This window comes from Leopardus geoffroyi, chromosome C2 (genome assembly GCF_018350155.1).
Source record: "Leopardus geoffroyi isolate Oge1 chromosome C2, O.geoffroyi_Oge1_pat1.0, whole genome shotgun sequence".
Classification (NCBI taxonomy): Eukaryota; Metazoa; Chordata; class Mammalia; order Carnivora; family Felidae; genus Leopardus; species Leopardus geoffroyi.
The window spans coordinates 39,954,815-40,098,993 of NC_059333.1; the positions used below are offsets into that span (position 1 = coordinate 39,954,815).

The 144,179-nt window shown below is 36.0% G+C and overlaps 2 protein-coding genes across 2 annotated transcripts; one reads left to right on the forward strand and one right to left on the reverse strand.

Moving 5' to 3' along the window:
• Window positions 1-44,976: 44,976 nt before the first annotated feature.
• Window positions 44,977-74,618, forward strand: CHMP2B (charged multivesicular body protein 2B). Its single transcript, XM_045501685.1, has 6 exons — window positions 44,977-45,312; window positions 59,140-59,231; window positions 65,654-65,848; window positions 69,224-69,326; window positions 73,825-73,931; window positions 74,120-74,618. Exons 1-6 carry the CDS (start codon window positions 45,279-45,281, stop codon window positions 74,228-74,230), a joined length of 642 nt encoding a protein of 213 aa, XP_045357641.1. The 5' UTR covers window positions 44,977-45,278; the 3' UTR covers window positions 74,231-74,618.
• Window positions 74,619-79,664: 5,046 nt separating this feature from the next.
• On the reverse strand, window positions 79,665-97,641 carry POU1F1 (POU class 1 homeobox 1). Its single transcript, XM_045501686.1, has 6 exons — window positions 97,370-97,641; window positions 94,912-94,983; window positions 84,748-84,972; window positions 82,193-82,357; window positions 81,198-81,258; window positions 79,665-80,246 (listed from the first exon to the last, which is right to left on the reverse strand). The coding sequence occupies exons 1-6, from the start codon at window positions 97,509-97,511 to the stop codon at window positions 80,036-80,038; spliced, it is 876 nt and encodes a 291-aa protein (XP_045357642.1). The 5' UTR covers window positions 97,512-97,641; the 3' UTR covers window positions 79,665-80,035.
• Between the last annotated feature and the right edge of the window lie 46,538 nt (window positions 97,642-144,179).

The following is a 144,179-nucleotide window of genomic DNA, read 5'->3' on the forward strand; positions in this document are numbered from 1 at the left end:
AAAACAAAAGTATAAGGGAAAGAACTAGAGTCAGTCAGCAAGTTGCCTTCCCAAAATATTTTTGGGAATAAAATTTACTTTTCCCAGAATTTCTGGAGCAGATTTAGTGCCCACCATTTCTGTTTGTCTGTATTTGTTTTAAAGGTAGGGGTCGTAGAGTATCCAGTCAGAGTCAAATAGCATTGATCTTGATAATTTTCATTACAATGAATTCATTATCTCCTGTGAACAGCCCTTGCACTGCTCTTCTGTTTCTACACTGGGCTCGTTTTATGCTCTGGGAGATATTAATACGAAGGTAGAGTCAGTGTAGGGCAGGAAAAAATGAATTTGGTATAGAAAAGTCTTGGATTTAAATCTCAATTTTAAAATAGACATTTTAGGATAACCAGCTGTTATTATCATGGCTTATTCCTCCTGGATGGCAATATTTTTTCAATATTTAATTGAATTCTCAAACTTAAGGACAGGAGGCTTTTTAAAAAATAATAGAAAACTACTAGTATTATAAGGAATGTGTACATTTAAAATATCAAAATATCCTTTTCAAAAGACTGAACTTGAACAAAGGGACCTCAAGAATGTTGGTAAACACTAGCATCAACTATAGTAGCAGTTAAGTATTTCTTATACTTTGAAAACTTTAAATACTGTTATTTCAGAAAGAGCACAGTTCTATATAGAATAATATAAAATTAAAACAATAGCTCATTGTTAAAGTTCCATGCTAAGGATACCAGACATAATTGAGTTACATTAACTCACACGAAATAGGACCCAGTGGTCACATCCTGATTACCATTCTCAATTAACACTGCTACATTTTTTAATGCCTATGTTTAATGTCAAAGCATTAAGAGGATTCCAGGATAAGAAATCTATTAGTGTTTCAAAAATATGTTCCAAACCAGAGAGACTAGAAACAGAATGAAACCATATGTCATTTGCACTAAAGTGATAATTTCAGCAATATGAATTAATCAAGTTTCTCAAGGGAAGACTATAATTTAAAAAGTAGTAAAGAAATTCAGTGTTAAGCACAAGGCTGAATCAGCTTAAGACACAAAACAACAGACTGAAAAAACTGTAGAAGTATTATACATGAGGGAGAGACCATTTCCACATCCCTAACTGCCAAGTGCACATATTCATATCAAATGATGACCTTTCCACTTGTTCTTGAGGACTAATGATGACCCTCCCAGGGCCTGGAAAAAGTATGCCTTCAATATATTGTTTTTGAATGAATGAAAACTCAAAAGAAAACAATATCAGACAAAGAGAAAACTTAAAATTTAGGATTATAATTGAAAGAAACCTGGGCAGTGCAATCTGGATCTGGATTCTAGTGCTGACTTTGCCATTAGTTATTTTTATAATAGCAAATTATTTGAAACCCAGTTATTACATCTCTAAGTTTGGATTACTAGGTCTCTAAAACCCTTTACAACTCTTCATTCTACCACAAAAACTATGGCTTAGCTTTAAAAAATTAGGCCATAAAATATCCCAGAAGTTGAGACAAAGGAAAGGAAATATGGAAAATGGCCAAAAATTAGTAACGGTAGATGATTTGAAAGATTGTGTTTGTTTTTAAGATTGGAACCATCTGAATAAAATTAGATGGAGACAATCCCTTAGGGTCTGAATATATTTAAATAGAAACAACCAATCTAAACTACAAAGAAGACATCCTTGAAGAAAATAGAAAGCAAAGCTTCCAAATAGGAGAGATAATATTTAGAAGTTGTTCGTTTATACATTCAGTCAACAAACACATATTAAATGTATTCTCCATGTCACATATCCAGCTAGGCACAGAGGGTTTAAGGATAAGTGAGAGCCCCTGTCCTCCAGGAAGTATATCTGGCAATGAGTTCACAATCTAGTCTGGAAATGCAAGTCTGAGGATTTAAAAGAAAAAGCCACAAAAAAGAAATTCAGATAATAATAGTGTAGTCTTCAAATTGAAATTTATGTATTTTTAAAACCAAAAAATGAATATAATTATCATTTTCATCTTCAATTTATTGGAAAAGCTAAATTAATTGACTTGAATATTAACTTGAAATAGTTACAAGTTAAATGAGTAAAACAGGCTGAAATAGAATGTTCTCTTGCCATTTGACCTATGCAAAATGCATAATTGCTCTAAGCATCTTTAATTAGAGTGCTTAATATATGTATATTGAAACTCATTTGGTTTTTTTTTCCTTCTCAAGAAAGAAATTTGTAAAGATTAAGAATATTGGATAAAAAGAGTAAATTTTCTTTAAAAAATTTAAACACAAAACTAAACTGCTTTGCCAAAAGTCTATTAATTTCAAATGCATTACTTAAAAATTCCAAACTATTCTCGTGAGCAAAGAGCATTTTAATTATTTTATATTTTTGTTGTATTACCAAAAGTGTACTATTTTTAAAATTTTGTATTTTTTTTATTACTAGTTAGGGTCCACATATTTCCATATGTTTAGCAATTCATTTTCTCCTATGCAAATTGTCATGGCATTTACCACTTATTAGGACCTTGCTGTTCTATATTCTTCATAGTTGTATGTAGTTTTAAAATCAAATACATTAAATCTTCATCATATTTCCTATAAATATTATTCTGTATGTAGAAGTTGCCTCTTTAGTGTAGACTTCTCTAATTCGATTGTTATACATTTAAAGCTTAATATATATAAAACAGTTTTAAAACCATATAACATGATACTTTACTTAATGCCATTTATAAAATATAACATTTTTAATGATAAACCCATTATTTTTAAAAATAATATAGTTCAATGATAAAATGTCAAGTTCTGGCATTATAACATAAGCAATACATAAATTATTAATAAAATATGTAGTTCAAATGTTACAGTCAAAAATAATTTGGAAGAAAAACCAGCATTTTTTAATGTTTATTTTTTATTTTGAGAGAAAGAGAACAAACAGGGGAGGGGCAGAGAGAGAAAGAAAGAGAGAAAATCCAAGCAGGCTCTGCACTGATAGACGTGGGACTCAAACTCACAAAACATGAGAATATGACCTGAGCAGAAATCAAGAGTTGGATGTTTAACTGACTTGGCCACCCAGGTGCCCCTAAAAGCAGGATTTATGAACAAAATTATTTTAAGCTGATGGTGCTATCAATAGGTTTATGGTAAGCTATACACAATAACACATGTAATAACAACAGCTAAGTTCTACTAAGTCCTTTCTGTGTGTCGGGCACTGTGCTAAGTACTTTGTAAAAAGTATCTAATCCTTTGAAAGGAGAGTTTGACCTTTCTCTACAATAAACTCTATTATTTTGGGGATGAGCTCTTTTCAAAAATATCCTGGAAAACTTTGGAAATCTATAAGGCATTGTCAGTATCTGGAGCCTAAAGGAAATTTCGCTATTCTTCAGAACAGTAGTTCCCTGAAATGTTCATGGGTGCTATTTTATTTCCTTCCTTTCCCTTCCCTTCCCTTCCCTTCCCTTCCCTTCCCTTCCCTTCCCTTCCCTTCCCTTCCCTTCCCTTCCCTTCCACTCCATTCCATCCCATCCCATCCCATCCCTTCCCATCCCATCCTATCCTATCCTGCTTCATTTCATTTCTTTCTGAATTAGAAGGGAAATCCATGGTAAATGATTTTGGGAAATCCTGAGTTAAAACTAAATGTTTCTTTCCTACAGGACTTCTTAACACTTTTTGCAAACTTCTATGCGTTGTCATTCTCCAAAGAGACAACAGGATATTCAGTATATTGACTATACACATTGACCACAGAAGGTCCTCTTTTCTTTTCTTATTTTTTCCCTGTGAACCTAGAGATTCGTGGACTATTTTAAGTAATACTAGGTTAACAATTTGTTTAACAGTCCAATGGAAATGGCAATCAGGAGATTAGGTTACTAAGGCCCTTCCCAAGCAGTACTGATATTTAAAGGAAGCTCCCTTGTTTAACCATAAAACCCCACTCTTGGTGCATTCTGAAAGAGGTACCTGTGCAGAGGGAGAAATTCAGAAGAGAAATGAAGTTGAGAGACGGGATATGTTTATGAAGGCAAAATATTTTATGAGAACCATCAAAGTACCAGATACTTTTCCAACTTCTGGGGATGAACAAGTTTAAATGTGCTGTAAGGGAGATTGCTAAGTTAACAGTCACAATCCACAGGGAAAAAGTTAGGTGTTCCCCAGGAGCATAGAAAAAGAACACCCAAAGTTCTTGTAGATGTCAGAGAAGGATTAATGGAAAGAAGAGTTTTTACCTAAATATTGGAAATTTAATATAATTAATTGAGTCATACATGGTGATGTACATTCTAAGAGGGTTAATAATCAGTATAAAGGCATGGAAGTGTGAAAGAATATGGAGGTTGTTTGGAAAAGCAAATGATTTGGTAGGCTGCAGGTAGGATTGGTAAAACACGAAGCTGGAAAAGTAATCAGGGATCAGATTATGAGAGCCTTGTTTTTTATATGAACAACATAATCTTTGTAAGATTTTAGGCAGGGAAGTGATCTGACTGGATCTTTTAGTTCCTTTTAGAAGGTTCTTTTAGAAGGGTCACCTGGGAAGTCTGTGGAGGGTGAGAAAGTGGTAAGGTGAGCAGTCAGGGGCAATACAACAGGTAAAGAAGTTTGAGGATTTAGATGTGTGATAAACAGGAGAAGATAGGGTAGGGAGGGAACCAAGTTGGGGCTCTATTTAAAGATATTTGTAAGTTATGACAGGACTTGGTGACATGTTGACTGTGGATGCCTAGGATCAAAGAGGGTCTGAAGACAACAGCTTTGTCATGGAAACTGGGACCCCAATAGTGTTTTTGTTTCAAAAGGATCTGAGATCATTTCATGGTCTTATTTTTAAAATCAGAAAAAGGAGTAGTCTTCAGGATAAGTGGTATATTCATAGTATTTTCATTCTTATGCCTATTTATTCAAACTATAAAAATAAAAATACATCATATTTTATACAATTATATTTTCAGATATAATTGATGTGATATTTGAGAGTAGTTCCTTTCAGGCTCTTTTTCTGAGAATATGGGGAGGAGCAGTGAGTGAATGTGTATGTTTATGGCTGTATGGTGAAGACCCAACTTTCATACCATGCTGCAGCCTGAGTTTCCATTTAATATTATATCATGAACATTTTCCCATCTGTTTTCATCTGTTTGAGCTGCTGTAACAAAAATGTCATAGACTGGGTAGGTTAAACAACAAACATTTATTTTTTACAGTTCGGCAGGCTAGAAAGTCCAAAGTCAGCAGATTTAGAGTTTGGTGAAAGCTTGCTTCCTGGTTCATAGATAGCCATCTTCTCTTTCTGTCTGATAGAGTGAGGGAACTCTCTAGAGTCTCCCAGAGAATTAAAAGGGCACTAATCCCATTTCTGAGGGCTCTACCTTCATAACCTAATTACTTCCTAAAGTGCCTACTTCCTAACACCATCATATGCTGGGGATTAGGATTTCAACATTTGAATTTGGGGGGACATGGCATTCAGTCCATAAAACCATCATTAGAAATTGTTCCTCAGAGTCATTGAAGTTCATTTTTAATGGCTATATTAGATTCTATTTCCTAACTGTCTGACTTAATTTAACTTTTTCCCTCTCTTTTAATATTTAAGTTCTTTCCTTTTTCTTTCTTTTTCTTTCCTTTTTCTCTTTTTTTTCTATATAAAAGTCAGTGCCTTGATAAATACCATTTCACCTAAGTTTTTTCAGATTTTTCTGATAATTTATTTGTCATAGATTCCTAGAAATGGAATTACTTTATCAGAGGCGATAAACGTTCCTGATATTGTATGAGTATTGAATTTTTTTTCAGAAAGCTTAAAACATCTTGTTACTTATTAATTGACCATTAATTATTTGACCTTCATTTAATATATTTAACCTATCTTTAAATTCTGTTTGTTAGATATTGTACAATTATTTTAATTCCGCTGGTTTAAAAATTAGCTAGAGATTGGGTTATTGCTAATTATAGTTCCTTGGAAACTATAGAAAATGTGTTTTCTTTTTTCTAAAATAAATCACATAATTTCTTTGCAAATTTAAGTTTTTCTAAATTTAATAAAAGTGGAAAAATCCATCAAGCATAGAAATTGTTTACTTCTTCTGTGTTCAACATATGTTTCTAGTTTTTGCTAAAATTAATATGTTCATGATAGAAAATTTGGAAAAATATGATAATATCTACATGAAGAAATTACTTACAACCCTACCATCCAAAGAGAACCATCTCTAATGTGTGTTCCACAATGGCATTTTAGGGTTTTTTTGTTTGTTTTTTCACCAATCTGACCCAAGTGCCTAGAACACTGCAGGGTATATGGTTGGTGTTTAGCAAACATTTGTTAAATAAATAAATATTTTAACTTGATTTTCAGTGTTCTACATAGTTATTTTTAATAGCTAACATGTATTGATCAATATGCCAAGCTTCATACTAAATGTTCCATACAACATCTCATTTAATACAACAACTGTGTTTGGAGGAACCACCATAGTGTTCAGTTGGCAAATTTGGAGTCTGAACTTGAAACAGACGATGTGGCCTGTAAAATTTCACATAATAGCCAACAGTTTAAGCTGTGGCAGGCTCCCAGGCACGTTGCCAATAGCGGGCATACTTCTAACCACCACACAATTCTGCCCCCTAAAAGGCAGATAGACCATCATTTTATTAGGATTTATTGTTTTAAAACCACTGTTGTTTGTAATCCATTTCTTAAATCTCTAAGTGTTTGATTTCCTGGATTTAGTAGCACTTACTAAAACATTTCCATTTTTTTGGGTGATTCTAATATGTTGTTAAATTAATTTGATTTTATCATTAGAAACAATATGTGGTCTGCATTCTGATGATTACTTGAGATTTGATTGCTATCAGTTGAAGTACTAGATCAAAGAAATTATTATTTATAAGGTTCCTGATTCAAACTAAGTAGTTTCTACCCTCTGAAAGATTGCTGATGGGCTCATTACAACTGCATAAGCAGCCCTCGATCTTTTTGGTCTTAGGACTCCTTTAATTTTTTTTTAATGTTTATTTATATTTGAGAGAGAGCAGAAAGATATGAAGACAGAATTTGAAGCAGACTCCAGGCTCTGAGCTGTCAGCATAGAGCCCGATGCGGGCCTTGAACTCATGAGCCATGAGATCATGACCTGAGCTGAAGTCAGATGCTTAACCAACTGAGCCACCCAGACGCCCCTCTTGGGACCCCTTTAGATTCTGAAAACTTATTGAAGATCCCAAAGAGCTTTTGTTTATGTGATTCAGTGCTATCTGTACTTACCATATTGGACATCAAAATTAGAAAAAAATTGTAAACACATAAACATTTCATTAGCTACCAGAGTGATGACTCATCACACATTAAATAAGCTCTAGAAAACTCTACAGTACTCCTGTGAGGGACTGAGAGTGAAAAAGACAAATGATGTCATGGTGTTATGAAAATACTTTTGAGAATGTGGTTTCTGTGAAGAGTCCATGCTGATTCCCGGGGTGCCTAGATAATAACTCTTTGAGAACCACTGTACTATGCCGTGCTTAGTATTTTAATTTATCATTTAAAAATCCTTTCATGTTGATGGACAAAGAATAATACATCATTCTTGTCTTAATTCGCATCCATTTGGGGGAACCTGAGTGTCTCATTAAGTGTCTGACTTTTGATTTCAGCTCAGATCATGATCTCACAGTTCATGAGATCAAGCCCCACATTGGGCTCTGTGCTGAAAGCACGGGAGACCTGCTTGGGATTCTCTCTCTCCCTCTCTCTACCTCTCTTTCTCCTTCTCTCTCTCAAAAGTAAATAATACAAACTTTTTTAAAAACTTGCATTTATTTGGATCATTATTTGTATTTTCCCTCTTATGATCTTCTCATTTTAATTTTTTTGTCTTTCACTTTTCCTAATTGTCCAATTCAAAATCTCTTCACATTTTCACTTGAAATGTTGACAATAACACAACTTTGCTTTTCATTTTCTTTCCAGCATGCTGATGCAAATTTATGTTACTCATTATCAACTGTTCTGGCAGACTTTAAGCTCATAAGCCCTCAGAATAAGTCTACCTGACTTCATATATGCCAGAGTTGATCCATGTGTGCCCTACAGACAGTTCCAGGAAAAGAAACCTGTCTTGAAACACTAATGATCTGTTTAACTTCTCTCTGAGAGTTTGTAATACATAACCTCCCTAATGTTTACCTCAAGGTAAGCTTCTTTTCACATTTTTTTTTCCTCATTCTGTTCTCAAAGGTGTAAGTCAGGAGAAAAGTCACAGGAAAAGACACAGGATAGACATGGATACCTTCACTCACTGTTATTGTGTCTCCCAAATTTGCTTCTTAGTGCTCTTTTAGCCATTTGGGTCCTTAAACACTTGTCAGGATACCTGCTATTTTATAAGACTCTTTTGCTATCTAATTGCATTCTCTTAGCTCTAAAAATTGTTTCTAAGTGATGCCTACACTTACATTTCTAGTCATCATCCATTTACATTTTTCACTTTAACATATAAAATTTGGATGCATTCTTAATAGATTTTTGCAGGTGTCATATTGTTTCAACTGACATTGTATTGTCTTGTCTAGATATTAGTCATATTTCCTTCTGTAGAACATAACCTCCCATGTTTAAAAAAGCTTATCTAATTTTTCCACAATAAGGTTGAGTTTATCTCAAAAAAAATCCCTTGCAGCATTTAGGTTTACAGAAATTATGTTCTGTCAAAATATTTTATAATGGTAGCATTAAATATTGCCCTAAGGAATAATATAGCTAAAAGTTGACTGAGAAATAATATCTTGGTGTTATGCCACATTAGAATAATTTTTTATTTCCTGGAGATAATATTTTATGGCCATACTGTTGAAAGAGCATCTATATTTGCCCACATAGTAGAATATTTAAATGGGAAAGTTAAGGATTCATGATGCATTACTAAATTATGAATTCGACTGCTACCTCCATACATTCCTACTCATAAAAGCCCCCTTTCCACTTTGGACTAAATGAAGTGGTTAATAGTTTGGGCAGAGTACTTAGCTTCTGAAAATAGCCTGCAGATAAAGGATGACATTGGTGATAAATATAACATACAACTGACAATTTACATACAGTTCTGGTGCCTACAGTAGTACATGATAATTAGCAATCACCCCTGGCAACTCTCTGTATCCTCCCCTCCATCTGTTGCTTCACTTTGGGTTTTAGGCAACTAAAATATTGAGTATTTAGAATGTTTCTCGGCGCTATGAATTTTAGTTTTAAATATATACATACAGGTAAGTGTAAAAGATTATATAATACAATTAATAATATTAGTGACTCAAGGACTCAAGAACTTTTCTGTATCTAGCATTGGTTAGACTACATGTCAGATATTTGAAAAACATCTTCAACCTTCATCTAGATATCTAGCATCACTTTAGATCTTGAAAAAGTGGTAAAATCAACTCTGAGCATTATGAGTGCAATATCATATAAAAGATTACATAGAATAGCTGAACATAGTCCGTACCAGGGAAATTTTCTCATGTTAAGAAAAGAAATATTGTGTTTTTTTGGGAACACAAGACCAACTATTTAATGATATGAATGTGATGAACTCAGGAAACAAACTTTATAGTATAGTCATTAAAACATGGATGCTAAGAATCAGACTCCCTGGGTTGAAATCCATAATCAGCTATTTATTAGCCATGTAACCTTGATCAAGTTTCTTTACCTCTCTTTGCCTCAATTTTTCTCTGTCTCAATTTTTCCATTAGTAAAATGAGCAAAATAATAGTATCTCTAGGGTTGTTATGAGGATTATTATGCTAATATTCATAAACAATGTCTGCCACAGAGTAAATTATATGTGGTTGTTAAATGGATAAAGAAAAAATAAACACTCTATGCTTATCTCATCTTTGTTCATTTTAATGTTGAAACTATGAACGAAGCTCAAAAATGTGCTTGTGGCTAGTTAATCATAGAATTCTTATTGTTCTCATGTTATTCTTTTAAAGATAATCTTATTAAATATCAGTAATATCATGATAGAATGAATTCAGTTGACTTCTATCCACACTTATTATGAATAAAATATGTTTCCATTTGAAAAATAGGGTATCTATTTTCATACTGACTATTGCTTGTTGGAAGTGTTCCAAATAAGACTAATGTCAATTAATATAATAGCTGACGGTGCTTACTAGTCAATGTACCAAAAATTCTTTTTAAAAGCTACAGAAAATCTTGTATTGCATGTGAATATTTTTAGCTGAACAAGAGAACATAACTAAAACCCTGGAGGTATAGATTAGATAATTAGTCACAGTGTGCTCTTTGCAGATCCCAATAGAAATTAACTAAATCTAAACCACTAATGATGGACAGTATGACCTGAGAGTAAATAGTGGCCCTATTACTGTCTATTTGCTGACATCTTCCTTTTTTAAAATGTGTTTTTAAAATACATAAATGTTTTCCTGTATCTTGGTCAGAACATCTTTAATTCTAGGATAGGAGATTTTATCCTAATGCTGTTAATTAGCAGTAAAATAATGATGGAGTAGGGACATAAAAGTACTTACCTCTCGTCTATTTTTGATATAAATTCTAAATAAAAGGCAAGAAATGAAGGAAACTAACTTGTTTCCTGTTTTAATAATATTAATACCACTAATATTCCTTAATAGTTGAATAATCTGGAATTTGAAAGTTAGAAAATAACACCTCAATCAATGTTGTAGTTACATAGTGTATAATAAATATAAATAAAACACAAACGAAAAGCTATAGTAATCATCAAAATGTGGATATTTTGTTTATGTGAGTGACAACTGGTACTTTGTTCCTATTTTGGTAACTGGCTTGTCAGGCTGCCACTAAATACCTGCAGTCAGACTTTAGTAAACATCTCAGAAAGTAGGCGATTTGAGCAAATTGAGCTTGTCAATAATTTATTAAGAGTAGCTTCTCTATCAGTTAGCTTTTCCTAGGTCACAAACAACCCCAAAATTCAGGAGCTCAAAACAACAACCATTTATGGGTCAGACTGAGCTGGGTCAGACTGGGTTGATCTTAGGTGGGTTCATCCATATATCTGCACTCAGCTGGTGGGATAGGTGGGTACTGGCCATCTGGGACAGCCTGGCACTGATGTTTGGGTATTGGTCAACTGATGTCTGGGGACAACAAGATAACTGCATCATTCTCTCGTCATGCAGCAGTTAAATCTAGGCTTCTTCACAAAGCAGTCAAGAGTGAGAAAGTGAGGGGGCGCCTGGGTGGCTCAGTCGGTTAAGCGTCCGACTTCGGCTCAGGTCATGATCTCACGGTCTGTGGGTTCGAGCCCCGCGTCGGGCTCTGTGCTGACAGCTCAGAGCCTGGAGCCTGTTTCAGATTCTGTGTCTCCTTGTCTCTGTGACCCTCCCCCATTCATGCTCTGTCTCTCTCTGTCTCAAAAATAAATAAACATTAAAAAAAATTAAAAAAAAAAAAAAAAGAGTGAGAAAGTGAGGAAATAACATAGTCCTCTTGATGCTTGGGCTCAGAATCAGTACATCACTTCTGCCAAATTCTATTGGCCGAAGCAAGTTTTAAGACCAGCCCAGAATCAAGGAATGGAAGAACAGACTCCACTTCTTAACAAAGAGTAACTGAAAGGAATTATGGCCACATCTGTAATTTACCACAGTCACTGCGGCTGATATAGAAATAAGTCATGTTTTTTAACTGAGCTGAGGCCTAATCTAAGTACAGGGTGCACGTCATGAGCATATAATTGACAAACTGACTTTGTTTTTGGGTTTTGAGGTCTTCTCTAAATACTGTTAGCAAGGAGGTGGAAGCATGAAAAGAGCAGCCAGTCCACTTGGCTTCAGAAAGCCCTGAGATATTTTATCCATCACTCAGCTAACTTATTTGATTGTTGATTCACAAGAAAACATTTCCAGGCTGAAGCTCCTTGATTCCATGTGAGCAAGTCAAATCCCTATTCTTTCTTTACTTTAAACTGGGGGAATGGGAGTAGCCATTACAGAAGTAAACAAAGTTTTTATTCATTGAAAAAAAAAAAAACAAAAAACCTTACTGAATTGGCCTCCCAAACTCCAGCATAATAGTGTAGTATAAAGTTAGTATTTCAGTTACGTGCCTATGATCTCTAGCTGAAAGTATGTATGTATAATCCAAAGGGCTCTAATCATACCTGTGGAAACATAACAAATGATGCTTATTATTAGTTTTGCTGTCCCAAGCACCAGAATCTTGCCTGAAGCTTACAGTGGAGGTCACCTGAATCTTTCTGAGCCTTCCAACGTGAATTTTTAAATAAAGGTGGCAAAAGGATTCATGGAGAAGAATGCACATGATATACATTAATGTTAGCACAGATAACATGCATATACGTGTGAAAACACACAGCTGCTATTACATAACTGACCCATTTCTTTCTGTTTTTTTCTTTTTTAAGCCAGATACCTTGCTTGATGTCTCCTCTCATTCTCACTCCCTGTCTGTAATGAATAATCAAGTCATACAGATTCTATTTCCTTTAAGTTTTATTTAGATTACTACACATCTCCTTAAAATACGTTTCATTTCCTCGCATCTGTTGCCTATCCTGCTGCTGAAACAAACTCCCTACAATATAATTTATTTATTTCATTCCCCTAAAATTATATCATGACTGTGTGGCCTTCAGAATAAAATTCAAACTCACATCTACATAAAAAAGGATTTTAACTTATTCAATTAACTAATTAACCACAAGGTCAAGAACAGAACAATAGGTGCTGTATGTTGCCACATTCCCCAAATGAGGTAATGCACTTTGTAGGTAGAGTTACTAAGAGAGTGGCAAAACCTGATTTGCAACTCTTAACCTATTACCCACTTCCAGGCTGACTTTGTAGAGAAAATTCTGGAGTGCTTTAATATCCACCCTCCTCCTGCGCATGCACGTCCAAACACTGGCTGAAGGAAAGGTAATTTTCCCTCTCTTGATCTAAACCAAGTGTAAGGATCATGTAGAGAAACACTTGGCCCTTGAAATTTGTTAGTCATAGAAAGGGATACCAGAACTTTATCTTAAAATGTCCGTGGAGGCTAAGTGTTTGATCACTGTTGGGGTTTCCTCCTTTGCTGCCACTGATGACAACATGTTAAGCTACTCTCGAAAACTATTTTTATGTAATTAATGTATGCTTTCTTGTTTATAAATATTTATCTACTCCGCTGTTTACCCGTATAGTCCTTCGGTGCCCTTCCCCCAAATGGATGACATTGTAAAATAAAGGACTTAGAGAATTGAAAAAAAAAAAAAAAAAAATTACTGGTTAGCAGAGTAAAGAGGCCACAACAGAAGCAAATTTCACTGAAAGCAGAAGAAAGGTATGTGTTATATTCTGACTTGTGGGCAAGATGTGTACCACGTGCAGGCTAAAGCCCTTTTTAAATGTCACATATCGGGGCGCCTGGGTGGCGCAGTCGGTTAAGCGTCTGACTTCAGCCAGGTCACGATCTCGGGGTCCGTGAGTTTGAGCCCCGCGTCAGGCTCTGGGCTGATGGCTCAGAGCCTGGAGCCTGTTTCCGATTCTGTGTCTCCCTCTCTCTCTCTGCCCCTCCCCCGTTCATGCTCTGTCTCTCTCTCTGTCCCAAAAATAAAAAATAAACGTTGAAAAAAAAAATTTTTTTTAAAAAATAAATAAATAAATGTCACATAAATGACTGCCTGGTAGGTAGGTTGCTGTGACTTGGTCAGAAGGATGGACCTCTGGATGCTCCAGAGGGGTCTGAAAGAGGGATCATCAGTACAATGGACTATTTGAGATCAGTATTGCCCACCTCAGAAGCACTTCAGTCAGAGGTCCCCAGCAAGGCCTGTACCTGAGAAACCCAGGAAACTATCCACCAGGGAGTATCCGTATTGGCAAGAGACCACATTCACAGAGCTAGGTCCCTGGAGTCCTACTGTGCCTATCAAAAAGCTCTTTTCCTATTTCTCACATCTCCCTGGTTCTAGTCAGTAACCCATAAAGGGAACAGAGCAGCCCAGGGATGAATTGGGGATAAAGGGAAAACAGCAAGGTGATCCTTGCCCTGGGTAAACATTCCTTGCCCCTGGCGAAGAAACTGGAATTAGTATTGTGAAAAATTAAAATGGGAAATAAAGGACGCTTGGGGATCACAAAAAGATAACACAACTTTTCTTTATGCAAACTTTCTTTCCCAGAAACTGATTGGAAAGCTTTCTAGAGCACATTTTTATCTGCAGTGTTGAGAAATACATAAAAATCTGATAACCTAGCTTTGCAGTATTTGGTTCTTTCTAAAACTAACCTCCTCTTAGCCACAGATGGACTATGTATTTGAAGAGATAACATAAAACTCCTTCATGCTTCTCTCAGAGCAATAAAAATCAAAACCTGGGAAGTTTACTCAATGGTAACACATAAGTGTTTATAAAACACAATGAATTCTCTGGTTAAAGGAGTTTAGAACTTGGGAAATATTCACTGGTAACCCCTCTGGTAACATTTTAATTATAATGCAGTGCCACTCCCCAGGCAATGAGTCCAATCTATTATAATATGAATAACAATCTATTTACTACAACACATTAAGAAATCCAAATATCTGGAACAGGTCATATCTCATTTGCTATTGCTGATTAAAACAAATAATGGAGTAAGATGACTTTCAGTCTCTGTCTTTCTCTCTTTTTAATCACCACTGCACTTGTGTCCAAGATTGTTTTGGAAATAAAGCTAATACTTTAATCCTTGAATAGATATAATTTTCTAAATTGTATTCATCATTGGAACTTAGTGTGAGAACTGTGTCTTTGAGCATTTTTTTCTAGTGATGATTTAAGAACTCTCCTGTATTGGTACTTTGTGTATTTTGTCGAATATTCCAAGGAGGTAATTTCTACACAGGTCATCATAATGCACCAAAATACGACCTCTTGAGTTACGGAAAAGTGCAAACCGTCTTAGATAATTTTCTAATCACTTGTATGAATGACTCCTTGTTCCCCCCTGTTCTTTCTCTGTGAATTACACAAACGGTATTTAAAGGATGGTGTAGAGCATGGAACTAGAGGCTCAGCTCAGGGGTACACAATGGGCAGAGCAGAACCCATCCCAGATGTGTCACCCTTCACCCAGTGTTAGAGGACAAGCTGCCTTTTTGCCACTCTCACATAGCAGTTGTCAGCTTTTGTGTGTGTGCATGTGAGTTTCAAGGAGATTTCTCAGACTCCTGTTGGTATATCATTAGTTCCACTTTTCATAGAGAACAAAATCTTGAAAAGACAGATTATCTATGCATATAGAAAATGATTTTCCCTGAAGGGCATTTTCTTTTCCTTTATCCAGTGTATTTTTAAATGTCTCAAGTGATGAGGCTGGCTGTTCAACCAAGTTCAAGAACACACTTTTTTTCAGCCCATTATCTATCATTGTGAATTCAAACCTGCTGTTTCTCTTTGCTGATAATCTATCATCTAACAAGAGCGAGGATGACTTTAAACCACAGGAGCAAAGAGCAGTCATGGACTTGGCTTACAAGGAGATTTATACATAGAACACACACAAAAATACATTCAATTCAGTATTTTCTTCTCAAGTTTTACACAATGCTCCACTCCCTATCCCTTCTAGAGACTTTGATAGTTATGATAGAGAATTACCAAATATTAAAAAGAAGAAGAAAAATGAATGGATGAATCTAAACTGTATATCTAGTCTCTTAAAATTAATTTCCAGAATGTTATTTATAATGAGATATAAATCATTAGTTTATGCACATAAATGGAAACCAGAAGGGATGTCCTACTGAAGGACTCTTTCTCCTAAATGTCCTTATTCTTCCTTCATTATGCTATCTATGTTCCCAGGATAGCAACATTAATTTGACATGGCTGAATTATGCTACCTACTGTTTCCTGTATAGCACTTTCAGTGCCTGAGGCTAGGTTTCCTGCTTTGGGGATAGGGGGCAGAAAGACATTTCTAACTCTACTCTAGTATGAGAAGCAATTAAGCTACAAGTTGTTTAGCTGTAAGCAGTTACCCTCACAAACCTAATAAATTATTTGATTATATGGAATGCTTAGCACTTTGACCCCTTTTGGTAAATATGCATGAAATTGCAAAACTTGTGTTGTTTTCTTGGTTTTTGTCACTTAATTATTTTAACACTGTCCCTCTTATTCCGTGCTTTGGGATGCACAAATGGCAGATAGGATAGATGTGTATGTTCTCTTATTGCCAAATCAGTTGATTATATTGTCTCTGCTGCTACTACCCTCACGGTTTCAGTTGAAGATTTCACCACTTCTTTTCTGCATACGGGCAAAAGCAGCATTTGTTGTTTTTGTCCCTTCTAATCAATTAAAAACCAACAAACAGGCATAAAACACTTCATGGACACTAATGAACCCAAAATTGTCTGGAATTAATTTCAAATTCACTAGTAGTTTCAAAAATTAGCTAACACTGCAAATTGCACTGACCATGATAAGACCCTTAATAACAAGGCCTATTGTGTGAAATGTGCAAGTCAGCAGAAACACAAATGGAAACCTTTCAGCTTCAAACACTTCTAGCAGCATGCAAAACAAAGCAAGATGAAATCTGCATTAAAAAAAAAAAAAAAAAAAGAAGAAGAAGAAGAAGCTTTAAGCAACTATACCTCACACCAGACCTAAGAACAAATCCCTTCCAAGTACACTTTCTCTTCTGCACACTCAAACCCATAAGAGACATGAGAGCAAAATTCTGTCTTTTTTTTTCCCCTGGAACCTCAATAATGATGTATCAGGAAGTCATAGTAGGTAATCTAAAGTGCCTATAACAGATAAGTATATAAATGACCTTTATTTTTATTATGAAAATTAATTTTAAAATGTGTAAAATTAAAGAACTTTGCATTATTATTTAATCTAACACAAAGAGAGATGAAATGTTGAATTGTTACTTTCCTGGTGAACAATTCTCTAATCCTGCTTTTATCTAAAATTCCTGAGATTCCTTTCTTTTAAGGAAGTACTCTGACAACTAAATCACAAATTTATTTTCATTCTCACTCTCCCTACATACATTTACTATTTACAAATTTAAGGCAATGTAGACTCGTAGTAATAATTCCACATTATTTTTATTTGCGTTGCTATTTGTTTGCTTTTAAAGCAATACAACTTTGAGTTATAATTTTTGAAATAGTACAAATGGTACAAATAGCATGCTGCATCACAGTGCATCCTCAAGTATCATACTCTCTGAGTTTAAATGCCAGTGTCGTCATTTGTCAACTTGGGAAGATTGTTAAATCTATTCAACACTTGAATTTACTAGTCATGTAGTAGGGATCACTACCCATTTCACAGAGACACAAATTACAGGGCGATCAATAGGACTGACTCAAAGAATAAAGGAAATATATTTTTCTTCTTCCTCTATGATTATTCTGTTGATGACCAATTTCCACTGAACTCATATCCTCACCCTCTCTAGGCCTCAGAAACAGCACTGTAACTCATGGCCAATCTGTTTCTTCTTCATCAGCTCTCATCATTTTCTGTTTCCAGTCCTCTCATGAGTGAGAGTGTGACTTTCTCTCTTGAAATTCTCTTTCATGAATACCTTCTCAATGAAGAATTTATGCAGCACTTCCTCCTACCCTTTGAAAAGCACATTCCAAAGTCTTAATGACTTTCCCAACAAAAGAAAACCAGATGTAGCCCCCAAAACTCCAGATGCTATACAACGTCTGACACCACACATAGCTAATCTTATATAAACTGAAGATTCATTTTTTCTCTCCCTTAATTTTTTTCTATAGCACATTGTTCTGCTTATGAATGTTATATATACAGTCAATTATCCAAGCTAATGGAGGCAAGCTGTGGGAGAGATAATTAAGAACAGTAGATAATCTACCCTGCTATTAGTGCAGGTGTCAGCAAAGAGTCTGGCCTGAGACATCATTGTAGGGGGTGTGTGGAGGGGAGAAGGGAGGCTTGTAGTCCCAAGATAGTTATAGAGTAGTAGGAAAAAGATACCGAGGAGGGGTGGGGGAACCAAAACTGGTGAGGGAGAAACGTTAAGACAGATGATTACTCATTAATGTGAATGTTGTGAATAATCCAGAGTTTACTGTTATATTTAAATGCCTGCTTAGAATATGATACTAATTTAATCTAAAGTCATATGTTTCAATTATACCATGAACAGTTAATTTTCCCTACCCCCATTGGTTATATTTTAAGGTGACAGCTCCTATCATCAGCCCTAGAAGTGAATATTACAAATGTGCCCTTGTGATCAGTAGAGGAATTGGCATAACCCAACACCAGCACTGGGGCATCATTAACAAATGTATTCTACTGACTATGGGTCATCACCATTAATTCTGTGCATATAAGTCAAAAAGTATATCCTAAAATTATGACCAATTGGTTTCTAATCAATTTCTTTTCCAGTACTGTTTCAATCAAGTGGTCTTTTAAATGTGTAAGAATATGTGAGCATCTCATTACTAATTCAGTAACTATTAAATGAAGGTCTATTATATGGGTTCCCAACCTAATGACACTTAGGGAGTGGTGAAATTGCATATATTCAAGAAGGCAATGGACTCTTTCCGTGTAGTAAAGGCATAATAAACATTTCAATACTCCACATACAGAATAGAAGCAAAATCATCAACCAATGAAAGCTAAAGAAATATTAAAATCTATGTGGGGAAATAGCAAGAGAAGTCCAGAAATGCTTTATTTGGTGGCTGAAAAAAAGCTGATAGTAGTGGAAATTCCTTGGCAATCTATGAGATTCTGTCATTTTTACCACTGATGGCTTCAAAGGAGAAAAAGAGTAGTTGATGCAGACCTTTCAATGTGTAACCATCTCCCCCTTAGCTCTATGCTGTAGTGTCCTTTGGGCAGAAATACTCCAAAGTCTCCACTGGTGTGTTTTTCAATTACTTATACTACCCTGTCCTGATAGCCAGGAAGTGATAAAACAACAAGAAATCATTTTTCATAATCCTTCGGAGTCCAATTTAGCCTTCAAACCTGCTTCTCTTGCAGTCCTTCATGCTGTGGAAGCTGAGTTTTTAGTGGATTCCATAGGCTCAGAGTGGAATCACTTCACATATTTTTCAGCAGATTAGCCTCTGGAGTATTTCTTTCTTACTCTCAAAGTCTAGTAAAACAGTATAGCCTAGAAGCATTCTCACTGAGGAGACATAAATATCAAACAAAATATTAAAACAACCTTGATTTCCGGTATTTCAAACAATGTGTTTTCTTATATTCCTTATAACAAACAAAAAAATCCTATTTTTTTCCCCAGCTGGTTGGAGAAACTGGAATATTTAGATGAAGCATTCAGTACAGAGAGTTCCACTTGATTTGCCTACCAGGAATGATGAAAACTATGAAACGTCTTGGCTTAAAAGAAAGTTGAATGTCTAAGGAAATTAAACTGCAAGTTGCCATAAAATAATTTCCTCTTTCAAAGAAGACAATGAATAATATATTGAATTATTAAAAATTAATATAAAGAGTCAATTTTAATTGGCTTCAATTTTGAGGTTAATAGGTATTAACTTTCATTTTTATAAAATATGTCCACGTTAATGACTCCAAGATCTATTGTTTGAGAGATTTTCCCGAGGCACATGAAGCTAAGGTTGAAAGCAGTTAAGGGTGCTTGAATTCCTTTACAAGCCTATTATAAGCCAATATTCAATCAAAACGATTATTGCTAGCCATTAAAAAATCTACCAAGTATCAAGGGTAATAACTCTTGCATGTTATTACTGGGAATTCCTACAAAGCAAAAGGCTTTTGTATTGCTGTTTGCAAAGACTGCTTAATTTATTTGATGTCCTTGGGAAAAAAAAAAAAATCTGCTCAACCAGGAAAAAAAAAAAAAGAGTAGTTTGTCCCCATTATCTCTGAACAAGAAGTGTCAGGAAGCTTCAGGCTAGAATTAACATGAGATAGGCTATTAGAGTTGTAAGAGCATTTAGCAGCCTTCCCTACTGACTTCGGGGTGATAATATATACAGCCCCCTGTAATCTGTCTCCTCTGCTGCTCTTTGCCTCTCTCCTCCTCTCCTTCTTTACTAATATACATGGCTTATTATAAAGCATGGTAAGTAAACAGCTGCATTTTTCTACTGAAGTGACACCATTAGTTGGAGTTTTACCTTCGGCAAAGTCATATACAGAATCACTGCTTAAATGTAACCATTTTTAAAAAGCCAAACACAACATTCAAGCATAGAAATTTTCCATGACCCGTGCTCTAGAAAGTCAACTGTATCTAGTATTTGCACTAGAAAAGTTTTCACATGTTGCTAATTTTCACAAATAAGGAACGCAAATTTAGTCAAGTTGAAGAAAATAATTGCTTAGAATTAGTATCGAATAAATCATGAAATAAAATGCAGTAGTGTAAACAAGAGTTGAAGAATGTATCTGGATGATTCAGAGTACCAGTAATTATTAATGTAAATAATAATGTCCCCCTGGAACTGAGTATGGTCCAAAGCACATTTAAACCAAGGCAGCCTTTTCTTTTCTTGAAATATGTAAGACAGAATGTACCAGAAGTGATATTCGAACACTTTTAGTATGTGTATTTCTCCTAGAATTTCTAGCTTAATTTCCCTTAAATTGATATTAATAATTTGGAAATTAAAAATGCAGAGCAAAACAAAAATGACACAAGCGTGTAACTCAAAATTTATTAAAGCTTAGGCAGCAAAATATCTAACGAATAACAAGAATCTATGGACATTTCTTTTAATTCAGTTGTTTTCAACCTTGGCATTATTGACAGAGGGTACAATGCTTCGTTGTAACAAACTGTTCAATGATCACAATCCCTCTTAAGTGGAAGACCTAGTCGAAATTCGACAATGTTTTATTACAACATTAACATGGGAAAAGAAGCTATCATCAACTTCTCACTCGCAAAATTCAATTTGTTTTAAGAAGATAATACACATACTAGCTAAATGAAATAAGACACAGCTGGGCTTCACCTATATTTCCTATACACTTCCTGGGAAAATGAAATATTGTTACAAATAGATGAGAAGTTTGGGATCCAAATACCAAATACTAAAATTGATAAATACCACTGTCTTAGTCTGCTTGGGCTGCCGTAGCAAAATACCATAGACATGGTGGCTTAAACAACCAAAATGTATTTCTCATCGTTATAGAGGCTGTAAGTCTGAGCACAGCCTTACAGTTCTGATGAAAGCTCTTTCCCCAGCTTGTAGATGGCTGCTTTCTTGGTGTGTACTTACATGACTTCTTTGTGTGTTCAAGGTGAAAGAGAAAGCAAGTTTGCTGGTGTCTCTTCCTGTCAGGGCACTAATCCCATGTGAGAAATGAATCCTTAAGATCTCATCTAAACCTTACTACCTCCTGAAGGCCCCATCTCTAAATACCGTCACCCTGGAGGGTAGAACTTCAATATATGAATTTTAGAACATAAACATTCAGTCCATAACAACAATTAAATTCCTAGCTTAGAAATGACATGTTTGTTGAGATAAGAAGTAAAAAGTATCTGTTTCTCTTTTCCTGGAAAGTCAGAGAAATGATTACTGTCAGTTACTTTTAAGTATATTTGTACACACATGCACTATGTTCAAATTAGATGCACATTATCAATACTAGCTGACACTTTTATTGGTATAGTTAAATCTGAATTATTCTGGGTCTTGAACCTGTCATCAGTTTGTGTTTTATTCATGTGTACATAAAATAAAGAGATAAAAAGAAAAGGTACAAATTCATTTACCCAAAAATCACATGGCATCACAAAAACTATGTAAAACAGGGGCGCCTGGGTGGCGCAGTCGGTTAAGCGTCCGACTTCAGCCAGGTCACGATCTCGCGGTCCGTGAGTTCGAGCCCCGCGTCAGGCTCTGGGCTGATGGCTCAGAGCCTGGAGCCTGTTTCCGATTCTGTGTCTCCCTCTCTCTCTGCCCCTCCCCCGTTCATGCTCTGTCTCTCTCTGTCCCAAAAATAAATAAACGTTGAAAAAAAAAATTAAAAAAAAAAAAAAAAAAAAAACTATGTAAAACAGCTTCTTACTATTTATTACAAAACTAATCTATGACGTGAAATGACTGGATGTGGTTACTTTGGGACAAAGGGAAGGGATAGTGACTCTGAGGGGTGTAGAAGGGTAGGTCTGAGAAGTCCCCCTGAGTGAGGAGTGACTGAGAGTGATTCTAGGGGGATTATTTATCTATCTATCTATCTATTTATTTATTTATTCATAATTTTCTTAAATGTTTATTTATTTTTGAAAGCGAGAGACAGAGTATGGGGAGGGGCAAAGAGACAGGGAGATGCTAACTGAAGCAGGCTGTCAGTACAGAGCCTGATGTGGGGCTTGAACTCATGAACCACAGATCATGACCTGAGCCAAAGTCTGACGCTTAACCTACTGAGCCACCCAGGTGTCCCTGAGGGGATCATTTTATGACCAAAGTTGAATACACATTATGATTCATCAAGTTGTGCACTTAGGATTTGTATAACTTTCTTCGTATAGTTGATACTACAACAAAAACATTTAAAAACTTGTTTTGAATTACATAGAATTCAAATCGCACATTTATTGCTTTTGTGGATTCAAAGATAAATAAGACAGCCCCAACCCTCAAATGGGTCAAAGTCTAAAGAAAGATTTATATGTGTAAGCAGATTGCACAATGCAATGCGATAAGTGATAAATGACATATATGAGCGGAGTTCCTGAGAACACGGATAAGGAAGTAATTAACTGTGCCTGGAGAAATCAGGAAAGATTTTATGACAAATGGAATTTGAACAAGATCAGGTAGCATGTAAGAGCCCATTTTGCCTCATACTAATTACTGAAAAGTAAGTTAGCTTTAAAGAAAAGATGTAAATACAGGTTGGCTAATTGTGTATAGATTTCAGTTTCAGATAGCTTCTATATTCTTGAAAAAAACAAGGTAATCATGGGTAAAATGCAACTCAGCAAGAAGTCCCTTGCCTAATTTACTATTAAAAATGATCTCTATAGTAAAATAATAAAATACTAGGCATAGATATTTGTTTATGCTCCATCTTTGGATGCCTTTGTCATTAAAAGAATTTCTTCTTCTTCTTCTTCTTCTTCTTCTTCTTCTTCTTCTTCTTCTTCTTCTTCTTCTTCTTCATATAACAGCTAAAGGCAAAGGGTAAAAAAGCAATAGAAAAGATGAAATAATAAAATGTCACATAAATGCTGATGGAGTACATTATGCAAATTGATACTATGCAAGTACTTGAGAACAGTCTTAGTGATAAAGAGATGTGAAAACATGAGTAAATTTCCTCAAAAAGGATTGCCAATCATCAGTGACTGATTACAAACACAAAAACTAACCCTTGAGGAAGAATAATGGTTCTGTTCTCACAGGTCCAAGTTTTAACCTTGAGGGAAATGCTGGCTTCTAGAAATAGAATAGCAGTAGTAGCCACATTTATCCAGGACTGAGGGTCAAAAAGGAACTGCCCTGTGTACTCACAGAGCGTCAGTTTCAGAGTGTGGTGAGGAAAAGGATCAGTTTTCACAAACTTAGCAGTTAGGCCTAGGAATTTCTATATTTTTGTTGGAATTGTATGCTTGAGAATTACTTTTCTCTGTCAAAACTACTGTTGAATAATAACGTTGAATCACTCAACCAGGAGTAAAATTTCAAATTATTTAAAACCCCTACTTATATTTATGTATGTATGTATGTATGTATGTATGTATGTGTGTATTTATGAGAGAGAGATAGAGACAGAGCATGAACATGAGCATGAGCAGAGGAGAGGGACAGAAAGAAAGAGGGAGAGAGAGAATCCCAAACAGGTTTCATCCTCAGGGTGGAGCCACACAGGGCTCAGTCACACACGCCTGGGACTATGATCTGAGCTGAAATTGAGAGTCGGAAGCTCAACAGACTAAGCCAACCAGGTGCTCCCAAACTCTTATTTACTTTTAAATTACATTTTCTGGACATGATTTTAATTGGGGGATCTCTCATCCCTCCTTCTTTAGCAAAAGATGGAACATGTGAACTAGTCAACTCTCAGGAGTACTTCTGTAAGCTTAAATTCTGGTGTTCTCAAACACCCATTGCTCACCTCCTCTCTCTGAGTCTCTTTCTCTAGGCCACATTTCTTCTTTGATCCCAACCAGCCGTTCTATAGTCAACCCCACCCTGCTTAGCAGTCTCATACTGGTATATTTCCCCATTATGATATTTTCACCACTTTCCTGAACACTCTCCCTTTCTCATCTTTCTAGTACATTCTCTGAACCAATCACTGTCCATGGATCAATACAAGCACCAGCTTCTATTCTCTTTTATCATCAATGCCTTGCACACTGGGAAAGGTGAACCACATAGTGATGTTTATTGATATTCACACAAAGTTATGGTTTCTACTTTAAACTGAACCATTAACGTGCTTGCTATTATAATTCAACAAAATTATAATATTCAAAGAATTCAAAGAAATTCTTCTTTTCCAATTCTTTGAGACATTTATTATAAATATTTACTACACTCTTTAAATCCCCAACCATACTCCACAGTTAGAAAGGATGAATCTCAGTAAAAAACTCCATAACTTCACTACCATATTCAGTTATCTATATGTAATGCCACCCATTCCTTTTTCCTTTTCTTCTGTGTCTGAAATCAGATTTATCCTATTCTCAGAGAGTAAGCCTTTGACCCATGAACTAAAAAGTTTATTTTCTTTCCTTCTTTGGGCTCTCATTTCACTAATTATTCTCTTTCTCTTTTGCATTATTGAAATTCTGTTTCACTTATCTAATTAAAATAGTTTAAGTATTCTTCAACCTAAAAACAACTCTGCCTCCTACCACCCCTCCAAAAAATCAAAACCAAAAACAAAAGAACAAAAACCCAACCCTCGCCGCCCCCATAATTTGCCTCAATATTACTCCCTCTTCCAGGAGGTACTGACTTATCTCCCTTCCTCCATTTGTGGTCAAATGTCTCGAAAGAATGCTTTATACTTACTTTTGTAAATATCCCAAATTTCCATTTATTCCTTGTCGATGGTGTATATACTAGTGTAAACTCAGCATTAGTATTTGTAGAAAGCTATCTGTCTTTGGGCAAGTTATATAATTCTTCTAAGCCTATACAATTTTCATACCTACCATGAAAAAGTTGGTAGAGGAATTGAAAGGCATAATGTTATATAACATTTGTACAATGCCTGGCACTATATAAGTGTTATGTGTAAATGTTCCGTAAATATTACCTATTATTATTCATATGCTTTTATATTTTTATTCCTATTATTTCTGTTATTGTTCTTCTGTCCACTTCTGCCCATAACCTCTTCCTGGCCAGAGGCATCAATGACCTCTCAATTGTCAAATCCAACGAACGATTTTAAAAGCTTTATTCTCTTGGAATGTTAATATATGATGCTTGTTAGATGCCTTTGCCACTTGAAATACTTTCCTTATTTGAGGTTTACAATGTCTTTCTTAGTTCTTTTCTCTGCTATTCCCACACAGTGTCCCTTATTGACTCCTTATTCTTAGTGAGCTCTTAAAGGCTGAGTTTCATCAAGATTTCATCCTTGATTTTATTTCCTTCACTTTCATGCAGGTTCCTTAAGATAATTCATTTCAACAAGGCTAATGACTCTAGTTCCACATCTTCCCCGAGCTCTGAAACTTTACTTCCAATTGTATGCTGAAGGGCTTCCCACAGATGTTTCATAGACATATCAAAATAGAATGTCTGCAATGGAACTCATTGGTATTCCCCTCAAATAATCCTCTTTGCAAACTTTGTTTTAATTGTCTCCCTCTTAACAGTAGTCTCCAATTCTAACTTTAATCCGATCATATCTCAATTGAAATGTTGAATTCATCTTTTATTTATTGGCTTTGAATTTCCAGTTCATCCACCACAAAATTATCTCAAACATCAAATGTCAGCACCATCATGTAAACGTATGTAACAGTACTGAACTGTACACTTTTAAGAGTAGTTAAAATGCTATATATTGTGTCATGTATATTTTACCGCAATAAAAAAAATAAAAATAAAATGCTGGGAAAAATTCTTTAGTATTTCCCATTACTACAGAGCATATTTCAAAACCTGGTTCCAATTTACCCCTGTAAGTTGCTGCTAATGTTTCCGTGATTGTTATCTTCACCCTACCTGTTGAACATCCTAGGACCCTTTACTACCACTGGGCCTTTGGCATATATTGTTCTCTCTGCTCAAAATAAGTTCCTTGTTTTTTTATTATTATTATTTGTCCAATGAACTCTTATTCATGATTTAATCTCTATTTTCTCTTCTGTTAAATTTTCTCAAAATCTCCCAGGCAGAGAGCCAGTGACTTCCTTATAAACACTCCAATAATAGCATTATTACATACACCTTATCACCTTATAGTTATTTATGCTAGACTGAGAACACATGCATCAAAAGACTATGCCTCATTAGCCTTTTTATCCTTAGTTTTTAGTGGAATTCCTAGAACAAAGTTGCTACTTATTATGGGTTGCACAGATCAATGAATGAGAGTACATAGAAAAATGGCAAATAACATCACAAAAATTCCTGTTACGCTACTTCATTTAAGATGCCATCAATTCTTAGAAGTGCCGTTATTTTATTTGCAATTGAGAAGGAAGCAATTCAGCCAATTAAGCTGTGATATAATACCTTCTTGAAACTTTTATTTTCAAAAATTTTATAGTTATCGCATGAGCTATTTTAGGCTTATTTAGATGTGCAAAAGTTTTGAAATGTAATTTATAAGCAAACTGTATCGTTTTGGGCAGGTTATATAGCTTTTCTAAATCTCAATCCCGATTGCTTTTGGAATTTCTAAAATATATTCGCTTTCAGATTCCACTCTTTTGAATCTCTTTTTGACTTATTCATCAATGAGCATGTTTTCATACCAGTTGTCATTCCCTGGGCTGCTAAGTATGTTGTGGATGAAGTTACTTCTTCCATCTTCACTATTTTCTTCAAAATTTTCATCTAGACTCTTGACTTCCTTTTGGCAGTTTTTCTACATGTTTTTAATGTTTATTCATATCTTGAAAGAGAGAGAGAGAGACAGAGTGCGAGCAGGAGAGGGGCAGAGAGAGAGGGAGACACAGAATCCGAAGCAGGCTGCAGGCTCAGAGCTATTAACACAGAGCCTGATGCAGGGCTCAAACTCAGAAACTTAAGATCATGACCTGAGCCAAAGCCGGACGCTCAACCGACTGAGCCCCTCTGGTGCTCCCCATTTGGCAGTTTTTGATATCTGACACTTTATAAGTCTTACTACAATGTGTTAATAGAGAGTTTTCTTTCAAAACAAGGACCTGCTTCAGATGGTGACTACATGGTTAGCTGATTGAAAATCATGAGGTTGAGGTTGTTCACTCACATTGGCAGGAATAATGACTAGTCATTATAGTTTCAGTAAGCTTATTTTTAAACTAGTCCAGTGGATGTACACTAACAAACTAAAATCAAGAAATAAAATATTGGGGCTCCTGGGTGGCTCAGTCGGTTAAACATCTGACTTCGGCTGAGGTCATGATCTCATGGTTTGTGAGTCCCAGCCCCACGTTGGGCTTTGTTCTGGCAGCTCAGAGCCTGGAGCCTGCTTCGGATTCTGTGTCTCCCTCTCTGTCTGCCCCACCCCTGCTCACGCTCTGTCTCTCTCTCTCTCTCAAAAATAAACAAACATTAAAAAATATATAAGTGAAGTAAAATAGTAACACTTGTGAAGAAAGCTTCCTAGTTACCTCCTTCAGAAAGCATTTATCTCGTTTATCAGCTTAGCCATTCACCAGCCATCTGCATGTGTGCGTGCGTGTGCACAAGTGTGTACCCATGCATATGTATGCAAATACAGAGTAGCATTTTTGAGGAGATATTTTTCAGAAATAGCTTGAAGTTAAAACTCACCATGAAGGAAACATTTGGTCATTGGCAGTTATGCACAGCGTCATGGTGATACATTGCCTTTCTTTATCAATGCTCACGACCTTCGTTTAGTGCTTTGGTATTGACACTATAATTTTACAGCATGTCAAAGAGCTCCAGTATTCATCAGCTTATCCTATTTGACTCAACATATATTTATTCAGTTTTCTTCAGTTGAATCACATGTTGCTGGAAGTGAACTGACCAGCAATTAGCTGGAAGTTTCTGGCCAGCGGATGTGAAGGACCTTAAAGATAATCCTGGGCTACAATTGGATTGGTCACACCAATTTCTCATTGATGTAAAAGTGCATTCATCTGTTCTGAGGTGTATGCAATTTTCCTTTCCTTCAGTTGCGTTGCTTGGTGTGCGACAGCCAACCTTTTTATAAACAACTCAGTAATAAATATATGTGTCTTACATTCTTGGATCTCATTAGAGCTTTTGGTTGTTCTTTACAAGAAATTTATAGAGTTGTGTTCATCTTCCCCCCCCCCCATGAATATTTGCTTCATTAATATCTAATTCATGCTCCACTGCTCTGAGTACATGCCTTTCTGAGTACAAAATAACTTATTGTTTCAATACTGAATCACAAAGTAAGTAATCTTTTTGATGACATTTTCAGCAATGCACATAACTCAATTTAAGTGACAATATGAATAGCCATGATGGAGTTCCCATATGTGCTGGAAACAGCAGTTACATCAAGACTGAGCCAGCAGTGATGCTTAGTTGCCATCAGTTGTTAAAATGTTAGGGAAAAAATTTGTTCCTTATAAACAACAAAATATTGTTGATTCCAAGGGAACTCAGCACAGTGACCCTTCTAGAACTTCTCTGTTTTCTTTCTCCACTCACAATTCCATCCATTTACTTCTTTCTCAATAGATGACATCACTTCCTACCCTACTTGGAGAACTCTCAAAATTTTGAAGTGTACTTTATACCTGCTGACTTTGCTTTCTTTCTCACCATCACTTGCTCTTTACCTCAAAGTATTGTGACCTTCTGCACTACACTAATGAAATGGCAGGTGGGAAGGTCACTGATGGGAATCACAAAACAAAATGGCCCTTTTCTCTGACCCATGCTTTTCATTCACTATTCATGATTTTCACAATTTTGACTACCCATACTTGACATTATATTTTCTTCCTACTTTCCTAACACTTAAAGCAGGGTTTTTCAACATATTTAATTGTGTTACTTATCTCATTTTTCTTTTAAGAAGCTCAAATTTCAGGGCACCTGGATGGCTCGGTTGTGTGTCTGACTCTTGATTTCGGCTCAGGTCAGGATCCCAGTGTTGTGGGATCAAGCCCCAGGTTGCTCCACGCTGAATGTCAAGCCTGTTTAAGATTCTCTCCTTCTCAGGGACACCTGAGTGGCTTAGTCAGTTAAGTGTCCAGCTCTTCAGCTGAGGTCATAATCTCACAGTTCATGAAATCGAGCCCCACCTCAGGCTCTGTGCTGACAGTGAGGAGCCTGCTTGAGATTCTCTCTCTCCCTCTCTCTGTGCCTCCCCCGCTCATGTGCTCTGTTTCACTCTCTCTCAAAATAAATAATAATAAAAATGATAATAAAACAGGGGAGAGATGTGACACCCTCCTTAAAAAAGAAAAACAGGGATGCCTGGGTGGCGCAGTCGGTTAAGCGTCCGACTTCAGCCAGGTCACGATCTCACGGTCCGTGAGTTCGAGCCCCGCGTCGGGCTCTGGGCTGATGGCTCAGAGCCTGGAGCCTGTTTCCGATTCTGAGTCTCCCTCTCTCTCTGCCCCTCCCCCGTTCATGCTCTGTCTCTCTCTGTCCCAAAAATAAATAAACGTTGAAAAAAAAAATTAAAAAAAAAAAAAAAGAAAGAAAAACAGATTCTCTCTTTCCCTGTACCTCTCTCTCTCTCTCCCTCTCTCTCACAAATTAAAAAATAAAGATAAAAAAGAGAAGTTCAAATTTCACAAAAGGAAGAAGCCAAGGGAGGTTGGTAAAAGAAAGAGGTATGTTGAGGGCAAAATCCTCCCAGAAAGTCATATAAGGAAAGGGATTTGTAAACACAACTTTCATCTCTGCATGTCTTAACTCTGATTTTCTCCCATGGAGGGTAAAGGGGTTAAGGCAAAAATTGTTGGGCTACAGATGGTAGCAAATGTTCTCTCAAGCATGAAGAAAAGGAAGTGAGAGTGTTATCTTTCTCCCATATACCAAAGGCTTACTAACATTCAGTAATATGCTTTTTTTAAAAGGATTTTTAAGTTTATTTATTTATTTTGGGAGAGACAGAGACAGAGCAAGTGGGGGAGGGGCAGAGAGAGAGGGAGAGAGAGAATCCCAAACAGGAACCGTGCTGCTGATACAGAGCCTGACTCAGGGCTTAAACTCATGAAATCTGAGATCATGACCTGAACCAAAACCAAGGATTGGTCGCTTAACCAACTGAGACACCCAGGCTCCCCTAAAGTTTTTATTTAAATTCCGGTTAGTGGGGCACCTGGGTGGCTCAGTCGGTTGAGTGTTCGACTTCGGCTCAGGTCATGATCTCCCAGTTTGTGGATTCGAGCCCTGTGTAGGGCTCTGTGATGACAGCTCAGAGCCTAGAGCCTGCCTCAGATTCTTTGTCTCCTTCTCTGTCTGCCATTCCCCACTCACACTCTGTCTCTCACTCTCTCTCTCAAAAATAAATACACATTAAAATTAAAAAAAAAAAATTCCAGTTAGTTAATATACAGTGTGATATTCATTTCAGGTGTATAGTACAATGATTCAACACTTCCATACAACACTCAGTGCTCATCACAAGTGCACTCCTTAATCCCCCTCACCTATTTAACTCATCCCCCCCACCCACCTCCCCTCTGCTTTTAAAATTTTTCTTTTTTTAACATTTATTTATGTTTTGAGAGACATAGACAGAGCACAAGTTGGGGAGGGGTGGAGAGAGAAGGAGACACAGAATCCAAAGCAGGCTCCAGGCTCCAAGCTGTCAGCACAGAGCCCGACGCGGGGCTCAAACTCACAACCCATGAGATCATGACCTGAGCCGAAGTCAGACGCTTAACTGACTGAGCCACCCAGGCGCCCCTAACTTCCCCTCTGCTTTTTAAAAGTCACCACCTGGGGTGATTTCCTGGTTCACAATAATTTTTCCTATTTTGGGAATAGGCCATTAATAAGCAAAAGTGGGAGCTTAGGGAACATATGTGTACTCTGAATATCTGGGGTTAGCTGATCAAATTGGGCATGTAGATTTGGTATCCTTGGAATTCAAAATTTAGAAGGGAGAGACACAAAGGCTGTCTGGGCATTTTACCTGTGTGTTGTAATAAACGTCAACACCTGGAACGAAAATGTGTTCCTTCTACTCTTCTTCTTCTTCTTCTTTTTTTATTTTGTTTTATTTATTTATTTTGATGTTTATTTTTGAGAGACAGAGAGAGACAGAGCATGAGCAGGGGAGGGGCAGAGAGAGAGAGGGAGACACAGAATCCGAAAGAGGCTCCAGGTTCCGAGCTGTCACCACAGAGCTCGATGTGGGGCTTGAACCTGAACCCACAAACCATGAGATCATGACCTGAGCTGAAGTCAGATGCTTAACAGACTGAGTCACTCAGACACCCTGTGTTCCTTCTACTCTTAATAGTTGCCCTGGTCCATGCTCTTCTGATAAAGTATACTGTTCAGTTTTTCAGTTAAAGGTATAATTTCATATTAAATACTGCATAGACCTATAGTGAGAATCTACCATTAGCTGATCCCTCAACAGAGAGATAAAAAAAAAAAAAACAAAAACAAAACTCTGTAGGTTCAGGATGTGTTTTCTCCTTTCCTGTCCCTTAAAGACTTTGGAATAAAATTTTATTCACAAAGTATACATGATTTGGATTTGGAATTTCACTTTATTTGGAATTTCATTCCAAAGTCCAAATCATGTATATTTTGCAAATAAAGTTAAGTTATATGAGAATTTTGGTAGGTAAACATTGTTAGATAATTTTTTTTATATCAAGTTAAATGTGATTCTCAGAATTTCATTGTAAAGTTCAACCCATTTGTTTTGTATCTCTTAACCATTTGTTTTCCTTATTATGAGGGCTCTGAGATTGGTTGTATGTTCAGAGTTACTTTTTATTGTCTATATTTTACAACACACCTGTGAGTTAGCAAAATATGATTATTCATACTGTACAGATGGTGGGACTAAGGTATAATGCCATCTAAAAGCTGAATAGCAGAGTCGGAACCAGAATTTATGATTCCCTAAACCTTTATGTAGAGCAGTATTTCCAGTGCTATCCCTGCCCTCTCTTTAGTGTTTGTGAACAAAAGGCTGCATATAATTGCAGTCTCTAACAAAATGCCAACTACTTTTTCAGGATGGATCTGGCTCTTTCACTTTAATGGAAATATATAGTTTATGGAAATGTAGATCATGGCTATCAGTAGTACTCAGGCATCTAATCTTGTATAAATGTTTCAGTTTTCCAAACTTGGTCACAAATATAACATCAATTCATCTTTATATCATCTTAGGTTTTTGTTTTTTTTTTTTTAATTTGTTATTTGTCTTCTCTAAAGAGTGTGTCAAACATAAGTTTGTTTAATTCTTACCTTATTTGATTTCTTCTTTAGGGTATGTTTATTAAAACAAGCAGTGATCTCTGGTAGAAAAAAAAAAAAAAAGAAGCTGAAAGAAAATAGCATACGGCTAAGTCTTTAACCCTATGTGCCAGTTTTGGAAGACTACCAGTTTAGTGACCCAGAGAAAATCATGTTTTATGACAAGAAATCTAAAAATTCAGATTAAACTTATTTTACTATAGATAGAGAAGGAAAGGACAGAGGGAGAAAAATAATTTGGACTTACACTTTTGTTTTACTTCTAAAGAAGTTGTATGTCAATATTAATAAAAAAAGTTGTTTTCCTCTTGAAAAACTAAGTACAAAAAGAAGAGATATTGGGCTAACCTAGTACATGTTTTTCCCAGAGCCAGTTTTGGAGTAACTAGATTAACGAAACACATAGGATAATATTACAATTGATTTTCCATAATGCAGAAATAGAAATAAATCTTTGCTGTATGTATCACCTATATAATATCTAACTTAAGGTTTCTTAAAGGGTTTTCAAAGTTAAGTTTACCATCCATTCCATGTCATTCAGACTCTCTTTCTGTCGGTTAATGAAGCGCAGGGGCTAACCTAATTCATATGATTCCCATCTGTCATCACCACAGCGGTGACGAAGCCCAAAATGAAATTCCATTCTTCATTTAATTCCTGTAGCTTGATATTAGTCAGGTAATCAAGCACAACTCCTGGGGTCTTGTGTTTTCAGTTGAGGAAACTAAGGTCAAGTGACTTGCCCTGGGTCACACAGCAAGACATCATAAGAACGGGGAAAAGATCCAGTAGCCTTGGACTTTTTCAGACGTTACCAAGACCGCTGAACCATACTACCTTCTCAGGTAATTGCCTTCTTTGATATCAAGCGGGTCACATTACCTCTTTTTTTTTTTCTTTTTAAGCAGAATACTGTGTTTTGTTTTGTTTTGTTTTTTCTTTCTTTCTGTCTTCTTCTTTTAAACGGGCATTTAGAGATGCTGTTCTCCACTTAGCATTTCTGGTAATTATCTTCAAGGAAACCAGAATACAAATTTAAAGTACTCATTAACATGCTGATTAGAAATTTCTCTCAAAGACTCAAAAGGCTAGAAGAGACCCCCAGAGATCATCTGATCCAGCCCCTGACTTCAGGCATGTTTCACCTAAACAGTCTCCAGCAGATGGAAAACTATATTTATGACCCCCAAGGAGAGAGTCTCCAACCTCCTTTGGTAACACAATCCTGTGCTTAGATCTGCTTTACTATGTAATGGATTATGAGCGAAATGTAGAAAAAGAAACTGCCCTCTCTTGTAATGTCAGATATTACTAAATGACTAATATTAACCATAATTTATATTTGTTTTAATATAACTGATCAACATTTCTTATTCTATCTTGGAAAAGTCTAGTTTATCATTAGTCATTCTCTTGACATAAAACCTGTTGTAATTTATTTTTCCAGGATAAAAACATACTCAGAATATACTGAATCTTTGTAATGTTGAGTTATAATGTCTACCCTTTTTATTTCTGTGCTTTTTGCTTCTGCAATGCAGAATATGTCCCATGGAAATACTAGTACTTTCGCTCAATCCTTACCCCAACACCTCAACCAGGATAACCTTAGGCTGGGTTTGAGAAAAATGTGAGAATTAAGAACAGTCTCTGCTGGCTTAGACATTAATGATGATCTGGGTACAAGTTTATATCCTGACTTCTTCATGGGAATTGCTTTCATCGCTTTCTAATTTCCTTAGCAGATTGTGAATAGAGCTTCAAAAAAATCCCATCTCCATAATCCCAATCCCATTTCTGCATCATTCCTTTTAGGGAATAATCTCATCTCTGCCCATTTATGCTTCTGACCTAGAATAATTTTGTCTTCATGAAAATTAGAATGTCTCTATAAAAATATTAATGAGTACTCTACCGAATCTCTAGATTGAATAGCAGAGATTATTCTTTGAAAGAAAAAAAAAAATTCCTAGATCAAAATACTTAAGAGAATGAGAAGTTTACCTTAAGGGCTGGCTCCTCATATCTACACAACCAGCTTCAATGAACATGAATTATATCCTGGGCACTAAAGGTGGTGGGAACATCCTGTCATTTCTTTATAAGTTATTTAAATGTATCAACAACTACTGCAGATTTCTCAGAGACTACCTTCCAGATCTTCTCTCTTCTTGTATATTCTTTGCTTCCTTATTAAGACAAATCTATGAGACAGGTCAAGTATTGGCTTGAGAGTTGGGTTATCTGAGTTTCTCACTGTAGACCTTTCACTGGCCAACAGTGAAGTTCAGCAATTCTTTGCTATGGGTCTTGATATATTTATTTGCAAAGTGAAGAGCTGATAATAGACCTATAAGATCTCTTTTGCCTCTAAAATTTTAGCATAGGGATGCCTGGGTGGCTCAGTCAGTTAGGTATCCGACTTCAGCTGAGGTCATGATCTCTCGTGGTTCATGAGTTTGAGCCCCGCATTGGGCTCTCTGCTGTCAGTGCAGATACCGCTTCAGATCCTCTGTCTCCCCCTCTCTGTCTTCCCCCCAAGCGTGCACGTGTACTCTCTCACTGTCTCAAAAATAAACACTTAATAAAAATAAAATTTGAGCATAAGTGAATGAACAAGTGAAGAAATGAATGACAGAATAAACTTCTTGAACATTTTGATCTAGTTCCACCTAGTTTATCTTTCTTACAATAAAATTGAGTGATTTATTTAAATATGCATTTTTAAAATGTATTTCATTGTAAGCTAACTTTTGATTGGATATTGTTGACTCAATATTGCAATATTTATTGGACCCATATGTGCTAGATATATGAAAGATAAAAGAAAAACACAATCTGTTACTTAAACATTTAAATATGTCAGTGGTTAATACTATGGATGCAGCTTGAGTCCAAAATTAAATATCAATTACATAAAACTTTGATTAAATACTAATGTGCTATATCCCTAGGGCAGAATTTAGAACAAAGTATTAAACCAGGTCTGTTTCAATGAGAAATTTCATGTCAGAATTTGTCCGGATATCTTTTACTGCCTCTCCTAGGAATCTGCCAGGGCTGATATGAGAAAGCATCAAAAATACTCCTGCCAGATGAAGGCTAGATAGATTAACATTTTGTACACATCTAACCATGACATAGTAATAACAAGGAAGAGCATAGCACATTCATGTCAGTAAGGTCAACAGTGCTCTTTATAATGTTAGAGGTGTTAGGGAGGTACCATTGAAAAAAACAGTCTCCAACTAGAATAGCCCAACAACGTTATGTGGAACCAATGATTCATACTTGATTTAAAAATTAGTCTCACCTTTGGTAAGTAAAATGCTGTCCCTTCAAGATGTCCACATCCTACTGCCTAGAACCTGCGACTATGTGTTGTTAAATGGCGAGGGGGAATTAAAGTTGCAGATGGAATTAAGTTTGCTAATTAACTGACTTTAAAATAAGGAGACTGGGGCAACTGGGTGGCTCAGTCGCTTGAGCGTCCAACTTCAGCTCAGGTCATGATCTCGTGGTTCGTGAGTTCGAGCCCCACATCGGGCTCTGTGCTGACAGCTCAGAGCCTAGAGCCTGCTTCAGATTCTGTGTCTCACTCTCTCTCTCTCTCTGCCCCTCCCCTGCTCATGCTCTGTCTCTCTCTGTCTCAAAAATAAATAAAATATTAAAAAATAATAATAAAATAAAATAAAATAAAATAAGGAGACAATTTGGGAATATCTGGGTGGGCCCAATGTAATCACAAGTGACTTTAAATGTGGAAGAAGGGCAGAAGAGTCAGAGTCAGAGACAGATTTAAAGATGCTGCCCTGCTGGCTTTGAAGATGGAGGAAGGGGCAAGTAGCCAAAGAATTCAAGCAGCCTCTAAAAATTGGGAAGGCAGGAGGCAGATTTGCCCCTTGAGCTTCCAGAAGGAACACAGCCCTGATCAAACTTTGATTTTAGTCCAGTGAGATCATTTCGGACTTCTTGCCTCCATAACTATACAATAATACATTTGAGCTGTTTTAAGCCACTAAATTTGTGATAATTCATGACAGCAACAAAAGCAAACTCATAAGCATCCTTCTGATAGTAAAACCAAAGGTAACCATTCAGTAGAGAGAGGAGAAAATAGCTTCTGAACAGGCTCCCTTATAAGACAATAGCTTGTGCCCACTAATCTCTGCATAGTACGTGAGACTCTGCATCTCCAGAGGCAACAACTATTATCATAAAAACTGTTGTAACCTATAAAGTCTCTTCTGATGTGACAAACCAATGTGTCTTAACCCTCTTAGTGCAAGTGACTTTGCTTGTGGGGTTAGTTGTCATCATCCAAAATAGATTATTCTTAATTAGGCAGAGACCCCATTTTAATACTTCTTTATATCTCTTTATGCTGTATATAGAGTAGGCCATCACTAAATACGATTATTGATTGTGTTATCATAAGAACCTCATAATAGTCTTAGGTAGAGAGTAATCCCCAAACTGGGTGTAGATACATATTAAGAAGATTTCAACAAACGACGCCCAGGTCTTTGTTTATGAATGGTTATTTTAAAATTCTACAATATAAACATAATATTAAAATTTTTATTTTTATTTCATGTTTTGAAATAGTGGCTTGTAACCTAAATTGTAATTCTCACAATTACAGTAGAAGTAGAGAAGGCGAGGATTAGCAATTCTCCTATTAAACCATGTAAAAACAATATAGTATTCTCTAGGAATCTGAACATTATGTACATTCGAGTACTGTGTATCATTTCTGTTGTGTCTATCAAGAAGTTCAGACTCAGACAGTTTGGACATTCTTGTATGTCTTTGCATCAGAAATGTCTAAAATTATTTTCAAAATTGTTTTAATATTTCATCTGCTTTTAGGCATCTTTGAACTTCCAAATTACCTCCTTGAACATAAGAAAAACAGATGTATAAGGAGATATGTATTTTAATATATATGTAACATATTTTTAAATGAAGATAAATTTCTTAAAAAAAATTTTTTTTACATTTATTTATTTTTGAGAGGCAGAGAGAGACAAAGCATAAGTTGGGGAGGGGCAGAGAGAGAGGGAGACACAGAATCCAAAACAGGCTCCAGGCTCTGAGCCATCAGCACAGAGCCCAATGTGGGGCTCGACCTCACAAACTGTGAGATCATGACCTGAGCTGAAGTCGGAAGCTCAACCGACTGAGCCACCCAGGTGCCCCAATGAAGATAAATTTCTAAATTCAATATATTAATTATATTCCAGCTTTCCGAAAGATTACCAAGCATAAATTTACAGTCATAAATTCAATTAATTACATAATTTTATTAGTGACCCAAAGTTTTTCCGCCACACATTGTTCATTGTCATCTAATTCTTGATGTACCTCTAATATCTTTATTGGACTTACAACTTCGTTAGAACAAAATTCATGTCTACTTTATTTTCACATCCCTCAGAGTTACTCACCAGCATTACATATTTTATGTAGTAACTGCTCTAGAAGTGTTTGTTTCAAGACTGAATAAAACAATGAAGAGAAGGCCACTTAAATGTAGCTTGAAATAGGCCTTACAAAAAGGCCACCTTATTTGTATAGAAAACACAATGCCTTTGTTTTAGTAAATTATTTATACTTACTAATTTACCAAATTCTAACATCCAGAACCTCTCTTAATTTCTATCCATTTGAAATAGAAAGTGAAATAGCTATTAAGGTTTATTTTATTGAAGAACCAAACCCATTACCCCTATATTGAAGTTCATTTCTATTTTGCTTGGTAGTAGTTCTGCACTCTAGAGTCCTTATTGGATTGAAGAGCAAATATATACATATGTTCTGTTGTGCCAGGGGGCACAAATTCTGTCTTGATTTACTCATGTGCAACTACTATTAACATTGTGAGGAATTCAGGGCAAAGTTTATTTTATTTTTCAAAAAGGATCATGTTGTTACATATTCCAAATAACACATGAACTCTCTTAGACTATAAAACCAATGATGTGCAGCCACACACATTTAGGGTACTCATTTAGCTTTTTCATTGACTAAATGTCTGACTAGTCTGACTCATTCTTTATGGCATATATTTTTAAAAGCAAGATTTGACAAAGAGAGAAATGAGGTGAGTTTCTGGAACTATAAAGCATGGGTTCAGAAATTATAGAAAAAATTCTACATTTTAACGTTAAAACATAGCGAACACGCTGAAACGTAGGGAATTGTTGCACGCATTGTTTGGCTATAAATGTACAAAGCTTATCCATATGTTTTGAGATACTCTCATTTGAGTGTTGTTGTTTAGTCAAGTAGAAGAAGCTGCCTAACTGCTGTGAATTTGGAGAAGTTGATAGATGGGGATCCTTGTGGGGATGTTGAACACTGAAAAGAGATGGGAGCCAGGAAGGGAAGTACAACAGGAGATCCTTCTGTAGCTTACCCTTCTCTGATCAAACCTTATATTCCTCTGTGAGTAAATGTTGGAAGGAGCAACCTTAGACAGTCCACGCTCTTGGCTATCCTGCCCCCCGAGCTCATACAACCTGTCTAGTCACCATCACAAGGGAATTGACAAGCAGACCCTACAGCATTGCCTATAAAGTTTAAGCATGCTAAAAGAGTCTGTCCTTATATATTCTGGCTCAATATCTTACTAACTAAAGGATTTTGAAAATCCATTTCATTTCTCTGTTGGTTATCTACCTTTTATATGAAATAGGAGATTTTTAGAATTTGCCAATGATTATTTCTGTCCTACACTTATGTCTCTAAATTTTTAAATGCCACCTAAGTTGGCATGTTACTTATAATTTTGTTTATAAGTAGTCATACTTTGTACTGTAGCATTATTGAATGTAAAACAAAATAAAGTGTAAGGTAGAGAATGAAATGGCAAAATATCATGCAGTATGCCCCAATTTAAACCAAAGTGTAACAGGAAACAAAAATGGGGATATCCACACAAAATCCTCACTTAGACCTAAGATACAATTATTTATTGGTTTTGAACCAGGCTCTTTAGATGTATGTTGTTTATGGAGATAGATAATGTTGGGTGCCCTTCACATATAGGGGGGCTTGAAATTGAGTATGTCAAGTCAGTACAAATATACTAAATACACATGTCACTTTGGCATTAAAAATATTAAAATATAGAATAATATAAAGATGTTATTGCATTGTCAAGTTTAAAAAATATATGTATCTTTCAATAGGGAAATGATTGAAGAGTATGACAACACATCCTTTCTGAACCCAAGGAGCTTAGGATCTGATGCCGAGGAGAAAAACAACAACACAAAGAAACCTGCAATGTATCTTCTTAGATAGTAAAAACCAATGTTAGATACACATTCCTATAACAAGTCTATTATAAAAATAATGGAATCAAGGACAAGAAAAACAGATTTCTTTTTTAAATTAAGGATAAAGAAATAGACTAAAGGTGGGGAGGTTGATAGAGTGAAGGTATCTAGGATTGAGTGAATTTCAAAGTAAAGATATTACTCGAGAAAATGGAAAGGTTAGCTGGGAACAATAATATAGGTAAGTAATACCTTGTTACTGCTTATTATGTGTTTAGGCCTATTCTGGGTGTTTTATGTGTATTAGCTCATTTAATTCTTTCCACAGCCAAATTAAGGTGATATTATCCTGATTCTATATGCATGAAATGGACATGGAGAGGTTCAGTGATTTGCCCCAGGTCTAATTAGCTGGAAAATGGCACAGTTGGTTATAGACCCAGGTAGTTTGTGTCCAGAGTCAGCACCCTCAATCTTGACATTGTACACCTCAAGAGCCAACAGAGTAGAAGAGGGCATCCATTCAAATTATAACCTAAGATACAAAAAGCCAGTAATGGCAAATAACCGGTTTTCAAAGAAGAGGAAACTATTTTATGAAATACTGTAAAAAACAATATTAAACAGATTATTAAATTATGTTGTGTTAATATTTGGAAAAGAAATCATTGATTTGAGTATTTTAATCATTGAAATCAGTATTTTAATCCTCGGGTATGAATTATGCCAAACTCATCTCTTTTACCTTTATGGTTACTGTAACTATAAAGCATGAATATAAATAAGACAGGTATAATGTACCTTGATTTTAGCAGAAATGTCTTTCTGTCTTATTAAAAATCACAAAAATCTTCAAAATCATCTTGAAACTGAAAGTTAAATAAAATCTTGATGGTTTAGTATAAATGGATTCAGACATAACTACAATGCCTGAAAAGTGCTTATAAGTGAATAAATACAAAGATGAGTGGATGTCTTTAGTGACGTATGAAAAGTTTCGTTTTGGGGTTTTTAGGTTAAAATTATCCATCAATCAAATACAGGATGGGGAGGACTAAGTAGGAATTTATATTTTTAAAAAAGTGCAAAAGCTTTACTTAACTAAAAGTTTGATATGATTCAAAGAATGGTAGTCAAAAATGCTAATGCACTCAAGGGGAGCACTATCAGAAATATGGTATCAGAACAATAGAGGTAATGAATGGATGGTATAATTCTAAGATCACTTCTAAACAGTTATGTTCCACCTGAGTGACACATAATGAAGGGAAATAGGAGAGCAACCTGGATGGTAAAAATTTGGATGCTTAATGAATAAACAACGGAAGTTTAGTCTGTAGAACAGATGTGTGTGTGCATGTGTGTGCCCACATGCATGTGTGTTCCAGACTAAGTATTGGGAGGATGTTGATCTCTTTTTGAGAAACAGGCCAGCATGATCTGATCCACATTTTAACAGGACCAATCTGTCTGCTATGCTGTGACAAAAATGGAGTGACGTAAGGATAGATGCAAGGAAATAACATAGGCAGTAATGATCCAGATGAGAGATAAAGGTTACCTGAATCGGGATGATTCAAAATGATGAAATACTATGTCTTTTTGGCTTTAGCATAACTTTAAAGGTGAAGCCAATAGGATTTGGTAGTTTGGTAGTATTATCTGCAGGGTGTGAAACATCATATGCCAAGGTACTTTGGCCCAAGCTATATGTTATTCAAATAAAATTCCAGATTTTAAAGAAACCTTAGAAACTTTCTAATCAAGACTTTGATTCTTTAAAGGAATCCTGTCTACAACATGCTCCTGCTCCTTGAACACTTCCTTGACAAGGAATTTACTAACTCACACAGCACCCATTTTGGAATAGCTCTGGTTTTAAGCACTTTTTTTTCTTACAAGGAGCCAAAGCCTACTTCTCCATGATGAACAAATGTGATAGTGTGTTTTATAATAAGAAATATATATATTTGATCTTCATCCTGTTTTTGGCATAGAGCTCCTAAAACCCTTGGAATTTTCTAAGGGATAAGAGTGAGGTAAGGTATCTTGATATTCATGACAAAGCCTTTTCAAACCCACCTGACTTTATGTTAATGAGGTGACTTTTGGAAAGCACTTAAGGGTGGGGATGGTCACTAGGGAAACCAATATTGTAGTTTGGGTGTTGGAACTTTCAGTCCCATCCCTGCAACCTCTGGGGAGTAGAGAGGGGTTGGAGCTGGAGTTCAGTCACCACTGGCTGGTGATTTAATTAATCATGCAATGTAATGAAGCATCTGTGAAAACCCAAAAGGACAAGGTTGAGGGAGCTTCTGGGCTGGTGTATCAGAATGCCTCTATGTGCCGCTCTGCCCCGGGTTTCAAACTCCAAAGGGAACAGAAACTCCTGCATTCAGAGCCTTGCCCTGGTGATATCTTCTTCTGGCTGTTGATTTGTATCCTTTAATATATTTTGCAATAAACCAACAATCTAGTGAATAAACAGTGTTCCTGAGTTCTATGAGCCTATCTAGCAAATTAATCAAACCCAAGGAGGAGGGTGGGGAGGATGGGAATCTCTAATTTATAGCTGCTCAGTCAGGAGAACAAGTAACAACCTGGACTTGTGGTTGCCATCTGAAGTGGGGGCAATCCACAAGACTGAACCTTTAACCTGTGGAATCTCCAAATAGTATCAGAACTGAGTTGAATTATAGAACACCTAGGTGGTGTCTGAGAATTGCTTGGTGTGGGGGAAAAATACACACACATTGGAATTAGTGTCAGAATTGTAACAACTGAATGAAAAAAGATGAAAAACCTGGTAGGAAGGTGGATAAAAGAAAAGAAAAGTGGGGAGGAACTGTATTTGTTTCTTCACTTTAAGCATGGTATGTGGCATTAGGTTTGTAATAAATATTCTTTGTATCTGGGCAATTTGGAAGAAGAGCATTGGGTCATAATGATATGACCATAGGGTATTAGTTCATCATTTCTTAATGAGATTTCAAAAGAATCAAATTAAAATGTTTCCTCTATCCACTATGCTTATATATGTGTCTTATTGATTCAGTGAGTTTGTTTATGATGATGGTGTGTTTTTTCATGATAGTGGTTTTAAATAAATGGAAAATACCTATGTATTCTAGTTTTTTAGCTCCTTGGTATCTCAGCTTCTCAGCTATATTTAAGTGTACATTCCCTTTAAATAAGGAGCAAATACAAAACATACTGGTACAGTTTGGTCACCAACTAATCAGAATGGATGCCAGCCAGTCTGGTGTGTATCAGCTAAATATCTGCCTGCTCAAACTATGGGAGAATCAAGCTATTAGAGTGGTGAGTTTAAATACTACATATTTTTATTTTGTCTTTATTGTAATGAACAAGCCCTGTCTTTAGCTCCTGCTGTGCACTTTTGGAGGATCTTCCATATGGTTGCTGCTAAGTATTTTGGCATTTTCCCAACTGTTACAATTGGGTCAGTGGGGGGGATTGTATAGGAGTAATAAAACAAGGGTGACTGCAGCAGGGAGGAGTACGATTACTACACACATAACAGCTTATTGCCTCATGCATTCAAGCACAGCTCAATGCCATTCATTACAATAGGCAGCCAGGGTAAACTGCCTTTTGCCACAGAGTTTACACCAGAAAGGCCAGGCTTTGGGCGCAGGGACTAAGTATTCTTGTTTACATTTTTTCCCTGTTTCCTACTTCTCCATTTTCCTATAAAATCTAGAATAATTTGAAGGAGTAAGACAATTACAGTTTGCATATCACCATGCCATTCTGAGAAAGTTTCTTGAGCAGTCTCTTAGCTAAATTTTAGCAACAACAGCAGGATTCTCAGTGGCACTGAGGATTTTCATATGAGAGAGAAAAAATTGGGGAAGTGAAGTCTGACTCCCACAAACACTTAAAAATCCTTGAGACATGATTCATAAATCCAGAGATAACTAATAGTATTGACACTATTCCTGGAGTGTTTTCCCTGACAGAATTGACATGAAACAAAGGCTATTATCATTTTTATCCTATGGAAGGCAGTGTTGCTTAAAGCACTAACAGATTGGAAGGAAAAAAGTTCACAGTAAAATTAATATTCTAAACAGTAAAATAATATATTAAGTTGAAATATGCGCGCGCGCGCGCGCACACACACACACACACACACACACACACACACATGCTTAAGTAAAACAATGAATTTAAGGTCTTGATCCTAAGATTGTATTTTCCATATTTATGCTTATACACATAAGTATTCTTTGAATAATTTATTATGCTTTTCCTTTAGGGGCTCCTCCCCCCCACATTAAGCACTAATATGCAGCTATATAGCATTCTAATAGGTTCACAGTACAGCCATGATTTTTTTTCACGCAATGGCAAGAAATCGAGATTTTAAGAAATAGAATTGGAGACGTTTAAACCGGTAGGCAAACGTGTGGATTTTTTTTTTTTTTTTTTAATGTTTCCAGCCAAAAATTGTAAATACCAAGTGTTGCATTAAAAAAGTTGCTCCTTATTCCCTTCCTGCCCCGTCATCCTCAAGCTTAGGAACAGTGTACCCAGACACACGCCGGGTGGTCAGATCCATGGGCCCAGGACTGCAGGTGAACGCCTCGAGACCCATGGGGGGCTGCGCCGGCCAGCGCCACGGAGATCGCCGGACCCTCAGGGCGGGAAAGAACGTGAACTTCGGGGACAAACACCGCTGGGGCACGGACCACAGCAGTGCAACCAGCCCCTGCACTTATGAGAGTACTGATACTGACAGCAACGGGATGGTCGTAAACCAACTGGTTCCGGGACGACCCACACTTGTCCTAAAACGCTGGGGAGCCCCACTTCCAGCTTCCCCCGAAGCAGGGAGGAAAGGGCTAACTAAGGCTCATCTCTCTCTGTATTCGGCAGGGAACCCAGGCACAGAAGCTTCTCGGCACCGCTCACGGTCTCCCGCGCTCTGATACCACCGCAAGCCCCCGCCTGACACGCCACGCGGCGACCCCGCCAGCGGGAAAAGCGGGCAGCAGCTGAGGTGAGGGCAGAGGCAGCAGCTTCAGGCGCCCCAGTGCGCAAGCGCGCGCGCCTAATGCGCAGGCGCCGCCTAGAAGTGACTTCTCCAAAAAGTGTCTTAGTTCTCGGTCACCTGAGCTCGGGGGTGACTCGGCTGCGGTAGGCTTCGCAGCTACCCGCCCTCCGCGGGTCCTGCCTGGTGACCCCTCCCTCTTCTCCTGCCCATCGCTCCACCACCCCAAACCCTCCAAGGGCCTGTCCTTTCCGTTCTGCCTTTTCCCAGTCGCGGGTCGGACCGGGCCGAGCCGGGCAGCCTGGGCGCGGTCTCCGACCATGGCGTCTCTCTTCAAGAAGAAAACCGTGGATGGTGAGTTCAGGCCGGGCCGAAGGGGCCCAGCTCGGCGTTTCCCTGGCGTGTTTTGGGGGCTTCCGGCCACGATTCTTTCTGCTGTCCCTAGGGGCGGGGCTGGCTCAAGTGGCCCCACAGGTGACCGCCCTCGTGCGTCACTTCTCTGCTTCCTCATCTCTTATGACTCGCCACACCTCAACCTCACCTGGGCAGTCTGGCTTCTCTCTGATAACACGACACACACCACCTTCACCACCCCCACCCCCGCCCGGTTTTTCCTTTAGCGAGGTGTTGAGCATTTTAAGGAGACAGGATTCAGCTGGCCTTAACTGTTAGACTGTGATTTGGTCAGTTCCTTGTTGGTTTGATCTGTTGGTTTGTTGCTTCTTCAGTTTGTAGCTGTACTGTTTACAGACGTATGAACAGGAAACCTGTACTGAGCTGGAGGATGGTGTAACAGGCTCCAGTTCCAAAATGAACCTGGGTCTGGGTCGTTTGGCCCTAAGAATATCCCATCAAAGAGATGTGAAACAAATGCTTTACTGGCTCCAGTAAAAATATAAAAGGAACCTAAGGAATGTGCCTTAGGTTTAGTTTTCATAATGTATTTTTCCTTCCCTTTGCTTGTCTTTTACTGTCTAAAGTAAGAGATGTGATATGTATTATCTGCATAGAAGTTTCCATTTTAAGATACTCGCATTGTTTTGGACATTTAGCTCCACGTCATCTTAAGAGGAAAAAAGTGAATGTATAGAAATATACAAAATGGTGTTTATTAGCAATTATTGTAATGTATATTTATATAACACTGATTAGTTACTCTTGATATTTTCATTGACTGCCACCAGGAATCAAATTCATTCAAGCTATTTAAAAATCGTGTTTCCTATTACATGTTGAGTCTAGGTTGCTGCTGGTTCAACTAAAGAATCACTTCTTTGTAAGGGTCTAACTCTGCCACAAAAGGAGCAGTGGTAGCTAGACAGTGATTGGTACAAACAGGGTGCTGAGTCCAGACCTGGGGTAACTCCTTCTTTCCTTTGTATTGACCGTTCCAGTGCCAACAACATTATTTTGGTGAGGATAACAAAGACATCATTTTTACTTTGCCACTCTACCCATCACTTCAACACATAATGTCATTTTAGCCCTCATTTAGCACACAGCATAATACATTTTTGCTTAACCTGAGTGGGTAAAAAAAATTTTTTTTTCTTCAATTTATGGACTTTTTAGTAACTAAGAAGTACCATTTACAGTACCTGGAACACATTCCAAGTAGGTATAGGATGTAGTACAATTATGAAGGATGGATTTTATTTGAGAATGCTGTCTAATCTTTAATGGGGTACTTCACCCCCCCCCCCCCCCCCACACACACACTGTTTCAGCACCAATATTGTGGTTTCCAGTTATTGTATAGTACTTCAGGGGAGAAAAGGTTTTTTGTTTCAGTTTTATACAGTGAGAATTGACTAAGCAGAGGAAAGGAGTTATACCTTTGTTACTGTGATGTTACCAATTATATTTTTAAAAAACATTTTAACGTTAAAGGCCAAACAGCTTTAATTGCCTAATACCTGTCAAATATTTTCAAAGACAAAAATATCAGTTCTGTATTCTCATTTCTGTGCTTCTTGGTGCTTTTGGCAGCCTAGTGACTATTGTGCTTGAAGTATATAGAGCAGAATAAAAAAAAAAAACACAGTGAGGATGTGCAGTGAGGGTATTTAACTGTATACTCATTTGCAGTTGGGTTAATTCATCCAAGAAATAATGTTTTTTGCTAAAGAGACTTATTTGTGAAAATAAAGTCTTAAGGACTTTAGCCAGGAGCTATACTACTGATTTAAAGATTTATGTGAAATTCTGAATGCAAATTTGCCCACCATGCACATTTACTATAACTACTGCTACTACTTACTATAACTGCATACTTGTTTTTTTTTTTTTTTTTTACATTATCACGTCAATTCAAATCACTTAATGACTTTTTAATTATATATTTGTACTTTCATTACTTTGATATAGAGCTTTGTTGATATTTTTACTCCTTGTTTTATTAAAAAGGTGTTTTGTTTTGTTTAAAAGGTGACAGCATTCTTCTTAGCAGTAATGAGGCTATATATTATAAAATGTAATGTATTTTTATGCATTTCTCCCAGATCCTTGGACTCGTTGATTATTGATCATAAGATCTTTTGCTGTATGCTCCCTTTTTATCTGTTTCAGCAGTAATGAAATTCTGATATATAAGGGAAATATGTAACTGCTTATAGATCTGGAGAATAATTGAATCTTTTTGTCTCTTTGGATTGGCTGGAAGAGTTGCATACTATATCATTAAAGACTACTGCACTTGTAAATTAAAAAGGGAGACAACATTACAGCACTTATTACTATTCAGAGTTATGTTTAATTCATTTTTGACACAAAGATGAACAAGTCTCTGTAGTGTATACTTTGTTACAGAAATTAATGAGAATTGTACCTCAGTGCTACAGAAGAGAAAGATTCCTTTGAACTTGAAATTTCAATTGAGTATTTGGTTTTCCTTTCACTGATTTTTAAGGTATATACATAGGGTAATGTGTGTACAGTGTTTTTCCCCCCTATGTGGACTAATAGTGACCTATTTATTGAAACTAATTATGAACCTGTAAATCAGGATGCATTGAGGATTTGTCATAAATGGACAACTAAGTGTGTCTTTTAAAAAGTGAAATTCTTTAAGCCATATGTGTGTGTGAGTGTGGTGTGTATAATTTTTGTCTGTTACCTTCAATAAAGACAAATTTGAGGTCCTATTCTAAGCCAGCATTGTGTTGGCATTTCGTATACAGCATCTTATTTAATTCTCACAAAACTTATAAGTATTATTATTATTCTCACTTTATAGGTGAGGAAATTGAGATACAAAAGACTAAGTAATTTGCCCATGGTCACACAACTTAGTGGCAAAACCAGGACCTCATCCTTTGAGTATTATCATTGGTACTTTCTTAATAGAGATCCTATGGCACGATTTAATTTTGCTGTTCTTGCTAGTGTATGGAATTCTCAACTTTTAGTAGGCACCATGTAATGATAACCTTTTGTCTGGGAATCAGTCTCTTTTTCTCTTGGAATTACTGGTAGAACTCTATTTTTAACAGTGTTAGAACTAGAAACAACCTCCTTTTGCTGACTCTCCTTTGAGCCAGCATTTCTGAGGAAGTATTTTCCAATCTCTTTCTGCTCTACACGTACACTTCTTGAAGGAGTAGTGTTGCCTTCTATCTCCACCCCTGTATTTCTCAGACACTCCCCCCCCCTGCCAGTTCTATAGCAGTTTGCTTTACATCTTCAGTGATAAGATCTTGCTAAGATCATCAATGACTCCTAGACTGCCAAATGACCATTTTTTAGTAATCATCTCTTGGGTCTACGTTTTGCATTTCTTTATTGAATAATTTCTTTATTGAATAATTTCTTTATTGAAATTCTCTTTTGGCTTCCATGAAACTCTTAATATTTTCCCCAAATTCCTCTGACCACTGTTTTTTCTTTTTTTTCTCACACATTTTTCTTTTCTTTTTTTTCCTTCTTCCTCCCTCCCTCTCTTCTTTCCTTTCTTCATTTTTTTTTTTTTTTTTTTTTAACTTGGTCTTTAAATGTTAGTGTTCTTGTTGGTTCTATCTTGGGCTACCACTATGCTAATTGTACACTCTCTCCCTGCATGATATTATCCAAACTCCTATTATTTTAGTTATTACCTAAGTGCTGATGGATCACAAATTTGAATCTCTAGTTATATTTTTCTAAGTTTTAGACCAACGACTTACTGAGTATCTCCACCTAGATGTCTCAAAGTACCTGAAATTAAAGGGACTCCAAACAATTCATCACCATCTCCTTGAAGTCAGTTCCTTTCCTGAGTCTCCTCCTCTAGTGTTGCCAGGTCCTGATTTTGCCTCCTACCTTTAATTATTACTAAGTTTTGCTCCTTTTGCCTCTTAAATATTTGACACACATGATTTTTCACTGTGTGCCTGCAACTTCTGCTCTAATTCAGATCCCATTTACCTTGTACTTTATTACATCACCTTTCTGCTTTTCTTCTCTATAACTTCATAGCTCTTTAATTGTTTATCTACAGAGTTGCCTTGCAATTTGATCCACCTGAAATCCGAATCAGACTATGCTACTCCCCAGTGTGAACTCCTTTTTTATATCACTGGTACCAACAGGATCAGTGAGAGCTCTTTGATAAAGCATATATGGTCCTCCTTGATTTGGCCCTTGTCTTTCTTGTCATAACTCTGAACATTTTACTGTCCAGCAGTATTGTTCTTATATTTGTCAGAACATACCATAAATACTCTTTCTCACTCTGACCTATTTTTGCTTATGATGTCCTTATGCATAGGATCCTCTTTTTCCTTTCTCTGGCTAACCTGCACTGTCTTGGGTGTTTTTCTTCCCCGAGAACTTCTCTCTGATGCCATCTCAGACTACGTTAAGTACCTCACTCCTGTATTCTCATTTTTTTAATCTCTGCTTCCTGACCTGCATTCATTGGAACTAGAGTAGATCCTTATGTCCTTCCAAAGTTGGATTATGCTTTTTCTGACTTTTTCCTACTTTCCATATATGCAAGGTAGCAGAGACTTCAGAATACATGGAAGTATCTCTGTAGCAGATTAAATTTAGAGACACATTTTCAAAATAACAGTATTTACTAACCAAAAGTAGTGTTTCCAAAATCCAGAGCTTACTATAGTCTACATCCATTTACCATTGTCACCACCTACAAGTTCAGACGTAATTGAGGAACCCTACTGACAGAAGAGGAGGAAGCTTCTTGGTTTTTACCTTATTGGGATTGTATCCATGTACGCTAATAGTCCAGAGTTCAGAATCTGTGACATTTTGACTAACTTGGGATGAATCTCCTGTCAAAAGGTTGTGATGCCACATTTGTGATATCTTAAGAGAAAATAAAACCCACCATCTATATAAACTGAATTCTATCCAGAACTTTTCTGCTTTCTACCAAATAAGGTAGATCCTTCTGGTGCTGTCTAGAATACCTAGATCTTTCCTAGTATGCTGTGTGTTCCCTTAGTGCTTGTTGTTCTGGATATTTAAAAACTCAAATTTTACTTTCTGTTTGGCCCCTATGTTCTTGGCACAACAAAGAAAAATAACTGAACATGGGATTCAGGAGCACAGTACTCTCTTCTGAGCATTTTTCTCAGTAAATGTTCTCCATACTTGTAGTATGGTTATTTCTGTAGGAACATGTCTTCCTCTTGTATTTCTCCATCCCTAGCATGACCCCAAAGACTAGTATTTCTTTTCATGCTATTGTTTTCTACCTTCCAAGTCCATTAAGTCTGTAAAACTTCCCTTTCATAGGAGCTTTCCTGGTCATTCCCTCACTTACCTAAAGCAAGAAAATGCTCTTTCACAGTTTTCTGAACTGAAGCTGTTATTGATAATGGTACCGAAGCCTGTGTCTTTGAGGACCAATTGAGACCTAAAGATCTGACACATAGCCCATCTGAAGACCTTCCTTCAGCCCTTGAAAAACACTGATATTTTACTAATAATAAATTAATATGAATGAATTTCTCAGGGCTGAGTGAGTTGAGAGTTTACTGGGGGCGGGGGGTGGGGAAGCATTCCTTTTATGCTACCATAGGGCTAGACTCTCCTGTTTTCTCTTTAAGTTTATTTGTTCATTTATAGAGAGAGAGCATGAGTAGGAGAGGGGGGCAGAGAGAGAGAGAGAGAGAGAGAGAATCCCAAGTGGGCTGTCAACCAGATGCAGGGCTCAATCCCAGGAACCTTGAAATCATGACCTGAGCCAAAATCAAGAGTTGATCATCCAACTGACTGAACCACCCAGGTACCCCTCCTATTTTCTCTTTAGTGTTCCCACTCTTCCTTCCAAGAAAGACCTGCTGAGAGTTTCAACTTCAACCTAGTTTTTAAATAGATCCTTGGCTCCCTGGACCAAATGTAGAAGAAATCTGTTAGCACAATCCTCCACAGTCCTTTCTCTTTCCCATAGTTGTTTTCTGTTTTATTTTTTGTTCTTATTTTTTCTTTACTATGTATCAAAACTTGTTAATTAAACTGATACCATTCCTCCCTGATTTTTTTGGTTTACCATTTCCAAAGCCTAAGAAACAGATTTGCTTGCATGTCGAATTCCGATTCCTCCCTACCCAGTCCCTCATTGTCATTTTCCTTCTGCCTCCCAGTAAATTTGGTTCCCAGAGCCAGCATTTCCAGGAACTGACCTTTAACATTTCTTTCTTATCCCTTAACTTTTGAGTTTGTAGCCTTTTTGCAGTTATTTTCTCCTCATCAACCCAAGAAGGTGGTACATCCCTGCATAGCCAGGACTACTTTCCTCTTTATTGTTGGGTGTGCTCCACCACACCTCCTTTACACTGGTGGTTCTTCTGTTCAGTCATGATCAGGGTGTATCTAATGCCCATTACCCTGCTATACCAGGGCCGCAGGCCCATCACCACTTCACTTACAGCTGCTGCAGAGATGGTAGATGAGATCTAAAGTGGACGTGCCCTCTCGTCTCAGCTCTTGATCTCCAGAGCAAGTTAGTAAAAATGGTAAAGCAGGATGTGGGAACATTTTGTGCTCCTATTTCAATCCATGTGATGGCTAAATTTAGGACGACTGATAGGCAATAAAATTGCTTAGATCAAAACTATTTTTTTTCTTTAAAGAAATACATTTAAAGCAGAAAATATGGTGTATTAGATTAAGATTTTGTTATGACCTTATAGTAAACATGACCTTGTAGTAAAGCACAAATCCTGTAAAAGGTAGGGAGGATGCTGTCCAGTAGACCAACTTGAATCCCACTGTATGGAAAACATCTGCATGTTGTGCCTCGGGGCTCCTAGGGCAATAATTCTCAACTACCCTGTAAACTTGAGATAGGCTCCCTCCTTCTCCCCAGAAGAAGGGCACTTTAAACATGTTTAAAGTATAACTCACAAATTAATGAATGCCTGTATTTAAAGGTTTTTTTTTTTTTTTTTTTTTTTTTTTGCTTTAATCCTGAAATGTATAAATTGTATATAAATAAGCAGGATCTGGAAGGACAGTCGTAATTCAAGTTGGGGCCTGGACTCAAATCCCAGTAGAGAATTCTAGTAAACTAGGCTGGATTACATTATGGAGACCCCTTTTGTTTTGTTTTTATTTTCGACTTTTTTTTCTGTAAGCAGATACACCTTATTGACTCAGAACCGAGAAGAGCCGAATGACCTTTTCTGTCTGTATCTTGAGTCCAGAATTTAAGTCTGTGATCATTCTAGTGCATACATGTATATTTCATTCAGTAAAAAGAGCCTGAAAGGCTTGAGATAAGCTTTTAATACCTATAGTGGAATTGACTTGGGTGGCCTTCTCTAAGTGTTGTGCTGGGTATGGGTGGGTAAAAAGGGTGATGGGTGGGGTGGCTCCAGACCCTTTTTATCTCTCAGAACATACCACAAAGAGAACATACCATAGTCACAGCCATGTAGCATTGCCATTTTAACAGTGTGGAAGTTTTTTATTACTACCTGTTAAGAAGTGCTTCACAACAACCCCACAAGGCAGATGAAGTGCTGGAATCTAAAAACTGGGACTGTTTGTTTGTTTTTGCCTGGAGAAGGAAGCACACTATGGACAGGAGTCCAGCGCTGCTCCATCTCCTAGATGTCAGCAACACCCAGTACCTGTTTCTATTATTGTCTTGACTCAGAATGAAAAGAGGCAGTAGGAAATTGTAAGGGAAATATCTGGTTATGTCAGTGCTCTATTTTTCCACCGTACTAAGAGATCTATCATAGTTTGGTAAAAGAGATCTATCATAGTTTTGTTATTGTTAAATTATCAACCATCTTTCTTGGTAACAAATAGAGTTTATTATACATCTTAAAGGAATGTGTTAACTATGCCTATGAGGCACATTCTTTTACATTTCAAATATCTTTGTACTCCCTTAGGTCACTGCTAACTATACTATATTGGGACAGTAGTTGGCATAAAGTGCAGTCAGGATACAAATAGATAAATAAATAAAATACTTGTGTTCCTTGCTCTGAAAGAGCTTGGGAGGAAATTAGACCTACCAAAAAATAAATAGAATGGGAAATAAACTTGGCCTAAAAAAACATTATAAGTTTCTCAGAACCATATTCAAATTATTCCTTCTGAATTATCTAGAAGACCAAATCATTAAATGTGGGTTTAGGATAGGAGGTTTTTTTTTTTTTTTTTTTTTTTTTCCTAAAAGGTAAAGGATAAGTTTTATAGGATATGCCTATCATCTCATATGAAGAAAATGTTTTACTATCTTTTTCTCATGATAATATGGTTTAAAGTGTTATGACTATTTTAGTATTCAACATTAGATGTTCTCAGTTTATAGCTTAGAACTGTTTAAATATTAATAGGTGTATTAACTATGATATGAGGCTATGGAATATGCAGTAGTTAATTTTCTTTATTTTTCTTTCTCTAATATACAGTGACAGTTATGGTACACATAGATACATAAAATTGAAGTAAAACTGTTTTGATTAAGTTATATGTTTTGGTAAAATTTCCTGTCATAATAATGTGTTTTGCCAACAGAGATAGCTATATCTATTTTCTACTCTATGGTTCTCTGATACCAATGGGGTGTCTCCAAAAAATTGATCAGTCTTAACACTCGCTGGAGTTAGCACAGAGCCCACTGGTTCAAGGCTCAGTCCTACAAGACTGTCCTCATTTTAGATGCCAGTCACAAGTCCCAGGTTGCCACCAATACTTCTGACTAACCAGCTACAAATTCTAGAGTCCTCATAACTCTTTCCACAGTGTGATAATTTGCTAGAACAAGTCGTAGAACTCAGAAAAGTGCTTTACCTAGGAACAGCCAAATGGAAGCAAAGTTTTGGGGACTGTAAGTGGCACAAGATCTTCCCTGTCCTTTTTGGGGGCATGCTGCCCTCCCAGCATATCAGTGTGTTCACCAACCCAGCAGCTCTCCTAATCTCTTTGTTCAAGAGTTTTTTATAACCTAGTCTTCAGCCCCACTCCCTTCTCCTGAGGTCAGAGGGCTGGGGCTGAACTTCCCATTCTCTAATCAAATATTTGGTCTTTCTGGTGACCAGTCCCCTCCAGGAGCTATCTAGGGGTCCCCTTTCTTGAGTTAAAAGATATTGCTATCACTAAGGAAGCTCACTAAGGGTTTTAGGAGCTCTGTGCCAGGAACTCCAGACAAAGATCAAATATATGCTTTTTATTATATCACCCTAATAATGAAAAAGTATATATTGATAGAATTCTAGGTCTTCTCCATCAAGGCTTTCAGCAATTGCTTTGCATCTGTGTCAGTTATCTGGCCACAATTTAATTTGTCAATATGGTGGCTTCTCTTTCATCTCTGTACTCTTGTGGCTTTAGAAGACTCTCATCACTATCTCAGTATTACCATTTCATTTTATATTAGTTGAGTTTAGGGACTTTTCAGTACACAAAGATGTTATACTCCAAAAGTTTATTTGTAATTTCATAGTTTTAAATTTAGAACATATTTTCTGTTGAAACAGTAGGGTAAGTGGTGAATGTTTTTATACCAATTCGTTGGCTTTGGCAAGATAGGGTGCTAAGTTCAAAAGAAGAAAATTAGGAGTATTTGAGTGTTGAGGATGAAAAGGCTCATGATCGCTTTTAAAGATAGGGAAATAAGAGCTTTGCCACTTAGTGTCTGTCTGCACCTGTCAGAGGAAAGATATTGTGTGCTGTGGACTGAATTGTATGCCCACAAAATTCATGTTTTTTTGTTTTTTGTTTTTAAGTTTATTCATTTTGAGAGGGAGAGAGAGAACACATGTGAGCTAGTAAGCTGGGGAACGGTAGGGGGGGAGGGTGGGGAGAGAGAAAAAGTGCAAGTAGGGGAGAGGCAGAGAAAGAAGGAGAGAGAGAATTCTAAGCAGGCTTCAAGCAGCACAGCATGGACTTGGGGCTTGATCCCATGAACCATGAGATCATGACCTGAGCTGAAATCAAGAGTTGGATGCTTAACTGACTGAGCCACCCAGGCACCCCTGCAAAATTCGTGCTAAGTCCTAACCCCTAATGTGACTGTATTTGGAGATAGGGTTGTAAAGAGGTAATTGAGGTTAAAAGGTTATGGGGCGCCTGGGTGGTGCAGTCGGTTAAGCGTCCGACTTCGGCCAGGTCACGATCTCGCGGTCCGTGAGTTCGAGCCCCGAGTCGGGCTCTGGGCTGATGGCTCAGAGCCTGGAGCCTGTTTCCGATTCTGTGTCTCCCTCTCTCTCTGCCCCTCCCCCGTTCATGCTCTGTCTCTCTCTGTCCCAAAAATAAATAAATGTTGAAAAAAAAATTAAAAAATAAAATAAAATAAAAGGTTATGAAGATGTGGCCCTAATTCAGGACGAGGTGACCTTATAAGAAGAGAAAGAGGTACCAGGGATGGGCACACACAGAGAAAAGGCCATATGAGAACACAGCAAAGAAGGCAGACATCTGCAGGCTAAAGAGAGAGACCTCAGGAAAAATCATACCTGCCAATACCTTGACCTTGGACTTTCAGCTTCCAGAACTGTGAGAAAATTAGTTTTCTGTTTTTTAAGCTACCCAGTCTGTGGTATTTGTTATAGCAGCCGTAGGAAACTAATAAATTGTGTTATTTTAGAACAGAATCCCAACCAGTGCTCCATGGAACATTAACATCTAGGAAATGTTAATAGAGATTCTTAAAAGGAATTCTTGACTTAACAAATGTAGAAAATAATCTATAATATGTTCTCCACTTAAGAATTGACTGCATATTCATATACTAAATAGTCTTAGAGGCCTTGGAGCAAAGAAACCTATTCAACTATTAGGGGCAGAGGGGCAGAGAGACGGGGAGAGAGAATCTCAAGCAAGCTGCACGCTATCAGCACAGAGCCTGATGTGAGACTCAGCTCACAAACCATGAGATCATGACCTGAGCCGAGATCAAGAGCAGGTACTTAACCAACTGAGCCACCCAGGTGACCGTAGTTATTTTTATTATGAGTAAAGTTATACATTATACACAGAAATGTATAAGTTTGGTGTTCCATCAGTAAAAGGATAACGAGTGTTGGCTCTGTCGTTTTATTTGAGGTGAAATTCACATAACGTTAACCATTGTAAAGTGAACAGCAGTTCAGTGGCATTAGTACTTTCACAATGGGGTGTAACCACCATCTCTAGTTCTAAAACATTTCATCACCTCACACTAAAATCCTGTACATGATAAGCAGTGACTCCGCATTCTCTCTCCCCAACCCCTGGCAAATACCAGTCTGCTTTCTGTCTTTGTGATTTGTCTATTCTTTTTTCTTTTTTTTTTAATTTTTTTTTAATGTTTATTCATTTTTTAGGCTCAGAGACAGAGCATAAGCAGGGGAGGCGCAGAGAGAGAGGGAGACACAGAATCCAAAGCAGGCTCCAGGCTATGAGCTGACAGCACAGAACCCGACACGGGGCTTGAACCCAGGAGCTGTGAGATCATGACCTGAACCAAAGTCGGACACTTAACCGACTGAGCCACCCAAGCGCCCCTATGATCAATCTATTCTGATATCTCATCTGAGTATAATCATAAAATGTTACCATTTGTATCTGGCATCTTTCACTTAGTATAATATATTAATGGTTTATTCATGTTGTAGTATGTATCAGGACTTCATTTCTTATTATATTCCAGCTCTCATACCTAGAAGTGGAGTTGGTAAGATCATATGGTAATTTTATGTTTAACTTGTTAAGGAACCACCAAATTTTTATCCACAGTGGCTGAAACAATTTACATTCTTACCACCAATATATGAGGGTACCAGTCTTCACATTCTCATAAGACTTGTTATTTTCCTTTTTTGTTTTTGATTATAGCCACTCTGGTGGATGTGAAATGTCTCTCATTTCCCTTATGACTAATGATGTTGAGCATCTTCTTTTTGTGTTTATTGTCCATTTCTGTATCTCCTTTGTATAAGTGTCTATTCAGGTCCTTCAACCATTTTTAATTAGATTGTCTTGTTTTTGAGTTTTAAGAGTTATTTATATATTCTGGATACTAAACTCTTGACATATGTGTGTGTGTAGTCTTGTTTTGGGATTTTAAGAGTTATTTATCTATTCTGAATACTAGACTCTCTATATATTAATAATTTGTGTGTATGTGTGTGTATATATATATACATATATATGTATATAGTTTATATATTTTTTCCTTTTCTGTGGGATGTCTTTCCTTTGGTGCACAGCCTTTAATTTTAACAAAGTCCAATTTATCTTTTTTTTTCTTTTGTTCATGCTTTTAGTGTCATATCTAAGAATCTATTGCTAAGTCCTAGATCATACAGATTTACTCCTATGTATTCTTCTAAGAATTATGTAATTTCAGTTCTTACATTTGAGTCATTAATCTTTTTTTAGTTAATTTTCGTATACGTTGTGAGGTAGGGGCCCAATTTCATTCTTTTTCATGTAGACATCCTATTGTCCCAATGCCATTTGATAAAGAGACTATTCTTTCTGTTACCATTGTTTTTAAATCTACTTCTTGACTAGAAAGGTACTCTAGTGAAGTGATTAAGGTTACTGATTCAGGAGACAGAACACTTGGATCCAAATCTGGCATTACTGCATACTATCTTGTGACCTTGGGCAAGTTATTGAAACTTCCCAACTCTCAGTTTTCTTTAAATGTAAAATAAGGGGCCCCTAGGTGGCTCGGTCATTTAAGAGCCCGCGCGACTTCTGCTCAGGTCATGATCTCTCGGGTTCATGAGTTCGAGCCCCGCATCGGGCTGTGTGCTAACAGCTTGGAGCCTGGAGCCTGCTTTGGATGCTGTGTCTCCCTCTCTCTCCTCTGTCTGCCCCTCCCCCACTCACACTCTTTCTCTGTCTCTCAAAAATGAATAAATGTTAAAAAAAAATTTAAATTAAAATAATAGAAAAATCAACTCCATAGCATTATTGTCGATATTATATTGCATAATATATGTACAACACTTCGCAAGGTTCCTGGTAATGAAAGATCAGTTTTGGCAAGAATTACCATCAATATCTGTGATCTTTGAAGAAATTACTATTTAGTAACAGCTAACCCAAATTATAGTCCCTTGGACCTAGACTAGCACTTTAATTCTTCAAAAGATGGGACCTGATGGATCCAAATGAATAAATTAGAAAAACTTCAAGATTGAGTGGAACTTTAATAGTGTATCAGGACATTGTGTGTTATTTACTCCTTAACAATTATCCTTATTTTATGAATAAGCAACCTGAGGTTTAGAATATTAACTAACTTTCCCAAGATATCATCATATAATGATCAGGTGGCCGAGGGAGGATTCAAATCCAGGTCTGCCTCATTGGAAGGTCTACTCTTTCACTCTGTTATGATGATATGATGACTTAGTGACCTGTCTTCCTTCCTGGAATTTCATATAATACTGGGGTAAGAAGAGATGAAGAATGTGTTTGTGACATATTTATGTGCTATATAAAACATTGTATAGTGTCAGTTCTCTAAGGGAATCTTTTATTGTGATGTATATACACTTTTGGATACTATAGCATATCTGCAGTTATCTTTTGTAGTTCTTTAATTAATATTTATGATCCAAGTTTTAATATATTTGACTTTATATATATGCACTATATTTAATAAAGAAAATTAACATCTAGTAAAACATGGTTTCTTTTTTTTTAATAAAGTCTCCAAGTCTGATATTTTAAATGGTATTGAAGAAAATTACATTTACGTTTCTTTTGTGATTCTCTTAGATGTAATAAAGGAACAGAATCGAGAATTACGAGGTACGCAGAGGGCTATAATCAGAGATCGAGCAGCTTTAGAGAAACAAGAAAAACAGCTGGTAAGTAGAACATTAAATTTCAGCTTAACTTTTCAAACAAATTTGGAAATTAGTGTTAGAATAATTAGCTAACTAAGAAAAAGACACATGGCAGGTGGTAAGTGATTTACTAAGAAATGGCATTTTATATCTTCCTGAATTTTCTGCTTACCTTCGTTTATTGTGTCATTCTGCTGACTTTTATCAGGATTCTGTGTATTCTGCTGATTATAAAATCAAATTATTCTTCATTTTGTAGAAGTCATGAATGCCCAGGAGGAAATATTTCTCAAAACACAGCTACTTTATTGTCAGTTAACAACAAAGATTAAATGGTCCTGAATAACAAAAAGTTACAGGAAATAATTATGTTAACTCACAGATATCTTACTTGATGTTTTAGTGATCATTTTGTCTGTGATAATGAATGTCCTTTTTTTTAAATAGACTGTCTTGCTTGTCTTTAAATATTTTTATGTTATGTTTTTATATGTTGCTTTACATCTTTTAAACAAACAGCATGATTGACGTATTATTGACATGCAGTAAACTCCATTATTTAAAGCATATAATTTGATACATTTCAGCATATATATATATATATGTGTATATATATATATATATATGATGAAACCTTTACTACAATCAAGATAATAATGAACATCCCCACCATCCTGAAAAGTTTCCTTATTCCCTTCACAATTACTTTTACCTCTCCATCCCTCCCTGACACCCTCCTTTGCAGTAAATACTGATCTGTCACTGTAGGTTAGTTTACATTTTCTAGACTTTATATAAATGAAATCATATAATATGAATACTTTAATTTTTTTTTTTTTTTTTTTTTTTAACATTTATTCACCTTTGAGAGACAGACAGAGCACAGTGGGGGAGGGACAGAGAGAAAGGGAGACAGAATCTGAAGCAGGCTCCACACCCTGAGCTGGCAGCACAGAGCCCGATGGCAGGGCTCGGACCCACAAACCGTGAGATCATGACCTGAGCCGAAGTTGGATGCTTAACCAACTGAGTCACCCAGGCGCCCCTATGAATACTTTTTTTTAATGTGGCTTCCTTCAGTCATAATTATTTTGAGATTAATCAATGTTATATAATCAGTATTAATTTTTTAATTGATGAATATTACTTTATTGTATGGGTGTTTTCATAGTTTATTTATCTGTTCAGTGGATATTTGGGTTATTTCCAGGTTTGGGCTATTTTGAATGAAGTTGCTATTAAGATACAATTGGAGTCTTTGTGTGAACATATATTTCGTTTCTCTTGGGTATATCCCTAGGATTGGGATTGCTAGATTATGGGGTAAATGTATGTTTTTTTTTTTGTTTTTTTTTTTTGTTTTTTTTTTTTAATTTTTTTTTTTTTTTAATGTTTTATTCATTTTTGAGACAGAGAGAGACAGAGCATGAACAGGGGAGGGGCAGAGAGAGAGGGAGACACAGAATTAGAAGCAGGCTCCAGGCTCTAAGCCATCAGCCCAGAGCCCGATGCGGGGCTCGAACTCACGGACCGCGAGATCGTGACCTGGCTGAAGTCGGACGCTTAACCGACTGCGCCACCCAGGCGCCCCAATGTATGTTTAACTGTGTAAGAAACTACTAGACAATTTTTCAAATCAGCTGTAATGTTTTCTGTTCCCACCAGCTAGATATGAAAGTAAAGTTGTTCCACAACCTGGCTAATAGTTGGAGTCAACAGTCTTTACATATTAGTCATTCTAGTGGTGTATAGTAGATGGTCATTTTAAATTTTTTTTTTTTTTTCAACGTTTATTTATTTCTGGGACAGAGAGAGACAGAGCATGAACGGGGGAGGGGCAGAGAGAGAGGGAGACACAGAATCGGAAACAGGCTCCAGGCTCTGAGCCATCAGCCCAGAGCCTGACTCGGGGCTCAAACTCACGGACCGCGAGATCGTGACCTGGCTGAAGCCGGACGCTTAACCGACTGCGCCACCCAGGCGCCCCTAGATGGTCATTTTAAATTGCATTTCACTTATTGCTAATGGCGTTCAGCATCTTTTCATGTGCCTGTTTGCCATTTACATATCTTTTTGCCAAAAGTGTCTATTGAAATATTTTACCCATTTTTTTCATCATGTTGTTTCCTTTTGTTTATTTGTAAGAGCTTTTTATATATTTCAAATATAAGTACTTTATTAAATATATATTTGGTAAATATCTTCTCAAGTTATTGGCCTTGCCTCTTTTATTTTCCGAATAGTTTCTTTTGTGGAACAGAAGATTTTTATTTTAATCAAGTGAAATTTCTTCTTCTATGACTAGTACTTTTAGTGTTCTAAGAAATCTTTCTCTAACCCAAAGTCGCTAATATTTTCCCTTCTGTTTTCTCCTAGAAGAATTATAGTTTTAGTTGTTACATTTAGGACACTGAACCATATTGAATTAAGTTTCACTGTGTTATCAGGTGAACATGGAGGTTCACTTCTGCATCTTTTGAGATGATGGTCATGCAGTTTTTCTTCTTTAGTCTGTTAACCTAGTGAACTGCATTTATTGATTTATTAAAGTTAAAATCAGGCTTTTGCTCCTGGGATAAGTTACATTGGTAATGACGTGTTTTTTTGAGATACTATTTTCAGTAAGCTGAAGTTTGTTAAGAATACAGTAAAACCTTGGTTTGCGAGCACAGTTCATTCCAGAAACATGCTTGTAATCCAAAGCACTTGTATATCAAAGCAAATTGCCTCATAAGAAATAATGGAAACTCACACGATTCGTTCCACAACCCCAAAATATTAATATAAAAATGATTACAATATTGTAATACAATACAAAATAATAAGGAAAATACAAAATATGAAGGAAAATAAGCAAATTAGCCTGCACTTACCTTTGAAAACCTTTGTGGCTGGTATGTGAGAGACCAGAGAGAGGAGGGTTATTGTGTAGGACAACTTTCACTGTCACTAACAATCAATACTATCTATTGGTTCAATGGAATCTTTTTCTTTTCATGCAGCTTTACAAAGAACCTATCCAATGATACTTGCTTTTGCTTCCTTTTGAGGATTTCATGTTAAGTGTGACATTGCACTGTCGTTAAACAGATTTGTTGTTTGCACTGCCACAGCCTTATTCGGGTGGTGCTTTTCTACAAAATTTTGCGCTATATCTCACATTTTACACATCTCCCTAATTTCATTTGAAGTGAGGGATTCCTCTGCCTTTTCCTCCTCCTTCACTGCAGACAAGATGCAAACATAGACTTCTTATAAAATCTTGCAGTTTCAGCCACTTGCATACCTTGTTTGTACTTCTCGATAATTTCCTTAACTTTCACCATAATCATCTCCTTCATCTTACCGCCTTTCTTTTCAACCTTTTCCTGTGTGGGGGTACACTCACACAGATGTTGACTACAGTACAGTATTTATAAACTTTTGTCATATACTGTATTTAATGTAACTGACAATAAGGCAGCAGGGGAAAGGGTCTCTATATGAAGGCAGCCTGACTTGGAATGAAGCAGAACATTCCTAAGCTTACTCTTGTTTGGAAAAGCAAAAAACCATCCATTGGTGCTTTGAAGTGACAAAAAATACACTAGTGCCAGTTGTGGGCACCTTCCAACATTCTGAAAAATCACCAATTTCTGCCAAACATCTTGGTCTAAGATCGAGCATCTGAGCATGGGAGACGATCACTCACAATTCCACAGTGATATGGAGAGAGAGAGAGAGAGAGAAGAACCATTGGCTCAGTTGTGATCATGTGACATTCAGCATCACATACTACTCGTATTGCAAGACATCGCTTGTTTATCAAGTTAAAAATTATTAGAAATGTTTGCTTGTCTTGCAGAGCACTCGCAGTCCAAGGTTTTACTGTATTTGCATCTAGGGGTGCTGGGTGACTCAGTCAGTTAAGTGTCCAACTCTTCATTTTGACTCAGGTCGTGATATCATGGTTGTGGGATCAAACCTGTGTTGCATATGGAACCTGCTTGAGATTCTCTCTCTCCTACCCCTCTTCTGCCCCTCCTGTATGTGTTACCCCTCTGTCTCTCACAAAGAAAAAGTAAAGAATATTTGTATCTGTGTTTGTGAAAGATACTGATTTGTAGTTATCTTTTCATGCAGTGTCTTTATTTGGTTTTGACGTCTGAGTGATGCTGACTTTAAAGCATGAGTTGGTTTCTCTTATTTCTTTACTGGAAGAATGTGTATTTCTTCCTTAAATATTTGAGAAGATTCATCAGTAAAGCTGTCTTTGTGGATAGGTTCTTAAACTACCAGTTCAGTTTTTAGAAAAAACAGCTACAGAATGGATCATCAGATAATCTTTTTATTTTATTTTAATTTTTTTTTTTTTTTTTTACATTTATTTATTTTTGAGAGACAGAGAGAGAGCACAAGTGGGAGAGGGGCAGAGAGAGGAGACACAGAATCTGAAGCAGGCTCCAGGCTCCTAGCTGTCAGCAAAGAGCCCGACGTGGGGCTCGAACTCACAAACCGTGAGATCATGACCTGAGCCGAAGTCGGACGCTCAACCGACTGAGCCACCCAGGTGCCCCAATAATCTGTCTTTTTAAATGAGCTTTGGTAGTTAGCATCTGTCAAGATCCATGTTTACTAAATGTTAAAATGTAATGACCTGTTATTCATAATGTTCCCATATTATCCTTTAACATCTTTAGGATATGAAGTGATGCCCCCCTTTGCATTCCTCATCTTTGTAATTTTTATGCTCTCTTTGTATCACTTTTTCCCCTCATCTATCTGGCTAATGGTCTATCAATGCCAATGGTCAATCTCTTATAAAAAATGGCTTTTGATTTCATTAATTTTCTATATTGTTTTTTCTTTCCTATTATCTAGATTTATTGTTTATATTTTTCCTTGTTTACTTAGTGTTTTACTTTTTTTTTTACTTTCTCTATTTTGAAGCTTATGAGATATTCATTTTTTTCTAATATAAGCTTTAATGCTATAAAGTTCCCTCTAAGAACTGTTTTAACTATAGCCCACACATTTTGATATGTTGCATTTTTCTTTTTGTTCCAAGTTCAAAATATTATCTTATTTCTCCTGAGATCTTTCCAACCCATGACTTATTTAGAACCATGTTGTTTAATTTCTGCTTATTTATGATATTCCTTCCAGTTTTCCAGATTTCCAGTTTTATTTCATGTGGTTAGAGAACACACTTTGTATGATTTCAGTCCTTGTAAATTTATTGAGCCTTGTTTTCTGATACAAAATGTGGTATATTTTGGTGATTTTTCTTCTTTTTTAGTGTACACTTGTGAAAAGAGTGTTCTGCTGTTGTTATTTTAAAAATAAAAATGTTGTTTAGGTCAAGTTGGTGATAAATCTATAGCATTACATAGTCTCTGTTCACATGTTCTAACAATTATAGCAGTGTACTTAAGAGAGAAGTTGTTGATATTCCTCATACTAATTGTGTATTTGTTTCTCTTTTCAGTTCTTTCAGTTGTGCTTCACATATTTTTTTTTAATGTTTTTTTTATTTTTGAGAGAGAGAGAGACAGAGCGTGAGCAGGGGGGAGGCAGAAAGAGAGGGAGACACAGATTCCGAAGCAGGCTCCAGGCTCTGAGCTGTCAGCACAGGGCCCGATGCGGGGCCTGAACTCACTCATGAACTGTGAGATCATGACCTGAGCTGAAGTTGGACACTTAACCGACTAAGCCACGCAGGCGCCCCTGTGCTTCAAGGTTGAAGCACTGTTCTTAGATGCATGCACATATAGGATTGTTTTCGTATCTTTATATTATGAAATATATCTTTATCATTATGAAATGCCCCTTTTTATTTCCTATGATATTCCTTTCTCAAGTTTTTTTGAATCTGATATTAATGTAGCCATTCCAGATTTTCAGAATTTAGTAAATAATTATAGAGTATATTTCCTATCCTTTTACTTAGTTTTGTTTTTTGTAATTAAAGTTGGTTTCTTGATATAGCATATATTTGGGTTTATATTCTTATCTAAAATGACAACTTGCCTTTTATTAAGGTGTTGGATGAACCTTCTTACTTAATGTAATTGTCTATATAATTAGCCTTAAATCTACCCTTGTGCTTTTTTCTCTGTCCCACCAACTCTTTGTTTTTTGTTTTTTGTTTTTTTTTTTCCTTTATCCTACTGACTTTTGGGTTGAGCTTTTTCCTTTTCTTCTGGGGCTTTTTGTGAATACTATTTTGTAGACTTGCTTTGTATTTGTGGATGAAGGTACTAGTTCTGTCTTTCCCATGGAAACATATGGAATAAATTGCTCTCTCCAATTACTCTTTTTCTCTGACCTTATGACCGCCTCTTCCTGTCTTCGTGATCAGGGAGAAAAGGGTGTATGATGTGTGTTTGATTTTTCTTCTGAAATAAATCATTGGGAACGACCTATCAATGATTTTCTCCCCCTGTTTTTATTTCCTTTCTTAGGAATTAGAAATTAAGAAAATGGCTAAGATTGGTAATAAAGAAGCTTGCAGAGTTTTAGCGAAACAGCTTGTACATCTACGGAAACAGAAAACAAGAACTTTTGCTGTAAGTTCTAAAGTCACTTCTATGTCCACACAAACAAAAGTTATGAATTCCCAGATGAAGATGGCAGGAGCAATGTCTACTACAGCAAAAGTAAGTGGGGACCTTTATATCCATACATTTATAATTTTATCTAAGATATTTAAATGTCAGTATTCAAGTCAGATTTAAAAGTACCTCCTGATGTATATGGGGTACAGAATCTGTGTAATATTTAGTAAAAGAAGTTATAAGACTAGATAATCTAAATAAATACTTCTAGATTTTTTTCATTGAAATATAGTTAACTTACAATATTATATTAGATTCAGGTGTACATAGATTCTTTACCGATTTGTTTTACTATAAAATTTCTTTGTTAGGACATGTTGATTGTCCCAGGGTCACATTTAGCTTCTAAATTTTTTAAATCGACTTAAAGTATTATTTGCTTTTTCCCTTAAATTGTCAGAAGATTTTTGGTCTTGTTATTTCATTAAGCTGTAAGTTTTGATTACTTCTGAGTAGTAATTTCCTCTTGATCCATTTTCATGTATATGTCAGAAGGACATGTGATTTCTGTCAGAAGGATTTACCAGTTAATTTTGTCAGAAAATTATGTTTAACTTACACCCTTTGTATAAAAAAATAAATGTTTTCACTATGGAGTTTAAAGGACTTTGAGCTTTTTGATTTTTTAATAAATAATGAGCCCCTTGATGTGTATGAAGTACTGTGAAGAATAAGAAGACTTTTAAGACAAAGGCGCTGCTCTCACAGATTTTACTGTTCAGTTGAGGATGGGGTGGGAGTAAGGAGCAGGGAGGTTAAACTATTTCTAATGGGGAAACTACCCACTATACATCAGTGTGTGCTAAATTTCAGTGAACTGTTCAGATCTTTGAATTGAGTGATCTGAAAGACTTTTAGAAGACCTAGGTGTGAAAAATATCACTAGTTGTTAAATATAAGGAAGGAGGAGTATTTGAATATGGAGACCAAAAGAAAAGAAAGCCACAGAGGAAGAGCAAGTATGAGGTTCATATTAGAAAAATGGTATGTACAGTGGATTCTTGTTACTTGAAGTAGTTAATGTTCTGTAGTTGGGAACACTGAGTTAGTGAATATCGAATCATTGCTCCTAGGGAAATACAAGGTTAGGTTCCTGTGAGCCTTTGGTGACAACATTTTTGTCAACCAACTTATACGCTAACATTGTTTAATGTGTGTTTCTGTTGAAGGACTCCATATTTAATAAGTATTATTGATTCATTAACATTGAATTCATGCCTAATCAGAGCTAATATGTATTTTTCCACAAACACATTATAGCTTCCTACACTTAGGAGCACTACACAACACTTTAGTACTATGGTTGGGGCCATTTTAAATGGCAAAGTCATCAACAAAAGTTACAAAAATGTGGCACTAAATAGACCACAATAAGGACACTTGTGTACAGTATGAGAGTTGAGACAAGAAAGCAGAGGTCACCTTGTTTGACCTCAGCTGGAAACAACCATGTTGGATAACTCAATTTTTTTGCCGTTCCCTGTGTGTCCACAAAGAACAGAAAAGCACTGTATTGGTCTGCAGTTACGAATAAATTTAGTGAGTAGGCATATCCACACATATGGAATCCAGAAATAATGAGGAGCAACTATAATTGTTTTTTAGATTACAGAGCACACGAAAATTTGCCTTTCTCAAGTGCAGTAAGTATAGTGACACATTATGTTCTTAAAAAAAATGGAGGAAATTTCAATGTAAGTTTGTTCTGTTAATTTACTCTTGATGGATCTTTGTCATTTTACAGTAAAAAATACACAGTTAAGAGCAAAAACTTTCGTTTTCCTTTTTTGTTTTCACAAGTGGACAGGACTAAACATCTAATTTGGGAAAAGATCTTATGTGATGATCACACAGTTGAGCTGGGTAACCTTTCAGTAATAAGGGAAAAGCCATCTACTTTGCAGTTTTTTCTTTTACAGGTAGTAGGTTAGGAGAAGGTACTGAATATGGTCCTGCCATGCAGAGATGGCTGAACTGGAATTTTCACTTAATTATCTTAGAAATGTCTTAATTCTGCAAATACTTGTTTAGACCCTAGAGTAGGAACTATAACAAATGATGGGGATGAAGCAAAACCAGGCAGGGGCTTAAAATGGACAGTCTGTTCCAAAAACAGCTCACTCGAAGAGGTGGTTCAGTGTAGTGATTAGGAGCATACATTTTGAACCGGATTACTTGAGTTCAAATCTCACGTCTATTCAGTAGCTTTAGGACTTGTGGCAAGTGAATTTGCCTTTCTGTGCCTTCATTCTCCATTTATAGTGTAGGGAAAATGGTGGTGCCTAGTACATAAACATTTGTCAGGTCTAAATGTCTTTTAACTTTAAATGTTATATATAAATAATTATGCTTTAGGTACAGGGCCTGGCACATAGTTAAGGCTATATAGGCATTTACTGCTTTATCATCATCATCATCATTGTTGTTAGTATTATTAAGTTGCAAGTAATATAATTTACATCAATAAATAGAGAATTTCATTTATAACAAGTGAGATCAGTGTGGCTAGAGGGCAGCGGTACAAAATAAGACTAGCTTGTTCAGCAGAGTTCGGTGGTGTTTGGTCTCAGAGAATTCTGGAATTTGGCTTTTACTACTAAGAGCAATGGAAAGCCACTTGAGAGGTATGCGCTGGAGGGGGATGGGGGAAATCTAGTGTTACTAGTTACTTTGGCTGCAGCATTACATACAGATTGAGAAAAGACTGCTTGGTATCTTTGAAACTGATGTGTTTTATATTGTATAGTATCTTTCAATACTGAACTAACTGTAATACATATGTAAATTTTGTATATAATATGTATAAAATATTTGCCCATACTAGATAGCATTAATCTCTTTTAATGAAATAACTTGTGAATATAAAATGTAAGAATTCTTTTCACACTTTTTTGCAAAACTCGTTCTGTTCATTTCTCCATACCGTGATTTAAAATATGTTAACGGTTTAAGTATTCATGCTGTGTATCCTTTTTCATTTAGACATCAAAAGCTAAGCGACAAATTTTGTAAAATTTAAGTTACAATTATTTTCAATTTAGACATTAACTGCTTGGCACATAATAGGCAAATGTAGTTTTCCCATTTGAATAGCATTGGATTTTTTGTTGTTGCTGACAATGTTTTTTAATTACTTTATTTATTTATTTATTTATTTATTTATTTATTTATTTATTTATTTATTTTGCTTACTGTTCATGTGAGTTTTTCACCTGGTCTTTATTATACAACAGTTAAGCAGATGGTATCCAAATATTTCATTTTTTTCTAGAATACTTGATACTCTTATATTTGATGATGATAGAATGTATATTTTTAGAAACCCTGTATCTAATTTGATGTGTTCCCTTTGAACTTATTTCATAGTAAAATTTTTCCAATTATGTAGCCAACACGAATCTTTTCATATATTTAAAGACAATGCAAGCAGTTAACAAGAAGATGGATCCACAAAAAACATTACAAACAATGCAGAACTTCCAGAAGGAGAACATGAAAATGGAAATGACTGAAGAAATGAGTAAGTTTAATAACTTATAATCAACTTTGCAGTTTTTTCATCTTTGAGTTAGCCAAGTTTATTTACTAGCAACCTTATATTCTAATCCATAAAAGGACAAATGTTGAAAAAAATGATATAGCACCCTTTGAATAGATGTCTGTATTGTAACTCTAATTTTATTTAATTAAAAAAATGTTTAAATGTTTGTTTTTAAGAGAGAGAGAGCAGGGGAGGAGCAAAAGAGTAAAACACAGAATCTGAAGCAGGCTCCAGGCTCTGAGCTGTCAGCACAAAGCTTGATGGGGGCTTGGGGGGCTCAAACTTAGCTCAAACTCACAAACCGTGAGATCATGACCTGAGCTGAAGTTGGACGCTTAACCGACTAAGCCACCCACGCACTCCTAATACATTTTTAAATTGGCAATGTATAAGGCTCAAAATTCTATCCAACTTTAGTGGAAGGAAAAATATAAAATATGATATGCCATATTTCTATGCCATATTGGCCACAGCAGTTTTACTTTATTGATTAGTGCAGCAAAACCAACTTGTGAATAAAATAACTCTTCCTGATGAATTTGATAGTTTCAGAGTTGTGTTGATTCTTTCATACTGTAGAGGATGTGTGTTTTTATTGGAGGTAGAGATAATGGAGCTCTTCTGTTATTTTTTTCTTTTCCTTCCCAGAGTTACTTAATACTTAGTTTTCTTCTTTTTTACTATAAGCTAATTGCATGTTGTAGTAGAAATATAGGGAATACAAAGGAATGAAATTTATGAAAAATCTATTATCACATCTCACAGATATAGTTACTGTTAATATGGTATGTTTCTTTCCTATATTTTTCCATATCTTATAGTAGTTAATCCTATTACATGTGTAATTTTGAACCTTATTCTGCTTTTAAAAAACATACTAGTATGACATACGCATGTACTTATGACCTTAAGTCTTCTCTGAAGTCTTTTTCTTAAATGGTGTTAATACTGCATAACATTGGAGCTCCTGGGTGGCTCAGTCAGTTGAGTGTCCAACTTCGGCCCAGGTCACGATCTCACAGTTTGTGAGTTCGAGCCCCGCGTCAGGCTCTGTGCTGACAGCTCAGAGCCTGGAGCCTGCTTCAGATTCTGTGTCTCCCTCTCTCTCTGCCCCTAACCCACTCGCATTCTGTCTCTGTATCTCTCAAAAATAAACACTAAAAAAAAATACTGCATAACATCAATATTAAATAATATCCATCTTAATTTATTGAACCATTCTTACATTGGTCAATAAGACTTTTAAAATTTGTATTTGATAATCCTTTGATAAATGTTTCTATATTATTTTTGTCTACTTTCCTGAATCTCAGAGTATTAACGTTTATAAGGCTTTTGGTTTATACTACCAAATTCTTCCCAGAAAGACAATACCAATCTTTATTTTGCCAGTTACAGCATCTGGTCAACATTGAAGAATTACCTGAAATGATATGTCAAACTGATATCATTATTTTGCAAAGATATTTCCTAATTGTTTTACAATTATGTACAGCTATGCCAGATTAGTTCTGCATAGTTACTAGCATTTTAATTTAATGGCATGTAGTGTATAAAATAGTATCAGATTAAATTACCAGATTAAATTACTAAACTCACAACTGTTCAAGTATTCAATCTCAGAATATCTATTTTCCTTTTAGGAGATAATGAAATTGTATGTGTATCTTTGATAGTTCAAAAATTTTTTTAGCTTTCACTTTGAATCTTTAAAAATATGACTTTTTTGAATCATTAGTGAATTTTTAATGATGTGAGAATTGTCATTTATATAATGATTGCAGTATCATGTTTATGTGGCTTCCAGTGATGGCACAGGTGTGAGATCTTAGAGGAATTAACTTTTCCATTAAGCTATAATGAAGAGAATCAATAAGCTCATACTTACAACTCTTATCTATCATAGTTTTCATTTATGTTTTGGTACTTGGCAAATGAGTCTGAAAGAATAGTAATTGTTGGTGATTACTCATTTCTTCTATAACCTACTAAATTACATTAACAGTGTTTCATTTAAAGGTAAAGTCAAGGATTCAAGGTTTAAATTGATAGATCTTTTTCCAATTGATATTTATGTTGTGCACTGCTGCTCCAGATCTTGTTCACATTCAAGTTTTGGAAACAGGTTCTTTGAGAAGAATTTTTATATATATATATATATATATATATATATATATATATATATATATTTTTATTTTATAAAAAGTCTATTTTATATATATATATATACACACACACACATACATACACACATGTATATATTACATAACCATATTATATATATATATATGTATGTATACATATATTTATAAATGGTTAATTACAGTTTTTCTGAAAGCATTCTTTTTAATCCCGGATTATACCTTTCTGTTCCTTCTCATCTATTCCCTTCTTTCATTTTTTTTTGCACTACTTCTTGAGGCACTTACAGACTTTGACCTGGATTCCCCACCTCCATCATTACTTCACTAGCATTGGATTATTACAGCCGCTAAATTATTTTTCCAGAAATTTATCTCTGAGCATGCCAGTGAGATTCCTTTAGTTGCTTCTTGCTGACTTCAAAATAAAATTCTCAGATGTAAATCAAAAACAATTTTCAAGTCATGCCCCTTTATTTTGCCAGTGAGCAGAGGTAAAAGGACGGTCTCCACAAGTTGAATAGGTACTAAATGGAAGAATTGAGACTCTAATTGAAGTCTTGACATTTGCTTTATTTCTTCAGAGATGATATTTCATTTTTTGTCCTTAAATTTAATATAACCTTTTCCAAATTTACTTTTTGAGCTAACACAAAAAATCAAATTGTCAAATCATGCTCATACCAACCAGAGAGCTTTATTAATATTGTCAAGGATACAAGCAATTAAGATGCACATGTGAAACAGGGAGAGGGCTGGGACATCTCAAATTATTCCCCAGATCTTTTTTTCCCATATCAGACATAAGCTCTTTGACCCAGAATAATAGATGATGTGGCTAATGAGGTTTGCATATCATCTCATGTTGAAGGAAACATTTAGGTTATGAAACATCTTAAATTTATCCCTCAGATGGTTATCTGTCTTAGCTGATATTTCCTAGGAAGTCATCGCACATAAACTCCTACATTGTAGGTTTGTTTACTATAGCAGTCCTAAACCAAGGACATTCTGCTAACAACATTCCATAGACAAGGACACTCTTACTGGCAAATATTAGTCTGTTTACCAGGAGTACAATTAGCGTACTTACAAGGAGATAGACTTTGTTACCTGTCTTTTTTCCTTTGGAGGCATCCCCCAGTGATCAGGAGGATGATTATGGTCCATCTGCTTTAATTCTTTCCCTCCTAAGCATTTTCCACTCATGCACACAACAGAAGGACTTAATCTTCCTTGAATATATCCCTATTGTCTTCCACCAAGTCTTTGCTCATCCTATTCCACCTGTTTGATCAAATGCTTTGCAGCCTTCAAGGACCACCTCACATGTTACTTCCTCCCAGTTGGATGTAATCTCTTCCCTTTTTATAATCATTTTATCTTAGTTACCACAATCTGATTTTTTTCTTTTCTAAGTGTAAACTACTTAAGGTCTTCATTTTTCTCCGTCTGTCCATTAATTGTATTTGTACTACATGCTAGGCCCTTTGATTCAGGGATAATAAACAAGGCATAATCCTAACATGATACCTTCTGTACAGAAGGCTTTCCATAAATAGTTTGGGAAGAGAAGGGAGGAAGAGAGGGATATAGCAGTAATAATCTTTGCAAGGTTAAATTGGACATCATTCTTTACACAAGTTTAATAAAATATCGAACCTTAGATTTTGTTAGAATATTCTACCTACACGTTGAATATAGGTATAAACAGAGCAAATTGTCTCCCAAATATTTATAAGATACTTGATTCCTAAATATTCTTCCATGGTCAGATTTAACAGCTACTAGCTCAATGAATACAATTTGTGGAATCATATTTTAAAACTTTAGGGGTGCCTGGGTGGCTAATTCGGTTGATCATCTGACTCTTGGTTTCGGCTCAGGTCATGATTTCATGGTTTGTGACATCAAGCCCCATTTCGGGCTCTTTGCTGACAGCATGGAGCCTGCTTGGAATTACTCTCCCCCTCTCTTTCTGCCCCTCCATAACTTTCTCTCACTCAAACTTAAAAAAAAAAAACAAAAACACTTTAAGCCTTTAGCTGTGAATTTCATATAGTTGTTTATTAAATACACATTTAAAAAAATCAGGGTAGCCTTGTTTTATTATAGGAAAATTTGTGTTGCAACGAAAATTACTCCAGATTTAGTAACTCAAAAATGTATAAGTGAACTTCACGAACATTTAAAAAGGACTTCTGTAGTTTGTTGGTTAAGTTTGCTCTTGTGTAATATACAAATATGTGCACATAGTTGGACCACCTTCTAAAACTGTAAATCTAACTTGAAATCAGTTTGAAAGTAATTGCTTTGTTTCTCCCCTTCCCCCCAAGTCAATGACACACTTGATGACATCTTTGATGGCTCTGATGATGAAGAAGAAAGCCAAGATATTGTGAATCAAGTTCTTGATGAAATCGGAATTGAAATCTCTGGAAAGGTATGAATGTCTTCTTCTCTCAGTTAGAAATCGTTTCTACCACTTTTGTCACTGTAAGTTACCCTTTCCTGTTAGATGTGTGATTTTATATTTGTTTGAATGTAAAGTAAACATCTTTGAAGCACATCCTTTGTGTCCTTGCCCCACATTTGGTAATTCACATTTTTTCCCCTTTACCTTTAATATAGATGGCCAAAGCTCCATCAGCTGCTCGAAGCTTACCATCTGCCTCTACTTCAAAGGCTACGATCTCCGATGAAGAGATTGAACGGCAACTCAAAGCTTTAGGAGTAGATTAGTCAGAAAAACCATGATATTTTGCTTACTTACAATGATTTAGTATAAATCAGGCACAGTGCAGATTCCTTTTACAAAACACATTTATTTGCAAAAATGAAGACCACGAGCAAACAGTTGTTTCCTAACCTATGGCTATTTTGAATCTTTTACCAAAGAATGACAAGGATGCAAAAATGGGAACAGTTGGATTTTAATGAGAACTATTTAGGAGCGAGGATGTATAAAAAGTTGACTTCTTTTTTGCATGGCCTAGAGAAATTATATTCATTACGTAGTGTTTACGTTCTATGTGTTTTTACACGGAATACAAAAAATCTTGTTAAATGCCACTAGGCACCAACTAAAGAGACTTGTAAAAAATATTAAAAATATATCATTAATTCTGTATCTGTTGCTTGTCCTTTGTGAGTGATATGTGTTATGACCATAGGCGGTTCAGCTGCCAAATTATTTTTAAATGAGCCAAAAGAAGAGTGCTATATAAACATTTGTCTTAAAAACTGTCATGGGTTTTTTCCTTTTTCCTTTTTTTTTCCTTTGGGAGAACATCCTAGTTGGTAAGTTTATTACCTTTCAAAATGTGCTTGGCACCTGCCTTAAACAGAACAAATATATTGTGCACATCTTTAAATTATTTTAACTGACAGAAAAAAATTACATTTTAAATTAATATTGAGGCCTCTTAGAAAAATTATCCTGGTTCTCTTTTGTAAAAGCTTATAAAAATGAAAATAATTAGCAAAAACAGACACTGAATTAATAACATTTTATAGTAATAAAACTACATTTTGGTCTTTCTTCCAAGAACTGAGAAAATTTTCCCCATGTGAGATACTATTTAATATGTTTAATTTTGATCTTTATTGTGTATATTGAACACTCTAAATGGAAGCCATCTTTAGTTTAAGACTACTATGACAATACTTAACCTAAATTTTAAAATAAAAATTAGCATTTTTTCCTTGGTAAATAAACTACAACTTTGTCAGAAATTATTTCTTAAATGTGTATTAATGTATTAGCAGTATTTTTTAAGGTGAAGTTGCTATGGTATTTAATGTATGTATAGAAAGTGAGGAAAAAGTAAAGTGGCAGATTAGAGAATTTAGGATTAGGTTAGCTTGAAAAAGTTCTGTTGTAATATATGGGTTCTAGCACATCCCACCATAGACATTGGAGGAGAGATCAGTTAGGTGTGACCAGGTCAACATCTGATGATGGACATTTTGGTCTAATGTTGACAAGGTAAATCCATTTTAGGGCTAGTATCCATATGGCATATGGGTTGGTGGGACGAATGAAAAGTTAAACTATTTAATTTATAATTCATGAAGCATTGTATGATGTTCATAGATAAGGTTGCATTGTTTACAGTATTAGTTTCCCTGAACATTGATGGGTCAAAACATTTTACTGGATTATGGAATGTTAACCCAGAATTTGTTTTGATTCTTGGATGTACATAATAATGCCAACTAACTTTATTTACTTTCTTGTTTACATGCGGGGGGCTTTTGTTTTTAAAAATTATTTTGTTAAAAAGATTCCAATAAAGATTTATTGCTATTATGCTTTTTTCCCCTTTTATTCTGTTTTTGGCTTCTGCTAAAGTTAACATTTTTATGCATATCTGGTAATTTTTCAAAAGAATGATTTTTATTATTTTTCTGGAAGGAAAATAGGTAACTCTGCTTCTTAAATTTTAAGAAATGTCTTTCCTAAGAATTAGCAGTTGGTACAGGATTGATGTTTGTGAATGGAATAAGTCTAAGAATTGGTTTCACGTGTAATTCATCTGATGATTCCTTTTCTAGAACCTGTAGGGGATAAACATTTTTAAATACTATTTTTAAGCAGATAAGTCTTAGTGATTTCCTTTATTTTCAGGCAAACCTGGATACTACGGAAGGCTTTGGGACTCAAAGTAGAGAGAAGAGACATTCTGATTTGGTTATATTTATAAAATGCTCTTGTAGCAATTTTCACAATCGTTGTAAAATTATGTTACACTATCCTTGACTAAAAATGAAACTTATTCTCCACACTTAAGATTCGGAAACAAGGATTCTTATACACTGAGTTTAATGAAAATAGAGTTGATCTTTCAACAATGTGGGTATTGGGGCAGTGACCTCATGCAGTCACAAGTCTGCATATAACTTTTGACCTCCCCAAAACTTTACTAATAGCCAGTAGCCTTACCAATAACATATCAATTAACACACATTTTGTATGTTAACTGTATTATATATTGTATCCTATAGAGTAAGTTTAGGGACAATAAAATGTTAAGAAAATCATAAGAGAAAATACATTTATGGTACTGTACTGTATTTATTGAAAAAAATCCACATATAAACATGTGGACCCTGCACAGGGTAAACCCATGTTGTTCGATGGTCAACTGTATTTTTTGTTTCCCTAATTTCTCTTTTTTCGGTGAAAGGATTACTTTAACAACTGTATTCAGACAAGAGGTTGCCAATAGAGAATGGAAAAGTATAGCAATACCTGTTTTACCAAGAAGGATGCAGTCCAATGTCACATTCTGTTGGGATGTAAAAGTCACGGGTGGAAGAGATCTCAGAATACCAGAGAAGTAGAATGTGGTTAGAACATAAAATCATTTGTCAGGTGACTGCATTGCATAGATTATATTCCATGCTCGGAGAGGAGTACCTGGCTAAGGCAGGGGCCAGTGGAAAGGGGTTCAAGATTGTGTCTCTGTAGACACAGGGAATCTGGCAGCCTTGGGCTTTATTCAACCTGCACAGTGATGTATATTTTATTATTTGCATCTGATTGCCTTTAGGAGAAAAGTGCATTCTCCCCTCAGCCACAAGTACATTCCTTACTACCCAGTGGCCACACTTCTAGCCTGATCCCTGTGGACCTAATTTAAATATGTGCACTCCTATTTTATTTTGTGCACTCCTATTTTAGATACTCTTATGTTAAAACTAGGTGTGTGTCCAGATCTGAAGAGAGACTGATAATAACTTTCTCCTTTGATTACCAGTATTCTGCAGGAATAGGTTTTTTGCAGCTGTAGAAAAACAGATCAGCTTTCCAATTTCCTCTCTGTAGAAATTGAGTCTCCCATAAAGGGACTTGACACCATTCTTCTAAACTTAGTTCCTTTGAGTCAACTGGATTGAATTTACCTTAGAGGAAGCCTGATGAATGTGACGGCTGATACAAGGGACTCTAATTGTTGGGACAACACACAACACACACTCCCCTTCCCCCACCCCCATCTCCCCCAGAAGTTGAGAGCGGGTGCACGAAGACACATTGCTCCCATCCCCAAAACACTGAAAATATTTTTTACTAGATCAATTTTTCCACCATTAGAGATGGAAGGGTCAATGGATGAATGTCAACCATCTGTGCAAGATAAAATTGAATGTACCAATTGGTATAAGTGACAGATCTTTCCATTTTAATGGACCATTCTGAATTCCTAAAGATTTACCACTGAAGAGTTCACAAGAACTTTAGATGGAAAGACTATTGCTAAAGTCAGGTTTTGCCATTTATTCCTGAAAGTATGAACACATAGATAACTGCATAGCAAATTACATTTGTCATTTATTTAATTGCAGTTTAGGATTCTAAATAGCATTAACCATTTTCTATTTTTATAAAAAGATCAATCTATATTAAAATATCTCTTTATATATATATATATATTCTTTTTAACGTTTGTTTTTGAGACAGGGAGAGACAGAGCATGAACAGGGGAGGGTCAGAGAGAGAGGGAGACACAGAATCCGAAACAGGCTCCAGGCTCTGAGTTGTCAGCACAGAGCCCAACGCGGGGCTCGAACTCACGGAGTGCGAGATCATGACCTTAGCCAAAGTCAGATGCTTAACCAACTGAGCCACCCAGGTGCCCCTAAAATATCTCAATGTAGTTAGAATAGTCTCAAAAACTTTTTAATACAAATAAATTAATTCTAAATACCAATGCATTTACAACTAATGTGAATAACTATAGATTTGTTGTTTTGATATTAAGTATTGATTCAAAATAACTCCTTTTAGGGAGAAAAATTATTTCCCAATGCTAGCTGTATCTAAACCTGAATGACTTTATGGATGAATGTCTGATATTATCATATATATGTGAGGATGATATAAGCATTTATACATGCTTATTTTTGTTGTATAAAGTCAGATTAAACATTCTCAGCAGATTTATATTTAAAGTGCAAAAAAGTCACTATTCTAGATTTATATTGAATTATTTTTTTTTCTATTTGCAACTTTCAGACATGCATATATGCATTTTTGTGTATGTATCTAGTATATATGTATGTATATACATCCTATTCCTGCCTTTTACAAACTCAAGAATCCCTTCCCAATTAATGTATATGGTAAGCAGGTGAATTATACAGAGAAGAATTTAAATATCTACATGGCTCAATAATATGGAATTTACTCTTGAAAAATAAAAGTCCTTGTATGTATATTTTGTTCAACACCTCCTGGGTGCTAGATGTGTACTTAAGCATAGATGATTAAGCCACTGAAAACAATCTCTTTTTGTTAAGATATCAAAGTTTCTAGCAATCCAATTAATGGTGATTATGTGTGCATAAACATATATGATCTATAGAGATTATGAAATAATGTTTGATCTTTATTAGTATCACTAAAAGCAGACTGGACAGTGTAATTTATTAAGCATTCTAAATCATTAATAAAATTTGGTCTAATTGTTTCCATTTTTGTTATATAAAATAAACATTGCCAGCAGATTTATATTTTCAATGCAAAAAAAAAAATCACTTAGATTGCTATTATATTACCATTTGCTTCTATTTGCAAGTTTCAAAGAAGTTCATTCTTATAAATTAAATATGTTCCTTAGATATAAATCGCTAAATTAAAATACTCGATTGTCAAACTTTTTCATCAATAACAAATCATATTCTAGTCAATTAAAACAAAGTGATAGTCTTTTTGATAGGATCCTGATGATTTTCTGGGTTGTGAGACTTAAATAGTGTTATTAAATTACGCACCCTTCAAGTTTGTAGCAATTGTTAACATCACAACAGCACATTTCTTCATTTAACGAAGCTCACGTGCCCACTACAAGCACTTTCCTAGGCACTGGACAAACAACAGTAAACAAGCCAGACATCATTCCTGCACTGTTGCAGCTTACAAAATAGTTTGGGTTCAGAATCCATAAAGCCTATTTTCTATAAATAAACATCAAAAAAGCTAAATCTTTGGGAAGAATAAAAAGATCAAAAGTGTCGCTTCTAATTAAGATTTATTCCTAAATGCACTAATAAAATTCTAACGCACCTCCAGCTCTTAAGTGCAAACAATTTAGTTCAAACAAACTATTAGTGCTGATGGTAAACAGGACATTGGTCACAATTTTCTAATTTTTTTTTCTATGGTGATATTCTTTATTTAGCATTATGACTGAAATATTAAAAAGCTAATAAACAGCCTTGGTAAAAGGAATCTTGAAAGACCCATGTGCACACTCCATGTGTGCGTGTGTAGATAAAGAGGGAGTGAGAAAGACTTCGAAAGAATTATTGTTTTATTCCTATTGGTATCTTTGGCTTAAAAATATACAGTTTGGCTTCTGAGAATATTTTAAAGAAAATAAGTCACCAATATTTAAATTGTATTAATTTTTTAAAGTAGAAAAGTGTCTGCAAAAGTTGTTGATATAAAATTTTTGAAGCCAACCAAATAACTAATTTCTATTTTTGTTGGGGAAGAGAAAGGAAAGAATAACAGAAAAATTGGATGTTACACAATAGTAAATTTTATCTGCATTCAAGGTGCTCCTTAGAAATAGTAAATAAACTCTGATTCAGACTTGTTTTCACCCGTTTTTCTCTCTGCCTTCTATTGCAAAACCAAACTCTTACTACTTCTTTCTCAAGATTCAGTTCTTCAGCCATTCGCATGATCTCTTGAGAGGAGGGTTTATTCTGTTCTCCAAAGTGTCTCTCCAGAGCATCTTTAGCAGCGATACTGAGTAGGGAGGGGTATAGAGAAGGGTGAGATTAAGGTGTTTTAATGATGTTTTGGCAGATCAAAATTCAATAATGTTGAATTTCATAAATATCAACATGAAAATATTTAAAGACTCTGAAAACATTTCCAAAGCTTCAACAAAGATAAGTGTGTAGCCTGTAGAACATTTAGATGCTTGTGTTACACAGGGTACCGTAAGCAGAGTCACAGGAAGAAATAAGGGAATTTAGACTTTCTATGTTTATCCAACTTTGTGCCACTAGAGGGCACTGACTTCCTGAAAAGGAAATGAACACTTCTGTGGGCATTTCTAAATGTCCCTCAGAAATCATTTAAGTTATTTATAATAGGTGAGATGTTTAGTGAATAACTCATCGACCAAAACAAAATGTATATTTTAGCATTTCCTCTGTAATTTTCACACAAATTACCAAAAGATGAGCCAACAGTCTTTCTAGCTTGAAATGCAAGGAATCATGTTGGACTTTAAGAGAGTGAAATACTGATTGCTACTTTTGCTATTTTTAATAACATAGATACCATATTGCCAGAGCAAGACATATCTGAAAGGACAGCAGAAATAAACACTTTGTATAAGTAATTGTTTAATTCTTGTTTTAGCCAAAAACTTGTGGAGTGAGTGTTCTTGAATCAAATAACATACTTTTCCATCAAATGTTAAAAAAATTACTAGCTCTAGGTTATTAAATTATGCTTTTCCACCAATCTTGTTTTTTCAATGGACTCTATTCACCATGCATTTGTGTTATGTTGCACCTATATTATCCTCAAATACTCTTCCATATATATATATATATATATATATATATATATATATACACACACACACACACACACTATGTCTATATATATATGAATATATATATAGATATACTATATATATGTATATATTCCATTTCCTCTATACCTTTTAATGTCTCAAAATACCTTATAGTTGTTCTTCGCTTCCTTTTCCTTTCATTTGCTCCCACTTTTTCATTGTATAACGCTGTAATGGGGAAAAGAGAAGCAATTGCAAAAACAAAGTAGGTTTTAAAAAACTGTCAGATTTGAGTTTCAAGTTTTCTTTATAAAACAATGCAAAATAAAGTCTATACATTTTTGTTTTACAGTTTTGCATTCTGTGTTATTTTATAGTACAAGACCCAACACAAAAATGTTAAGGCAGAAATACTAACTCTGCAAAGACAAACATCTATAAATGATGACGCTACCATAGTTTCCTTGGAACATTTTATTGAAATGCTCTCAAACTTTGCTCTTTATCCAGCTTTGATGGTAGTATGAGTAGGTAATTTTATTACATTAGCAATTGCTTATGTACTTATTTGGAAGACGGTGTGTACAAATTCTCTGCCTACGGTAATATTAGGTTATAAAAATTCCTGTACAATCACTATGGTATAGCACAGAGCCAAAAAATCTGGATGTGTTTAAAAAAAAAAAAAAGTCATGTCATCACCTCATGCCTGTGCCACGTTATCTAGAAACCTGTTCTTCTACAGCTTACCTTCTCACTCGGTTTACCCTTCTCAGTAAACTTATTTCTATGCTTTCATTATCCTTCCTTTTTTTAGTATTATGAAACATTTTTTGTAATATGAAATTTATTGTCAAATTGGTTTCCATACAACACCCAGTGCTCATCCCAATAGGTGCCCTCCTCAATGCCCACCACCCACCCACCTCCCCTCCCTCCCACCCCCCATCAACCCTCAGCTCATTCTCCGTTTTTAAGAGTCTCTTATGCTTTGGCTCCCTCCCTCTCTAACCTTTTTTTTTTTTTTCCTTGCCCTCCCCCATGGTCTTCTGTTAAGTTTCTCAGGATCCACATAAGAGTGAAAACATATGGTATCTGTCTTTCCCTACCATTGTTTCTAGGTTAAAACATCACACAGCCCTCAGAGATCTAACTTCAGTACCTCCGACTTGCTCTGCTTCCTCCAGCCATTTTGATAATATTGCTTTTAGTTTGCATGCGTTTTTAAAGCTGAGCTGCAGGTTTTCAAATCGGCAAATAGTCGTTTGACTGAATTCTGAGCCATGCACAGCTGCCAGGGCTTCCCCAACATTGGTTTGGGTGTATCCTGTGAGAGGGCAATAAAGACCCATTAGCTCCAGCTGTTCAAGAAAGATTCACTTTGGTCCTTTGGTCTTTAACTATTAAGTATTTCTTTTAAGCATATGCATTGGCAATGTACAACTGTTTAGTAAGTCCCATGTAGAATTGTCAAATACTTCAAAAAATACTCTTAATTTTTTCTAGAAGGCAAAAAAATTCAGACAGGAACATCTACCATTCACAGTACTTAGTGACATTGGATAGAGGTGTCAAACATTTTATAAGACACTAAAACATTTTTGCTGTCTTTATTAAATGTCTGATGATATATGCTAAAAAATACAGTGTATTAAATATGATGCATAAAATGTATGATATATCACAAATATTTTTATCTCAACTATAAAATTTTCAACTATATTGCTAAAGGGTACCAAGTAAAACTAAGAATTATGTTTACTTTCCCTAAAAACATGTTTATTACAAGACCGTGATCACCCAGTATTTTACATGTATCTTTGAGGACATTTATTATATCATTTGGTAATGCTTCAGGCCAAAGATCCCCATCGATTGTCCCAAAACATTTTTAGAGTACAAGTTGATATCAACCATCAGCATTGAATTTGAAATATTAACAGCAATATAAATAGCTCATTGAAAATGGTTGTTGTAAAGATGCCTATTGCTGTGTTTATCATATATAGTCATTGCATATTAATTCAGGGCCTATAGCTATATATCTGTATGCATAAAATGGTTACATACAAGGCCCATCAATAAATATTACAAAATTACCTGTGGTTCATTCCACAGGTGCGGAGGGTGGAACTATCATTTTCAATCCATTTAAAAGATACACTACTTCATGAATTTAAATCAAGGTTAATTTTTATAGTTATTTTATGTTAAAAAACACTATTGAATAGAAAGCATGCAAAGGCTATCTACAGTTCACAGAGAAAGAATTCCAAATGACTATAAAACACATGAAGTACCGCTTTTCAATCTTCACTCAAATTTAAAATGAAAGTACCGTGAGGTACCACTTTGACCTATCTGATTTACCTGATTTGCAAAGACCCAAAAGATTAAACCACATTTTTCTTCAACAATTTTATTCTGTGTGCTGTCGGTCACTGTTCTAAGTGCCGAGGATATGCTTTTAAGGAAAAATAAAAATAAAAAATTCCTGCCTTCATAAAGATTATATTCTGAGCAGTTTGCCAAGAGACACTCGTGGTGGTAAAATTTGGTACAACCTCTATACAGACCAATTTGACAACATCTATCAAAATTACAAATACACACACTTTAAGAAATTGTGTTTTTAACACATGTCCTACATATAAATTTATGTAGGTACAAAATGGCATTTATGATGTGAGTCATCATAGGATTTTTTAAAAATGAGTTTGAGAGAGAGACATAGCGTGAAAGCAGGGGAGGGGCAGAGAGAGAGAGAGAGAGAGAGAGAGAGAGAGAGAGAGAGAGAGAGAATCCCAAGTGGGCTCTGCACTGTTAGCATGGAGCCCAAAGTGGGGCTCAAACTCATGCACTGCGAGATTGTGACTGGAGTCAAAATCAAGAGCCGGATGCTCAACCAAATGAGCCACCCAGATGCCCCTGTAGGAGGACTGTTTAACAATGTAAGATTGGAGATGACCTGAATTTACCATCAATAGGGACTGATTAAATAATAAATTCATGTGACGGAATTTGATAGACCCATTAAAAAAAAACTATTAGGAAAGCTCTCTAAAGTAAACAGTTAAATAAAAAATATCTGGGGGCACCTGAGTGGTTCAGTTGGTTGAGCATCTGACTCTTGATTTTGGTTTAGATCATGATCTCATGGTTTATAGGTTCGAGTTCCATGTCAGGCTCTGCTGATTGTGGAGCCTGCTCGGGATTCTCTGTCTCCCTCCTTGTCCAGCCCTCTTCTAAATAAATAAACATAAAAAATATTTTGAAAAAAATCTATATTGAAAGGTCTCTGTAGTTGCTTATATGTACATAAGGTATCTCTGGAAGGATGCAAAGAAACCTGATAAACAGGAAAGACAAACAGGATATATTTCACTTACGCCCTTTATGCCTTCGAATCATATGAATGACTTATCTATTCCTAAGTTCAAATAAAATAGAAAAACAAGTCCTTCTAGACAAATTTTGAGGTAGGTAAGTGGGAAAAAATAGCATTAATTTAAAAACCTATGTATTTAGGATATTAAGAATTAACAAGGAGATAAAGGTTTTTGTAGGATTTCCATAATTGGAGTAACTTATATCCACAGCAGAGATGTAGAATGAGAACTGTCTTAGACTTCTGAGTAGAGTATAAGAGACTGAACAGTAATATAGTAAGGATTTGCAGACTAAGGTGTATGCCTGTTACTCTTAAAAAGTGCATACCTAACTTAATTCTTCTCACTTTAAATTCATTGGCAAACTTCTCAAGTTCTCGGATTTCCGGAGAATCCATGTCTATCGGCTCTTCAATCAATTTACTTTTCCGCCTGAGTTCCTGCTTGAAATCAGTGACGGTGGGGTCTTCTGCCAGAAGAGGCTGGTGCATGGGAGGAAAGCCATGACTCAAGGTGTGGTCAGGAAACTTGTAAAGACAAGGGGTTAAGCTACCTGTGAATAAACAAAGAGAGGAAAGGAAAGGGATTTGTAATTGTCCGCCATTTCTATACAAGCAAAAGTTTTGCACCTTTGAAACCATTATTTCCCTACAGCTGTCAAAATTAAAAAAAAGATTTTTTTTTTCATATTTATTTAAGAAAGAGAGAGGGGGAGGAGCAGAGAGAGAGAGGGAGACAGGGAATCCCAACCACCTCCATGCTGTCAGCCCAGAGCCCAACATAGGGCTTGATCTCAGAAACTGTGAGATCATGACCTGAGCCGAAATCGAGTTGGATGCTTAACTGACTGAGCCAACCAGGCGCCCCTAGCTATCACAGTTCTGAAAGGTTAAGTAACATTCAGCCTTCTAAAATAGCAGTCAGAGTAGCTTAGTAAAAATGATGTTTCTTTTCCACCTTCCCCAGAGCAGCAAAAACAAAAATAATGCCAAAGGAAAAAAGCAGGGAATTGCAAATAATTAAAATAGAAATAAGCAAATACTCTCAGAAGTATGTTTCCCATTATTTCATTTTTCTCTTAAAAGACACCTGTTCCTGTGAATCTGAGGTTCAACTAAAACTGGAATGTAGATTTCAATCTCTGTTATTTTAATTCATTACGCAAATAATCTGTGATGTTTATCATAAACAAGGCATATGCTTAAAGTGCTGTGCTGGGAAGTTTTCTTAGTATTAGAAAATTAATTTTACAATATTAAGAAGCTCCCCTGTTTTATCAGTCAATGCTTAATTTCAAGGGAAAATAATCGTGTCTTTTTTTTTAATTTAACAAAGGCAGGTGAAAAGAAAATAATGAGAACATGAAATACATTAATATGGTTAAATAGATTCAAGGAGTGAAAGGAAAAAAGGTAATTTTTAAAGTTCTATTAAAAGGCAGCATCCAGATTTCTTGAAAAGTATACAATATAATGGAATCATTTCTTGATTATTATTGAAGAAGCAAAACTAATGACAAGGAAGGGTGCAATTCTAGATATGATAGGCAATCGCCCATAAATGATGAAGCATTAGATCAACTGATTGGGCTAAATAATAAATCACAAAAACACTAAAAGATGTAATTTTTTAAAAATTTCTTCCAGATTTCATTCTGTACTAGGAAAGGAGAGTCACTCTCAGTTGAATGAGTGGCATGAGTGGATGACAGGACAGCATCAGCCAAATTTCGACACATTTTATTTCTGTTTTCCTCATCGATACATTGTTTTTATTGGTAGAGATTTCACTTCAATTTATAGTTAATGACACTTGTGTAAGCAAGACATTTTATACAAATAAAATACTTGGTAATTTATCATTTTTCTTATGAGTATAAATAAATATTTAAGCTAAAAATAAATTACTATAGAATGTATGCAATAATCATTCTTGGAAACACTGAAAAAATATATCAAGTTTATGCTACCTATTATTTTTCTATAAATACATTCACAAATCAAAGACATGAGTAATAATGTAATTTTCTAGAATATATAAATCTTACATTAATATATCAACATGTAATAACCAAAGAATAGTGTAAGTCAGCAAATGATCGACTTGCATTATTTATATGACAATATGTAATTATAAAGTGTGCCCCTTTCCATAGACTATGTCCTTTTTGGGAGCAAAGTAATATACAAGTGAGGAGTTAAACAAAAATAGCAGAAAATAAATTTAGCTGCTGTGAAATATATTTGAAAGAAACTATTCCTGTCTAAAAAAATTCATGCTTCTTTTACAAACCCAAATTACCCAGTTTTACTTTTTAAAGTCAGTTAATTGTCCACTCTATGCTTTAGTGGGTGGTATATTGATCAGACAAGATAAAATTTTCAAAAGCAGTTCTATCAATTTTTAAAATGTTTATTAATTTCTTTTTTTTTAATGTTTATTTTTGAGAGAGAGAAAGAGACAGAGAGTGAGTGGTGGAGGGGCAGAGAGCTAGGGAGACACAGAATCTGAAGCAGCCTCCAGGCTCTGAGCGGTCAGAGGTCGATGTGGGGCTTTAACTCATGAACCATGAGATTATGACCTGAGCCGAAGTCGGACACGCAACTGACTGAGCCACCCAGGTGTCCCAATGTTTACTAATTTCTATTAGCTTTGCATTTCTGCTAGTTGAAGTAAAAGAAATTACATAAAAGGAAACCGATCACGTTTATTTTAGGATTTGCTTAATATTTATCTCAAGACTTTGCTTCCACTTAGGCTTTAAGAGTCGGTACTCAGATATATGAAAACAATCTTCACTTCTTGTATCATTCAGAAACACCAAATGTCACTCAAGACAATGATGAAGTACTATGAGAAAGAGTAAAAGCAGCGAGACAAAAATAAGCTGCTGAGGTTTTTTCTCTACCTTACTATTTGATTATTTTTTGTATTGAAGTATATTTGACACGCAATGTCACGTTGGTTCAGGTATACGCCATAGTGATTGGACGACTCTGTTTGCTGTGCTTGCTCTAAGCATAGCTACTGCCATCTGTCACCAGATGATGCTGTTACTGTATCATTGACCACAGGGGCGCCTGGGTGGCTCAGTTGGTTGAGCGCCCGACTTCATCTCAGGTCATGATCTCACAGTCCGTGAGTTCGAGCCCCGCGTCGGGCTCTGTGCTGGCAGCTCAGAGCCTGGAGCCTGTTTCGGATTCTGTGTCTCCCTCTCTCTCTGACCCTCCCCTGTTCATGCTCTGTCTCTCTCTGTCTCAAAAATAAACATTAAAAAAATTTTTTTAAGCAATATCATTGACCACATTCCTTGTGCTCTACCTTTCATCCCTGTGGCTTACTCATTCCATACCTGGAAGCCTGTATCTCCTACTCCCCCTCACACATTTTGTCCATGTCTCTCCCTCTTTCCTCTGGCAACCATCAGTTTGTTCTTTGTATTTATGGGTCTGTTTCTGCTTTGTTTGTTCATTTGTTTTGTTTTTTTAGATTCCACATATAAGTAAACTCATTTGGTATTTTTCTTTCTCTGACTTATTTCACTTAGCATAATACTCTCTAGCTCCATGACAAATGGCCATCTCATTCTTTAAGGCAGAGTAATATCCCACTGTGTATGTATATGTGCCGTCTGCTGTGTGATTTTACACATTTAATGTATTTTAAAGCACTTCAGATAACTCATTTTACCTAAGTCAAACTTTTATTTTCCATAAATAATTAAAAGATATGTATATGCTATATACATAGCATATACATATAAAAGATATGTATATGCTATGCCATAAGGTCTGAATTTATTAGCCTTTGTGGTCATCGTTTTTGATTTTTCTTGCTGACCATAGTCACACACTGCTACAAATCTACGTGATACTTTGTGCTGTGTCCACTTCACACTTGTCATCTTGTCTTTATATAAGTGAAATAGAAACAAATTTTATTCACAATTTAAAAGTTAGAAAATTTAAGTAAAAGGAAGTTAAACAACCTCCATTGGATGCTACAATGAATCAACTATACAGCTAAAACCAGATCTAAAGTCCAATGAGCACTGTAATAAACCACACTGAAATAATCACCTCATTCAATTTTTAGGCAATCTGTACTCAGGTAAGCCAAATGTACTTTCCTTTAAAGACATCTGCAGTTTAAATATGTTTGGCTACATTAAACATATACTTTCAGACGAAAATATTATAGCTTATTAAAATATTAGAAGAGAGCCACCTCTAATTCTGGAAAATTATAGAGGTAGTTTATACATTATAAATACCCTGGAAAGGGGTGCCTGAATGGCTGAGTCCCTTAAGCATCTGACTCTTGATTTCGGCTCACGTCATGATCTCACAGTCCATGAGTTTGAGCCCTGCATCTGACAGTTCAGACCCTGCTTGGGATTCTCTCTCTGCCTCTCCCCTGCGTTGTCTCTCACCCTCTCTCTCAAAATAAATAAATAAACTTAAAAAATACTCTGGGGAAATCAACATTTAAAATATAAATTTGAACGTGAGTCCATGAAAAGTACACAGGAGATACTATGTTCAAAGGTTTGGCATCCAGAGCAAAGGAAAACACAATGTGTGATATGTTTGTATTTTTCATTAAGTGAATATATCCACAGTTATCTGCACAGACACATTTCTCCTGGAATTAACTTTAAACAGAAATTCATGACAGTCATAAGCAAAGGCAAAGTGCTGTGTGTCTCATATGATCCTACATTTGGGGGAGAGTGGACAGTGACTGGTAGGGTATGTATGGAAAGATATTAAATCTTTCTGAAGCACTGATTAAAAACAAAAACAAAAACGGGGCACCTGGGTAGCTCAGTTGGTTAAGCGTCCGACTTCGGCTCAGGTCATGATCTCACGGTTCGTGGGTTTGGGCCCGTGTGAGGCTCTGTCCTGACAGCTCAGAGCCTGGAGCCTGCTTCGGATTTTGTCTCCTCTCTCTCTGCCCCTCCCCTGCTCATGCTCTGTCTCTCTCAAAAGTAAATAAATGTTAAAAAAGAGATGTCATAAAAAATTTTTTAAAAATGGGAAGAAGATAAAAGAAGCAATAAATCCTCTGTAGCCAGAGTCTCATAAACAATTTCCAAAACACGGATAAAGCAGTGGGAGCCTAGAGAAGCACACAGCTAAACCTCTTGGAAGTGTTTGCACCTTCTTTACAGTCTGAAGTATATTTTCATGTTGTAGATTAATCCACCCAAACCTTTCTTTTATTTGTGTTGGGAGAGGGAGAGGGAGAGGGCACGAGCAGGGAAGGGGAGGAGAGGGAAGGAGAGAGAGAATCTTGCACCATCAGTGCTCAGTCAGATGTGGGGCTTGAACTCACAAACTGTGAGATCAAGACCTGAGCAGAATGCTTAATGGACAGAGCCACCCAGGTGCTCCTCACAAAAGCTTTCCTAAATTGCTGGGTCATATATTTCCATGTGGCGGACGTGGGAGAAGAAAAGAGGTAAATCTTTTAAAGCTAGCAATGGGGAGGCCGAGGTGGCTGGTTCAACACACTACGGTATGGGGCGAATTGCTCTTCCGGAGCACGTGGCTCTGGATGCTGACAATGTCTCTGAGGGTCCGGACTTGAAGCCTTACAAGAACACACAGGGGAGCCAGAGGGACACAGTAAAATTCACCATTTTGCTGGAGACATGCAAAGGAATGTGTATTTCAATGTTTCCATTCATTCATTTATTTATTTGTTTGTTTTTCTTCACACCTGACCAAGTGAGGCAAACCAGAAGTGTGAATTGTGATCTTTTCTATGCACGGGGAAAATCTTATCCATATACAGCAGGGATCCTCTGCATGGTTTTATAATTTATTTGGAACACAGCCATGCCCATTTCTTTCCACGTGGCCTGGGAATGCTTTCCTGCTACAGTGATCAAATTGAGTAGTTGAGAGACTAAGAAAACTTAGGGAAAATGCCTCATGTTACTGCTACGAAACGGTTTTTTCTGATTCAGAGGTTAAAAAACAAACAAAAACCCCAAACCTTCAGAATTACTTCCTCCCTCGAGTCAACACCACCAGAACAAGTTAGGGAGAAACAAAATAAAAAAGGAGAAGTAGAAAAAAGGAGGAGAAAGAAGGAAGAAGAGAAAGGAAGAAGTGAAAGGAAGAAGTGAAAGGAAGTGAAGAAGTGAAGGAAGAAGTGAAAGGAAGAAGGAAGAAGAGAAAGGAGAAGAGAAAGGAAGAAGAGAAAGGAAGGAGTGGGGGAGGAATGAGGAACTGCAGAGGGGGAGACAAAGGAGGAGAAGAGGAAAGAAAACAACTTCAGAATGAGAGCTGGGCTCCAAAGTTGACTATTTCTCTATGTCAACCATCAAACTGATTTCTGTTGTCTATTGCATACGAGCAGTTAGAGAGGGCATTTTCCGTCATAATTATCTTTTCTTATTCACTTATTATTAAAAAGAAACAAAACAAAACAATGCGGGTGCCTGGATGGTTCAGTCAGTTACGCTTCCAACTTCAGCTCAGGTCATAATCTCACAGTTCGTGGGTTCTAGCCCCATGTCAGGCTTTGTGCTGACAGCTCAGAGCCTGGAGCCTGCTTTGGATTCTGCATCTCCCTCTCTCTCTGTCCCTCCCCCATTTTCTTTCTTTCTCAAAAATAAACTTAAAAAAAAAATTCATCTTTCCAAACCTCAGCTATTTTACTTTTCTCTTGAAATTAATTTTTTTTAATGTTTATTTTTGAGACAGGGAGAGACCGAGCATGAACAGGGGAGGGTCAGAGAGAGGGAGACACAGAATCTGAAACAGGCTCCAGGCTCCGAGCTGTCAGCACAGAGCCCGACGCGGGGCTCGAACTCACGAACTGTGAGATCATGACCTGAGCCGAAGTCAGACGCCCAACCGACTGAGCCACCCAGGAGCCTCCCTCTTGAAGTTAATTTTTAAATGAGGACTCTCATACCTCATTTTGGCTTGGCCGTTATATAACATGACCTTCCTGTGTTTAACACACATTACTGTGCTGCTGATTTGCTCAGTTTCCCCAGGATGGTGGGCAGAGCGGACAGCCCACTGAGCGTGTTGCCTAGCTTTCACCCCCCTTCAGAAACTGGAGAAGAGAAACAATTTCAAATACTCAAGAATTAGCATTTGAGGTCTTTTTGTTGTTCTTTTGTGTTGTGTTGTGTTCATCTAGAAGAGACTTTGAAGAGCTTTTTTTAAATTTTTTAAATTGACATTGAAAAATTTTTTAATTTTAAATAAAGAGAGTAGGGGAGAGGGGCAGAGGAAGAGAGAGAGAATCTTAAGCAGGCTCTTTGCTCGTGCTTTGACTGGAGCCAAAGTCAAGAGTCAAGAGTTGGACGCTCAACCTACTGAGCCACCAGCCTCCCCTTAAAGAGCAATTTTAATTCACTGTTTCCTGTTATCCATGTTGTAGGCTGTTGAATAATCTAAATTCTCAGGGATGAAGGGACAGAAGAAGGCATTTAGCTGCAACAGTATCTAAAGAGAAGATCATGGGAAAGCCAGGTCAAGTTGGTACAAATTTGCCACAATTCAACCTCAATAAAGTTGTAGCTCTCACCACAACTCAGATAGGAAGAGACTGAAACTCAGAGAGGCTAAGTTGAACAGGTTTGTAATTAGTTCATGGTGTGGCTAATTCATCGTTCCCCATGAATCTTTCTCTTTGGTGTGCCCACATATGGATAAGGCATGGTGGATTCATTTTATAATTTAAAAAATCCTCCCTACTAACCTTAACAAATATTAGCTATGGCTCTTCCCTTCCAGTGGGTTATTAATTTAACAAAACATTCAAACTAAATGTAAGCATCAGAGTACGGGTATAAGAGTAAAATAAAGCAATTTCACATCCTTTGAAATATATGTCTTTCTCTAGATTCCTTTCATATCGCATACATGACAATAAACCTGTCTTTATTGTAGATAATAAGACGCTTCTGTGGAGTGTGGGCAAGTGGCTGATTTGATGAATGCTCTGAGGCTTCTCGGAAAATTCCAATGACATAGCCAGGTTTCTCTGGTGTATTTTATATCTCTGTGCTCTTATTTTTGAATTCCTGCGTTTTATAACTCAATTTGTGTAGCTTCTCTGGGGATAAAGACAGAAGAGTTCAGATTCTCTGGGGTTTAATCTATGATGCAAAAACCAATACTAAATATATGTCAAAATAATGACATTCCAATAATAAAGCATATCACTCTCAAAAGATATTCAAATATAATCTCGATGCCTGCCATGGTGAGTTTTTCTTTCGGTGACTAAATATAAATAACTTTTAAGACTCTAGCGATACATTCAAGTCTTAGCATGACCATGTTGCTGTTCATGTCACTAACGCAGGCTTTGGATCATTTTAAAGGGCTTTTCTGGAAGCTCTCCTTTTCAACTGCAGTGAGGAAGAGGGTTTGCTGAGTGCCTGCCGAGGGGGCTTGTCAGTACAGCCCCCGCTGCCTGTGGACTCTCATTGTGAGCCTGGGCCTGGAAACTAGAAACGGGTTAGAATTCTCAGGCCAGCTGCAAACCCACTAGGGCAGTAGCCTCAAGGGGTAGGGAGGTGGTAGCAAAAACCATCTCAGTGTTTGGTCTGTGGTGAACCTCCATCCTCTGCCACCTGTTGCTAGTTTCGAAGGCACCTCAAGTTGGACCTGGCTTTGTGGTCAGCAAGGCTGCTCCTCCAAGAGACAAGAGTCACGTACAGCCATGTGCTGGTCACATCTGGTCTTCAAGATCCCAGTGTGGTGTGGGCCATACAAAGCATTCTGCCTACACCTCTAGTGGCTCAATGCACATTCTACTATGTTTATAATGAGAGTAGCTTATCATCAACAAGGGCTGTTCTCATTAACCATGAATACTGATTAACTATTAAATATATGGATCATAAATAATCAGTCTTCCAAGGGGAAAAATATGGCCGTCCCCATTTCATAATTACTAAAAAAAGATACTAGGACTTACAGGTCTTCATTAGTCTTCATCTTACCATAAAGGTGAGGATACTAGTTTATGTAGAATGCTCATTGACGGAATGTAAGTGGAGAATATTGTTTCTGGAATAGCTTTAAGTTTTAATGTTTTATTTAGTCTCAACATGAAAAAAATTGGAGAAATTAAATGTTGAACTAAAATACTTGTTAAATTTTATTTCAAATTTATAGTTGTAAATCCATGGGTTCCCCCCATCCCATCACTTATTAGGGCTGATAATAAGACACAGCAGTTAGAAAAGATTTCCTCAAGAGTGCTTGGGTGGCTCGGTCAGTTAAGTGTCTGACTCTTGATTTCTGCTTAGATCATGATCTCACATCTCCTGAGATCAAGCTCCACATGGGGCTTGAGCTGACAGCATGGAGCCTGCTTGGGATTCTCTTCCTATCAAAATAAATAAACTTAAAAAAAAGAAAATATTTCCTTAATATAGGATTCATTTATCTAAAGCTTCTCCCTCAGTATCACACATACTCTCTCTCTTATTTTCTCACATAGAACCTCAGTAGTTTATTGTCACCCATAAGGTTTCTCTCCCTGTAGTAACCAATATAAAAGGTCAAAGAATACCCAAAAAATATGTATACAAAATTGTGTACTTTATTAAACCCTTAAAATCTTTTGTCTGGCCATATCTTAAAATTAAGTCATAAGGTTTGTTATGAATAGATTAGGTCAGATTTTCCTCTTAAGAAATGTGTTATCAGTGCTTTCATACAAGCATCAATAAATAATTAACCTTGATCTAGTGATGCTTTTTTGTCCAGAGGAAAAACAAAAGTAACTTCAACTATTTCAATCTCATTTAAGACTAACAACAACTCAGAGCTGCCACAGCTTTAAACAACTATCACTAAAGCCGCTACGATTCACTCTTAGCTTTCAATGTCTTATTTACCTTCACGGGCCAAATGTCCAGAAGAAATACTGCAATGAGGGAGATGTTGTAGAAGTCTGTGCTGTCTGCTTTGGTAGCCACATGAGTTTATTAACACTTGAAATGTGGCTACTGCAACCAAAGAACTAAATTTAAAATTTGACCTTATTTTAGTTTATGTTTAAACTTAAATAAGCACGAGAGGCTAGTCACAACCATATTATAACTGGTGACATAAGTAACATCAATAACATCAAGTGACAATCTGCAGTTTGGCAGTAATGAATTAGAGTAAAATTCATACAAAGCAAACAAAAGAGTTAAGCACAGAAGTTCAGGGTTATGTAGAATAAGGGCAATCAGGTGTAACCATTATGATCTCTGAAGGTATCACATATTAGGGAACATTTCAGTAAGTAGTGGTTTACCAGCAATTTCCAAGGTTAAGAGATAAGAACTTCATGACACATTCTGCTAAAGGTTCCCTCAGACCCTCCTGAAGCCAAGACTACGCTGTATGTTAACTAAGTTGAGAATAAAAAATAATAAATAATAAGATTCTTTCAGACCCAAGAAATCCATCTTAGTGTCCCCAGACTCAACCTCACATATGCAGACAATTTTTCTTACCTGCCATCACTCCATAGGTCGATGGCTGGTTTCCATAATGACAGGAAGGAACAGAATAATGAAGTCCTGTTGCTGTGTTTCCCAACGATGTCACCAGGAAATATGCACACAAACATTTAGGAGTTTGGATCAAAGACAAAATAGACGGGACTGGTAAGAAAATGTATGAGGATTCAAGACACAGTCATTTCATTGCAAAAAAACACATTTATGGGATTCTTAAAGTTATATGGCAATAATTTGTTTTCACAAATTCTCTGCTGAGGAGGCTAAAAGCAGAAATCAAATTTTGTCTTAGGTAACCAGATCATAAATTATCAATGTGGATGATAACAATCTTTAATTATGTTGTGCTCTATGAGGGGTGACTGACCGGTTTGGACATTGGCCAATTGGGAGTTGCAGAATTCTTGTAGGTTCCATCTCATATACACATTACAATAAACTGGAGGAATAATCTCGTAAAATTCTTGTATAATATGGTTGTATATAGTGGTCTTTCTCTAGAAGAATGGATACAGAAACCAACTCTTGAACAGTCATTATCTCTATTCTCCTAACAATTTCTTCCATCAAAGAGAAAATGGCCAAGCAACTGGTCTCTATTTGGATACAGTCATAAAAACCCCACTAAATGCAGATGTTGATGAAAAATCCATGAGAGTGGATGATGTCTTTAGGTTGATGTTGAAATAAAGAAGTTTTCTGGATGCCCACAATCAATGCAAAAATTCTAATAATAAAGCTGGTCAAAAAAAATTGTTGAGTGACTTGAGATCTATAAAGTTTGAAAGCAGTATATAAATATTACCTCATTCATAGTTTTACTTGTCTTGTGGAATCAATGTGTATTATGAAAATAAACTTGAATTGCTAAACTTTCATCAAGCTTTAAGCATGAATCACCAAGTTGACTAAAAGTATGGGTATTGACAATAAAACCACTCCTTATGTATTTCCTCATTTTTCCTTCATATGCTGAACATAGTGATAGGTTTGCATAAATATGATTATAAATTCTTGAATAAATATAAGATATTATTAAGTATAGAATTAGAATCCTTTGAAAATTCTGAGATACAATCTAGTGATTAGAGATATGAGGTCACTTCAGAAAGCAACATTTTCTCTTACTATTGATAAATCTTCAAATTTTCATTTTAAAATTGACATGTAGAAAGACCTGAAGTAATTTTGAATTATAATATTTTATATTATAATGATCAAATATAAAAATCTCACTATGCAATCCAAAATTAAACAAACACGAAACCCATGTTATATCCAATGCTCTTTTCATTATAGGCATTATTTCTACTTCCTTACCTAGTATATTATAATTTGATCTGATGGAAAAATTATAAAATCAAATGCTATAATCATGTATTTAAATATTATTTAAATATATATTTAGAATAGATATATCTATTATTTAAAATATACAATTAACTGTGATAAATGCTTACATTTAATTATAGCACATATTTTTGGTTAAAATATTTTATTATATTTTCCAAAAAATATTTTTGGGAGACTTCCATTATTGCCTTTTTATTTAAATTATGAGAATCTTTGGTAGATGAAAAAAAAAAAACCCTCTACATTAATAATTTTACCACAATCCAGATACATACTCTCTAGATTTAAAAAAAATTCAGCTGCAGATTAATCCCAAACTTACTTATGAAAGAAATTTACTTAATTCAAAACTTTGTCCGCTTATAAATCTACTTTAAAAACTTTGTTACTGCATAAAGAAAGGGTGCATTAGCAACACATACCTATTTGTATTTGAAACAATATATTCAAATTTTCAAGTTTAATTTTTACATAAGAAAGTTCTGTAAGAAAATATTAAAATTTCGTTAGAGATTGAAGTCTCTTCAGAACTCAGTTTTGAGAGATTTTAACTCAGTTTTATGGGTTCTAAATGTTACATGTGTCTTCTAGTTTTGATTTTTGAATTTTGAATTATGCTAAAAATATGTTTGTTAAAATCATTTAATTATTTTATTCTTTGAAATCCGTAGTTTTTGGTATTGGGAATCATTCAGTTGTGTTTACTGTGAGGTATATGGCTGTTTTTGGATATGGTAAAACCAAATACATCTTTAAGATAAAGAAGTAACACCTTTTAAACACTATTTAGGCTATTGCTTTAGTTTGCTCTTGATCCATAAATGCTTACATAAAAATGCTTTTTGGATTAAAAACACCCAGACTCACTGTTATGTAGAAAATCCTCTTTATAGTAAAACCAACAATTGAAATTACAACGCTTACTAATAGTTCTTTAACAATTTCTTAGGTACTTTGGCTTTTTAAATGTACTTAATATTTAACTTAAATTAAAGGAGAAAATAAAAGAAGCGAGGAGATTCTAAACTAACAAGATCCAAAGGATCCATCCTGAAATCTTTAGGCCCAGCCGCACGGAGACCCGGATGGGAGTCAGTACCTGTAGACATCACATTGGTGGCGTGGTTGGAGACCGGGAGGCACTCGGCAGCGCTGTGATGCATTATCAGAGGCAGAGTTGCAGAAGACTCGGAATTCAGAGGTATAAAGGTATCAGCCGAAGTAAAAGGTTGGCAACTCATTCCCACAAGAGAGTAGAAAAAGGAGGAGAACTGCTGCTCCCCAAATCAGAGTTTGATTATATTACTGTTTCAAAGGGCCGTTTCAAATCTCACTACCTGCATATATACATCAGGAAGGCTCTGAAGCAACCAGGAGGGCGCGTGCTGGTATTTATACTGCAGGGAAATCCCTTTCTACATGTTAATCGTCTTTTTCCCAGGGGTATTGCTTTATCAATCTGAACCATCTTCCTCCTCACCCACACATAATCCGTGCCCAAGAGGGAACCTGGTTCTGGGGTATAGATGGACGGAAAGGGAGAAATCTGAAACTTTGACAACTTCAGTAATTCAGACATTTTAGAAAGGAATCAAGAACTTCAAAAATAAGTGTCCCTCAAAGAAATAATCCTAAAGTGAATTGAAAAATACTAGGTGTCTTTTTGCTACTAATACAGTAACAAATGTTTATATGTGAGAGGTTTTTTTTTTTTTTGATGACTTCTCACTATATCTTGAAAATAACATAAAAAATACATACTACAAAATTTTAAGAAACTATAAATATTAAAAGTTTAAATCAAAAGGTCTAGAGAAAACTAATGAACAAATATATTGCCAACTACTGATTCAGACTCAACAATGCAATTTTGAAAAACTGTGAAAACCATGCTGGGGATACTGTAGCAAACATAAGTAACCTGAGAGCCATAGATATTACTGACATAAGCGATGGCCATACTTCATAAGAATTTTTTTGAAATTTTGTATTATGGAATGTTTCAAGGTAACTTGGAATTGGTTGTTTTGTGCTAAACTTAACATTGACAAGATACTTTTTCAAAAACCTTGCAACTTGGACACTTTGGTACTAACCAACTGATATTTTATAGGGAAATATAAGGTTACTCAAATCATTAGATACTGACTGAAAAATATTTATTGTGTGACATGTTTTTTCATTCTGAATTCTGCATCTTTGAAGCTCTCTTAGTTTTCTCCAAGGAGAGAAAGTCAGAAGTAATCAAAAGTATTTATTACACTCTTGCAGAGTTTAGTTTTTAATTTTTCAAACTACATAAACAAAAAAAATGGTTTTCAGTGTGTTTATGAAGAGAATTTACTAGAAAAATTAAAATTATAGAGAAATTTAAATAAAAATAAGTTCCTTGGACAAAGAATATTTTAAAAAATAAGCTAAACGAAAGAGTCATTGGAATATGCTGGTAAGTATATTAACCCAGTGGTAGTGAGGAGCACTGGAAAACCTCCCCGGACAAAAAGAAAAAGCTTTCTCAGCAGTTTGTCATGCTATCTAAAATTCTACAGTTGCAATCTTAGACAGCATTTCTTCAATGAAGTTTAAAAATTTTTAACTGCGGTGTGAAATGCAAACCAGAATGCCCCCGTTAAAATTGTATAAAACCAGGGGCACCTGGGTGGCTCAGTGGATTAAGTGTCCAACGTCAGCTTAGGTCATGATCTCAGAGTCCGTGAGTTTGAGCCCTGTGTCGGGATCTGTGCTGACAGCTCAAAGCCTGGAGCCTCCTTCATATTCTGGGTCTCCCTCTGTCTCTCTGCCCCTTCCTGGCTTGTGCTCTCTCTCAAAAATAAAACAAAACCAAAAAATAGATGTTTGGTTTGTATAAAACCAAAAACTGGATGTTTTGGTTTGTATAAAACCAAAAAATAGATGTTTCCAACTGTAAATTTATCAGTTTTGTAAGCGGTTTTAATATTGCATTATATTGAGTTGTGTAGATCTATTACAATTTGACCATTTCTTTATTGTTGGGTATTTATAATCACTTTCTGCTTTTTATGCTTTTTACTTTTATAAATAACAATGCAATAAATGTTTTTATTCTAAACTTTTTTTACACAAAGCATTTTCACAATATAATCTGTATTTTACAGTATTATCTAAATATCCTCCCATAGGACAGGTTTTCAGAAGTGGGATTATTGGGTTTATCTTATTTTTAAAGGGCTTATTTGTTTTTTTTGTTTGTTTGTTTTTGTTTTTTTTTTTTTTTATTATATGAAATTTATTGTCAAATTGGTTTCCATACAACACCCAGTGCTCATCCCAAAAGGTGCCCTCCTCAATACCCATCACCCACCCTCTCCTCCCTCCCACCTTAAAGGGCTTATTTGAAGGGGCACATGCACCGCAATGTTTATAGCAGCACTATCAATAATAGCCAAATTATGGAAAGAGCTAAAATGTCCATAGACTGATGAATGGATAAAGAATGTGTGGCATGCACATACATACATATACATATATATATATTATATATATGTATAATATATATATTATATATTGCATATATATATTATATGCAATATAATGGAATATTGCTTGGTGATCAAAAAGAATGAAATCTTGCCTTTTGTAACTACGTGGTTGGAACTAGAATATATTAAGTGAAATAAGTCAGTCAGAGACAAATATCATAGGATATCACTCCTATGTGGAATTTAAGAAACAAAACAGATGACATATGGGAAGGGAAGGAAAAATAAGATAAAAACAGAGAGGGAGGAAAACCATAAGAGACTGTAGAGAACTGTAGAGAACAAACAGGGTTGCTGGAGGGGTATTGAGTGGTGGGATAGCTAAATGAGTGATGGGAATTAAGGAGGGCATTTGTTGGGATGAGCACGGGGTGTTATATGTAAGTGATTAATCACTAAATTCTACTCCACAAACCATTATTACACTATATATTGACTTGGATTTAAATAAAAAAGAAATACATTAAAAAAATAAAAGCTCAGAAAACAAAAGATCTTTAAAGTTCTTAAAAAACATTCCCAAATTGCTTAAAAAAAAAAAAAAACACAAAACCTAAGAGTAGTTTTAGGTTCACAGCATAATTGAGCAGAAAGTATGAGAGTTCCCATATACTCCCTGCCCTCAAATGTGCACAGTCCTCTCCACTATCAAAACCACCCACCAGAATGGTATATTTGTTACAACTGAATCCACATTGACACAGCATTTTCACCCTAAGTCAATTATTTCAAAGTTCACTGTTGTTAAATATTCTATGGGTTTTGACAAATGTATAATGACTTGGGTCTACCATTGTAGTATCAAGAAAATACAGAATAGTTTCACTGCCCAACACATCCTGTGTTCTCTATTCATTTCTCCCGTCTAACCCCTGGTACCACTTACCCTTTTTATTGTCTACGACGTTTTGCCTTTTCCAGAATGTCATAGTTTGAATTTCATAGAATGTAGCCTTTTCAGATTGACATCTTTCGCTTAGTAATATGCATTTAAGATTCCTCCTGGTGTTTCATGGCTTGATAGCTCATTTCTTTTTAGCACTGAAAAATATTCCATTGTCTGGATGCACCAGTTGATTTATCCATTCACTTACTGAAGAATACTTTGTTGCTTCCAAGTCTCATGCATTATGGATAAGGATGCTAAAAACATTTGTCTGCAGATTTTCGTGTAGACATAAGTTTCCAACCCCTTTGGATAAATACGAAGGAACATGACTGTTGGATTGTATGGTTAATGTATGTTCAGTTTTGTAAGAAACTACCAAAATGCCATCCAAAGTGGTGGTACCATTTTGTATTCCCACTAGGAATGTATGAAAGAGAGAGTTTCTGTTGCTCCATATCCTTGTCAACATTTAGTGTTGTCACTATTTTGGGTCTTAGCCATTCAGGTAGATGTGCAGTGGTATCTCATTGTGTTAATTTTTTAATTCCATGATAGCATATGTCATTGAGCATCTTTTAATATGCTTATTTACAATCTATATATCTTCTTTAGTGAGGTGCTTATTCAGGTCATTTAATCATTTTTAATTGGGTGTTAGTATCCTTGTTGAGTTTTACGTGCTTTTTTTATATTTTGGGTAACAATCCATTATCAGATGTGTCTTTTTTAAATATTTTCTTCCAGTCTTTGGCTTACATTCTGAATTAATTTTTCAAGCAATTTATTCTATTATTATTTGGTTTCAAATATCAAGAACAAGTTGAACGAAAAATAGTTGTTTGTTATTAGGAGACATGGGGTTTCCTGGAACTCATGGAAATCAGGCCATTGGGAGAGACTGAATAGAAATTAGAAAGCCATCTGCTAAATCTGACTCACCTATCTCCTTTTCTCTGTGTCTCTCACATTTCTCAATCTCTGCAAAACAGCCTGGCTGATTCTCCATCTATGGCCACTTCACGTATCTCCAGATCATATCATGCCTTAAGCTTTTTTTTAATGTTTATTTATTTTGAGAGAGAAAAATCACAAGTGGGGAGGGGCAGAGAGAAAGGGAGACAGAGAATTCCAAGCAGATTCCATGCCATCATCACAGAGCCCCATACAGGGCTCAAACCCACAAACTGTGAGATCATGACCTACGCGGAAATCAAGAGTCAGACGCCTAACCGACTGAGCCACCCAGTTGCCCCATGACTTAAGCTTTTAGCCAGGCAAAAAGATTACCTTGCTACTGCTCAGTTTACATTCTGATTGGCCATGGCTATGGATGTGTTCTAGAGGTAAAACACTGTTCCTGGTACCCACACTTATGAATGGATTGGTTTGCACTGGAAGCACTCAGGCATTTGTAGACAATAAGTGATAGATTGTTATCTGGGAAGACATTCATAAAATGCGACAGATGCTGTTCCACCATTTTACAAAAGCACCAGTAGAGTAAAATTGACAATTCTCTTGCATTCTCAATGTCAATAATAAAACTAAATACTTAGACTTTATTAGTCTGTTAAGACAATGACATCTTATTAATAGAAATTGCATTTTTGATTGCTAATATGCTATCTTTTCATATATATGTTATTTGTGTTTAGTTTTGTTAGCAGACAGTATATTTCACCTTTTATAAATTTATTTTTTAACTTTTAAAGTGGATTTATTTTGAGAGTGAGAGAGAAAGAATCCCAAGCAGGCTTCGAACTGTCAACACAAAGCCTGATGCAGGGCTCGAACCCACAAACTGTAAGGTCATGACCTGAGACAAAATCAAGAGTTGGATACCTGATTGAGCCACCAAGTGCCCCATTCACCCTCTTATTGAATATCCTTTTGTTTTATTATCAATTTATTTATTTTAAAGTATATTAATATTTTTGGTGTTTTCATTTTATGATTAAAATTTTTCTAATTTCTTGTTTGTCTTTTAAATTTATGTTGGACACCGACATACATAATATTTTAGGTAGGAGCTAAATTAGTTGACCTTTTGTGCATTTCTTAATTTTAAGATTTTAAATTTTCTCTTACCCAGAAATTATATTTATTTATTTTTGCTTTGTGTTTTGTTATTTTGGAGACTTAAAAATTCCCTTTGGGGCACCCAGGTGGCCCAGTCAGTTAAGCATCCAACTTCAGCTCAGGTTGTGATCTTGCAGTTTGTGGGTTTGAGCCCTGCATCGGGCTCTGTGCTGATGGCTCAGAGCCTGGAGCCTGCTTCGGATTCTGTCTCCCTCTCTCTCTGCCCCTCCCCTGCTCCTGCTGTGTCTTGGTCTCTCAAAAATAAACATACATTAAAAATTTTTTTTAAAATTCCTCTTGACATAAGCTGCCATATTCATTATATTTCTAGAGTTTCTTTATAATTGTTTAGATACTAATGAATATTATAGCGCAATTTGAAAACTATCTGATAAATAAAAAGAAAAATCTAATCAGGTTAAGCTAATAAAGGAAAATATAGCAGAAGTCTTGGGCAAATTTAGTAGCCTCATTCATTGTATCTTGTCTTCAATTAAACCAAGGAGTTTTTCTTAAATACAGTATCTAAATTTTGACAGAATGATCATATTGTGCGAAAAACCTACAAATCTAGAAAACATACTATTAAGAAATAATACTCAAATCTATCTCCAGGTAAGAGAATTGAGAGCTTTTATTTTTTTCATATCTATGTTTTCTAATTTCTCCATGTGTTTGCTTGTGTTGAAAACGATAGTGTAGGGATGCTCGGGTGGCTCAGTTGGTGAAGCGTCTGACTTCAGCTCGGGTCATGATCTGACAGCTCAGAGCCTGGAGCCTACTAAGGATTCTGTGTCTCCCACTCTCTCTCTCTGCCCCTCCCCGACTCATGTTCTGTTTCTGTCTCAAAAGTAAACACTAAAAAAAATTAAAAAAAGAAAACTATAATGATTCAGCATGTAGATAGATTCTGGAGCCAAACTGTGTGGTCTTTAACTCAAGTTTTACACCTTCACAGCTATGTAATGATTGGGAATTAACTTCACCTTTCAGTGTCTCACTTTATCTTATCCAAAAAAATGGAGATAATACTTAAAAATACTCATTTCATTTAGGACAATGCCTCAATAAACAAATGAACAAACTCTCAATAAATATTAGCACTTATTAATAAGTGCCCTTTTATATTAATGTTTATGTTTATTAAATCTACATTCTTTATGAGTATTCCATCTAATCCTGACATTAATCCAATGAGGTAGGCTCTACTGTACAGACTGGGAAACTGAGGCGTGGAGAGGATAAAGACTTACCAAAAGTCATACAGTAAATAGTGGAGCTGGTATAGGAATTCAAGTAGTTTAAAGCCCAAGCAAGCCACATAATACTTATTGTATTTTATTGTACTTATTGCCTTTTATTGTATAAGAAAAAAGTATGCTGATATTGAGATTTATCTAACTCCATTCCATATCTCTGTGCACCTCTATAGGTAGACTTTTTGTTTGTCACATGGCTTCAGAGAGATAACATGGCAAAAAAGATAACTTTCCAAGATATGTAGTGTCCTATATTTTCAGCATCTGGATTGCTATATCCACCAATAAGGAATATGCAGGTATATTACATGAAAAACATAGACATTACCTCTTGTGGGGCAACGGACCGGCACTGCTGAATAATTTAACCCTATCAAATAATTCATTCAATTGATGTTATTATTTCTTCACCAACTTGCAGTTCAAAGCATTTCATACTGATTCAAATTTGTGGGTATTTTAAATATATGGGGTACCTGGGTGGCTCAGTCGGTTAAGCATCTGACTTTGGCTCAGGTCATGATGTCACAGCTCATGAGCTCAAGCCCCGTGCTGGGCTCTGTGCTGACAACTCAGAGCCTGGAGTCTGCTTCAGATTCTCTCTCTCTCTCTGCCCCTCCCCTGCTCATGCACTGTCCCTCTCTCTCAAATTTAAGTAAACATTAAAAAATTTTTAAATATGTGTGTGTGTGTATATATATATATATATATATATATACACACACACATATATATACATATATATATATATAAATCTATCTACATCTGTAACTATATACTTATATTTACATACATATAGAAAGAGAAGGAGAGAAAAGGAATTAAGATGGGGGGTTCCCATTAGGATATGAAAATGAATCTAAATTAATTTATTCAGATACTCTAAGTGGCAATAAAATGTAGTATTCCCACAACTCATAACTTTTGAAAAGATGATGAATTTTACTCAAAGCAGTTTTTTAGGGAAAAGATTATACAGCCATATGGCCTGAAAAGGAACTCTGTCACATTGGAAGCAGACATTATTTAAAGTGCACATCAGTCATGCACGCCATGTTTGGCTCTTTATTGATTGTGAAAACAGCTTTGAATGTGTGCATTATTCAGTTCTTTCTTACGTAAATTCTTTCATATCCAGAAATCAAGGTTCTTTATTGCCCAAGGAAGAGATAATGTCAATGGCTTGCAACCTTCCTGAAGATGAATGCTGTCTTAATGCTGTCTAAAGGGTAAACTCATTACTTATGGAAAATAAATGTCAAGGTGAGACACTGACTTAGGAATGATGCTCACCCATAAGGGCCATATCCCCATTGTACTATACAGTTCATGGATAGATTTATCATTTGTCTCACTCACTTAAATAGAATAAGTCTTGTCTAAACAATGGACTGCCGCGCCTGAGTTAATTTAGTTGGGAAACCTCTTTGCTCTGAATTTTATTAGACAGCATTAATATACGATGCATAGAGGTACATTTTGAAGTGTATAAATCTTTGACAAGAGATGTTTTCAATTTGAACCTGAATTAGAAGTTACATTTTTATTTCTTAACCTCATGATGAAAAAAAAATGATTACTCTTTAGTAGCCTTACTGAGTGACATAGGCATATCATATGGTGTAACAAGAAATAAATACAGAACACAGCAAATTAATTGATACTATGCTGGGTGAGTCTGCCTCCTTTTTTCATTTAGGCATCTCTGAAGATGAAAGAAGCAGAATGTTTTCCTTAGTTACTGCAATGAGGTTATTTAATTATAATCATCTGGCTATGGCTTAGTTCATGATACAAGATAATCTAATGTAGGGGGTTGTAGAAGGGAGACAAGGTAAACAGGGGTGCAAAGTGGGAGAAAGAAAGGTGTTTCATTTCCTCTGATAGAGATCAAAGGCTAAGTTTGATTATTTGGGATTGTCTCGGTGTTTTGTTGTTTTTGAGGGGGGCAGAATATGTCAACCAAAAAAATCAGTCATTTCTGTGTAATTCACAACATTTTGTTAAAAAAAATTATAAAAGTGAATTTAAGCAAGACTTATTGCAGATTATAGTGAAGAAATAGAAAGCTTTCAGCAGACAGAGTCATACTATGTTCTGCTTTAACACTATCCACCCTAAAGTGTTATCTACACCATTTATATCCTCTTCTACTTACTTTTTATTACCATGTTTAAAAGTATAATTTTTGCTTTTATATTTCCTACTTATATTGCAGGAATGTCATGAGCAGATGAAATCTTTGTAAATTTCTGTGTCATCATTTGAGGAACAGAAGATCTAATAACCTAAATTTTCACAAGTCCTTACTACCCTGAATCAGATATGGCTAAATATCTCTCAATAATTCAAATGGCGAAAATGAATGGCTTGATGGATGTGGGAGAACTAAGTGCCAGTAGACTAAATGTATTGAAAAATTCCAGTGATTGAGAGACATTATTCAAAAATAATGCTGAGGCCAATTCTTGGCACATAGGCACATAGTACTACGTAGTGCTCAATTATTAGAAAAGAACGTTTTTATTTTTAATAAGACATTTCTTTCTAACATATGAATTCATATTCAATTAACTGTTTACTGAACATCTACTCTGTGACCCACTTGCCCTAAGTGCCTTGAAATATGTTATTTCATCATTTTATTTAAATGAATGTAATTCTAATGATCTCCAAGGGGTTTTATGCTAATCTCTGTCCTTTATTTTCTCAACATTGTTAGATATGTTTCATTAAATATTGTCATGCATTTTTTACATTTTGTAAATATCAGTATTTGTATCTTTACTTGAAATTGCTTCTTTTATATTTCTTGTAGTGTTACTATTACAGAAATATCCAAACATTCGCACTTTACTTTGAAAATAGTAATCTCTCCAAGTACTAGAAGAAGTCTTTTGAAGTAGTAACTGGGCAAGCTTATGGAGAAAAATTCAAGTTTAGTCATTTAAGAAGCAAGTAGATCCGGTTTGTCTCTGCAAGGAAAAATGGAGAGAATAGAGAAAGACAATTTAAGAAGAATACTTCCTCATGCCCTGAATAACAACAATTAACATATAAATATGTTGTAAGAGTGTGTGTGTGTCTGTATACACACACACACATATTTATATATATTTGTAATTAATCAACTGTCTAGATCTTAGGTCTCTGAATAAAAACAAACATAATTACATTATTCTTGACAGAAACCCAGAAGTTTAATAAAAAATGAAGGGTTCAATAAAGGGTAAATAAAATTAGAATTTCTTTCACTGAGACACCTGCCTTGCACTAGATTGAGTCTGCAAATCAAAACCACTCTGTTTTACCCTGAAGAAAGGAACTATCTCTGAGGATAAAGCTGTTCTTCCCACGGTTCTCAGAGAACATGTAGGGTGTAAACAAAGTGTCTTGACACAATTTTTAAAAAACTAGGTAAACTAAATTTTGAATTACAAAGGATGATCGTCTAAGTAAAACAATGAACTCAACTGGACGTGTTTATGACAAAACTGAACACATAAAAGAAATAAAACCAGTAAGTGTCATAAAACCAATGGCATTGATATTAAGAAACATGGATACATGAAAATTAAAATGTGAGTTTTAATAAAGTCATCTAATGAAACATAAAGTTGAATCTGACCAGAATCACTTAATCACTTCACACTATGAAATAAGATGACTTAAGAGTACATTATGTATTAAATTGAATATAATGTTTCTAACGAAAAATTGAATCAGTGATTCAGAAGTCATAAATGATGAATTAAAATACTGATATTTACAAAATGTAAAAAATGCATGACAATTACTTTTCCAAATAGATTTCCCTTTAATAAATATATGTATTGACTTGTTGATATACAGTGAAATGAACATGTTTCTTACTTGTATTTACTTTAACTCTCTGTATTTTCCAAGAGGTCAAATAGATTGGAAAGGGTAAGGGGAGAAGGAAAGAGGGCAACTTAGAGGGAGACGGGGGAAGGGAGTCAGAGGAAGTGAGATGGAGGGACTGAAGAGGAATAATCATACACGACGTATTTCAAGACCCTTGAGAATCCTATTTTATGGTAGGTAGGAACAGGTGCATGGAACATATATAGCAGAGAATGCTACCTATGTTTCACATATGACAGAAAAGCAAATTATACCATCATATGATTCAGTTCATTATGATAGAGGTAGTAAGCACAATATAAAATATCATGAAGAATTTTGTCTTCTTAAATTATTATTCTTAGTATTTCCTCTACTGGTACTTGATGCCCGTAGTTTGGAGAGAAAATTTAGGGAAATAAGGATGAAAATAGGAGAACAAGTTCCTAGAATTAGTCAATTACGCAAGTTTGTAAAGCTAACTACAGAATTTCAGTTTACAAATGGTTAGTAATGAGAACAAAAGTTCTTTGGAGTTCATAGGGGCTTTGTAATATTTTAATTGCTTCTTTTATATTGAAGAGCAAAGTACAAATCATAATGGTATTGAGAAATAATGACCTAATGGAGATTAACATGTAAGCACCCAGAAAAGCCATTTCATTTTTATTCATACCTGAACTTTGGACACATACTTCTGTTTAATGAATATTGGTGTATTAAGCAGAAAAACATCATCTGTTCAAACACACTTGGTAGTTTAAGGTTTCATTTTTCTATCAAACATCTTGCAAGCCAAGTGATTTCATCAGCATATTCAAATCAATGCCCAGCACCTGTAAAAGGTCACTTGTAACACTTTGAAACAGAAGATACAGAAGACTTGAACCTAAAAACATTACAGTGGAATTGTTTTCTAACAAAATAGTTTTTAATATTTCATATTTACAACTTGTCAAATTCTAATAATTTAAAAATCATTTATACAAATGTCAATGTGAGAATTTTGTTTCTGGTGAAAATGTTTTTAATAATCAGTGAGAAAAGAAAGTGTTATTTAATAAGTGGTCCTGTGACACTTGGCTTATTTTTGAAAAACACTGGAATAAGACGTTTGCTTCTGAGCATATTTCAAATAAGTACACATGGATTGAAGTGTGTTATTTAAAAAAAAGCAATCTTCCAAACAAAATTTATAGGTAATTAACTCATGATATAAATTGACTTAAAAACATTTCTTTTAATGTTTATTTTTGAGAGAGAGAGAGAGAGAGAGATGGAGAGAGATGGAGTGTGAGAGGGGAAGGGGCAGATAGAGAGGGACACACAGAATCCAAGGCAGGCTCCAGGCTCTGAGCTGTCAGCACAGAGCCCCATGTGGGGCTTGAACTCATGAACCGCAAGATCATGACCTGAGCTGAAGTTGGACGCTCAACCACCTGAACTGCCCAGGCACCCCAACTTTAAATTTTTTTTTTAATTTAAGGAAAAGGCATGCAGATTTGGCTACATATATACATATTTTAAAAGGTCTTTATATCAAAATCACCATAAACACACTAAGTTGATACTTTGAAATCTGGAACAATGGCACTCCTATAACCCAGAAAACTTTCTGTCACAATAGAAATGCTGCATGAAATCAAGTTTTTTAGTATGTGTAGCTGAGCTATACATGGAAGGAAAGGAAGGAAGGAAAGAAAGGAAGGAAGGAGAGAGGGAGGGAGGGAGTACAGGAAGGAGGGAAGGAAGGGAATCTCTAGATAATAGAAACAAATAGGGGTAAATATATTAGTGAATCAATACCACATCTGGGTTGCTGGTATGGTCGCTTCAAACCATGATTTTTATGTTTCTGCCATGTTTGAGACACAGAAATCTCTGGCACAGACGTCTGCACAAGGACTGAACCTTTTCAAGCACTCGTGTCCACCCTGAGTTCCTTGGGTCCTGCCAGGGAGTAGTTTGCATGTCCCCTGTCTCCCTGTGCCAACAGCACTCTGTTCTCAGCCTGGAGAGTTTGAGGGCACACATCTCCCTTTCCTCAGGTCTTTAGACTTCTGGAAATATAATCCAGGAAGCCTTGCCCCAAAAGTCATGGAAACACGTTAAGAGATGGGAAGAAAAGACGGGGAACGAAAAGAGAAAATATAAATGAACGTTTCCAGAAAGTATTTTACCCGACATTCTAAGACTTATTTAAAGGAGATTGCAAATAGAAAATACTGTGCCAGTGGAAGTCATTATGAAAATTATTTATGGAGAGCTTGAGGCTGGAATCCAGCTGTGAAGAATGAGTAGTAATTCAACTGAAGGAAAGACATTCTAGGCTGGCACAACTATAAGACATAATTAGAAAAGCTGCAGAGAGGCGTTGGAGGAAACAGTAAGCAACTGGACCGTTTTCTTGCCAGTTTTCATGGCCACCAGGACAATATCCTAATTACACTACCATTTTCAAACACTGACTTTAAATTTAAAAAATCCAAATATCACTTTATCCAAATAAATAAATAATCTTGGATGTGGAGAGGAGCTGGAACTTGTTGAATAATAATAATTAAAAGGAACAAAAAGAATATAACTACCATAAAACCTCGCCAAATCTCTTCATATGTGGGTCTCTCCAGTATAATGATCTTTACTACATTTTTAAAAATTACATATTTGAGATGAGTAAGAATCGTGTATGTGTCCACGTACTTCCTGGCCTCATCCACCACTATTGGAGAAACTAGATTTTGGAATACGTACATCTGTTGATTTTAAATGATGATTTGCAGTGCTGTATTATCCCACTTACTGAAATCATAGCCTTGGAGACAGAGCATCAGTGCCTTCTTCAATTAACATTGAGTATTAAAATCTAAAAGATGATTTTTGAAAATGAAATGAATACTTTCATGGGAAGTTTAAAAAAATCAGGGGTGCCTGTGTGGCTTAGTCTGGTAAGCACCCGAATTTGGCTCAGGTCATGATCTTGTGGTTTGTGAGTTCAAGCCCCAAGTCCAGCTCTGTGCAGACAGATCAATGTTTGTTTATTTTTGAGAGACAAGGATAGTGTGAGTGGGGAGGGGCAGAGAGAGAGGGAGACACAGAATCTGAAGCAGGCTCCAGGCTCTGAAATGTCAGCACAGAACCCCACATGGGGCCCGCACCTATGAACCATGAGATAATAACCTGAGCTGAAGTTGGATGCTTAACCAAATGAGCCACCCAGGTGCCCCTGTGCTGACAGATCAGAGCCTGGAGCCTGCTTTGGATTCTGTATCTGTGTCTCTCCCTCTGCCCCTCCTCCAATAGTTTGTTTTCTCTCTCTCTCTCTCTCTCTCTCTCTCTCTCTCTCTCTCTCTCAAAAACAAACAAACATTAAAAAAAATAAATCAAACTTAACCCCTTTGGCTAGAAGGAATCAGGCTTCTTGTGAGGATATGGAATAAGTTATGATACCTTACGAAAGTACACATAAATGAGACACATTAATTAAAAAACAGAAGTAACCAAAATAGATGTGACAAAAAAGAGGCAGATCTTTGTAAAATAATGTGGCATATATTTTTTCCAGTGAATTTAAGATAGTTTGATTAAATTATGCAATCCATTTTTGCAATTAGTATGGTAGGTATCAGTTTACAATGAGGGAATCAAGTTTCAAAAAATTAGTCAGTGGCAAAAATAGAATTAATCAATGATTGTAAAGCACTGAGAAAATTCATTTCTGACACTAAGTCAAGAACAGGACTAGTCCTACATTAAGGCTAATTCACAGATGCGCACATGATATGTGAGAGCGGGAGAGGCAGAGTGAGTGAGTGAGTGAGAGAATCCCAAGCAAACAGGGCTCAATCCCACAAACCATGAGACAATGACCTGAGCCAAAATCAAGAGTCAGAGGCTTAACTGACTGAGCCACCCAGTGACCCCTGAACATGCCCTTCTTACTCCCTAGAGATCTTCACTCACAGGTCTTTGATGATGACCACTGGTTATCGCTTTACTAGACTAGTCCCCTTCTCTTATAATTAGGGTGACCATATAGTTTATTATCCAAATATGGATAGCTTTTAGAAGAAACGTGTTATTTTAAAAGTTGTACTGTGGAACAATTTTTACTGTGTGAACTGGGTAACTGGATATAGATAGGGCTCCATATGATGTGTGTCTGGCATGGTTGAGGAAGCAGTTATGGCTCATCATGACCGTTACTTGTAAGATTTATATAGCCCAAAACAGAAACCCAAATGGACATGTAAGGAGTATATTTTGGGGGTGCCTGGTTGGCTCAGTCAGTCAGGCAGCTAACTTTGTCTCAGGGCATAACTTCACGGTTTGTGAGTTCAAGCCCCACACAGGGTTTTCTGCTGTCAGCACAGAACCCACTTCGGATCCTCTTTCTTCCTCCTTCTTTGCCCCTCCCCCAACTCACACACACACACTCTCCAAAAATAAACAGACATTAAAAAAAAAGGAAGGGGGCGCCTGGGTGGCGCAGTCGGTTGAGCGTCTGACTTCAGCCAGGTCACGATCTCGCGGTCCGTGAGTTCGAGCCCCGCGTCAGGCTCTGGGCTGATGGCTCAGAGCCTGGAGCCTGTTTCCGATTCTGTATCTCCCTCTCTTCTCTGCCCCTCCCCTGTTCATGCTCTGTCTCTCTCTGTCCCAAAAATAAATAAACGTTGGAAAAAAAAAAGAAAAAAAAAAAAAAGGAAGTATATTTTGATAGGGGGTTTAGAAACAGATGGTGGGAATATTTAATTTGGGCATCCTGGCGGGATAGCTTGTAACTGAGGGGCCAAAAATACATACAAAATATAGTAGAGGGCAAGGACATTCACTTTCCATAGATTAATGGGAATAAAATAAAAACCAACTATCCACTATCCAGATTTGCTACAGTGACTTAGGGAGTATTTTTTAAATATTGTTAAAAATATTGATTAAAAACAATATGACTTTCTTCCTTTTATCAACTAGATTATGATTGCTATCTAAAATTTTATTGAATTTAATATTTGAGCTCTAAATTAAGGCCTACAATTAATTTTTTAATTGATTTTTTCATCAGATGGACCTCAAAAGCATTATGCTAAGTGGAATAAGTCAAAGACAAATATTGTATGACCTCACTTATATGTGTAATTAAAAAAGAAAAAAAAAACATGTTCATAGTCACAGAGAACAGATTAATGGTTGTCACAAGGTGGGGGTGCAGGTGGGCAAAATGGGTGAAGGGGGTAAAAAGAAAAGTACAAACTTTGAGTTATAAAATAAATAAATCAGAGGAAGTAAGGTAAATCATGGTGGTTATAGTTAATAATTCTGTATTGCATATTTGAAAGTTGCTAAGAGAGTAAACCTTAAAAGATCTTATCCCAAGAATAAAAAACACTGTAACTAGTGTGGGAGGGGATGTTAAATAGACTTACCTTGGTGTTCATTTTACAATATATTCAAATATCAAATCATTATGTTGTACACCACCTGAAACTAATATAATGCTATATGTCAATTTTATGCCAATTACAAAAAAAAAAAAAAAAAAAGAAAAAAAACCCACTAGGACATATGTGTTTAAGAAGCCATATAAAATTTGGTTAATAATTTCTATCAATATATATTCATATCATTTTCATTTCATAGCATAGGTATTTTTGCGTGTGTTTAAAAAGTCTAACAAATATATTTTAACTGTCTACATATTTCATTATATATTGGTGTATTCATTTAATGTTAACTTATTGCTGAATAGTTAGGACAATTTCAATATTTGACTACACATGCACTCATGAAAATTTTATTTATAAATATGTGCTAATACCTGTGGTTACTTCCTTAGACTCCTAAAAATGAATTGTTATGAAAATGAAAATGGATTGTTGAAAAGATAGGAACAATGTTAAGAGCTGAGATACATACTGCCAAATTACCTTCTATAGAGGACCTTTAAAGTTTATACTCTTACCAGCTACTCTGGAATGTGAAGTTGTCAACATGCCCTTGAAGTATTGAACAACAGTATGTGGATAGAAAGAATATGGTGTCTGATTTTCAACTACATAGTTTTGTTTGGTCCTGTCTTATTTGTTTATTTATTTAAAGAGGCAGAGTATGCAAGTGGGGGAGGGGTAGAGAGAGAGGAAGAGACAGAATCACAAGCAGGCTCCAAACTGTTAGCGCAGAGCCTGACATGGAGCTTGAACCCGCAAACCGTGAGATTATGACTTGAGTGGAAGTCAAGAGTTGGATGTTTAAATGAGCCACCCAGGTGCCCCTGTTCAGTCTTAATTTTTTATCGGAGAACACTAATATGGAAGAATATTGAATGCACTGTCAATATTATTATATATATATATAATTTCAGCAGTCTTCCCTTTCCATTGATACCATTATACTTGACTAATTTTGAAGACTGGCATACAGGAAGGAAATATTAAAAATGACTAACAGGCACAATCATGCTAGCATTGCTTAAGAATATGAAAGCCAGAAAAGACTTTGGAAGTTATCTACACCTCCAAGAATTTAACAAATTACTTAGGCGACAAATGGTCAGTTCTGGAAGGTTTTTCAGAAGAAGTCTTCCAACCTAGTCCCACAGTTCTTTTTATGAAAAGGACCTACAGACATTAACTGGCTTGTCATTACCACCTGACTGCTTGGTTGCAGCATCGAGTTATGAAAGAAGAGATGTTGGGCAGGTGGGGTTGCAGCAGGGATCCAGGGAGAGCTGGTAGTTTTCTGTCTGTTCCTGGCAGTCTTAATTGTGGATAGCATCAGAAATATTCTCTTCCAAGTTTTGTAACAATAAACCCATCTGCCATCTGGGGATGCTGATAAAAGCTCACGATATTTGCATCTCAGAGACTTCGCACTGGTAAATCTTGAGGAGGCATGCACATGTTCCAAGTGCCCAGTGAACTAAGCTGCCATGATAATGCAGAGCAGGTGTAAGGAATATTCTATCTGTGCAGTGTAGGAATTAGACGTCCTTATTTAGAAAGTGAAACAAACATACATATTTCTCAAGTGTTTGTTTGGTCTCACTAAATATTCCCTCATCTAGGTTGCCCCAATAAGAGAAAATATAGATAAGAAAAAGAACAGGGTGTATTATAATTCATAATTCAACCAGTTTGTTTCCTTCATTTGAATAATTGCTCATTTAAAGCTTCCATTTATTGGCCTTGTTAAAAACATAGTCTTTTTTTCTTTCCATAGTGGTGTCTTTTGCATTAGTCATTCCATTTTTAGAACATTTACTCCTCTCTGAGTCTTCCCAAATCAGTCTGTTCAACAAATACAAATACAATTAATTCTTTAATGTGAGTTATTTCATTTTAACAGCACTTTAAGTGTAGCGGCTTTTCCAAAATAGTACCACCCCCATGACTGTAACATTCCGTCCTTTCACTCAAAGGCTTTGGAAAAGTAATAGAGAAAAAAAATGGTAACAAGGAGAAATCAATTCCATTAGCTGCTGTGATGTTAATTTTTCTATGTTAACTTGGCTAGGTTGTAGTCACCAGTGATTTAATCAAACACTAACATAGGTGTTGCTGTGAAGGTATTTTGCAGATGTAGTTAATATCTACAAGCAGTTGACCTTAAGAAAAGGAGATGACCCTCAATAATATTATCGACCTGATCCAATTAGTCAAAGGCTTTTATAAAAGAGCAAAAACTTGAGATTTCACAGACAAGAAAAATTCTACCTCAAGTATGCAACATCAACTTCTGAGTTTCCAATAGGTTGACTGCCCTAAAGATTTCCAACTTGCTAGCCTCCACAAACATGAGCCAATTCCTGGCACACATGCACACACACATTCTATGATTCTATGTGTCTATTTCTCAGGAAAAACCTGATACAGCTATTAATCACATTAGTGTTCAAGATTATCAGCTAGCTGAATTATCCTTACTATTGTTAACAACAATACCTTGCTTAAAGTAGCAATTCTAATCAGGACTGGAAGAGACATGAAATGCACAGAAAAACACAATCCATGAGATTATACCAGAATATGCTGGGATTTCAGAATTTAAAAGAGTTTAAAGTATGTTTTAAGGTAAAATTATAACTAAAATTAGTCAGGTATAAATGTAAAACTGAATGTGCTAGCAGCATACATTAAATAAATTGTAAATTGTATTGTATTGACGATAGAAAAATCTCCATGATCTGTTTATAAGTGGTTTCCAACTTCATACACTAGCATGGATAGTGACATTCCAGATGGTCAGATAAATGATTATTTCTGGTGCTGTCAATATCCTATCTAGTATCACAGTCTAGAGAACTGCAAATTTTATAGTGGAATAAGACAATAAAATATTGTGAAATATTACTGTGAAAAAGGATTTGAAGTAAAACTATCAGGGCGCACCAATGATATCATGATATCCTACAACCTGACCCTACAAATATGTGCCTAGAATGAAGCATTCTCCAGAGCTAGTATTTAAACCTTTTTCATAATCTATGACTCAAGTCCTCTACATGTTTACTTGAAACATTTTTGCAGTTTTTTTCTCAAATGGCAAATATTGCCAAAGCATTGCCATATGTCAAATGTAACTCAAGAAATGTCAGATTTTGTGGAAACAGAAGATGTTAAAAAGAGGATAAATATATTTATAGAATGCATTGCTATTGAGGGAAGAATCAGTTAATATTGTCATATTTCTACATCTTGCAAAGTATCAATATACTTTTAAATAACTATTAATAAGAAAGTTGATAAATATTCCCTCCCATAGTAAAAAAAAATATTTATTATTCTTAACGTACATATCTACCTAGGTATACTGGCAGATTTAAGCAAACAGGTTAAACACTTGAGAAAACACTTAAATTATTTCTAAATCAAGGGTTGCTTACCACAATGTCATACATAGGCTGCATTTAAATTTTGCGTTGTCTATATTACTATAATCTTAATAGCAAGTGATATAACTGGGTGTTCAAAATTTATATACCTAGAACAGGAAACACAAATATACCCACAATTATATGGTCAATTAATCTTTGACAAAGGAGGAATGAATATCCAGTGGGAAAAAGATAGTCTCTTCAACAAATGGTATTGAGAAAACTGGACAGTCACATGCAAAAGAATGAAACTGGAACATTTTCTTTCACCAACACAAAGATAAACTCAAAATGGATTAAAGACCTAAATGTGAAATCCAAAACCATAAAAATCCTAGAAGAGAGCACAGGCAGTTAATGCCTCTGACACCGGTCAAAACATTTTTCTAGATCTATCTCCTGGGACAAGGGAAATAAAAGCAAAAATACACTATTGGGACTTCATCAAAATAAAAATTTTCTGCACAGCAAAGGAAACAATCAACAAATCTAAAAGGTAACCTGAATAGGAGAAGATATTTGCAGATGAAATATCTGATAGAGTTAATATCCAAAATATATAAAGAACTGATACAGCTCAATACCCCAAAAATGAATAATCCAATTAGAAATGGGCAGAAGGAATGAACATATTTTCTTCAAAGAAGACATCCAAATGGCCACAGACACATGAAAAGATGCTCAACATCACTGATCAGGGACATGCATATCAAAACCACAATGATATATCACCTCACACCTGTCAGAATGGCTAAAATAAAAAAACACAAGAAACAATGAGTGTTGGCAAGGATTGGAGAAAAAGGAACTCTCTTGCACTGCTGGTGGGAATGCAAAATGATGCAGCCACTCTGGAAAACAGTATGGATTTTCCGCAAAAAAAAATTAAAGCCCAGTAATCGCACTACTGGGTATTTACCAAAAAAATACAAAAACACTAATTTGAAGGGATACACACACCCCCATGTCTATTGCAGCATTATCTACAATAGTCAACTACAGAAGAAGCCTAAGTGTCCCTCAATAGAAGAATGGATCAAGAAGAGGTGGTGTGTGCGTGTGCGCGCGCGTGTGTGCATGCGCACACACACACAGGCGCGCACACACACTGGAATATTATTCAGTCTTAAAAAGAATGAAATCTTGCCATTTGCAACATGGGTGGAACTAGAGCATATAATACTAAATGAAATAAGTCAGAAAAAGACAAACACATATGATATCACTCATAGGTGGAATTTAAGAAATAAAGAAAAAGTGAGAGAGAGACAAATCCAGAAACAGACTCAACTATAGAGAACAAACTGATGGTTACCAAAAGGGAGATGGGTGGGAAGATGAAGAAATAGGGGTTGGGAATTAAAAAGTACACTTATCATGATAAAAAATTGAATACGATATAAAAAAGAAAAAAAACCAACTTTATATACCACGTTGGTAATCAGAATAGCAAATTATACCAGCGCTGAGTTTAGATAAGCAAATAGAGTAATTAATACCCGAGTCCCTGTATTTCCCAGGATCCTTATGACTTAGGAAATACTTCATGTACTTTTCTAGGTCCCAGGTTTTGGCATTTGACCATCAGGACATTTACTGGGCATTCACATTCACCAATACTGTAGACACTCTTGCACGTAAGCAAATCACAGCCAGACCTTTCAGTCTTAGAATTAGTCTGTTACCACTTGTTAATCATGATAAGCGTTAATAACACAGGGGGAGATAATTTGTCATCATCTTCTAATGGCAAATAATCTTCTATCATAAAAGCAGGCACTTTTCACAAAATTAGGATTTATTTTTCATTCTATTAGCTTTTGCGTATTCAAAGTTATCCAACTTACGCTTACAGAGTGGTTTATTGACAAGAGACTGTACATTGTGAGGTGTCAAGGATGGGCCAGGCAGTCTCCAAGTATAGTTTGAGAATTTTAAGTGTAATGGGATAAGTTGAAGTTTTCTTATTCAGACTGAAACTCTTAAAAAGTTCCATAGAGGCAGAGAGGATACTTTCAGTCAACTGACATAAAGACAGAAGTTGTTTAAGAGAACAAAAGAGGGTTTCTTCAAAGGTATGTTAACTCAAATCCTCAATAAATTAGCACCGAATGGAATTAGTTACTTTTCTTGTTGCTTATACAAGCAGATGCCTGGCATTGACTATCATTTAGTGATACAGCAATGAATTTTATCCTCAAAAGGAGATTAATACTTTGAATTAATACACAGTATTCTTTATTCAGGTCAAGTAATGTGTGCCCACAATGATAGGTGATAATACATGGCTTTGCTGCATTTTGTTAGAATATGCAAGCACTCAATATTTTTGTATGGAAATCACATTAGATTTGCTTTACACTAGCAAGCCCACAAAAGTTTTAGAAATTCTGTTTCTTTGTTTTGTCAAGTTGGGCTGTAATGCGAACAGAAACTAGGGCAAGAGCTGTCCACGCACCTTCACTGTTAAATTCCCATAGGGGCCACTCTGGTTTGCGGTAAAAAAAAAAAAAAAAAACAAAAAAAACAAAACAAACAAAAAAAAACCTATGATAGGTATTTATTGAATACATTTAAAGAATGCCCACACTGTTTTGGAAAGGAATTTGAGGTCACTTACTGCAAAAGCACTTATAATTTGACAATTAAAAATGGACTAAAAAAAGAAATATCAAAAGCTATCTACCCAAAGGGAAGCAGAGAGTGGTACTGTAGACTTTGGTCCAGGTCCTGCACTAAGGGAGCCAGTAAATATCCCAAGAATTAGTATTCTAGTGGCAAACACTGTGTAAACGGAGTATAGCATGAAGACACAGATATTAAATGGGGGATGGTTGCCAGAGAAGATTCTAGAAATGCCCAGAAAGTTGACATGAGGAAACTACTACATTTATATGCATTTTGTCTACTACACAACTTTACCTTCAGGGTGACTCTGCTTTGCCCTTTCTCTCCTTATTTTTCTGCCCTAGGAAAATAGTAGTTAACTGTTGCTCAAAAGATGTTGGAGGAATGGGGTAAATCAAAGTTAGCCAGTTTCTGAGAGTTAATACATGGTGCTAACCCTTTTGGTTCACTCATTTATTAAAAAACAAAACACAAAACTTTCTAGGGGCTCCAGGGTGGTTCAGTCAGTTAAGCAAGCAACCAACTCTAGATTTCGGCTCAGATCGTGATCTCATGGTTTGTGAGATGGAGTCCTGCATCCAGTTCGTGCTTACAGCAAGGAGCCTGCCTGGGATTCTCACTCTCTCTCTTGCCTCTGCCCCATGCTCGCTCTCTCTCTCTCTAAATAACTAAAAGTTAAAAAAAAAAAAAAAACTTTCTTAAAAAAATTTTTTTTAACGTTTACTTTTGGGACAGAGAGAGAGACAGCACGTGCAAGCAGGGCAGAGAGAAAGAGAGAGACACAGAATTCAAAACAGGATCTGGTCTCTGAGCTGTCAGCACAGAACCTGATGAGTCAGAGCCTGACGCAGGGCTTGAACTTACGAACTGAAAGATCATGACCTAAACTGAAGTCAGACGCTTAACCAACTGAGCCACCAAGCTGCCCCTAAAAAATAAACTTTCTAAGGTAGGGATTGGTCTTCTCCCCTCCTCCCGCAAAATACACTCTAGCAATAAATTGCAAGCCTTTTTGCAAACTGACACTAATCTTTCCATTCTGATTATTTTTAAATTTTATTTTAAAAGCAGTTTTAAGTTTTTGTTAATTGTTTAGGTTGTTTTCTTGAATACATCAGATAAATCGTTTTCTTAATATCCTGTTCAAGAAAACTAAGAAGTATAAAGACATTTTATTAAAATTTCAAAAAAAAAGTTGAAAGGAAACCAAATTTTGGTGCCTAAACTTATAAATCTTCATTAGAAAGTTTTTTTATTTTTTTTAAAAAAATTTTTTTTTCAACGTTTATTTATTTTTGGGACAGAGAGAGACAGAGCATGAACGGGGGAGGGGCAGAGAGAGAGGGAGACACAGAATCGGAAACAGGCTCCAGGCTCTGAGCCATCAGCCCAGAGCCTGACGCGGGGCTCGAACTCACGGACCGCGAGATCGTGACCTGGCTGAAGTCGGACGCTTAACCGACTGCGCCACCCAGGCGCCCCGAAAGTTTAAAAAGTTTTATTGTCACAAAAAAGGTCATTAAAAGTCTGAGATTCATAATTTCACTGCATTTAAAAATGAAATTCATTAGAAAATGAAATTCAGTTTAGGCAAAACAACCTTATGCACCTTGAATAGTGCTCAACGTTATTTAATTTTCTAGCTCCTCACAATCCACTTTTATTCTGTTCAACGTGGATTGCTTTTATTCATGATACTGACATTTGCTTCATGTACACCAGCAGGTGGCACTACACACACCTAGAGCCAGGAAAACAAAAGGAATTAAGATTTATCTGAGAGTGTTGATTACTGTCAGGAAAATAGACTTTTCTTAAAAACAAGTCTATTATTTTTTAAGTAATACCTATAATGAAAAGTCAAAGCTTGACTTCTTAGCACGTTTATGAATTATACAGAGATGATCAAAGATACGTGGAGACAGGGAAGCACCTAGAATGCACACTGAATGTGTTTCTAGGACAAATAGAAAGAGAGCAGATCATTTTGTAGTTTTGCCTGGTGCCTGGAAGGTCCTTCAAGTGGCATTTTCAGGGGATTCCCAAATGTACTGAATTTATTGACTAAGAAAAATACTCCATGATGAAACTGGAATGAATTCTGAATCATAGGTAAGTGACAATTATTTTGTTTCAGTTCTCAAGAAGAAAAATGTAACATTTTATTCTATTTAAATAATCTTACCACTGAAACCATAGATACATGAGGGAATGAAATAACATTTTTTTTTTCAACGTTTATCTATTTTTGGGACAGAGAGAGACAGAGCATGAACGGGGGAGGGGCAGAGAGAGAGGGAGACACAGAATCAGAAACAGGCTCCAGGCTCCGAGCCATCAGCCCAGAGCCCGACGCGGGGCTCGAACTCACGGACCGCGAGATTGTGACCTGGCTGAAGTCGGACGCTTAACCGACTGCGCCACCCAGGCGCCCCTGAAATAACATTTTTTAAAAAACTAAAGTTATGCTCTGATACAAACTATCTTCTAAATTTGCAGTATCAAAGCCCACATTAAACTCGTCTGCTAGCATAAAACTTGCCAAATATCACAAAGTATGTGAAGAAAATAAAATCTACTGAGTGAATACTGATTTACTCTGTATCCCTAATTATAAATGAAATAAAATGCATGCTTTTTTCTGTTTAATATATCCTCGTCAATACTCTAGGACAACACAGTAGAAAAGCCTTCTAGATGTGGGCAGCCAAATCTGGCTCATCATCAGTTTTGGTAAATACATTTTATTGGAACATAGTTATTCTCATTTGTTTGTGTGTTATCTATGCATGTTCTCACACTATAACAGCTTCACCTTCATACTGGACCCCTTTACTGTGCTTTACTTTTTCACAGGGCTAATCTTCCTCTGATATTTTGTGTATTTTCTGTCTCCCATCATTAGTATATAAGGTGCCTGAGGCCAGGAACTTTGTATCACTGTACTATCCTTGGTTCTTAGAAAATTTCATAACACTTTGCTGCTCAAAGTATGATCTGGGGACCAAGCAGCATGCACATCAGCTGGGAGATTATTAAAAATGCAGAATTCTAGAACTACTACATTAGTAGCCAAACAAGACCCAAGTCATTAGTATACACATTAAAGTCTATGAAGCACTGGCCTATCACACTTTTAGCCTTTCAATAAATATTGGATGACAGCATAAAGTTCGGATAGAAGATGGTACTTAGCTGAACACATAGATGGAGGAAGAGAGAAGCCAAGGGTAGTAATGGAATTTCCGGTTTAGGCAATGGGGCAGGGGGGTGGAGCCATTCAGTGAGACAGGGAACACTAGGCATAGGCAAATGTATGGGTAGAAAGACGAAAATTTAATTTTGCATATTTTGAAGTTGAGTCTGTTAGGAACAGCAAGTAGGTAATTGAATATAGAAACCTGAAGTTCAAGAAGAGATTAAAATTAGGTATAGAGTTGTTTTTGTTTTTTTTTTTTTTTTTTTTACAGATATAGGCTACAACAATTCAGAGACACCCTTTGTATGTATCCCAATTATATCTTGGCCAGATGAAGACAAACTAGGGTGCTCACAAAAACATTGTTACTTAAATACTGAACTAACAGGTTAAGTGGTGTCAGCTATAATTCCCATGGACTTAACTTTGCCCGGATTGAACACACCTTGTGGTTTGGAAGGAGACTTCCTGCTACCAATTACCCAACATGTTCAATCATTTTAGTCTGTGGTTCATATTATCAGTCAATACTGGCTGATACTAAATAAATGTTGTGGTCATAGTTAACTGGTTAATGCTAAGGTTTAGAGAGACCAATCTGCATGGGCCATCATTCTGAAGCTCATGCCTTAGCTATGGATACATTAGACTCATGGCAGGTAATCAGAATAAATATTTAGGGGGCAATTCTTTCTGCTTCACTGAAGCATTTAACTTAATTGATTACACTCGGCATTTACAGATAGTGAGGATCCTCGGTCGTAAATTGCTCAGATGATTATTCTCAATGGATGATGACATAATTAAACAATTTTTGTTTTAAATAAAAACTGTACACAAACAGTGGGCTGCTTCCACTTGCTTGCTGATAAAATAATTTAGAAAAATTACAGAATTTAATTACCAAAAAGTAGCAGTTGTAACAGAGAATACTAATGGGTATGTGGTCAGTTTTTCTTTTCATTTTTACTATTAACTCAGCAAATTCTTAAAAACAATGTCAGCTATAATGAAGGAAAACTGGTGTGTTTACCGGTCTCTGTAATGTAGGGGGTTCAGTTTGCTAGTGAGGATCAAATAGAGTGCACTTATATATGTAAATGGTATATGTAATTTTGCTTAGGTATTGAACTTCTGGGAATCTCTTCTCAAGAAATACTTCAAAATAGAAGAAAACATTTATTGAATAACACATTGGCTAATCGATTAATGAGTCCCCCCTACCCGATATTTTTTTAGTTATTTTGCCGTTATGAACTAATCAGCTTGATTGTTTGTTTAAACCTGTCTCTACTTTCTCTAAAAAAGCACAACCAGCTTTTGGGATATTTGTTCTGAGCTTCCTTGTGCGAGAGAGAGCAAACTGAATAAAGAGGAACGTCCAGCTTTTGGCAGAAAATAAGCAACATGATGCTACTGAAGTTGGAGATTCGCTGACAAGCTCCAGGGACATGGAGACATTAGACTTCCAAAAGACTAAGAAAGGGCCAGGGATCAATGAAGTGTGCATACGTTCCTGGATTGGAAGGGGGGTTGCTGCAGACTATGTTTAAATGAGACTGACTGGGAGCCACAGAAAGACCACACCCCCTCCTCAGGATTCCTAAGGACTTGAGGTCTGCTGTTCTGAGGCTCAGAACCCATTACCCTCAGTTTCCCAGATTACTTATCTCCAAAGTTCTTAAAAATTCCCAAGGAAGGCTGAAAGTTCTCTGTGCCTCTTTCATAAGTGGTTAGAGTTGTTGCAACATCTTCAGTATTTGAGAAATCTTTTGCACAAAGAGGAACTGTCAGAGTCTCACTTCGTGTTTAAGAACTTGATTTTATAAATCCATTAAACATAATCAAATTCTCCTATTCAGTTGAAACCACATGACTAATATATCAGGTTCTCTTAAGTTTTTGGAACCTATGAAGGTATACAAACTGCACAGAAATCATCACAATATGAACTATCCTAAGATCTATTTCTAATCACAAACACATGTATGTAAACTGGCCACAAAATATTGTAAATATTATAATTACATACTTAGCTTGGCTTCCTTCAAAAGCAGAGCCTGATAAAAAGGCTTGTAGGCAGGTGGTTTATTTGGAGACAGTGCCGGGGAGCAAGAGGGAGGGACAAGCCAAGTGGAATAAAGAAGGAAGGAAAGCCCGTCAAGGTTGCCTTGTGGAATTGGCCGTCACTGTCGGCACCTAACGCTAAGTTCCAGAGGATGTTCTTAGTTACCTTACAAATGCATTTCATAACTATTTGCCCAGGAAACAAAAGCACTCCCATCCTCCTTGGTCAAGAATGGATTCACCAGTGTTAACTCCTTCACACTTTTTCTACTTGGTGGGTGCCAAGTAGATTCTTGCGAGGACTTGGACACTAGTTTCAAACCCTGCATGGAGCAATCATCATGGCAATGTCCACAGGAACTGATGGACCTGGCGAGGTTAGAGATCACTTCTAATGTTCATTTGCCGTAATCAGTTTTGGCTGAATTAATATAGTGCCATCAATTTGTTTTAATTTTTTTTTGTTACATAATTTTACTTCTTTTAATGTGCCTCTCACTCTCTACTGATATCCCATGGGAACAGTTTTTCCTCTGCAGTTTAGAAGTCCTCTTTTCCATCCTTGGGGTGGCTGGCTGGCTCAGTCATGTAAGCAACTGACTCTTGGTTTCAGCTCCGGTCATGATCTCATGGTTCGTGGGTTCAAACCTCACATTGGGCTCTGCACTGACAGTGAGGATTCTGCTTGGGGTTCTCTCTCTCCTCCTTTATTTCTGCCCCTCCCATGCTCTCTCTCTCAAAATAAATAAACAAACAAGAGAAAAAAAAGAAGTTCTGTTTTCCATTCTCAAGTGCCATTGGACTAGAGGGAAAGGAAGATTTTCACCTTGTTTGTTCCTCATTCTGCCTTTAAGGTTATTCACCACCCACTCCTCTCAAAACCTCCTCAGCTTTAAATGTCATATCATCTACATCATCTACACTCCCTTTTGGTTGCTGTCACCAATGGAATCTGGATTCATTGCCACTCTCTACAGCATTATTCGTGACCTAATTCTTGTTGATTTCAATGTCTATTTGATTAATAATTCTAGGATACTGGTCACTTAGTTCCTTGATTTCTCCTCCATCCTACCTCCACCACTAGTGGGCATATATTAGACTATGTTATTACCCATAATGGTGACATTGTCAATTATGTCTATGGAAATATCCAGCTTTCCATACATCAACTATATATATATATTTGATAACTCTGACATTATTTAAGCCCCACAAGGACTTATAACCCATTGATATCTCTACTTCTTATTGTTGCTCTCTTGTATTCTCATTCTCCTCATGTGAATGCACTTTCTTATCATGTATTCTGATACTCCCTGGCATACTTCTTCAACGCTCTTGCCCTTCTCTCTTAGTATGATGAAATCATACAAGTAAAGCCATTTTGCCTGTTTTGTGCATCTTCCTACAGAGAGGGAAAGGCCTCTTGAAAGGCCAGGCTAAGTGATACCTGACACCCATGATCACCAGCCTCAAGTGGGCTCTGAATGCTGCTCAAGAATCATGTATTTCCCCAATCCACTCATTCTCTCCTTCTGTTTGACATTGATTTCATGCCATTTCCTCATTCCTTAAATTTCTAACTTGTCCTCTCTCATCTTTATTCTCTGATAACTACTTGGCTTCCTATTTCACTGAGAAAGCATAATCAGAAAGCTTCCAGAAGCTCCCACTACCTTCTCTCCCACTTACCTGCATATTCATCCATGTCTTCTACCTCATCTTCAATTTCGATGAGTGGTACCTCCTTTTGCATTCTAAATCCTATTAGTTTTAACCTCCCAAGGACATCTTGCCAACAGGATAGATCCAGGTTTTATGGGGCCAGAGCTTACAAATTTTAAGGGCCCTCTTTAGGAAAAGAGTACAAAATAACAAATATAAAATTAGGTAAAAAATAGAATTTATTTAAAACAAAATAAATCACCATAGATTTTGGGGCGCCTGGGTGGCGCAGTCGGTTAAGCGTCCGACTTCAGCCAGGTCACGATCTCGCGGTCCGTGAGTTCGAGCCCCGCGTCAGGCTCTGGGCTGATGGCTCAGAGCCTGGAGCCTGTTTCCGATTCTGTGTCTCCCTCTCTCTCTGCCCCTCCCCCGTTCATGCTCTGTCTCTCTCTGTCCCGAAAATAAATAAACGTTGAAAAAAAAAATTTAAATCACCATAGATTTCAAGTATAAGAAATTTGGGGGGAAATGATGTATTTTATATTATTGATAGTTTAGAAAAGTTTATTTCCACTTGAATACTGGTAATGTCATGTAACTTTGGGGATTATTGTCAATACATATAAAATATTTTAAAAATATTTCCCTACCTGAGATTTAACCCATCAAACAAACGTGTTCTTATATATCCCATGATTAAAAATTCTTGGCACTACTTTGCCCCATTCTTTTTTTTAACTGTAAAACTATTTGAACTCACTCTATTTCCTCCTCTCCCATTCTTTTCAAATTCACTATATTCAGCCTTAATCTCCAGTGTCACTGCTTTTGTCAGCCAGTTGAATTCCAACTCCTACCTTCTCCCTCTCCTATCTGCAACCCTTAAAAACCCTACCTGAGATCAGGTAAATTTCATATATCCAGTTACCCAGGCCAGAACTACTGGAGTCAACTCTGATTTCTCTTTGTTCTTATGCAGTCATGAGAGAATCCCACAGGCTCTACCTCCTAGCACCTCCATTGCTACCATCCTGGGCTAAATCACCATCTTCTCTTGTGCAGATTAATACAACATCCTCCTAACAGGTTGGTCCCTTCCTCATTATGGACCAACCAGTTAGGTTTCTTTTAAATTAAAAGCCAGTTTCATCCACTCTTGGTAAAGCTTCAGTAGCTTTTAATTCCACTCAGCATTAAAGGCAAAATGCTTATATGATTCAAGAAGTTCTGTGCAACCCGGACATGACCTTCCTGTCCTCATTTCCTCCACTCTTCCTTTGCTCATTCAGGCTTCCTTGATAGTTCTTGAACATCCAGGCAGGCCCCCAAGTGGCCATTTCCTTCCAGGGCTCGAGCTCCCGAACCCCATGCTGCTGAAACTTAGCAGCCCTTTTTGAATTTACTCAAATTTTATTTCCTGTCCTGCCCCCCTGGTCGTTCTATTTTAAATTGCACTCTCTTCACATTTTCTATCTTTTTCTGATTTTTCCTCATAAAGTACTCACCCCTACTAACATAGTATAGAGCATTTACTTTGGTTCGAGTCTGTTATCCCTTGACCTCACCCTTATTCTCCAAGAGGGCAGGGATTTGTTTTATGGCTACACTGTTAGAACACAGAAGATCATCCAGCAGAGCAGGTACTCAAAAAAAAAAAAAAAAAAAAAAATTGGGGGCTAAATGAAAAAATGAGAAAGTGACTATAGCTTTTGCTTTTCCTCATGTTTCTGATGTATCTCTCATATGCAAATATAACATAATCGGGATATTCTTTAATAAAGTCTTTCTCATCTTTTCATTGCCATGTTTAGTTCCTTTATATTTATGGTAATTGATGTTATTTCTACCATCTTAATAGTTTTGGAAATGCTATTTTTCTACATCATATGCTTTACTCCTTTGTTTTCTGTTAGATTGCTGAATTTTCCTTATTTCCAGTTTACTTCCCTGCTGATTTAAAAATTATATGTCAGCCTTAGACTTCCAGACATTCTATTCATAGCTTAATTTGCTAGTCTAAGCAACAAATTTTTTTTAAGCCAAAGAAACTAGCTCTGAGCTCATTTACCATATTCTCGCTTGTCAGCCTGTAAAGGCAGAGGTACAAAAAGTGAAATTTTTAATCGCAACTTTTAAAATTACACAAAACTTTATACTCAAGCACATCTTGGCATAAATGGGAACTTGGAAGGTGAAGCTCTCTAATTATGTAGTTAGAGAACACTACATAATTACCTTATCATTACCTTATCACTATATAATTACCTTAGGACAATCTGACCACACAGTAGATTCACTTGAGGAACTTTTAAATAAGCAGTAATGCCTGGGCCCCATTCCAAATCAATTAATCATAAAATGTTGGGGACAGAGTCCCCAGCAAGTGCCTCATGTGATTCAACTATATAGTCAGAACCGCGCATCAGTACTCTAAATCATTCACATGCCTGAAATGGCAACGCCTAGATTTTATATCCCAAATATCTCCATATGATTCTCAATGTCTATTTTATGTCTATACCAAAATTATTATCGCAAATACAATTTCACAGCATTCAGGTTTTCATCCTTCATGCTATTGAAATTCTTACTCATTAGAAATTATTTTGGAATAATAAATGTTTTCTATTGTAAGTATTCCCACCATGGTCAATTACAAGCTACCAACTTGCTGTCAGTAAAAATTGAATTGGGAAAAGATGTGTTCAAGCAGCTTTCATGCACCTGATGGCCTGCTCCAGGACCCACTGAGTATTAAGGCTATCAAACATTCATTACAGAATTATAGAGCTATTACCTCATTTTATAAATGAAGAATTTGAGATGCAGAGGATTTGAGTGACTGGTTTTAGATAAAAAAATAGCTTAGTAAAACAACAGTTTTAATTTATATGAAAACATGTGTAAACACACACATACATACACACATTAATAAATGAGGTCTCCGGGTGCCTTGGTGACTCAGTCGGTTGAACCATGTCATGACCTCACCGCCGGTGAGTTTGAGCCCCACGTGGGGCTCTGTGCTGACAGTTCAGAGCCTGGAGCCTGCTTCTGATCTGTGTCTCCCTCTCTCTCTGCCCCTCCCCTGCTCAAACTCTCTCTCAAAAATAAAATAAAAACATTAAAAATTAAAAAAAAAAAAACAAGGGTCTCAGTTAACCTAACACTACAGGCATACTGCAGAGATATTGTAGGTTCAGTTCCAGATCACAGCAATAAAGCAACTATCTCAGTAAAGCAAGCCAAATAAATTTTTTGGTTTTTCAGTTTTACACTGTAGTCTATTAACTGTACAATAACATTATGTCTAAAGAACAATGTATATACCTTAATTTAAAAGTACTTTTTGCTAGGGCACCATGATGGCTTGGTTGGTTGGGCATCTGACTTCGGCCCAGGTCATGATCTCAGGCTTGTGAGCTCCAGCCCTGCGTCGGCTCTGTGCTGACAGCTCGGAGCCTGGAGCCTGCTTCAGATTCTGTGTCCCCCTCTCTCTCTGCACCTCCCCAGCTCACACTCATTCTCTCTCTGTCAAAAATACATAAAAACTTAAAAAAAAATTTTTTTAGATTAAAAAAATTAAACAAAATTAATACTTTATTGCTAAAAAATGGTAACCATCATCTGAGTTTTTAGCATGTCATAATCATTGATCACAGATCAATCTAATTAATAAAATGTTTTATTTAGGGGTGCCTGGGTGGCTCAGTCGGTTGAGTGTCTGACTTCAGCTCAGGTCATGATCTCGCAGTCCAGGAGTTTGAGCCCCAGGTTGGGGTCTGGGCTGACAGCTCGGAGCCTGGAGCCTGCTTTGGATTCTGTGTCTCCCTCTCTCTCTGCCCCTCCCCTGCTCACACTCTGTCTCTGTCTCAAAAATAAATAAACATTAAAATTTTTTTTTTTTTAATGTTTGAGAGAGCGAGAGAGAGAGTACGAGTGGGGGAAGGGCGGAGAGAGAGGGAGAAAGAGACTCCCAAGCAGGCTCTGCGCTGTCAGCACAGAGTCTGATGTGGAGCTCCATGTCATGAACCATGAGGTGATGACCCCACCCAAACCCAAGACGGGGATGAGCCACCCAGGCACTCCTGTAATACTTTTAAAAACTGTTTTGAAATGTTGCAAGAATTACCAAATTGTGACACAAAGACCCAAAGTGAGCAAATGCTGTTAGAAAAATGGCACCAAAATACTTGTTCCATGCAGGATTGCCACAAACTTTTGTGGCTTTTGTAAAAAATGCAGCATCTGTGAAGTGCAATAAAATGAGGTGTGCCTGTATTTACTGCTGATTTTTCTTCTAAGGTGTGAAGTCTCTTCATTACTCATTAAATGCTTTTACATAGTAATAAGAGGTGTTTCTGGTTTATCTATTATGATCCATTTTTCCTGTCTAGTCTTCTATGACTAAATTTTGTTTTAATATTTGCTATGAAATCCTGTACTCCTCTTTTAAAAATACAGCTTGGCTATTTTTTACATATTTTTCCAGATTTACTTATATTTCTAAAATTTCCTTAACAAAATTATTGACAATTACATTTATAATTAACCAATTAAATTTTACAGCCAATTAAATTTATAACTAAAGAAAATTATTAACTTAAAAATCAAGAATTTCTATTTGTAGAATATTGATGCAAGTATTATATTGTTGGCATTATGCATGAATTTTTTTCTTTATATGCAGCATAATTGATAAGTTTTATAGACAAATAACTTTTTCTCAGCCAATTAAGTTTTCTAGGTATAAAAACATGTGACTGCAATAAACTATGCCATATATATGTACACACACACGTACACACACACACACACACACTTGACCCTCATTATTCACAGATTGTGCATTCGCAAATTCACTTACTGAAATTTATTTTTAATCCTCAAATCAATACTGCCAATGCTTTCTTGATCATTTCAGATCATTTGTGGACATGCACAAAGCAGTGAAAATTTGATTCACCCTACGACACACATGACCAGCTGAGGTCAAAGAAGGCCACACTCTTCCTTGTTTCAGCTCTTATATTGTGAACAAGTGTCCTTTTCCTAGTCAGTTTAGTACCATGTGTTCTGCATTCGTGTGCTTTTTGTTGGTGATTTGTTGTTTAAAATGGGTCCCACGTATAGGACTGACGTGCTGCCTGGTGTTCCTAAGAAGGCTGTGATGTGTCTTAAGGAGGACAGAATACAAGTGTTGGGTAAAGTTTCATTCAGGCATGAACTCTTATGTTGTTGTCCTTGAGTCCAATGTTAATGAATCAACATGACACATCCATGATAAAGAAGAAAAAATTCATGGATTTGGACATGAGGCTGCTCTAGAAAGTGAAGTCACACCTGTCATGCTTGATGAAGTTATGGGAAAAATAGGAAATGGCTAAATTTGTGAATTTATGAGATGATGATATTAAAAGCAGTGTTCTGAAAGCCAAAATAATTTACAGTCATGTACCCAGAATCAGGAAAATGTTAAAACTTTCATGACTAGGTCTTTATTATAAAGAAATACTGAACATAATCACTTGTAAGAAATATATATTAAATAATGTCTTTAATAGAAACACATAAAAAACAAGTGTATGTATACATTAATTGATGAAAATATTGCGACCCAAAGTGTAAAGGACCTAACTTTGTATTTTCCCAGGGAGTAATAGCCTAATATCACTAATTCAATGTTTGTGATGACTATATAGAACTGAACTACTATTATGCATGTGTGTGTTAAACATTATCTAAAGAAGAAACATTACCTAAAGTTTCATGACCATATAAGCAATTTGTACTATGCGTGTGTAAACATGCACATATAGATTATATACACTTGAATTTTTCATCCAAAATTTTAAGCATTTTCACATGGTATTATGAATTATTTCTCACCATTACTTTTAATGTCTACTTATGAACTATATTATGGATAACTATACTTATGTAACCATTTTCCTAGTATTAAAAAGTTTATTTTCAAGCTTCTGCTGTTAAAAATAATATACTACTGAAATATTCATGCATTTTATTCTACAGACGGGATTATTTCTTAATGATAAATTCACAGATCCCTTTTCTACTGTCAAAATATTTCAATATTTCTTATAAAAATCTTTAAAAATTCATGTTCCCATTTTTCTCATAAATGTAAAAGTGTATAACAATCATTTTGAAACTCTTGTAAGAAACATCAGAAATATCCCATTTTTGTTCTACCTTTTAGAAAAAAACAGTATTCCCACTGTCTTTTTACATAATTTCATTAATTTAACTCAGGATTTAATTATTATCCAATTTTCCCTTTTTTCATTTTTTTTAACTTGACATGGCATGCAAATTTACAACAAATCAGGTTATCTCTGTATATTTTTGATTTAATGCTCAAAGTTAAATCCTTTTCAGTTATAATACCCAGATAATGAGCTCCTAATTTTTATGCATTTCTCACTTTTTTAGCAAGTCTTTTTGTAATTAACCATTAAGATGATCTCTATGGTTGCATATTTAACTATTACCCCTAAATAACGTGTGACTGAGCACTCATTTTTTAATTTCTAAGTACTGTAGATATTGTTTCATTTTCTCCTATTTGATATTGCACAGATACATTTTGAAGGCAACCTGATTTTTGTTCCATTGTACATATCCTATTTACATTTTTTAAAATTGTTGTTCAAATCATTGGATCAAATTACTGGAGTTGGTAGTAGGTCAATCATATAAAAAGTTGGTCCTTGAGCCATGTGGAAGTTAGAGGTGCCAACACCGCATGTAGTCAAAACTGAGCATAACTTTTGACTCCTCCAAAACTTAACTGCTAAGAGTCTACTGTTTATCAGAAGCCTTACCAATAATATAAGCAGTCAATAACACGTGTTTTGTATGTTATATGTATTATAGACTGTATTCTTACAATGGGGTAAGCTAGAGAAAAGAAAATGTTAAGAGAATTGTAAGGATGAAAAATACATTTAGACCATCGTACCATATTTATAAAAAAATCCGTATGTAAGTAGATCAGTACAGTTCAAATCTGTGCCGTTCAAGGGTCAACTGTATTCACATGTGTTTTCATCACATTCTAAAATTTAACTATTTAGCATTTGAAAATCATACATATATTCTTTAAAAAATAACCATATTAGTATTCCAGTTAAAAATATCTTAATTGATGAAACATTACAGGACAGTTATTTCTACATGTGTTTCCTCTCTCTGTTACAATCTCTACATTATAAACATGGATTATAATGTCCATGTTGCTTAGAAACATGGACAGAAGGAGATAATAGAAAATATTTTCAACTATTACCATAAACAATGTGATTGAAATATTTTTATATTTGTATTAATGGCATTATTTCCATTATTTCTTTGCACAGTGGCTTTTTCTCCACCAAAATGTCTTCATTGTAACTAAAATATGTTAAATAAATTCTAAGACAATATACAATATCTTAAACTTCCTTTAAGAAGCTGTTATTCAGTTGCCTGATAATATTTTTTTAATTATTTTTATTTGAGTATAGTTGACACACACTTACATTTGTTTCAGGTGTACAACATAGTGCTTCAACAGCTCTACATGTTACGCTATGCTCTCCACAAGTATAGCTACCATCTGAAACCACTCAATCTTATTACAATATCATTGATTAGTTGTGATGAGCACTGGGTATTTTATGGAAGTATTCAATCCCTATATTGTACACCTGAAACTAATATCACACTGTATATTAATTGGAATTTAAGTACAACTTGAAAAACAATATCTGACTGTATTTCCTCTACTGTTTCTTTCCCACTCCTTTTTACTCATTTTGCCCAACCCCGCACCCCCTTCCCTCTAGCAACCACCAGTTTGCTCTCTGTATTTATTGGTCTGAACAAGATAAGGATGTCCACACTTGCCACTTTTATTCAACATAGTACTGGGAGTCCTACCCACAGCAATCAGATAAGAGAAAGAAGAGGCACTCATACTGGTAAGGAAAAAAGGTTAATAAAAATTTTTTTAAATAAAAAATAAAAAAGAAGATGACATCATACTCTACATAGGAAACCCTGAAGACTACAAGCAAAAAACTACTAGAAAAAATGAATTCAGTAAAGCTGCAGGACACAAAATTAACATCCAGAGAAATTTCAAAAAAACTCCATTCACTATTGTACCTAAAAGAATAAAACACTTAGAAATAAACTTAACCAAGGAAAAAGAAAGACTTGTAATTTGAAACTGTAAACCACCGATGAGAAAAATTGAAGACAACACAAATGGAAAGATACTCCACGTTCATGGATTATTAATAGTTAAAATGTCCATTACCCAAAGCAATCTACAAATTTAATGCAATCCCTATCAAAATACCAACAATATTTTTCACAGAATTAGAACGAATAATACTAAAATTTGTAGGGAACCACAAAAGACCCCAAATAACTAAAGCAATCTTTTTTTTTAAGTTTATTTATTTATTTTGAAAAAGAGTATGACTGGGAGAGGGGGAGATCAAAAAGGAGAGAGAGAACCCAACCAGGCTCTGTGCTATCAGCTCAGAGCCTGGTGTGGGGCTCAATCCCACAAACCAAACTGTGAGTTCATGACCAGGGCCAAAATCAAGAGTCGGATGCTTAATTGACTCAGCCACCCAGATGCCTCTGAAACAATCTTGAGAAACAATAACAAAACTAGAGGTATTACAATTCTGGACTTCAAGGTACATTAGAAAGCTGTAGTAATCTAAACAGTTGCCTGATGCTATTATTAGTTATTCTTTTGTATCCGTTGGGTTCCTTGTAAAGCAGACATATTCAGCTTGCTTCATCTATTTTTGAAGTTGAACTTATTAACATAAAATGCAATCCTATGGCTATGTTTATCAATTTGTCTAGATGACTATTTCAGTGAAGTTCAACACAGACCTACAGTGTTGGCAAAACAAAATAGCTACTCATAACAATAAGTAAAATTTAACTTGTTTCTCTCAAATAACACTCAAAGCAACTTAATTTTTTTATACAAACCCTACCAGCATCTCTTCACCCACATCAAAATTGTAGACAGATAATGCTCATCAAAGGTGGGTGTGATCAATATGGACTAGACAGTAGTCCATTTCTTTACAGACCTTTTGAAGATGTGCTCAAGACAGTTGGTGTTTCCTTCTTATCAACTCCTCAGAGTTTGCAATTTGGCCCTCAGCCATAGTTTCCTTCAGCTTTCACTCATGCACTGTTAATTGGGTTCTGCTCAGAGTGTAGTACTTTTTATGACGCCCTTTATAATTTAAGACAATGAGTAGTACTCTCTAATGAGCTATTGTTGCCATCTGTTTCCTCCACCAATTCCTGGAATATTCACCTGCCCTGATCATACATAAAATTTTCATTTTAACCCCCAGTATGACAATTTTTCTAGACTTTTTGATATCCCTCTAGTACTATCTGTTGGAGCTGCTTTGCTGGCCATTTCAGTTCATGCATTTCTCCAGAATGCAACGTAAAGGTGGAGACTAAATTAGATCAAGAAAGCACTTATAAAAAGCCACTAAATTGGGAAAAACCCGCCATGGTGGTTCTCTTCTTGGCTAAGAACATAAGCTATTACTCCATATTCTTTGTTGACAGGCAATGGGAAAAATATTTATCAACTGTAATCTTCAATGCAATTAATAACATTTTGGAGATGAACTAAACTTGAAAAATTGCAACCATATGTAAGTATAATCAACTTTTAAACCCTCTACAGTGACTCCAACCTGTCTGTGCAGGGTTGTTTTCCTTTTCTTTTGGCAGAAGGTAATATGTTGCCATTAGTGGTATGATGATAAATGTTTTAAAAATAGCTTCCTGGGGAGGAGGGAGGCCTGATTTGCCCATTTCTGTGGTGTAAGTACTCCAACTATGGCTGATTTCAAGCATGATCTTTTGAGAAGAGATGTCCATAATCCGTTCTCAAGATCTGGAGCAAGCCAGCTCCAACACACCCATTGTTGTACTGAAATCTGTCTGAAGTTTAGTTCTATTCACAAATTATGTGACTTGGGTCAAATCTTCTCATTTCTTTATTTTCTAACTATAAAATAGCATTTACCCTGAGGGATTTTTGAGAAATAGAGGTCCTATGTGCAAAGTAATGTGCATGTTAGCAAATAATAAACACTCATGGAATATTATCTATTATTATAGTTGTCACATCGCTGCCTTATGGCTGCCATCACAAAATACCCCAGACTGGGTGGCTTAAGCAACAGACATTTATTTTCTCATAGTTCTGGAGGTTAGAAGTCCATATCATGCCATTGGGGTTAGTTTCTAGTGAGACCTCTCTTCCTGAGTTGTGGGTGATGGTCTTCTCACTGTGTCCTCACATATCTTTTCCTCTGTGCATGTGGAGAGAGAGAACTTTGTGTCTCTTCCTTTTCTTATAACAATATCAGTCCTCTCAGATTAAGCCCCACCATATGACCCCATTTAAATACCTCCTTAAATGCCCTATCACCAAATCTAGTCATATTGGTGGTTAAAGCTTCAATGCGTTAATTTTGAGGGAAAACAATTCAGTCCCTAACAATAACTGCAATTCTTTGTTTTTCCTCTCTGTACTTGCTATCTCCCGAACATGCCCATGCATTCTTTGCTTTGTTCTTGCTATTTTCCCTATCTATATGTCACATTTATAGACAAGTTCAGATTGTCAAATCCCAATATATCAAAGCTCATTTTAGCTAACGTTTCCTCCAGAAATACCTTCCCGATCATCCCAACAAAAATTCTCTCTCCCACATTGAGCTCTCAAGAAGCTTTTGTTATATCATTCCTATGATGCATATCTCTGACAAGTCACATGCTATATTTCATCCTTTTTGAGATGCACATTTTCCTCTACTTTAAAATCTTGAAAATACTTTGGCCAGTTTTAATAATGATATAGGAATATTCCTTCAAATACTCATTTTGCCATTGATGTCTTATATATACCCACCATTATGTGTACTTATACAAATTAAAAGTGAAATTGTATTCATGTGAATTACTCTTCACATATGAAAAATTCAATTTGGGGTCTCTTTATTCTGTATAAGATGGTTATCTGATACATATTTTAGTTCATTCAACAACTTGCAAATCAGATCCCAGCTCGTATGTACAAATCCAAAATTAGGAGAAATGATTAGCCTTCTATGTGTTGTGTGATTTTTAATTGAGAGTTAAAGAAACTTAATTCAAATGAGCTGAAGAAAAAAGGGAATTCATATTAACTAAAGTATAACATTTAAAATGGTAAAATCATAAAAAATATGCAATAACCATGTGTCAAAGGTGGCATAAGTTCAAAAGGCATTTGAAAAGATAAATAAACAGGTGATAGATCTTTCCAATATAAATTTAAAATACTGTTGCCCTACTCCTGATAGTTATTAATGGCCTATGTGGTAATCTTTTTTACTTTTAAATATTCATCAAGTGGACATATTGACCTAAGGTTTATAATAAGGATAAAACTATTTAAAGTACAAGAGATTTGCACCGGATGCCTTTAGAAGGTTCATAAAAGTGAAAATTGCTTTAAATTCAAACATTAGCATTTTCTAACCTTGAATACTTCAGTTACTCTCCTCTAAGAGCATTGACATCTAATAGTCATTGCAAAGAAGGTAAGCCCTTTGGTCCCTTGATTTCCATTTTTTGAACCTATGTAATTGGTGCCACTTTTTATTTGATTCAAAACATATTATGAAATCACTTATAAAACCAGTATGGAGTTTAAAGCACAGAAGCAGTAAAATCAATTATATCTACAAAAATCAGTCAAGGGATTCACAAAATAAAGCATGACATCATACACATAAAAAATTTTTTTAAAGAACTGAGATGGGTCCAAAGACTGTTTGAAATACATTTATCAGTGAATAAATCAAATTAAGGCACTAAAGCTTCCATTATATAGATTGGGGATAGGAGTAAGGTTATAAGTAATAAACATAAATAATAAGTGATAACGTTGGTTTGAAGGTGATAATTGCTAAGGAAAGAACAGGATAGAGAAGCATTTGAGGACTGAGTTTGTGGGGGATTGAATGTGTGTGGGGTTGAGAGTATGGGTTGTGGGGAAGGGGGGGGCAGTATGATATTAAAGACAGATCAATATCTGAATCCTTAAGAAGATACAGTCTGAACAAAGACTTGGAGATGCTAGGGAACTAGCATTTCACACACAAAGAACAGCTGAAGCAAATGCCTTACAGCAGAGGGTTCCTGGTCTGGTCAAGGGACATCAAAGAGAAGGGAAACAGTAAAAGAGGAGCTCAGAGAGGCATCATGTGTGTATCTGTTGAGGTGCCAACTAACATCCTTTCTTTCTCACCTCTCCTTCACTCCAGCCATTGCTGCCTCAGCAGGCAGGCAGGATCTGCCGTCACTGCGTCCCCAGGGCTGTTTGAATAGCACTGTGAAGATGCCCATGGGTTCTGCTCTGCTCTCCTCGCTCCTGAGAAAACCTTAAAGTGCCTGGATACCATGCCTTAGAGCAGCTCATGAGCAATGGGGGATGACTGCTTCCCCCATCATGTCTAGTTACAGAGGACCATGACCTCAGAGGGGTCCTGAGGATTGAGCTATAGCTGTCCACAGAGTTAACCAGCTCAATAGCTCATCCTTGGTCATTTCTCCTCCTCACTTTGTTGTCTCTAGTTTCTACACTGGTTCTCCAGAATTACTTTCTGAAATAAACTTGTTGCTTGTAAGCACTTGTCTCAGGCTCTACTTTTTAGGGAAGTGGAAGCAAAGAGAGAGCAGAGTGACCAGATCAAGTAAGATCACATAGGTTATTTAAGACCTGGTAAGACTTTGGCTTTAAGTGCAGGTTTTGGGACCAAAGAGTGAGATGATCTGACTCCAAAAAAGTAGACACTGAGAAAAAAGAGAAAGGGGATTCACTTAATCAGATAGAAGAACTCTAGGGACCCCTGGGTGGCTCAGTTGGTTAAGCATCCAACTCTTGATTTCAAGCTCAGGTTGTGACCCCAGGCTTGTGGTGCTGAGCGTGGAGCCTGCTTAAGATTCTCTCTCTCCCTCTGCTCCTTTCGCCTGCTCACACTCTCAAAAAATTAATTCATTGAAAAAGAAAAGACCTCTAGGTGACCCAGAGCATCTGCACATGCAAAAGCACCAACTCAATAATTTCATCTCAACAATCTCACAGGTTTGTAAATGGATTCACAGCAGTTATTCTGAAAGTCTCTTTTGCTTGTGGAAAATAAGAAAATTGTGCCTTTTCCCTCAGATTGGCATAAACCTTACATTCTGAGCCAAGTGGAAAGAATTCTAAGTAGACTCTCGAGGGTTTGTAGAGTGGATGAGGAATTAAGCTGATTGTAAATGAGATCACTTAATTTTAATTCTCTCAACCCGTGTGTAACTACTATTCATAAAAGCAGAAAGCATTTTCAGTACACATAGAATGCAATCCATTCATCAAAATTATGCTAATACCAAAAAGCTTGCTTTTTATTTGATAGTCCTGGGAATCATTTCTAAAGAATAGACTGGTACCCAAGGCTTAGTGTTTAAGAATCTGCTGCCAGCACCTCCAAATACCACGCATTGCTTTTTCTTGGAGAAATAGGTGAAATCTTGATGCTTATTTTATTATCTTCAAATTCTGTACTGATAAATGTTGTATCCTACTACAACAGAACGACTTCCTCAGTATAACACTAAGAGAGAGGAATGTCAATTTCTAACTACTTAAACAAAAAAATGTGCTGCACTGTGGTACGCACTATTTCAACTGAACTTATTTTGGAATATTAACAATAACTTGGATGATAAATGCTTTTCTTCTTTTAGTTTTTTCATTTCAGAGAGGGAGAGAGAGAGAGGGAGAGGGAGAAAGAGAGAGAGGGAGGGAGGGAGGGAGGGAGGGGCAGAGGGAGAGAGGAAGGATCTTAAGCGGGTTCCATGTTCAGCGAGGAGCCCATCGCAGGGCTGGATTCCACAACCCTGGAATCAGGACAGGAGCCAAAATCAAGAGGCTGACACTCAACTAACTGAAGCCACCCATGCGCCCCTCTCTTTCTTTCTTCTAATGGAAAATGTGATCATCCAGAATAGTGTATGTCAAAATATTATATTTTGTTTAATTGATAAATTTTTGTGTAATTTTAATTGTAATTAAAATTACACACAATATTTTATCTTATGTATCTTATTTTAAATACATTTTTGTGTAGTTCATAAGTCAGGAAACATGGAGAGATTTTATCGTATTTGGAAGCTAGTAATTTACCCTTTTTAAAGAGACACTTTAATGGACCCTGGCAGAAGGCAAAATACTCTTGGGTTGGAGACACAAGACGTTTTTTGCTTGAGAGACAACAAGGTATAAGAGCTTTATGTTCCAACTAATGCTTCCCACCCCCTTAAACTACCAAAGAAGTCTCATGCGGGTGAGGTGCAGGTGAGCACAGATAGACGCTGAACATGCAGTGAGTTTGTGTCACAACTAGAGAATCCAGGGTTAGGAAGCTCAATCTTTTCTAAGAAAACTGCAAGCACATTGGCCCAATCTCCTCACCAGAGGGAGACATTATCTTTATTATACTGTTGGTATAAAAAAAAAAAAAAAATCTGCCCTGTGCTCTAGAGGGAGACTTTGTCTTCAAGGCTGTTCACTATATAAACATCCTTGATAGTCTGGCACAAAAAGTTGTCAGTGCCTCTGTTTAGATATGAATAAATGTGAGAGACTCATAACCCTGCATTATAATCGGTTTTTGTAATAGAATTCATGCTCATGGCAAAAAAAATTAGCACCTTAAGAAAAATATATAAAATAAACAAGATCCTTTCACACTATTGAGATCATAGAATTCTTTAACTTGTCCTTTGCAATTAATTCTTAGTGTAAGCATTTTTCTATATTAAGACATATAGATATACCTGAATATTTGTATACAAATGCAGAAAACCATTATATGGATATATCATCATGAGAAGGGAGATGATTCATTTTCAGAAATACCCAATAAAAGCTGTGCTAATTAACAATAGGTTTACAACCTATTGGAAATATAGATGAACACCTCCCAGCCCACAGTGGAGTCCCAAACCCTTAGATACTTACTTCCTCATTCTTCTTTCCCTCTCAGTTCTGCAGTTTATTTTCAGGGGCTTTGTAATGAGCAGGCACCAAAGAAAAGAAGGAAGGAGGGACTGAAAGTCTCTGTATCATCTCAGGGAATGTACATTTACTCCAGTCAGACTACTTTTTGCCTAACATGGTCATAGGTACCTGACATCCAGGTAAGGCTGTAACCTCTGTAGTACTCAGCCAATGAGGAACCAGGGGAGGGACTTGCACATTAAGAGAGAAATCGCGTGCTGTAACTGCTCCCAGTGTGCCTGTCCGTCAGACACCCGCTCTTTCAAGAACCTGGAGGGGCGCCTGGGTGGCTCAGTCGGTTAAGCATCGGACTTTGGCTGAGGTCATGATCTCACAGTTAGTGAGTTTGAGCCCCGCATCTGGCTCTGACCTGTCAGCACAGATGGAGCCTGCTTCAGATTCTCTGTCTCCCTCTGTACCTGCCCCATTCTGCCCACACTCTATCAAAAAAATAAACGTTAAAAAAACAAAAACACATTGATTAAAGCCTTGCTTCACTGTGCTCTGAATCTCTGCGTTCCCCCCTTTAATTGGGTCAATGAGCTTATTTCTAACACCAAAATGTATCAAATTAATTCTGGTAAGTAAATATTTAATTCTTACAACTTTTTGCTCGTGCAAACAGTGCTGTCCTAAACTTCCTTGTACTTACGTTTTGAATACTTCCTACAGTATAGATGTATGATTCACAACCAGGAGGATGTATGATTTACTATTGGATCAAAGAGTATGTAAGATTTTAATTTGAAGTCTATGAAAAGGATCCATTAGAAACTTTTTCTCACAATTCTGGGCATTAGTGTGACAGTCAGAATAATGGCTCTCCAAAGATGCCCACATTCTAATCCTCAGAACCTGTGTATACATTACCTTACATTGCAAAAGAGACTTCGTAGGTATGATTAAGGTAAGGATCTTGACAGGAAGGATTATTTTAGAATACTGAGATGGGTCCAATGTAATCACAAGGGGCCTCTTATAAATAAAAGAGGCAGAGAAGGGGATAGGATGAAGGGAGAAGAGGTTGAACTGATATACATGCTGGTTGAGGACCACGGATCAATATGGCAGCCTCTAGCAGCTAGGAAACAAATTCTTCCTTAGAGGCTCTAAAAGGAACACAATTCTGCTAAGACCTTAGACTCCTGAAACTCATTTCAGACTTCTAACTTCCATAACAGTAACATCATAAATGTGTGTCGTTTTAATCCACTTACTTTGTGACAATCTGTTACAGCAGCAACAGAAAACTAATACAATAAGAGTTTTTAATCTTTGCCAATATAAACAGGCAAAAGCAGCATGTGGGTTTAAAAATTTGCATTAATTTAAACAAGAATGAACCTGAGTTTCCTTAATGTGGTGTTGTGCATTTTTATTTAAAGTTAGTTTTTTCATATTCAGTTAAAGATTTTGTTGTTTTTGCTTTTGTATTTAGGAAATTCTTCCTTTGCAATAAATGCTGGAAACACTTTTGTCATTCTGTTTTTTCATGTCTTATAATTATATTCCTGATATGCCTAAACTTTTTTTCCAACAGAAATTTAAACTGTATGTATAGTTAAATGTACTGGGTATTTGTTGTTGTTGTTGTTGTTGTTATTGTTGTTTTCTCCTTTTCCTCCCGGCTTTTGAGTTCATGTAAGTGAGAGGCTAAGAGAAAAGTTACCAGGTGTACTCACAACTGCAAAGAAAAAATCTTTCCCTTCCCCCGCTGTTCCCGAAACCAGCCAGGGCGCGGGCAGGAACCAATCAAGTTCTGCTGAATGGTTTGAAATAAAGGCGGGAACCAATCAAGTTCTGCTGAGCGTTCAAATTTAAATGTCAGCCTATAACAACTCTGTAACCTCAAAAAAATCCCTAACTTGTTTGTGCCTGTCTATAAAAGAAGCTGTAAGATCCTTGCTCGGGGCCTCTTGCGTCACCGGCGACGAGTGCGTGGAGGACCGGGTTCGAACCTGCAATAAACAACCCTTGCCGCTTGGCTTTGGCTCTGGACTCTGGTGGTTTGTTTTCGGGGGGTCTCTGAATCGGGGCATATCAGTAAGCCATGGAAAGTTTTTTTTTTTTTTTTGTCTCCTAAAGTATAAGAAGATCTAACAATGTTTTATTCAATTACTTTTAATGCTTTTATCTCTAAATCTTTGTTGCTGTATTGAAAGTGCCTAGAATAGAGCCTGGACTAAAAGTGCTCAAAACCATGTGTTGAATAAATAAATTGATTTATGATTTATTTGGATGCAATCACTGAGGTAAGGACAGAGCTTCATTCATTAAATATTTCAAATGACTCGTCAGTCATCAGAAAACTGTTAACTGAAAAGCATAGATTTTACCCAGAGATCAGAAGTGATTTTTTCTTTTATTGATCCTGATACATCATTGTATCTATTTCTCTGTTTTATTTTGTACTGTTGCATTTGACAATATGCCAAATCTGTGTTAATTTTTACAGCTTCATTATAGAATATGATATCAGAGTTAAAACTATGAGTTTATAATTAAGCTATAAGCATTGTTTTGAAAATTCTTGAATTTTTTTCCTTAATAAATGTAGTATCATTTTCAAAATTTCCCATCTGTAAAATAATCCTGTGATTATTTATTAATCCCAAGGAAATTTGGTATTTTTTTAACCCCAAACAGGGTTTTATGTAAAATTTTGTATAAGATTTTAGGTTTGGAGATTCTCTTTTGGGGTTT

Coding starts and splice junctions, on each gene's coding strand:
- CHMP2B (XM_045501685.1), top strand. CDS start 45,279: ATGGCGTCTCTCTTCAAGAAGAAAACCGTGGATG. Junction 59,232..65,653: donor AGAAACAAGAAAAACAGCTG/GTAAGTAGAACA, acceptor TTCCTTTCTTAG/GAATTAGAAATTAAGAAAAT. Junction 65,849..69,223: donor CAATGTCTACTACAGCAAAA/GTAAGTGGGGAC, acceptor ATATATTTAAAG/ACAATGCAAGCAGTTAACAA.
- POU1F1 (XM_045501686.1), bottom strand. CDS start 97,511: ATGAGTTGCCAACCTTTTACTTCGGCTGATACCTTTATACCTCTGAAT. Junction 84,973..94,911: donor GACCTATGGAGTGATGGCAG/GTAAGAAAAATT, acceptor GTTTATTCACAG/GTAGCTTAACCCCTTGTCTT. Junction 82,358..84,747: donor AGTGAGAAGAATTAAGTTAG/GTATGCACTTTT, acceptor GCCCTCTCACAG/GATACACCCAAACCAATGTT.